Source organism: Xenopus tropicalis, chromosome 5 (assembly GCF_000004195.4).
Source record: "Xenopus tropicalis strain Nigerian chromosome 5, UCB_Xtro_10.0, whole genome shotgun sequence".
NCBI lineage: Eukaryota > Metazoa > Chordata > Amphibia > Anura > Pipidae > Xenopus > Xenopus tropicalis.
In genome coordinates, this window is record NC_030681.2 from 116,549,264 (window position 1) to 116,687,455 (window position 138,192).

The following is a 138,192-nucleotide window of genomic DNA, read 5'->3' on the forward strand; positions in this document are numbered from 1 at the left end:
ATTGGTCGCCTCATCAATCCACCATACATGCATCGAATATGGAAAGAGTGGTTAGTTGCCCATGATAGCAGATATCTATTGCGGGTGACTGAACCGATCTGTGGGTCCTTAGCCTAAAGGTCCCCATACACGGGCAGATTGTATCTGCCGATATCGGTCCCTTTTTATTTATTTTTTTAACTACACGCTCCCCGATATCGCCCACCCGTAGGTGGGGATATCGGGTGCAGATCCGCTGGCTTGGCATGTATGGGGACCTTAAGGGTAAAGACACATAGAGCTACTAGTAGCAGCTACTTGTCATGGCTATCAAAATAGACAATGCTGATCATTTACTGATAATTGTCTCTGTGTTTTAGCAATTCTCAGTATTGTCTATGGCAGGGTATTTTCTGGCGTTCCAAATTTCATATATATGATATTGAATTTTCTCAAAAAATAACATCTTTCTCATATTCTTAGATTGACAAAGGCAAACCTAAAGGCTTAGACTGGCAATGCAAATAGGGAATTCTCAAATAAGAGTAGTTATAGAAGGATTTACATTACAGAAGGATACACCCTACATCTCTGAACTTATCTCTAGGTACCATCCAACCCGCTTGTTACGCTCCTCTACTGACCTGCTCCTCAACTCCTCTCTCATTCCCTCCTCACACGCTCGTATTCAAGACTTTGCAAGGACTGCCCCCCTTCTCTGGAATTCGCTCCCACAAACTATCAGACTTTCTCCTAATCTCTCTGCCTTCAAGAGATCTCTAAAAACACATTTATTTAGAGAAGCTTACCCTAATCTAGTTTAGCAACACCCTGTGCCACACCTCTCACAACTCTGGTCATGCCCATTGCCACACCTTGTGTCTCAACCCTCTCTCCTTGTAGATTGTAAGCTCTTTTGGGCAGGGCCCTCTTCACCTCTTGTATTGGTTATTGATTGCTTTATATGTTACTCTGTATGTCCAATGTATAAAACCCACTTATTGTACAGCGCTGCGGAATATGCGCTTTCTAAATAAATGTTAATAATAATAATAATAAAAAATAATGATGTGGCCATTGGTTTTGTGGATCTCTGCTACTGATTTTTTTTATAAAAAACATTGGCAAGAAGATACAAGAAAAATTGCTAAAATAGCAAAAGTTGATCTCTTGAAAAACATAAAAGCAATCTTTTTATTTGAGAAGGAATAAAATTTGCCTTCTGATAAATCTGACTTGTTTTCTTCTGTAAAGTTTATTTTGATTTGTTGAAGATTCATCAAAATTCTTCTAGAAAATATTTGTCTGCGAGAGAGAAGCAGGATGGAACTACAGGAAATTTTTGTCAAGTTTTGTGGGTCAGATATTGTGTCCAAAAGGATCTTGCCATTCAAAGAACACAACAGAATATTTTGTGAAATTCTACAAATCTAATCCTCCATGATATGATGCAAGCTGTGATCAGATAAAGGGCTTTACACACAGGCTTTTTGCCCTGTGTTCTCCTGCAGAGGCATTTCACCTGCTTTAAGTGTTTGTATGTGATTGAATGAGGACGGTCCCATAAGGAAGAATGGGCTGTGTTTTATCCTGCGCTCCCCTGTGGGCTGAGGTGAAATGCAGGAGAGATCCACTACAGGCCCAAGAGCACTTAGATCTCCTTGGATGCAACTGCAGTGTGTTGTTTAATTTCTGGTGTCAATATCTCTTTAAGGACTTGTGCACATAGGTGTTTATCCCAGCAAGGCAGAAAAGTATGTTTTTTTTTTAAAACCAGTTCTCTGTTATCTTCTTCCCTATACGTAAGAAAAAAGACCATAAAATGTGCATCAGAATCACAAGTACAAACACATATTATAAGCCCAAAAAATGTGTCAAAACACAAAAAGCAAGTACATACTGGCAGTTATTTTACATTTTTTTCACATTAGATAGAATTCAATCATCTATTCTATTTTCTGAGGAAACATATCTCTGTTGCTTGCTTGGTGTGCTCCCAAACAGCTGCAGCTGACACCACAGAGCCCTCCAGGCCCTCACTTCACAACATGCTGCAAGAAGGGGAGACCATATACGGTAAGGTACGCTCCTATGGCGAGGTCGTAAAATAAGCAAATCTTTCACCCGATATTCCCAACGTGAATGGGCAATATCATTCTAATGCAATCGTCTGGCCCTAGGGCCAAACAACTGCATTACAATTAAGGGGATACGAACAGTAAGAGCAAGGGCCACATCAATGAGCTTATGGGGTGTACCCGATTTTTGGCCAGATATCGGTTGGGGAGGCCTTTCGGAGGGCTCTATACATGGGCAGATAAACTGCTGAATTGGTCAAAAGGACCTGAATCAGCAGCTTAAATCTGCCCATGTATGGCCACCTTAACAGGTACAGGTACAGTCTGTACCAGCATTCCAGCTAGCACTTGCTTGTCACTGGGAAGGCACTGAATGCACTGCATGATGCCAAATGAGGGGTCAAACACACCAGAATCAGGCTTGGACTGGTAATCTGGGTTCTGGCAAACGCCATAGTCAGTAACAATTATTTGAAATATTCAGGCCTTTGTGTACTTAAAATGCCAGGGTTTGTTTTAAATCCCAGTCTGGACCTGACCAGAGTACTTCACCTAGCACATAAATGTGAATACAACATGCAGCAGTACACAATGTTGCTGAGCCTACTGCACAATACTGCACTATACTTGTGCCATCTTGCAAGTTGCTTTTTTTGTGCATGCAGCACAATGTGTAAGGTTGTGCAAATGTTCCACCAGTTTGCCATCACTAAATTTACAATTGCCAGTTGCACCTATTTAAATACAGATTGCTACTGGAACAAAGGTATTAAGCCTTTTATTAAGCCACAGAATGAATTCTGCAGTGAATTAAAAAATCTGGGGTACAAATGCTTCCTACAACAGCAAAAAAGGGCAACAGAATGTGCAGGAAAGCAGGTATTTAGGCCTATAAGAACCATTCCGACATTTGACAAAAAATTGTTTCTGTTGCTGTCAATCACCATGTGCGGTGGCCTGGGGGAGAAAAACATGGGTGTGGCCTAACAGGAGTCCCTGAATGACGTCACTGAGCATTTGTAACAGCCTAAATGCTTACTGTATTCTAAGAAAATCAAATCTGCAGTTGGTTTATTTTATTTAGCTTGGTTGCTAGAGTCCAATGTGCCTTAGCAACCAGGCTAAATAATGCTGCAGCCAGGAAAATAAAGACCAAACAATGTTTTAAATAAAGAAATTGGAATTTGAATTGAGGACACGTATAGAAAGATAAGCAATACATAGTAACAACGCTAAAACTGCAGGCTCATAGAGCAACAGTTTTGGGGTGCTGGGGTCAGTGACCCTTATTTGAAAGTTTTTAAGAGCCAGAAGAGGAGGCCAAATGAAAAAAAATATAAAAAAATAAAGACCAATTGAAAAGTTGTTAAGAACAGGACATTCTATTGTTAACTCAAAGGTGAACTACCCCTTCAACTTACAGTGGATGTGTTGCATTGTACAGTGTACCACACAGTAATGCCCATACAGTGGATCTGTTGCATTGTACAGTCTACCACACAGTAATGCCCATACAGTGGATCTTTTGCATTGTACAGTCTACCAAACAGTAATGCCCATACAGTGGATCTGTTGCATTGTACAGTGTACCACACAGTAATGCCCATACAGTGGATCTGTTGCATTGTACAGTCTACCAAACAGTAATGCCCATACAGTGGATCTGTTGCATTGTACAGTGTACCACACAGTAATGCCCATACAGTGGATCTGTTGCATTGTACTGTTTACCACACAGTAATGCCCATACAGTGGATCTGTTGTATTGTACAGTGTACCACACAGTAATGCCCATACAGTGGATCTTTTGCATTGTACAGTCTACCACACAGTAATGCCCATACAGTGGATCTGTTGCATTGTACAGTCTACCACACAGTAATGCCCATACAGTGGATGTGTTGCATTGTACAGTCTACCACACAGTAATGCCCATACAGTGGATCTGTTGCATTGTACAGTTTACCACACAGTAATGCCCATACAGTGGATGTGTTGCATTGTACAGTGTACCAAACAGTAATGCCCATACAGTGGATCTGTTGCATTGTACAGTTTACCACACAGTAATGCCCATACAGTGGATCTGTTGTATTGTACAGTGTACCACACAGTAATGCCCATACAGTGGATCTTTTGCATTGTACAGTTTACCACACAGTAATGCCCATACAGTGGATCTTTTGCATTGTACAGTTTACTACACAGTAATGCCCATACAGTGGATCTTTTGCATTGTACAGTTTACTACACAGTAATGCCCATACAGTGGATCTGTTGCATTGTACAGTTTACCACACAGTAATGTAAGCGATAATTGAATTCAGGGCCGCTGCTCCCTATAAGCAGAGTACTCAGTCTGCATAGGGCACCAACTCCCAGGGGGGCACCATCCCAGCTGCTCCAAAAAAAAACATTTTTATATATATTATAACATACCCCCCAACACTGTCCTGCCGGTTTTTATAGCGCATCCTGCTGTCCCGGATAGTTCAATCAATCTATGGGGGCTATTGGGGGCACTAACTATGGGGGCATTATCTATGGGGTCAATTGGGGGCACTGTGTGTGGGGCCCCTATAGTAGGTGTTTTTTTTTTAGTATTTTATTTTTACTTCTGTAATATTTGGTGGAGGGGGCACAAAAGTAAATTTCTGCTTAGGGCACCCATTTGGCCAGCAGCAGCCCTGGTGATTCTGTACCTACAAAAGTGATCTCAAGTCAGAATGCCCTTCCCTTACATTGCCCTGATTCACCTCTCCCCTGACCCGAAGAACCTTCTCTTGTATTTGCAGATTTCCTCTATCTTTCTGTATGTGGATTACTTGCACAAACTCTAATAGTTTATGGTTCAGTAAACAAAAAGGAACTTGGATTACCTGATGATGACGAGTTGATTTTGAAATTACCCGCAAAAACATGAAGTTTGAATTGACCCCTCCCCTTACTTTGTGCGACAACAGGTGCCATTGTACCTGCCTGAAGCCGTGACGGGAGCGAGTGTATTGTGAGCTGTGTCCCGGCTCCAGTGCGATCCAGCTCCGCGCCTTTGTGGCAGCCCTGTCTCTCTGTTTGAACTGGAAGGTTGCGAATGGCGGTACTTTAGAGTGGGTACTGGGGATGTGCTGTCCCTGCTGCAGTTCGGGAATTACTCTACTACATATGCGCTCAGGTAAGTGCCTTATTTATCAATCAAACTGGGCTTTGTTATAGTGACAGTAGCTTTATAGCAACTTGTGTCCCGTCTCCATGTGCTGTATCAGTGGTACCTGCTAGTGCTCCTCGGCTGCTACATGTGTGGCTCTATGGTAGAACCATCATTATCTATCAGCCCGGAGACTTGTGTGTCCGATCAGGGCTCATTGTACTCTACAGAGTCATCAGCAAACTACACGCATGAAAGCAAAATAAGGAATGTAAGTTGTTTATACATGCAATTATATGTCTCATGTGAAAACCATGTAGCACATTTGTATATATGTATTTGGCTACAAATAAACATTTTCCATCAAATCTACAAGAAAATCTATTTTTTAACTTTTTGTTTTTGCTCTGGTGTGTATTGGCTTAGTTTGTAGACTTAACGGGGTAAAAGCTCAGTGTGAAAATAATATTGTCTTTTCCATGCTAATCCAAATCTAATGGGTTTGCGAAATGTGTCAGGCAAACACCAAGTCAACAGCTTTTATTTACACCCTAAAGAGCACTTCTAACTTCAGCACCACCGTCTTTACTCACCTTCAATTGGACTGTCCTGTTTAACACTTTATTTAGAATACTTATGTCATTTCCTTTAGCTATGTGTTACCTTTTGGTTAATTCAAGACAAGCATATTCACAGCAGCACAATATGTACAAAGAGAATCAAATTACTGAGACTCTTCTCCCTTGTGTGATGGAACAAGGCTGCACTGTACTCCTTCATAATGCATTATTAAACAATGCCTTGCTGTGGTCAGTGATTGCACAGAGAATATCAGTATCCTTTATTAACCGCTCTTGCTCTTGAGTGTAGTTAGACTACTGAATGTTTGAATTCTTTGTATTTTATGTTACTGGCACTTTTATAATAACATATGTATGCTGGCCGGCTGGGTAAGTGAACACTACACAGAGGATAGGAAAACAAAGCAAAGCATTTGGTGCTGGAGGGAGTCACAGCAAGTGTCATTTTGAGAGAGTGACAAAGGGATTGTGTAAATTGGGTTAAGAGTTCCAACAGAGCATGAAGAGTTCTGAGGTGCTGTTTGTAATAATAAATATCTTGTGTTTGACAAACCTTCGTACTCATAGTTGCTATAATGCTTTACTCAGCAAATAGGACTGTGAAAACCTGAATAATTAGATTTAACATAAAACTGCACAACTCTAAGCTTGAAACATAGTTGAAAAAAAAACCCACTGTCATTGGGACAGGCTCCGTGCCTAACTTTTATCTGATATGTTCAGAATTGTGGGAGCGAAACTAAATGAAAAGAATGAATAGTTCCAATGAAAAGAGTTAGCAATCATTAACTTACACTATGGTGAATAGGAAAAAGAAAGGACTGTGCTTCGCTGCTCACTTGTAAAGTGTCTGGCCACCTGGATCTCTCAATCAAATGTTCTGTTTTCGAAAGAAAAAAACATATTTGCTCTAAAATCTTAAATATTTTATGTTGAACTTAAAAAAAAATGGACAAAAATACATTTACACTGCTTGCTATTTACCTGCTGTGCACAGCCACTTTTTTTACAGGTGGAGAAGCCATCATAAGCGCAGTGTGCAGGATATCACTTGACACAAAATTAAGTGCGATATTTGTAAGGTACTTGCACCCATACATTAAACATTCATAGAGAGCCCCATCCTGTCTGCTTTGATGAATTACATCTAAGGGCCATGGCACATGAGGAGACTTTTCACCTGTAATAAATCCGTGCTAGTGTAGGCAAGAAATCTCCCTAAAATATTTTGCCACTGGCAGTAATGTGAATTGCAAGTGGGAAACCATTCGTGGCACTTTGTTTTTCTGAAGTTACCGGGAGATTCCTCGTGAGGCGAACTCTGGCGACTTCGGAAAACCAAAGCAACTTATATTTTTTCCTACCAATGATTTACATTATTGCCAGTGGGAAAACATTTTTGGTAGATTAGTCAGCTGTGGTACAGTGGGTTTATCAAAGGGCGACTAATCCTCCTTGTACCATCACCCTAAGTGCATGGATTAGCAAAGGGAACTCTTGGGACTACAGTCAACCTGGACCTGCTAGTAATTCTAGGGTTTTACATGGCGTGTTGCATCAAAAACCACAAATAACTTGTGCCAAGTGAATCAGACACTAATGCCCTTACTCACGCCAAATGCCGGAAGTGACACAGTCCCAACACAAAATTTGGGGGAAACACTGCGTGACACAGCTTGCATACAGTTTAACAAACACTTTTTGTGGTGTGGTATATGTATATGCTGCACTTACACTGAAATTTTGTTTAACAAATGCTGCTTTGTGGGTAAAAAACTACCTATTTCTGTCCACAATTTGCAGATTGCATTGTCAGTGTATACTGAGATTTTTATATTTTAATTTAGTATTTTATACCCACCGTTCCAAACAAAACAGTCTGACTGGCTAGATTGCTTGTGTAAACTAGGCTGTAAGGGGTTGGATATCCATTGTGCTACAAAATAATCACATGTACTTAGCAGTGTATTTTCCAGCGACTTTGTAATGTGCTTTCTGCATTCTCCCTTAGTAATTCTTTACATTGCTACCTAATTGTGCTTTTATCACTCCTCAGAGGTAATCCCTTGCTCTGCAGCTTTTTCACCTCTAAACCCCAAAGAGGCATTTTTTTCTTTTAAATCTTCTGTTTTCTTTGTGTGTAATATGAACAGGTGTATATAAAGTAACGTGACAAGGGTTTTGTGTGAGTATCAATATCTGAAATGTCAAAGCGAAGACAAAAAAGAAGGAAACTTTAGCCCAGTTTTTAAAGTCGTGCTATTGTATAATAGTGTCTGCAACTCTGGAAAGTCTGGCTTGCACTCTCCATTCTTTCAATACAACTCCTAGTAGTACAGACTGCTGATGGCTGGGGTGCAGGGATTTAAAGTCTATGAAATGCTTTAAGAGGGTTGAAAACTTTTTTATGGAGTAGACAAAGTTCTGCAAACAATGCATTTAGAGTCCACCCACGCTAGTATAAATACTTTTAAGTGTGATACATACATAACTCGATGAGAGTCATCTGTTAGCAGTGACATCATTACCCTGCCCTACAGTAATGCTTCTGTCTGCTATTTTTCCTGTCATATTGAATGGGTAGGTAGGGATTAGAATCCATTAGTGTACAAATCCTAAAATAGTGACTTTATTGACTATTTTAGGTCTGCCAGTGGAAATGAATGAAGTGAAATCTGCCGTCTGTTGCTCTGGGACTTCCTTCTTCATCAGTCAGACACTGGTTACAAAAGCTGCAAAACCAGAATGTGCACCTAATTAATATAACAGTAGAGCAAGGCTGCACATTTCAAGACGTAACATATGCTCTAAGTATATTCACTAGTCTAACTGATTTACAGGGACATTGTCGTCAAAAAATAAACTTTGCATTACTGCAATGTGTACTCTTTCATTAACACAGAGCTTCAGAAAATATTTACTTATTTGTTAACATATTAAAGTCATGTTTCTGTTTGCATAGAGATGTGTAAACAAATGGTTAAGGCCCCGTGCAAACCTGCATTTCACATGTATAAGTGCTCCTACTACAAACATAAAAAATTGGATGAAAATTCTCAAAGGGGCTTAGATCAGCCAATTCCATTTAATTAATGATGACAAGCTGAATTTCTACTAATACTTTTGTACTCATAGCACACCACAACTGTGGTGTCAGTGGGCCATAACCATTATATACAAGCAATCAGAACACATACATACAGAGGTATGCACAAGGTTTGTTGCAGTTCTGTTGTGTGTATGCCTGAGATGTTACTTGCACTCATTTCTACGCCAAAATAAGCTACTGGGCAGACACAGTGGCTCTGGGTTCAGTCACAGGAGAAGGGTGATGCCAGTAGAGGGACTGACTCTTGGCCTGATTTTATCCATAGATTGAGACTTAGCTCTGTGTGGCATTAGCCTAGGGGCAAGGGAACATTAGGTGGGCCACATTTTTCAACAGGTGTTTTTTTATAAATGCAGAGGAAAACACTCGACCTGTAGTTCCAATGACAGGTGCGCTGTCAGCCTGTGTGGAGCTACATGGATTGCATATTGGCACAAAAACATGTATGGATGCAATTTCACACTGATACACTCTGTGTATCTTTGCACAGGCTGTCACTGGGCCTGTCAATGGAGCTACAGGAGTGTGTGCATAAGAGCAGATCCACTTCTGTATTAATATTGCCCTAATACAGAGGATTTGAACCACAGCGGTGAATTAATGATTAAGAATGATTAAGATAAGAAAATGAGTACAGAAAAAATATGCTGAAAACAAACTGTGCACATTTGAAGCTGGGCATACGCTATAAAATCCAGTTGTTTAGTGAGGTTTACAAACAATGGAATCTTTACCTGATTTGACCACCAGTATTATGGGTAACTAGGATGACTATCATTTGTTTCCCATGTTGATGTGGCCTTTTTTTTTTCAGATATAATTTGGGCAGGCAGAAGGTAGGGCCCCATACATGAGGGTAGGGCCAATAAGCTGGCAATTCAGTCTGGAGGGTACACAGCAGCTTCTTCGGGCCAATTGGATTGCCATTTCCAGCAACAATAGATATTGTTTAGCTCTGTGTATTTGTTTAACAATGAGGCCTTATCTTCTAGAGATATGGATCTAAAACCTGCCAGGTTATATACCACAGTTTTTATACAAGGATGTAGGGCAGTGTTATGATTTCTACTTCACTGTGGTGATGAAGAACTGAGATGAATGGGTTGCTTTCATTTTACGGCTGATCTAGTGCATAATGGTAAATACTCAAAAAAAAAAAATCTTTGATCTTGGCAAACTCATCAAACTTACTCATGCAAAAGTTTAGTTGGCTCACCTAGTGACCCATGCCAGAGATTTAGTGTGTGATAACATGAATATATTCTCTTAGGTTACCTATTGCAACTCGCTGAAGGCAAATGAAGGTTCATTCACAGCCTGATGCTCGTTTATGTTTTCTTCCATAGTAATAATTTTTATAAGCAGACTAAGGCCTCTTTGATGAAAGTGCAGTAGTCATACCAGCTGCTTGCATAGGAAACTAAATCCTGCGCTTAGTATAGGAACACTACATTACACTTGGGGCTGATCATCTTAGACTACTGCTTTTGGAGTTTAGTCTCCATAAAAAAGTCTTGTGATCCAAACTGATGCAAGGCTTATAATACATTTGAGAGCTAAGACCTGTATTGTTAGGTCACAATGTGATCACTGTTTCATTGATTGCCACTGTCCTTTATTAATAGAAGCCCTTACTTATTACATTGGGTTTCAGGTGAGCGATTAGCCTCTTTTGGACAATGAACTTTTTCAGTTGCGCTTTGCTTGAATTACCCAAAGGTATCTAATAATAATTTGTGAAACACAGGCTTAAGGTATTGACTGAGATTAGTGGTGCGCTATCTTAGCTTATTTTCTGTAAATTCCATCCTGTTTTTTTCCTGCAGTTTCAACAACCAAGAACACCCTCCTATATGATTCTTTTAGTGCAAAGCAGTGATTTTTCTTTTTTTTTTGGCCTTATGTAGTTTTGATGATACTGGTTTATAATACATAAAAGCTATGAGTATCCTGTATAATATATATTTATAATATACAAGAGTCATGAATATCCTGTAAATGATATCCATTTAAACAGTGTTTACTGATATTAGCAGTTATAATTAGTGCTTGGTGATGTAATTTCTGTCACATGGCTCACTAAAACTTGTGTATTATAATAAAGTACCCCCTGTTGTAATGTATGAGTTTATTAGAAGCCATATCGGAGTTCCATGACCTGTTTTAGAGCGCTTGGCTTTCCATCTTGTGCTTTTCTATGGCCATGGAACTCCTCTGTGACTTCTAATTTTACAACAGGGTTTATATTATTTACTATATACACACAGAAATCATGAATATATTGTAAATTATATACTTATGATAAGGAATACATTCTGTGTGTGCAGATTTACCCACAGGCTCCCCTGACTGGGATGGATTCTGTTCTCAAGTTAGCCTTAGTTACGTCAACTATAGCCTTGAAGACAAAATTACCTATTTGGCAAAGCCCTTGTTTTCTGTGCCGTGAACAGATATTTCTATGCGCATACACTGTTATACTAGTAACGCCTATGCTCATACGTTTATTATGACTTATCCTACTGTCACAAAGTCTATATAAACCCTGTGCTGTCTTTGTTCTGTTGTGCTGAATATCTTTTGCTCAGAACCCACATACGTGTCTAATAAACCTTACCTAATTACCTCAAACGACTTTCGGTATCTGAAATTTCCATAACACTTATAAATGGTGCTTTGTGATGTCATCAGTTAAAATCTGTGCTTAGTGATGTAATTGTCACATAAATCATTACAATTGATATACTATAATAAATAATGTACCCCCTGTTGTAACATTTGAGGATATTAGAAGTCACCTCAGGGTTCCATAACCTGAATAAAAGCACTTTGCATTCGGCCTTGTGCTTTTATGTGGTAATTTAACTCCTCTTAAATGACTTATGATATGGATATTTTACAATAGGGGGTACATAATTCATTTTATAATCCAGAATATACTATTTGTTGCATAAACTGCTTAGATATGGCTTCATCTGATATCATAGACCCCTTGCCATGCATAGATGCTTCTAGTAATCTCACACATAGACCAACCAGTAAGTAACAGCAATTAGTTGAACCATTAAAACGTATTTAGAAGAAAATGTAATTGAATAATCTAAATGTTCCCTAACATTTTTATATCTCACCTTGTATGCTAAATGTAAGTCTTTCAGAGATCTCTTCCATCATTTTTAGGGCAGGATACCGAGTGGATGGGCTCAGGCCCTCAGCCTCTGAAAAACTCATGTATAAAGTATTTTGTAGATCTGACAATTAACCTATTTTGTAGTTGGATTGATTATTTAGGTTGGGAACATCTGACCCATTTGGCTCCAACTCCGAGCCTGCTTCTTTTTCCCCTGCCTATAGTTTAACTTAAGTGTGCCAATGAAATAGGAGAGCCCTTTATCAATGCAATAAGCATAGAATAGGATGGGGGATCAATGAGGATTGTCAGATTAGGCAGATTAAATACCTTTCTTTAAATTTACCGTTACAAACCCAGACAGTACCATATGCTTTGGATTCAGGCACTTGGGCTGGTTATGATCATGGATTAGCTGTACAAGAAGGCTCATTGTGCCTAAGTGGTTCTTTACACTGTGAGAGTTTTGAAGCAGCACTTCCAAATGTATTACATTTATTTGGTTCTAGAGGACATGGATAGTATCCTGTTTTGACTACAAACACAAATCTTATTAGCTAAAATGCAGGACATACTTTACTGTATGTGTGAGTTACCATCTGTGCAAAAACCTTTCATAACTTGCTGAGCTTGGTAGACATATTTCACAATAACCCTTCTTAATTAAAAAATTATGAATTACTGTTAAAATGTTAGGCCAGCCCTGTCCTTACCGGCTGTCACAGGGAAGGCCCCTGTAGTAGCCTCTCCCGATCAACATCTGTTCTTAAAGTGATACTGACAACCACTTAAATTTTTTTTTACACCTGCTGTTGTGTTTTACTTTGTATGAGCTTTAAATTCCTTATAAACTAAATCTGCAAAGGTTTTTCGCTTCATAATTATGGTAGCACGAATTACAGACCCATGGCGCAGCCATGTTTGTTCCCCTCTTCCGGGTTTTAATATAAATGCCTCCCTAGTGAATAAATATGCCCAATCACAAACCTGCAAGGCCCCTTCTGCTTTCAGCCTGTGTGTGACAAGCTCAGAGGGGGCAGGGAGAGCCCTTATAAACCTTAAGCTGGCCTGCTATATAAACTCTTCCTCTGAAGAGCAGAGAGGGGGCACAGCCCTTTGAAGCAGGCAGGCAATGGAAAGATCAAGCCTGACTGCTATCTAGTTCACAATGCGATGCAAGGAGCAAGGTAGGGAGGGAGAGGGAACTCTTTGAAGCAAACGGCAAGTTAAATCCTCCCAGTTTATGACGTAGTCCTTTTGACAGAATGAGAAGCTCTTCAGTGGGATTTATGTAGAGAAACAGTACTTTTAGGAAAAAACAGTCAACATGACCTATAGGTAGGTTTGGAAGTAGGTTCATATTTTTATAAGAAATTTTTTGGTGTCAGTTTGACTTTAATGAGAGGTAGCCAACATGGAGTGCAGAGATTTGCGGCGATTCTTTTTACAAGCAAGGCAGTGCATTGCACTTCTTTTCGGCACTTTGCACTCTGCCTTACTAATAGTACATGACTTATTATGTTTCTTAGTAAATGGAACTTTAATTTAAGAAACAAAAGGGGAAGATATTTTCATCCATTGGTTTCTAAATGGAAACCTCAGAGCTGTTGTTTAACTTTATATTTATGTTTATCAGTTACTATTGGAAGTAGTAGTTAGGTAACGACTTGGTTACACATAAATTGCTGGTGCTAGCAATAAACAGAATGCTGTAAAATAAAGGTGATGGGGGCCATGGTATGCAACAAAAAAGCATCTTGTTCCATTCAGTGCTAATGCCAGCACAGGATGTTGGACCCAACCGCCTGCTTTTTGCTAAGGGTTATAAGGAGTCATAATAGTACAAAACTGGAGTTAGCAAAGAGGAACCTGAATGACAGGACTGACTTGTTCTTCAGGGCACTGAGCTGGCTGTTCACTGGCCTGAAGCTGCATTTTGCATCATTTTATGTAGGCAAGTTATGCTATTTTAACTAATTTTTGAGGTTTGTTAAGAGGGGCCCTGCAAGATATGAAATTTTACAGCTCTTACTTTCATGCATTTGTTTAATGTTTGAGGCGCAGGTCTGATATTGTTTCCATTTAATTCTGTCTGGTTGTACCCATGAGCTTCTGTGTATTAGCACAGTTATGTTTAATGTTGTCATTTTAAATGCAGTATTTTTGCATTTATTTGCATTCATTTAATTTGGAAAACAGAAAAATGCACGGGCAACTCACAAAATACATATAAATGCAATACATTTGTTTTTAAGCATCCTATATGTGAGGACCCTTACAGTATGGGCATTATTCGCTATCACAGATGCAGTGATACCAAAACACATAATAACCAGGCAACACCAGTTGAATGGTCAGTCTGTGCTACTGTACTGATTAGTTGTGCTGATGTGCTGATTAGTTGCTCTGTAGTATGCAGTTGCACACAAAATAATGAAAATAACCTGCAGACCTTTCTTTATGGTGTAAAATATTCAATATAGATTTTAAAATTAATTTACTTTTCCGTAGTCTCAAAAATGCCCTGAAAGCTAGGTAGCCTAAAGCTGTTTGATACAATATAAAACATTGATACATTTCACAGCTACAGAGAAATCCCAGTAACTAATGTATCAGTTGTAACATACCTTAAAAAGCTTAGGGAACATACTCAACAGAAGCTAAAGCTGCAGAACAATTTATCAGGTAATGTATGTAACTGTAACAGATTAGACAGTCAGGAATTTGGTTTACTAAACTTCTACTGCCGTAATCGCCGAAGTTGCCTTGAGAGGAAACTTCTGCGATTTCAGGGCCACGTATGCCATCCCACCAGCGATTTACATTCTAGCCGGTGGGATGGCATTTCGGGCGCGGCAACTAATCTCCCCGTCTGTTACAGCCCTAAAGGTGAAGAGCACCTTATAATTCTATTTACTTTTAGGTTGCTATTAGACCTTTTTACCCTTCCCCCTGTAGATTCAGTTATTTGCCATAAACAGTGAATTTCCTTCTTTGTGTACAAATTAGTGCTTATAAGTGCTTTTATATGTGTTCAAGGTGTGGTGGGTTTAAGCATACCCTGTACTAGACTGGAAGGCCGTGTGTGCATTGTAAAATACTATATTATTATTATTATTAACATTTATTTATAAAGCACCAACATATTCCGCAGCGCTGTCTTGCACCTAATGTCAGGCACTTGTTGTAGTGTGTTTATAATGCACCTATATCAACCCCTGTGTGAAGAATAGGCTTCCTGTTTAGCTCTTGGGTATGCAGTGTATCTTTAGCAGCAGCAGGTAGAAAGAAGTTTCATTGTTTCCCACAAAGGAATATAACTACATACATCCCCCACAGAAATGTGAAGTCTATTTCTAGCCACTGACAACTACTAATCTGTTATCAGCCAATGTATATGTATGTATGCATGTATATTTTTATTTATATAGCATTACTTATGTACACAACTCTGTGCAGCAGAACAATAAATTTACAGATCTTGGCGCTTCAGGGCATAGATTGGGGCATTATGTTTTCTGATAAAAATACAGAGCAGAAATGGTTGTCATTTAAAATGATATTAAATCATTACTGTTCTCAATTCATTCCATTAATAAGAAAAAGTAGAAGTGTTAAGAATCACCCTATGTGGCTTAACTCTGAGGTAAAGAAGTTAATAGGGAAAAAAAGGAAAGCTTTTAAGAAATATAAGTCAGAGGGGACAGTAGCTGCGTTTAATGAATATAAACACTATAACAAGTGTTGTAAAACAGCAATCCGGAAGGCAAAGATAGAAAATGAGGAGCGCATCGCGTCCGAGGCCAAGACTAACCCCAAAAAGTTTTTTAAGTATATTAATAGTAAAAAGATGCAGGTTGAGGGTGTGGCCCCATTGAGTTATAATAACAATATGGTTACAGCGGATACAGAAAAGGCAGATGTGCTTAACCAGTTCTTTTCTTCTGTGTATACAGTAGAGGAGCCAGTGGGCCAAGTCTCACCCAATAGCTTCACTGTTGCCTCAGCTCCAACTACACAGTGGTTGGCACAGGATATGGTGCTTAAAGGGTTACACACGATAAATGTAAACAAGGCACCTGGGCCAGATGGAATACACCCTCGGGTACTGAGAGAGCTAGGGGCAGAATTGCAGTGGCCCTTGTTTCTGATATTCTCAGACTCTCTTTCATCAGGTATGGTACCTAGTGATTGGAAGAAGGCGAATGTCACTCCCATATTTAAAAAGGGAATAAGATCTCAGCCTGGCAATTATAGGCCTGTAAGTTTGACATCCGTGGTGGGCAAGTTATTTGAAGGCTTGTTAAGGGATCACATTCAAAATTATGTAGTGGAGAATGGCATTATGAGCAGTAATCAGCATGGCTTTATGAAGGACAGGTCATGTCAGACCAATTTAATTGCTTTTTATGATGAGGTAAGTAAGAAGCTGGACAGTGGGGATGCAGTAGATATAATCTATTTGGATTTTGCCAAAGCATTTGATACCGTTCCCCACAAACGACTGCTTTCTAAGCTAAGGTCTATTGGTCTTAGTGAAGTCGTTTGCACATGGATAGAAAACTGGCTACAGGATCGGGTACAGAGGGTGGTTGTTAATGGCACATTCTCTACTTGGAGTAAGGTTCTCAGTGGGGTCCCTCAGGGTTCTGTACTGGGTCCACTTTTGTTTAATTTGTTCATAAATGACTTAGGGGAGGGTATTATGAGTAATGTATCAGTGTTTGCAGATGACACAAAACTCTGCAGACCAGTCAATTCTATCCAGGATGTGACATCCCTGCAGCAGGATCTTGACCAACTGGCAATCTGGGCAGCTAAGTGGCAGATGAGATTTAATGTGGATAAATGTAAGGTCATGCACCTGGGATGTAAAAATATGCAAGCCCCGTATAACCTTAATGGGACTGCACTAGGCAAATCCATAATGGAGAAGGATCTTGGAGTCCTTGTAGATAATAAACTTGGCTGTAGCAAGCAATGCCAGGCAGCAGCTGCAAGGGCAAACAAGGTTCTGAGCTGTATTAAAAGGGGTATAGATTCACGGGAGGAGGGGGTTATTCTTCCCCTTTACAGAGCACTGGTAAGGCCCCATCTAGAATATGCTGTTCAGTTTTGGTCTCCAGTGCTCAAACGGGACATTATTGAGCTAGAGAGGGTCCAGAGAAGGGCAACTAAGCTGGTAAAGGGTATGGAAAGTCTCGGTTATGAAGAAAGACTGGCCAAGTTGGGTCTGTTTACACTGGAGAAGAGGCGCTTAAGAGGTGACATGATAACTATGTATAAATATATAAGGGGATCATATAATAACCTCTCTAATGTTTTATTTACCAGTAGGTCCTTCCAACGGACACGAGGGCACCCACTCCGGTTAGAAGAAGGGAGGTTCCATTTAAATATTCGGAAAGGATTTTTTACAGTGAGAGCTGTGAAGTTGTGGAATTCCCTCCCCGAATCAGTCGTACTGGCTGATACATTATATAGCTTTAAGAAGGGGCTGGATGGATTCTTAGCAAGTGAGGGAATACACGGTTATGGGAGATAGCTCTTAGTACAAGTTGATACAGGGACTGGTCCGATTGCCATCTTGGAGTCAGGAAGGAATTTTTTCCCCTCTGAGGCAAATTAGAGAGGCTTCAGATGGGGTTTTTTGCCTTCCTCTGGATCAACTTGTAGTTAGGCAGGTTAGGTATAGGCATTATGGTTGAACTTGATGGACGTATGTCTTTTTTCAACCCAACTTACTATGTTACTATGTTACTATGTTACATGATTTATTACAACAATAAATAAAAATGAATAAAAAAAATGAGTTTCATTAAAGGGATGGTTCACCTTTAAGTTAACTTTTATTATGATATAGAATGCCCTATTCCTAGCAACTCTGCAATTTGTCTTCACTATTTTTTCTTTATAGTTTTTGCGTTATTTGCCTTCCTCTTCTACCTCTTTCCAGCATTCAAATGGGGGTCACTGACCCTGGCAGTGTCTGTGAGGCTACATTTTAATTGTTATTGTTACTTTATATTACTCATCTTCCTATTTAGTCTTCAGCCTCTCACTCAAACCTCTGCTTGGTTGCTGTGACAAATAAGACCCTAGCAACCAGATGGTTGCTGAAATACCAAGTAAAAAGCGTAAGTAAAAAACAAAGTAATAAGTAAAAAAACGAAGACCAAATGCAAATTGTCTCAGAATATTACTGTCTACATCATCCTAAAAGTTAACTCAAAGGTAAACAACCCCTTTAAAGATTAAGGGGGCAGATTTATGATTGCTGTAGCCTTTCAGCTGGGTTTCAGTCAAAAATACCTTGTTAGTTGAGTTTGAGCGGGCTTTTTTAATATTAAAAAGTACAGCAGCTGGTATTTTTTTTGCCTGAAACCCTGCGTGAGTTTCCTAACTCAAGCAGGGTTTCCTTTCTGATTGCTTGAGCCGAAAGGCTGAAGCAATCATAAAGCTGCCCCTAGGTGTCAAAAAGACAAAAGAAATGAGATCCCTGCCCTGTGAAGCTTACCATCTGTGATATTAAAATAAATTTATCAGAATATTTTGTTAGCTGGGGATACCTATGAAAATGTATCTTTTATAGCAGCAAATAATTTCTCATATGTACCTGTGGTTATGACCAGATGGGTGATCTGGTGAGTCTACCTTAAAGTTCTAACTAACTGAATACATGCACTGTAGCCCTAAGCAGTGAATACGGATTTGGACAACAGGTGATACAGTGCAATATTGTCATGGGAATTCCCAGGCAGACTGCAAGCTGAGAACAGATACACCTGTGTAATAAAAATCCAAGCAAGGACTAGAATAAAGCCAGGCCTGGAGTTTCCCTTTCATCTGGATGTCACATGAAAAGCCCTAAAAACCAGCTGACAAAGCATGTTTTTTTCTTTGGGGGGTTCTGTGTTCTAGGATATGTTTTTAAGGTTAGATATGAGCACAATATACTCATGGCCTCTGGTGGTGAGAATAATTTCCCAGTGTAGTGCTTCTACTCTTTCTTTTTGTAGTCACCATACTGAATTGCTCTGTACCGTAACAACAACAATAATAGAAAGGGCAGCTGAGGCACTCTTAAATCCATTGAATCTCCACCAACAAACACAAAGTCTTGTGTTTGTTTGGCTGCGTGTGCCTGCACCTGGGAGGATTCAGTGCTTCTGGGTGCAGGCACAGTTAGAAGATTAGTGGCATCTTAGGCTGATGCCACACGCGGCGTAGGGCTGATTTTTTCGGCAAGCGGAAAAACGCTTGCCGAAAAATCAGCCCTACGCCTGCTACTTGTGCCTGCACCCGAATGAATGGAATACGCTCGGGTGCAGGCACATGTAGCCGATATACGCATGAAAACGCGAGAGAATGCAAAGTCTCGCGTTTTCATGCGTATATCGGCTACATGTGCCTGCACCCGAGCATATTCCATTCATTCGGGTGCAGGCACAAGTAGGAGGCGTAGGGCTGAATTTAAACGCTTGCCGAAAATTTCAGCCCTACGCCTCGTGTGGCATCAGCCTTACCCTAACAGCACAAGAACCTACTCTGCCTCATTGCAAATACAGGTAAGCAACCTGTTATCCAGAATGCTCTGTACCTGGGGTTTTCCAGATAGGGGATCTTACTGGGCCTTTGTGCTAAATAACTTAATTGCTGCTATTTAAAAAACCAAGTCAAATGTGACTCCTTTCATGTTTTTCTCAAAAATAACCAAGAAATAAAGTTCTAGGAGTTTGTTGGGGACTTGTAAGTGAGACAGAAAGTGTCAGACAATGTATGGTTGAATTGAGTTGATTTTTTAGACCTTCTTCTCCTTCTTATTCAAGTATTTTCCAGGTTTTATATCAGATAGGAAAGATGGGCAGGTGGTGGTTGAACTTTAGATGTCAGTCAAGAATGGTTGGACCACTCCCACTTTTCTCTGCTCAGAACACAAGCTGGCCATTTCTGATGTGCAGGCCGGCCCAATACCCGCGGGTTGGGCGGGTTCAGGCTGACCTCGGCACATGACTTGCGGGTTGCGGACAGGTTAAGCTCTTCTCTGCATAATTAGTTTTCATCTTTAATCGTGCAAATACCAGAAGAGTGTTTAGCACATAGTCATGAACAAAGTTAATTGTATTTCCTATTAAATGTCTTCCTATTAAGATAAGTATTTACTTTAATTTAGCACCAATCCACCCTTATTTACTCAGCACCTGACCGGCGATATTGTGAAAGCATTTTGTTCTGGAATCTGATAATAGGGTTAATGGCCAGTCATACAGTGCATGAAAGTGTTTAATGATTACAGAATAAACATAGCACTAGCACAAAGTGGCAGTGATATGCACAGTGTATGTACATATTGTGACTTGCGTAGGAGAGCCCCATATATAAAATAAGATGATTGGCGAGGCTTGTTATTTGTAAAAGAAAACAGGTCAAGTGACTAATTGTGCAGCAGGGGATGGCTAATGAACTGTGTGAATTTGATGTGTATACAGTTCAGAAATACCAGATGTTTCAAAACTAAGCTTTAGTGCAGCCTGTAGCTGAACCACTTCAGTTCAAATTAGGTGACCATGTATCCTGAATAGCCAGACTGTGCCCTTTGAGTTGTTAGAAGTTTAAGATCTGTTATGCAGAAAGTTCCAAATTGTGGGAATAGAGTGCCAAATGTTAGGCACCTTCAGTGATTCACTTAGCTGATACCACAAGCTGGTGCTCCTGTTAGCAGAAAACTGCACCAGCCCAGGGTACTTCTGGAGGAGCTCCATGGGAGTGATCCTCTTCTGCAGTTTCTTTCTTCTCCATGGTGCTCCTCCAGAAATACCCCAGCCTGGTTCTGTTTTCTGCTAACAGGAACAATTGCCTGGGGTTTTAGGCTAATGCCACACCATGCATATGGCGTATATTTTTGGCAAACACGATGCATTCTCTCGCGTTTTTATGTGTATATCGGCTACATGTGCCTGCACCCGAGCGTATCCCATTCATTCCGGTGCAGGCACGTGTAGGGGCGTATGGTGCGTATTTTTGGCAAGCAGTGATGTGGATAATGAGATGCTAATATGGCTGCTCTATTTTTATAATGGTAGTTCCCAGCCTGGCAAAATTACATATTGGCACTTTTGATAAATTGGTTTAAAAAAATGCAAATGTGAGCTAGTGCGAAGTTAATACATGAAAATTTGTTATACTCACATTTTAGTAAATTGTTGATAATGTGGTAAATACACCAAACATAATAAATATTATTTAGTATATATGCTAAATAGACACCAAGTCTTCTTTAGGATGCAGCAAAGTTTTGGTAACTGGCTTTTTATGTGAAAGAAGTTTTTACAAGTTAAGGATTGTAAAAGACAAAATATTAGAAGCATTACTGAAACAAGAGATAAAGAACAGCAATATTTGAAATCAGAATGTGTATCTTTTTTAAAATAGCTGTTTAATAGCATTTTACTCCATGGCTTCCTCAGTGCTTGCCTTCAGGGTCTTTTCTAGTGCAATACTTTCAGTATTTACTCTACAGCTTGTGGAACACGGATTATTTTTCACAATGAATTATTATATCACAAATAATATAGTAGGCACAAATAAGGACAGATGTAAGTAAATCTAGAAAGAATGAATTGTTAATTATGGTGATATTATTAACACATTTATTAAGAAAATGAACAATATTTTCCACAACCATTGTAATTGTAATTTGTATGGCCACCTTAAAAGTCAGACCCAGCAACTCTGCTTTTAGCTGCTGCTACATTTGAAATTTACTTCAGAACTAATTAAAAACTTTCATGTATATGTCTATGAAGATTCTCATTCATCCAGGTCATGATATACAGTATCTAGTAGAATTAAGTCTAAAACAACTGGACTTTTCTGAACTTTTCTGAAAACTCAAAAAAAACTCAAAAGTCCAGTTGTTTTAGACTTAATTCTACTAGATACTGTATTTCATGTATATTGCTAAGTTGCTTAGAAATACATTTTCTTTTACTATAGGAATAGGGAGTTGTTCTAGAGAAAAAGGGAGGAAAGTATAAGTAGCAGGGGATTTGGGGTGTGCGATAAAGAGAAGTTGAGAAGATACAGAAGGCAAGAGTAGGCTAACAGATATGTTTGGGTAGTAAAGAAGCCAAGAGAAAAAAAGACGAGGAGAGGAGAGAGATAAAGTGAGGTAAGAAAAGGTGGTAATATCTAGTATAAATAAATTTAAAGCAACTGGACTTGTTTAGTAATCATTGAAGACGTTTCACTACTCATCCGAGCAGCTTCTTCAGTTCAACTGACTGGTATGGGAAGTCCTCAGCATACTAGATATACTAGATATACCATGACCTGGATGAATGAAAATCTTCATAGACATATTGCCATTCATTTTGGAGAGAATACTCTAAAACTGGTTCGGGAATATGAAAGAACAGCAAGAAAACTCGCAGACTATCGGAACCATCTACGCTTCAATCTCAGATGCAGACATCAGGGACTCACTCCTTGTAGCCTACGCCTGGGTTCCACTGTAAAAGGTCACAGAGCCAGCAATATCTTAATGAAGGCCCAAAAACATCTACTAAATGAACGGGTTAGACAGATCAACTTCACCATTGAGGCCCTTAAACAGAAAATTGAACTACTGAAACAGAGTTTGACAAAACAGCTACCTGATGTAACTCTGGAAAGGGTGGTTCAGTTCATTGAACATGCACAGATGGCCCAACACATTAAGAGTAAGGAGAGGCAAATAAGCAAGTTCACCAGCTTACTATCACGTAGCAGCAGTTTGAAAAGGACAGAAGAACTAACTTAGAGGCAGAAAGATGAGACATCCAAGAACACCAAAGATACATGGGTTAAGAACCTATCAGACAGGGTACTTACTCAGCCAGAAGAGGACGTGCTAGCCAAGGGGCTAAACTATGCAGTGACACCACAACACATCCCAGTGGTTGAGCTAATCACAGCCACAGAATCTGCCATCAATAACAACCATATAAAGGTGGAGGAAGCAGAACAACTCAGACTAAAAGTGTCAGCTGCATTGTCAAGTGCCAGAGCACCCCCCTCTAACCTTACTACACAAGAAAGGAGAGCTCTCACATCCCTTAGTAAGGACCCGAACATCACCATCCTGCCAGCAGATAAAGGGCGATGCACAGTTGTGCTAAACACAACTGACTATCACTGCAAAATGACCTCACTACTCAGTGATAGCAATACATATGAACCTTTAAGGAGAGACCCAAGCAGCAGTTACAAGAAAAAGGTGATAGATTGCCTACAACAACTTGAAAAGGAGGAAGCCATTGATCGAGCTTTATACCACCGCCTGTACCCCAGAGAAGCTACACCATGCTTATATGGACTCCCCAAGATACATAAAGATGGAGCACCACTCAGGCCTATTGTCAGCAGCATCAATTCAGTGACTTACAGCATTTCAAAATACTTGGCCAACATCTTAGCCCCATTGGTAGGTAAAACAGTGCATCATATCCAAAATGCCAAAGAGTTTGTCACCAAGATTCAAGGAGTTAAACTAGAGGCAGAAGAAACTATGGTATCATATGATGTCACTTCACTATTCACATGTATACCTACAGCAGAGGCTACTGAGACTGTAAGAAATCGACTGCAGAAAGATAACACCCTCGGCAGCAGAACGAAACTCAGTCCCAACCAAGTATGTTTATTGTTAGATTTGTGCCTTAACACCACATACTTCAGATACAAGAACCAATTTTACAGGCAAAAACATGGCTGTGCAATGGGTTCACCAGTTTCTCCCTTTGTAGCAAACTTGTATATGGAGGAAATGGAAAGGAAGGCCCTACTCACATTCAATGGAACTACACCAAGTCACTGGTTCAGGTATGTAGATGACACGTGGGTTAAAATCAGATCCAACGAAGTGGCGGCCTTTTCAGAACACATTAACTCAGTGGACAACAATATCAAGTTCACAAGGGAGGATGTCCATGAGAACAAACTTGCTTTTTTGGACTGTTTGATATCCATTCAAGAGGGGGGTATCTTGAAAACAGAAGTATACAGGAAACCCACTCACACGGATCAATATCTGTTGTTCGATTCCCACCATCCGCTGGAACACAAACTGGGTGTCATTAGAACTCTACACCACAGGGCGGAAAGTGTGACAACTGATACAGAGTCCAAGGACAAGGAATGTAAACATCTCAGACGAGCACTGAAAGCTTGTGGCTACCCAGACTGGGCCTTTGTCAAAACAGGAGCAACTAAGCCCAACAGGAACACAAAAAGGAATAACCGTCCTGAGGCAGAGAGAAGGCGCAATATAGTCATCCCATATGTAGCAGGAGTGTCAGAGAAACTCAGGAGAATTTTCAACAAACACCACATCCCTGTGTTTTTCAAACCTAGCAACACACTGAGACAAAAACTTGTACACCCAAAGGATCCAACACCAAAGGAAAAACAAAGCAATGTTGTATACGCAGTCCAGTGTAGCGAGGAGTGCACCGACCTTTACATTGGTGAGACAAAGCAACTGCTCTCCAAGTGAATGGCTCAGCATAGGAGGGCGAACACTACAGGCCAGGACTCTGCTGTATTTCTACACCTAAAAGAAAATTTGAAAATAGCAACGTCCAAATTTTGGACAAAGAAGACCGCTGGTTTGAAAGAGGTGTAAAAGAGGCCATTCATGTCAAAGTGGAGAAACCATCCCTTAACAGAGGCGGGGGACTTCGACACCATCTGTCTGCTACATACAATGCTGTTCTAACATCTGTACCCCGGCAGTTTCAGAAGTCTTCACACATCCATTCATGCAACTCCAAAAAAGTAACACCTGTTTGAAGAGTTGCATGATACTTTGGTAATCCTCTCAAAGTAACTCCACAGCATTCACACCTCTGTGAGTTTCAGATGTCACCTCTCTGAAGAGTTACAAAGTGCCATTGTGATTGGATTAGTGGAAGAGTATATATGCTGAGGACTTCCCATACCAGTCAGTTGAACTGAAGAAGCTGCTCGGATGAGTAGTGAAACGTCTTCAATGATTACTAAACAAGTCCAGTTGCTTTAAATTTATTTATACTAGATATACCATGACCTGGATGAATGAAAATCTTCATAGACAAAAGGTGGTAATGTAAAAAAAAGTGCCACAGATCAAGAAACCCATAGCAGCCAATTATCTGGTAGGATAAGTAGGATGGTAATTGTGTATTGCGTGTGGGATTAAAATGACAGATTCATATAAAATTTGCGCACCACATGCTTAATTGCTGATTGGACATCTATATTCACACTCTGTACTGTATATTTTGACAACACAGTTCTGGTATTTTGATTACACAAAGTATTGACGAAAATAGTGACTCTGTTGCCTTCCTAAAAATGTATTTCTCAAACTAAGATGTAGAGTCTGGCCAAAACTGCTTCAAAACTGCAAAAAAAATGGTATTGGTCAATGTACATTCTCTGGCCATGTTTTAGTAATAACTCGTAATCTGCAAGTGCAAACATGTTCAAAAGTAAGGGTTTGTAATGAAAAGTGCATCTTCATAAAGTTGCCAAAGCACTGCTCACCTTAAAGTGATATTGACACCAAAATGCTACTACTACTACTACTACTAGTACATTAAAAGTTCGCTATAGGTCATGCTGATCGTTTTTTACTATTAGGCCTGCTTTTGCAAGTAATTGTTACCTGAAGTTCCTAAACCTGACTGTCCCTTCTCAACCTGTCCGTTATAGCTTCTAATGCTAACGGACTCCTGCTGCACAAATATGGCAGCCCCCTCATAGATACAAATGAGGGATCAGATACAGAATGTAAAAGGATTGGGCAAAATTATAAACAGCATGCGAAGACAATTTTATAATAAATGTAAAAAAAGTTTCATTTCTGGTTTCAGTATGTTTTTAAGGTAACGCCTTACCAATGCTCATATTTGGGTAAATACTACTACACACTACCTACACACCTATAATACCCGATGCCTGTACATAGTAGGGTCTCTCATGTCATGGTTGGTCCAAACAGTATATTATTTCTAGAAGTTGGCATGGTTAAGGGTATATAGGAATTGGCAACTACTTCATTGCACAGAGACTGCCAGCTATTATTATTCACAAAGAACATTTACATAAAGATGTGCATAAAATAACTGATGTTAGGGAAGAATTCACATACCTATAGCCCACTGTTTGCTAGCTGATATTGATGACAACTGGCATTGTAAAGTTATTTCATTCCCAGCCAGATGGGCTATAGCTGAAAAGCCAGAAAGCCATTCATTTTCAGATTTACCGTAGCCATCTTCCTTTGGATTTCTTCCTTTTGGATTTCAGTATAAAATATTTTGTAGGCCCTTATTATTTTTTCTATATATAAAACATATTTCACAGCACTTTACAGAGATTATTCCAGGGATCATTCACATTAGTCTGCCCTGACCCATTGAGCTTACAACCTAAGGTCCCTATCACATTTAAACTATAGTTAGTTATAAACTAATAATTCTATACAAAAGAACACATGGAACCTATGGGCCATATTTTGCAGTTCATGTCTGTCCCAGGGGTTTCTACCTGTCCCAGGCATCCAGCTAGAGAGTGCTGGTTCTGACGTGTTCTATTAGCTATCTCTTGCAATTAATACTATTGGCTTCCACAGCTTGAATGTTTTCATTATTTTTCTAACAGCGTATTTGTCTTTCTAACTATCGGTGTATTTGTCTTTTTTAACTATCAGCATATTTGTCTTTTTTTAGATACCTGAATGCTAACAGGAAAAACACACGGACAAAATGAGTTCCCAAAATCAGGATAAGAGAAGATTTCTGCAGTACTGCCGCCATTTCTTAGCTGACAATGGGGCATTTCATGGTAAAGTCAATTTCTTTTTCACAGCTATTTTCATTGATGGGACTTTCAATTTCAGAAATGCTAAGAAACTGATGATAGCAGTGATTAGCTAATTAAAGCTGTTGGAATGACAGTTCAGACTGGAAAGTGCACTCAGGAGAGGGCCTGTAACTTTAGGGTGTGTACAGTAGCTGCACACAAATATCACAATAGCTGCTTTTAGGAAATTATGAACTTTAGCAAAGTTTTCATTTGAAACTGATTTATTTCTGATCCACTTGGAAATGCTATTGGAATGATAGAGTGCACCTGCCAGGTGTTGCATGCGCCCAGGCTACCTTAACCCTACCAGTAAAACTCAGTTTCACTCATGATACATTCAACAGATAACTTAAAAATGTAGGGACACGTCTGGACAATGACAATGTTGCAGGACAGCACTGACTGCAATTAAATAAAACTGTAATCAGTTATGCCCTGCTAACTGAATAACACGTGTCTCTGAATTAAAGTGATCTGGTCACCCTATTGTAGGATACATGTTCTCATTATCAGATTAGTAGTTACTTCTGGCTGTTCCGTGCTTAGAATGTGGTTTGCCTAATAGCAAAAGCATTCACCCAGCACTCATAGAGCTGAACTAGTGCAACAATTAATAAATAATGCTGTATTAAAATGTTATTAATATTGAGATTTTCACTGAACTCCTAGTCTTCTGTCCTTAAGAGTATGAACGTACAAGTGGCTTTAATTTGCACAGTACTCCTAAGATTTGTGTATAGTTATAGCTTTCCTTTAACAGGAGTTGTTTTATTAGGTTTATTTTGTTTTACATATGTCACGTGCTATTTCTGTGCATGTGATGTGTGCTGGTAGACTTGACCAGTCACTGTTTTTTTATCATAGGTGTTAATAAATATTATTAAATAACCTAATTACTGCTTAGTAATTTGTGCTGTTATGCTCCAAGCTTCAGGGAACAAAGTGTCAAACTTGTAAAGGGAGGGGGGACTGCTTTGCATTCACCTGCTGAATTAGTGAGTGCTAGTGATTGTGACTTGTGCAATCCTTGATTTCTAGCTGTGTTTATGATTTGCTGGGATTTTAGTGCACTTAACAACTCCATGTTATTGTCTGTTTATGAATGGAATATCCATGTTGTGGGCAAAACAAAATTAGGAGTTGCTTAGGCAACACCCAATATGCTAGTGCTGATATTAGGACAGATAAGCATTTGCCCTTGGCCAATAGTATCACATGGGCTCCTAGTTAAAGGAACAGTAACACCAAAAAATAAAAATGTTTTTAAGTAATCATAATACAATGCACAGATGCCCTGCACTGGAAAAAGTTGCACATTTGCTTCAGAAACACTTTTATAGTTTATATAAAAAGCTGCTGTGTAGCCATGGGGGCAGCCATTCAAGCTGGAAAAAGGAGAAAAGGCACAGGCTACATTGCAGATTGTACATAACTTATCTGTTATCTGCTGTGTAACCTGTGCCTTTTCTCTTTTAAATGGCTGCCCCCATGGCTACACAGCAGCTTCATTTACTAAACTATAGTAGTGTTTCTAAAGCAAATACACCAGTTGCACCAGTACATTATACTGTAGTTCCTTTTATACACTTTGAATTTTTGGTGTTACTGTTCCTTTAAAACATGTTGAGAAAAGAACAAATGGCAGATAATTATCATGCCATACAGGTGCAATCCGCTAGTTTGGCAAGGTTGCCAAACAAGCAGATAATCTCCCGATATGTCCACCTAAGGTGGGTAATATTGGGCTAATTCAATTGTTTGGCCTATAAAGCAGGTCTGGACTTGGATTCAAAATAGGCCTTCGCAGTTCAAGTGTACAGAGACCCAAACAGCCCACACAATGGCCCAATAAATAGTGACTGCCTAGGGCATCTTACATTTGCCAGAATCCACAGATTGCCAGTCCAGTCCTAGCTTCAAGACATCTACAACATATATGTTTTTGGAAAATATGTGTATTTTCAAATTAGAACATATTCTGGAATGGGAATATTCTAAATCTGTTGCTATTTCTCAGGAAAAGGCTTGTCCAAAAGTCATTGGAGTAAAAAGCTGAAAACTAAGATATAACAAACATTGGTTGCAGTGCCACTTACAAAAGGGTTACATCCATACTGCTGCAAACAGATAAGGGCCAAAAAATTATTTGTGCCAGGACATTTTCATACTCATTTATCGCTTTCTGCTTCCTTCATTGTAGACTTATTGATTATTATTACCACAAGGTGGCAGTCCAAGAATTGACATGTTATAACATGAATCACAAGCAGTTAATGCCAGTTTGGTTGTAGTTAGCTGATGCTTACTTTTAAATGTAGACACAATGATGGAATACAGATCTTTATCATTTGTAACTTGCAAAATTACTTGGAAATCACTCTGAGCAATTTAAAATTAATTTGTTTTTAAGGTTTGTTTTTAATTTCCTTTAATGGACACTGGTAACAAAAACAAACATTTTATTACAAAAAAGTTGTAACATTAGGAATGTGTATATTCTGTTACTAACATGAATATTATACATGCTACAGTATTGCTACAGGTGAAAATCTTAGCACTGGTGCAAAGTAATAATAATTAAGCATCATACTTTTAAATATACGCTATAAACATCATCTTAGACGTAGTTCTAGTTTTAGCTCTACTCTGCTACTATTCTGTAACCTTTGATAATTTATTGTTATAAAACGATTGCAAACTTATGAATAACTTGCTGGCACTGTACTAAATGTTGATGTAAATATGGCACAATTTTCTAATCATAGAACTGGCGCAGTAGATATGGGAACTGACTGAAAGAAAAAATATGTAATGGGTAACAGAGTTGCCACACTGGTTTTGGTCGTGCTACACAATGTGGTTGAGAGGGGCTGTGAAAAAATTTAGCAAATCACATGGGTTCAATGCAGTGTTGTATATTTTGACCCTTGTGCTGCAATACACATTCTAATTAACATAGCAGCAATACTTTGTTCTACTTATTCCCATATAAATGATAATATAAATTATTTAACCTTCCAACATTCCTGACTTATAAATTAGGTTGCTTTAGCCAGCGCTGTCCAACTTCTGTGGTACCGAGGCCGGACTTATTCTGGCCAACACGGTCACCCACTTAAAACCACATCCATGTTATCACTTTTAAGACTATATGCATATTAATGGTAATAGTACAGCAAATTCCCAAATGGTTGGTACTCACTGTAGGGATATCACCCTTCATTCATATGTGAAAGAATTATTGCATGTCATATTAAGACACAACCTAAAATCCCTTTGTCTCTTCTTACCCTGTGGATAGCACACCAACCCCCAGGACATAATTACACACCTTAGGGACCATTTAATGACTATTTTCAAATGCTAACAAACTCCCAGAACAAACCCCTGCCAGGTTCACCTCCCACAGGCAGCATAGGGCAGGCAGAGTATGGCACACACAGGCAGCTAAGAACAGGCAGAGTATGGCACACACAGGCAGCATAGTGCAGGGAGAGTATGGCACACACAGACAGCATAGGGCAGGGAGAGTATGGCACACACAGGCAACATAGGGCAGGGAGAGTATGGCACACACAGGCAGCATAGGGCAGGGAGAGTATGGCACACACAGGCAACATAGGGCAGGGAGAGTATGGCACACACAGGCAGTACTCTGCCTTTTCTATGGTGCCTGCGTGTGCCATACTCTGCCTGCCCTACCCTGCCTATGTGTGCCATACTCTGTCTGCCCTATGCTGCCTGTGTGTATGGCACACACAGACAGCATACACTGACAGAATGCTGGCACTGCTCCTACTGAGGTGTGAACGGGTGAACAATGTGGGTGATTACAGTCTGAGCCTGAGGTGTGAACACTGCAGGGGGTGAACAATGCAGAAACTGAAAGGTGTGAACAACACAGGGGATTACATGTTTAAACAATACAGGGGATTACAGCCTGAATCTGAGGTGTGAACCATGCAGGGGCCAGTTAATCTCATTACTGATACCATTTAAAGCACAAAGGTAAGCCATCAAAGCAACCAGGTGGGGTGCCACACAGAGGGGGGTCGTGGGCCGCATTGGACAGCCCTGCTTTAGGCCATTCTCTGAGCTACCCAGGTCAGTACCATTTACAACATGCCACGCCCCTCTTAAAACAATCCCCACCCACTAGAAAGAACCAGAAGTTGAGATTGTCCTACCTAATTTGCATGCAAAGTTGTTCTCACATTTATAAGACAGAGTAATAACTATACTCATTGCTCTAACTAATGCATTCTCCACAGATGTTAACAGAACATTAAAATCTATTTATTGCATATAGGAAATAAAGCAGCACTGTGTGGCTATACAGTGTGGCTATAATAGAGGTCAGGGACCATTATATATGACTTGTGTTCAGGTTCATTTAGTATTCCTATAAATTGGAAAATGAATAGTATCATTGTTTTAGTTAAATACATTGCTTTGCAAGGGACACTTACGGGTATGGGTATGGTAATATTTAGTGTTGTCATGTCTACCCATCTACTGTCTTAGCTAGAAGCAATCCATAAGTTAAAGAAAAAGAACAGTAACTCCCAAATAAGTTGTAGCATTCTCTAAATGTATTGCTAAATTATATCTAATTCAGTCTTGCTCTTGTTGATATTAAACACTATATTTTTAGGGCTTTAAAAAATATGATGGGCTGCTAATTATTTTCTTTGGTAGAGTGTTACATGGGGTGTTATTTTGCCCCAGCCTATGCTCCCTTTTATGTACCTTGTGATGGGATGGAGTGAAGACTTCCACTAAGAGTGAAACAAAGCATGATCAAGCACACAGCACAAGCCTATCACATTGTGCTAAGATATTTGATGAAATTAATATGCTGCACTTGCAATACTTGAGGAGAAACTGGGTGACTTTCTTAAGAAACCAAATCCGATCCCTTATTCCTTGACCTTTCACCACTTGGTTTCATCAGAAACCATTTTATCCCTGCTGTGTTCTCCTTCCCAATACAAATTAGTTTTCTTTCTTGAGTTATGGCACTGACTCCTGCAGGTACAATGAGGCAACAGCTGCTGCTGAATCCCAAATGAACAGCACGTCTTTCTTTTACAGGAAAGGAATTCAGAGTCACACTGCTAAAGATCATGACTGTATCTCTCTTTTTGCATATGGGATTTCTGAGCTCTCTCATTTACAAGCCTAATTATGCCACTGAAATCCCCAATACACTAAGAGACGTCAGCACATGTTTTAGAAATGTATGTATTTTATAAAACAATCTTTTTTTTTTTTAATTAGAGGATTGCATAAAAGGCTTTTATTTATAAAACACATTTTCATTTTCTGTATCTACTAGTGCCTTCATTTTTTTGTCCTTGTTTTGTATGCTTGTTTGTATGCATGTCAGTAAATCCATATAGAACCATCAATGTATAGAACAGGCAGTTTAGCAGGTGTGTATACATTTGGATATATATAGTACACTCTCTTTATACAGTAAAGAGAGCATACCTTTAGAATAATTTTAACTTTAGTTTTCTAGAAAGTAAAAAAAAAAATGTTTTTCCTTCAGTTTTTAAAAAAATGTAGACTGCTATTCTGTGACAATTTGCTAGGGTCTGGTTGCTAGGGTCCAACAAAACAAAAACTATAAAAAATAAAATAATGAAGACCAATTGCAAATTGCAAGTAAAAATAAAACAAAGGCTGCTGGAAATAGCTGTGGAGCTATCTAGCACTGTGATACCCAGTGCAGATTAAATGCCTGCCTATAGAATTTATATCTGGTAAGCGGGAAAATAAAATAAAGGTATAGTGCCTTAAAAAAACACAATGCACTTTGTATGTAAACAGTAGTATTTTACATGAAAAGATGTATGTTTGAATCCCCGTATCTGCTCTGTGTTATATAGGAAAAGTCACTTGAAGGTTAACCAATGTACATGTATTTGTACCTGATCATAAGTGGCTTGCTTGTGGCTGTCATAATAGGGGTGGCACATTGCCTCTCCGTGCGCATCATTCCTAAGCCACAAGGTGCATGGAGAACTCTGTACTTAGCACTCTGAAGGCAAATATGAAGCACGTTGATTCCTTCTTTAATTGAGTGCTGCATTCTGTGTTTGCTTCAGAAAAGCCAGTTGGTGCACTGCACCTGCTATAGGTGAAAGTTCTATGTGACACTTAGCGGTTTAGCATTTGCACAACTTAGCTCTTTAGTGTCAGAAGCTTGTTACTGGTGAGGACTTGTACAGTGACCTTATACTACCCACATGTACATTAGATAGAAGGCTTTTTTAGTGTGGTATTTATGTGCTGCCCAAGTACCCAGAGTGCTGCCAAAGTTGGCTACCTTTCCTGCTGTAATCCTGTTTGAAACCAAGGCAAAATATCACCATAACTATAACACATTACTATGTAGCAAAATTGCCTGAAAAGCTTTCACAGGAAGATCTGGAATATCACAGTGGGAGTTTGTGTTTATCTGTGGCACATACAATGGATTCACCAATATATTCGTTTTTGAGCTTCTTGTATTCATTTAGTTGCAGTATTACATTGCAGAGCAGCTGGAAGGATCAGACTATGTATTTGTAATGAACGGAATCCTCCTCAGTGTGTAACATTAAGTGTCATTCAGAATGGGATGCCTTTCATAGTGATGGGGGAGAAGGATTGGTTGACAAGCTGTCATCTTGTCTCAGCATTTGTATTCAATTTGCAACAGAAACAGAAAGGGCTTTAATTTTTTTTTTAATTAAATTTAACTGTGAAAACCATGCTCACCACATGCAACATTTAAATTCAGTGCTCGTTTAATATGCTAGGGGCTGCTAACAAATAAACATGAAGATATGAGAGCTGCTGTCAGTGCGCTGAAAGCCGGTGTCAGTCACTGAACCTGGTCCTCCTCCCCCTTTCTTGCTCCTCAGCTGTCAGGCTTCAGACAATGGTAATGTCATCCTACTGATCTGGCATTCCCACACCGTGAGATGGGGCTTGGGGGGGGATAGATGGTGCAGGAACTAGAGGTGGTCCTGTGCACTCTTTTCTGTACATGTCCTGCAGATTTCTGTTTAATAGGGGGAAAAGGACAGATTGCTAATACATTTATAAATGAGTTACACAATATAGAAGTAAAATGTTATGGACCAAATCTGATAATGATAATGTTAGAGGCTCCAAAAGGCCTTTGGTTGTGTGAACTGGCTTTTATTGTTATTATTGACTGCGCTTATCTTCTGCAACCACCTACTTTTTTGTCCTGTCTGTAAAGGTTCATGTTCTCATTTATGTGCAAATCCGGTGTCCGTTTGCACATTAATATGCAGAAAGCAGCTCTCAGAAAGACTGAATTCCTTGCAGTACTGCTGTATGTCTCAATTCCTACTTAATTTAACCTTTAATTATTCTATTTTGTTTATAAAAGTCTAACAGATTTTGTTGTGCTGTACATAGGCTGGTGAACAACAGGTGATATTCAGACATACCAAGGCAATGTAGTAAGTCCCTGCTCCTATTGGATAACTGTTCTTGTTAGTTTTCGGCAGTTCTAGGTCAGTACCACATAACTAACACTTGCCTGCAAGTTTTTGCCACAGTTGCCTCACTTCGTTCCAGCTGTCTATGTAGTAATTAGTAATTAAGTACACGTATGGGTTCCGTTATCCAGAAAGCTCAAAATTACAGGAAGACTGTCTCCCATAGAATTTTAATAATAAAACAGTACCTTGTACTTGATCTAAACTAAGACATAATTAATACTTATTGGAGGCAAAACAATTCTGTTGGGTTTCATTAACCTTTAAATTATTTTTTTATCAGACTTAAGGTATGGAAATCCAAATTACAGAAAGACCCCTTATCCAGAAAACCCCAGATCCCGAGCATTTATGGATAACGGGTCATATACATTCAGGAATGAACAAGAATGGTGTTGGCAGGCAAGCCTCAGTGTAATCAGTGTGATAGACTGGCCTGGGAACCATTGTGGTGCTGCTCTTCACCCATTTAGTCTGTAAAAGCCATTTGTGTCTGTGGATCTAATGGGTGTCTTTTTGTGGCCTGGGAAAAGCAGCTGCACCTGCCCCATTCAGTTTTGCCCTTACTGACATATCAGGCAAAGGCTTATCAAACAAAAAGCACATACAAATGGTATTTCATTCTGAATATGATCTGAACAGTATTTACATTACAAAAGAGCGCATGTGTGTTATTCATGATCTAACATAGAAACACGTTGTCTGTTTTGGTTTTAGTGAATTAACATCCCCTCCCTTAACATAATAATACAGGTATGATGTCTGTTTGCTTGCAAGGATTCTGTTTGCAACAAAATCTGGAGGCTCACAGGATAGGTATCTCTGTTTTTATTCTTTGGTGGGTAATATTGCCATTTTGCCTTCAACACAGAAACAAATGCTTACATGAAAGGGTTTGTGGCATTATATCTTCTACCCATCTTTAGCCTCATATTAAATTCCATACATTGAAATGGAATTGGTAGCACTTTCAGTTATCTAGTACACAGAATGGATAGTGACTAATTGTCCATAATTTCCGGGAACGGTCCTTGGTTTTTACTCTCTGTTCTTGGAAATGCGTCTCACACAAGTATATCAATGATCTTATCCCCAGAAATCACTTTTCCCATTCTGCAGTCATAGTTATTAAGAAGGGCTGGTTTGATGGAATTAATAAAGTGAAATTATAAGGGCCAGTAAGCATATGCCACATATGGAAGTGGTGACTTATTATGCCCCCATCAGTTGTATTCTTGACTTGTTGCATACTTAAGCTGTGTTTCATCCCTGGGAAATAAGTTTAAGAACAATTTTTGGTCATATATTATTTTTAGCATTATCTAATAAACTAGTAATGTTACAAGCACTTGCTTTAGGATGTATGAGCCTCTGTGTTCTTCTCTATGGATCTCCATTTGCACCTATTTTAAGGAGAACTAAACCCTTATATTTTATATGCAGAGCTTAATGCACCAGCATTAATAGAGGGGTCCCCCGTTACTGTTCTAACGTAGACCTTGCAATCTTTGAGATTGCTTGGTAAAGGCAGATTTGGGAGTCAAATTACTTCCTCCCCAACATGTCCTGAGGTCACTTCTCACACCTTTACAAAATGGTATGGTTCCCTGCCTGCAATGCAAACAATGTTCACATGTCAATAAGACATCTTACTTCACTCATCCATATTCATGAAGGAAATACATGCTTCAAGTGCCCATGTGTCTTATTATATGTGGATGAAACCATAGAGCCCATTCAAGACAGGATCAATCAATATAACTGACTGTCTAGACAGGTAACCTGTTACATATATTCTTTTGCATCCTTCAGATTTTTGTTAAATAAAGCTGTGCCCCAACTTAGAGGTTGGGGTAACAGACATTATTATCTCCACAAAGAAAAAAGTTCTGGATATACACCATGGAGCCTAAAGTCATGAATTGTGATAATGACCTTTCTTTATTTCTATGAAGTGTGCCTAAAATATACTTAAATGTACCTAAAATGTGATTTTATTCTATAGTGTAATAATACTTTATTCTATAGTGTAATAATACTGATGTGTGTTATATCATAAGACCTTAGGGTCTTAGTATGGCCTGTTACATTGGATTCCCTTGGTTGCATATTTCAGGTTGGCTCTTTAGGGGGTTAATAGGTAAATAGGGGCAGGTTGGGAGTGGTTTTTGCTTTAAAATATAATTAGGAAGCCGTTTTGCAGCTTTGTGTGTCTTGACATATGTCAAGTATATGTATGTAGTATATAGTATATGCATTGGGGGTCATTTGGAGGAGTTTAACTAGGTAGATTTTTGTCTTATTTATAACCAAAATTAACTATGCATATTTGTAACATGTAAACTCTAGTAGTGGTGGAGCCTCTACATAATCGACCTGCCAAAAGAGACAGAGGCCAGATGCAGCCATTATTTGTTAAAAGATTAAATTGATTGACAGGGCTGTATGAGGGAGATCATGAAGGAAAGGATTGTATAGATAACTAGATAGATATGGTTTATACCTGCATTTGTGCTAAAACATTATATTTAACTGTTATGTCCAATTGCAGCGCTGTCTGTTCAGATACACACATTTAGAAGAAAGTGCCAGCTCATATGGCAAATAAATATTTCATGCATTAGCACTGTTACTGACAGATATTGGGATTTGATCAGTAATCTGAAACTGGTAGTTTTCTAACCATGTAAGTTGTTTCAATATAAAAATAAATAAATAAACAGATAAAAACTTTGATGGAGATACTGTACAAGCAGGGTAAACAACAACAAATTTGTAACTACACGGGCCCATCAGCTCTAACTAATGCATCTCCTTTCCTTGCTTGTATGATATTACATCTATTGGCCTGAGCTGAACCTGCAATACCAAGCTTGGCATCTCCCCCAGCCCTGCCTGCCTTGTGCATGGAGGAACCATGTAAAAGACTTCTAAATTCAGATACTGTCAGCGCACGTTGCTCACTTTTGGCTTTATTTAGAGTTCAGTGAATAGGTTTATGAATGTATTTTAATATGGTGTAAGAAATAGAGCTAAATTACTTATATCTAGTTAAACTAGCTCCTATAAATAGAGGGGAGTTAGCAAGTGTAAAGGAAGAAACATTGAACTGTGTTTAGGGCAGTGAGAGCATTTGCCCTGTGGTAAAAGCACAAGATTCATATAATTACAGCTCTCTCTAAATTTATAAGTATATATATATATATGTATATTGCAAGAAGACAGGCACTCACATATAAGTAGGTCCAAGGGAGCCTGGGTGCAGTCCCAAAATAATAGATGGAGTAGCTGTAGAGAGAGTCCGCACTCACAGGTCTTACAGAAAATGTAGAGGTGTTTATTCAAATCAACATCTAAGATGTTGATTTGAATAAACACCTCTACATTTTCTGTAAGACCTGTGAGTGCGGACTCTCTCTACAGCTACTATATATATATATATATATATATATATATATATAAAAAGGAAAAATTCAGAAGCTGCACTCAAACGTTTTGGCTGTTACACCAGCCTTTGTCAAAGTTTGACAAAGGCTGGTGTAACAGCCGAAACGTTAGTTCACTCCTCTGGCAATAAATAATTTTTTATTTTCACATAAGACCTGTGAGTGCGGCTTCTGAATTTTTCCTTTGTACAATTTTGCTGAACCCTGCACCCAGGCGATCTGAATTTGTTTGTTTCGTGAGTGCCGGCAGTCTGGATTGCTATCTATATCTATATATATATATAGTTCCAGTACTGGAAGCACACCACATACAGAGTGGTAATTGCCCGGGTGCTTATGCAGAAAAATACAAATATAAGAGCAATACAGGCCAGCACTCACGGGTCTCTGAGAAATAATATATCAAAATAAAAATTAAACAACAAAAAAAAAAAAAAAAAAAAAAAAATTATGGCTACATGGTTTTTTATTGATCCGACGTTTCAGTTCCTAACAGGAACTTTCATCAGGGAAAATAGCACTGTGAATGTATACACACATTTTAAAGGCACCAGATGGCGCCAAAACGCGTTGCTAGGCAACAACCGAATCCAGTAAAGCATATGAAAATACAAACAAAAATCAATATTTATCTAAGAGTGATCTAAAAATAAAACAGGAAATCTAGCACCACCGGTTTTGGAGGGAATACTAGTGTGGACCAGAAAGTTACCTGCCCCCACCTATCCCCCTGTTCGTGCCCACACTCACCCGAGTCACTGTAGGAGAATCGCCAGAGCCCCCAGATCCGCCAGAGCATGTCATGCCCTAAGTCCCCTTCCTCATGTAGTCCCCTGTGCCTAAAAGTTGTTATCAGCCGTGCCAGCCAGAAGCGCTAGGACAGCGCGCCATAAGAGACGCGTTGCCTAGCAACCAAGTTAGCGTTCGGCTCTCCTGCTGTCCCCATTTGTGCGCTGTTGTGCAGACTAGCGCTTGCAGCACCAGTGTCCACAGGAGACACCCAGGACTCGCCGAACAGCTGTCCCTAGTGCTCCAGGGGGTGTCGGTTACAGAGGCGATTTGGGGGAGGAGTTATAATTATGATAATGGGCCCAATGCATCAGGGACCCCCCCACGCGGGGGGATACAGTGTGTTGGGGACCCCCCCACGCGGGGGGATATTGGGGGCTCTCAGGCGGAGAGGGACAGTGCGTGCAAGTGCAGGGTATACTCGCTACCCTACCCATCCTATTGTGACCGGTACAGCGGGGGTGGTTAGTGGGCAGGGTTTCCTAGTCCATTATTCCCCCATCAGCCAGTGTATGTGCATACAGAATCATGGGCGGCCAGCCATGGGGAGTGAAAACAAAACACATAAACATAAATGAAAAAGGTTATAAAGTACATCAGCTAGTTCAGAGATAGTCAAAGGCTACTAGGTACATAAAGGGTCTATATACTACATCAGAGGAAGCATCCCAAGGGTAACATCTCATTCAGGCCCCTAGGGGCCACACAGTCCAATGTGTGGATCCACCTGGACTCTCTGCGGAGAAGAGCCAAATCTCTATTGCCCCCTCTTGACAGGGGAAGCTGTTGGTCTATGGCCATGCATTTGAAGGTAGGAAGTGGATGCCGTTGCTGGGCAAAATGCCTAGCAACCGGCTGTATTGAAGTACCCTCCTTCAGGGCTTTGCTGATCGCTGAGCGGTGATTACCGATTCTTTCTTTTAACATGTTCACTGTTTTACCTACATAGTATAGTCCGCATGGACATGTAATGATGTAAACCACATAGCTAGAAGTACAGGATAAACGATGTTTGATTTTGAACCTTCTACCCGTGTGGGGATGAGGGAAGTCGGGGCCCGAAAGGAGACAGCGGCATGTGACACAGTCCGGGCATCTGTAGCAGCCCAATTTTTTATGCGCTGAGAGCCAATCTGAAGGGTCTTTGTTCTGTTTCTTAAAGTCAGTACGTACTAGCATGTCTCTGAGGCTACTATTCCTCTTATAACCCATAAGGGGTTTGTTAGATAAGTGGAGTGAGAGGGACTCATCCTGATTAATCATTGGCCAATGTTTCTGTATATTCCTAGAGAGTTGTTTAGAGGCTGCTGTGAATGTAGTAGTGAAGATCAATGGGGGATCCTTCCCGGTTTCCTTCTGTTGTACCAGTAGGTCATCCTGGGTGTGTTGAAGCGCCCTCTGTAGTTGTTGTTCCAGTATGCAGTCAGGGTAGCCACGTTCCTGGAACCTGGTGAACATTTCTCTTAATTGTGCTACAGCCACATCTGGTATGCTATTATTTCTAATAGTCCGTAAAAATTGGGAATAGGGGATGCCCCTAATGGTGGCAGGAGGGTGATTACTGGAAGCATGAAGTATGGAATTGCGGTCAGTCGTCTTGCGAAAAAGACGAGTTCCCAGTTGGTTCCGGTCTCTGAAGATATCAAGATCTAGGAATTCAATATTGTTAGTATGGTAATTCAGAGTTAATTTGACAGGATTGTCCAAATCGTTCAGGTGTTGGTGAAAAGAAAGTAGACTGTCAACACCTTTTGTCCAGACCATAAACAAATCGTCGATATATCGAAAATATACGAGTATCACGTCCCCTATTAGTGGTGCAATATATTCGGTCTCGTATTGAAGCATAAATAAGTTGGCATAGGATGGGGCGAGGGCACTGCCCATAGCCGTACCTGCTATCTGGAGAAAGAAGGAGTTCTCAAACCGGAAAAAGTTCCTTGTGAGGGTGAGTTCAAGTAATTGAAGTAGAAATTCAATTGGAATTTGTAAAGAGGTATTCGACAGGAGTGCTCGTCTGGTGGCCCTAATGCCCGAGTCATGTGGGATGACTGTGTATAAACTCTTTACGTCCATGGTCACAAGGATACTGTCAGGTGGAATCTCTCCCAGTGCTTTTAGTCGTAGGATAACATGTGTGGAGTCTTGTGTATATGAGGGCATGGATTTAACCAAAGGTTGTAGATGATAATCAATAAAGGTGGATACAGGTTGATATAAGGATCCCACGGCCGAGATAATGGGTCTCCCCAGAGGGGCTGTCAGTGACTTATGTATCTTGGGGAGTGTGTAAATGATGGGCGTACGAGGGTAGTCATTGCACATATACTGGAATGTGTCTTTGTCAATCCAACTTGCATTAAGGGCCACTGTAAGTAAAGCGTCCAACTCCCTTTTAAATTTACTGGTAGGGTCACACGGTAGGGATCTGTATGTTGCGGTGTCTGCTAACTGTTCTAAGATCTCTTGTCTATAGTAAACATAGTCCAGTAATACAATGGCGCCCCCCTTGTCAGCTGGCCGAATAATCAAGTTATTGTCCTCTTTAAGTGTCCTGATAGCCCTACGTTCCGCGGGTGATAAATTGGGATATGTTTTTGACATTTCTGAAGCTGTCTTTGTTTCTAGGCTAAGAACTTTGCCAAAGGTTTTAATGGCCGCTGGTGTATTGGGGGGCTCATAAGTACTTTGAGTTTTAAAAGGAGGGCGGGGGCCCTGGGGAGTATTCCTGAAATGTTCTTTCAGTTTGAGTTTTCTTTGAAACTTATGTATATCCACCAAAGTGTCAAATGTATTAGGTTTACTGCTAGGGACAAAAGATAGGCCCTTGGAGAGTAAGGACAATTCTGCGGGCGTAAGAGTATGCTGACTCAAATTGAATACTATGTTTTCCTTCCCTTCGGTGGCTTCCCCTTTGGGTTTGTGCCCCCCCCGTCTGGTGTGATGTCTTTTTCTCTTTCTCTTTGTGAGCGTGTGGTCACCCCTAAAAAAGGCTTGTCACTGGTGGCCTTAATCCCAGTGTCTGAGTCTGTAGATTGATCGGAGCTATCCACTGTTAAGAGGGATTTAGGTAGTCTTTTCTTTCTAAGCGGGGGCCTAGGTCTGCTGTTAGATCTTAACCCCAGGAGCCAACCATATACTCTTTTATTTTTGTAGTCGTCAGTCACTTTCCGCAGTTTGGTTTGTTTGAATCTAGTTAAGTCTTGTCTGTATTTGTCTACATTAGTTTGTAGCTTATTAATCCAGTCAGTACTGTCATCAGTTGTGAGTGAGTCTAAGTATTGTTCCTCTAAACCTTTAATTTCATGTCTTACAGTGGCTAGTTCCTTGCCCACCTGTTCAGTCACTAATAGTATAAGGTCAAATGAGCAATGGTTTAGTATACCACACCATTTACTGCAGAAATCCGGATTATTGCGGCCAATGGTTGGAATATTAGAAATGCGGAACCCCCTAGGGATAAGTCTCTGTCGATGGTAGTTTGAGAGGAATACCCCATGTAGCTGCAGGTCCACTTCTCTTTTCCTTAGGTGAAGAATATCATGATAAATATCAGTCTTGGGTTTACTTACAGCACAGTCTAATGGAGTCTCTGTGAAAAGGATCCTGTCCACATCTTCTATGGAAAACGTGAAGTCCTTATTGGTATCCACTTCCAATGCTGCTTGTGAACTCCCAGCTTCCATTCCCCCTGGTGTTGAGGTAGCCTTTGGATCTCTTTGTAGATGAGTAGGTAGATGCACCGTGTGTACAAATATCAAATGGCCGCCAGCCACATGTCGTGCTGCTGTAGCATTCAAAAAACCATCTTGTAAGCGAGGATTTTGAAAAACAGAACTTGTACTAAGGTCAAAGATGCACTGTCAGAGGGTAAGTGCAAAGAAAAAACTCCTTTTAAAACTCAAAGTACTTATGAGCCCCCCAATACACCAGCGGCCATCAAAACCTTTGGCAAAGTTCTTAGCCTAGAAACAAAGACAGCTTCAGAAATGTCAAAAACATATCCCAATTTATCACCCGCGGAACGTAGGGCTATCAGGACACTTAAAGAGGACAATAACTTGATTATTCGGCCAGCTGACAAGGGGGGCGCCATTGTATTACTGGACTATGTTTACTATAGACAAGAGATCTTAGAACAGTTAGCAGACACCGCAACATACAGATCCCTACCGTGTGACCCTACCAGTAAATTTAAAAGGGAGTTGGACGCTTTACTTACAGTGGCCCTTAATGCAAGTTGGATTGACAAAGACACATTCCAGTATATGTGCAATGACTACCCTCGTACGCCCATCATTTACACACTCCCCAAGATACATAAGTCACTGACAGCCCCTCCGGGGAGACCCATTATCTCGGCCGTGGGATCCTTATATCAACCTGTATCCACCTTTATTGATTATCATCTACAACCTTTGGTTAAATCCATGCCCTCATATACACAAGACTCCACACATGTTATCCTACGACTAAAAGCACTGGGAGAGATTCCACCTGACAGTATCCTTGTGACCATGGACGTAAAGAGTTTATACACAGTCATCCCACATGACTCGGGCATTAGGGCCACCAGACGAGCACTCCTGTCGAATACCTCTTTACAAATTCCAATTGAATTTCTACTTCAATTACTTGAACTCACCCTCACAAGGAACTTTTTCCGGTTTGAGAACTCCTTCTTTCTCCAGATAGCAGGTACGGCTATGGGCAGTGCCCTCGCCCCATCCTATGCCAACTTATTTATGCTTCAATACGAGACCGAATATATTGCACCACTAATAGGGGACGCGATACTCGTATATTTTCGATATATCGACGATTTGTTTATGGTCTGGACAAAAGGTGTTGACAGTCTACTTTCTTTTCACCAACACCTGAACGATTTGGACAATCCTGTCAAATTAACTCTGAATTACCATACTAACAATATTGAATTCCTAGACCTTGATATCTTCAGAGACCGGAACCAACTGGGAACTCGTCTTTTTCGCAAGACGACTGACCGCAATTCCATACTTCATGCTTCCAGTAATCACCCTCCTGCCACCATTAGGGGCATCCCCTATTCCCAATTTTTACGGACTATTAGAAATAATAGCATACCAGATGTGGCTGTAGCACAATTAAGAGAAATGTTCACCAGGTTCCAGGAACGTGGCTACCCTGACTGCATACTGGAACAACAACTACAGAGGGCGCTTCAACACACCCAGGATGACCTACTGGTACAACAGAAGGAAACCGGGAAGGATCCCCCATTGATCTTCACTACTACATTCACAGCAGCCTCTAAACAACTCTCTAGGAATATACAGAAACATTGGCCAATGATTAATCAGGATGAGTCCCTCTCACTCCACTTATCTAACAAACCCCTTATGGGTTATAAGAGGAATAGTAGCCTCAGAGACATGCTAGTACGTACTGACTTTAAGAAACAGAACAAAGACCCTTCAGATTGGCTCTCAGCGCATAAAAAATTGGGCTGCTACAGATGCCCGGACTGTGTCACATGCCGCTGTCTCCTTTCGGGCCCCGACTTCCCTCATCCCCACACGGGTAGAAGGTTCAAAATCAAACATCGTTTATCCTGTACTTCTAGCTATGTGGTTTACATCATTACATGTCCATGCGGACTATACTATGTAGGTAAAACAGTGAACATGTTAAAAGAAAGAATCGGTAATCACCGCTCAGCGATCAGCAAAGCCCTGAAGGAGGGTACTTCAATACAGCCGGTTGCTAGGCATTTTGCCCAGCAACGGCATCCACTTCCTACCTTCAAATGCATGGCCATAGACCAACAGCTTCCCCTGTCAAGAGGGGGCAATAGAGATTTGGCTCTTCTCCGCAGAGAGTCCAGGTGGATCCACACATTGGACTGTGTGGCCCCTAGGGGCCTGAATGAGATGTTACCCTTGGGATGCTTCCTCTGATGTAGTATATAGACCCTTTATGTACCTAGTAGCCTTTGACTATCTCTGAACTAGCTGATGTACTTTATAACCTTTTTCATTTATGTTTATGTGTTTTGTTTTCACTCCCCATGGCTGGCCGCCCATGATTCTGTATGCACATACACTGGCTGATGGGGGAATAATGGACTAGGAAACCCTGCCCACTAACCACCCCCGCTGTACCGGTCACAATAGGATGGGTAGGGTAGCGAGTATACCCTGCACTTGCACGCACTGTCCCTCTCCGCCTGAGAGCCCCCAATATCCCCCCGCGTGGGGGGGTCCCCAACACACTGTATCCCCCCGCGTGGGGGGGTCCCTGATGCATTGGGCCCATTATCATAATTATAACTCCTCCCCCAAATCGCCTCTGTAACCGACACCCCCTGGAGCACTAGGGACAGCTGTTCGGCGAGTCCTGGGTGTCTCCTGTGGACACTGGTGCTGCAAGCGCTAGTCTGCACAACAGCGCACAAATGGGGACAGCAGGAGAGCCGAACGCTAACTTGGTTGCTAGGCAACGCGTCTCTTATGGCGCGCTGTCCTAGCGCTTCTGGCTGGCACGGCTGATAACAACTTTTAGGCACAGGGGACTACATGAGGAAAGGGACTTAGGGCATGACATGCTCTGGCGGATCTGGGGGCTCTGGCGATTCTCCTACAGTGACTCGGGTGAGTGTGGGCACGAACAGGGGGATAGGTGGGGGCAGGTAACTTTCTGGTCCACACTAGTATTCCCTCCAAAACCGGTGGTGCTAGATTTCCTGTTTTATTTTTAGATCACTCTTAGATAAATATTGATTTTTGTTTGTATTTTCATATGCTTTACTGGATTCGGTTGTTGCCTAGCAACGCGTTTTGGCGCCATCTGGTGCCTTTAAAATGTGTGTATACATTCACAGTGCTATTTTCCCTGATGAAAGTTCCTGTTAGGAACTGAAACGTCGGATCAATAAAAAACCATGTAGCCATAATTTTTTTTTTTTTGTTGTTTAATTTTTATTTTGATATATTATTTCTCAGAGACCCGTGAGTGCTGGCCTGTATTTTTTTATGAATAATGTAACAAATAAGAGGTTTTGGAGCAAAAAACTCTGAGATAGGCAATCGTTTCTTTCATAGGGGAACTTATGAATTTAAAAGTATACTTTATATGGCAAATAAACACAAAATTCCTTATAGTTGACAGGCATGTATTATTATGCAGTGTGATGACAAACAATAAATTAAATATTCTTTGTACTGAATGTGATGCCTGAGACCATCTGGCAGACAAAGGTTTCAGAGGGGATGGTGGATGTTGGAGGCTATATAGCAGTAAGGGCCCTGGTATGCTCGTCCTTGATTCTTTTTTATATCTTTTTCTTTTTATAACAATTTGTACATCCAGACTAGTAGTAGGCATCATACACAAAGTATGGAACATGCCACTGTTCTGGATCCATAATAAAGACTCTTTATTGCCTCTTGCTTAACAGCTAGGTCATGAAGGAACATTGAAAAAGCGAAGCAGGCAGGCACTCCAGAATTACCAAGAAGTAGTTGTAGAGCTCAGGTATGAAGTAAAATCATGATAATTTTATTAGTTTGTACACATAAATGCTATAAAGCCTATGCGTATAAGCTAATAAAATTATCATGATTTTACTTCAGACCTGTTTTCCAGGGCTCCCCTATGCTGAGGGTCTGGGGCATGAGCACCTGGACCAACCTGGTAAACTGGTAAGCTTACCCTATACTACAGAATATTTAGACCTATGCACCTTTGTAGATTATTAGTGTCATGAAGGTACATTGCCCAGTGTGTTTTATGACCCTCACATACTTACTTATGGGCTGCCACCCTGTTGATCTAGTTTATTGGCTCATTTCTTCTACTCTTTGTCCTCTCTGTTGTCACCATGATTGCTCCAAACCTCATCATCCTCCAAGTAGCAGAAGATATATTGTGGTCAATAAATAATGCAGTGTTTTATCACTTATGCTTTCTCAGTTATCCAGTCATGCATGTTGTGATGGTTTTGTGCTTTTGGCAGAAAAAAAACACATAAATACATTATGTTTGTAAAGGCATCAAAAACTTTGAACCATCCTGTATAAGAGCTAGCTTTCTGGAAAAAAAGTGCTATTGATTTGCTGTGTCGAGCTTACACAGACAGGCCACCTAGTGTGAGGAGTCAGTTCCTGGACTTCATACTGCTTTTGAAAGTTAAAACAATTTAGCAGACAATATTCTACCTAAAAATACTTTGCCAAAGTCTTGCACCTAGCACTGACTAGTGGAAACAAAAATGCAATATAAGCTATACTGCACAGAAATAAGCACTTCCTAAATATTAACAGTAATTTCTGAAATAATCAAGTTATTCTTCACTATCCCCCTCTCAGTAATATGACTCTTTACATACAGCTTTGTGTTTCTTTTGAGGCAGGCGAAATACATAACCTTAGTAAAGGGGTACTGACCAGTGAAGAACCATTTGGCCATCACAATAAATGGCTCCAACACACAATCTGCATAATTACATAAGGTTGAAAAAACACCAAAGTCCATCAAGTTCAACCCTTTCCAAAGGAACTCCAGTACACACTCATAAACCCATACTGACCTATCATGTGGAGAGATATAGTATATAGCCAAGAGAAGTTTTACTTATTTAGAACATTTCATATTTATATGCAATAAAGCTTATATTAAATTGTTCTTTACATGATAGTTCCCCTTTAAGTGTTTGAAATACTGCAATGAGATAAACAGCAGCCATGGCCGCTGTAACAAAATATTCCATTATGGGGAATTTATAAAGTCATTAATGGAAAAAAAAATATGCGCAATGCAGAAAATAAATCCTCTGTGCAAACAATATTTCCTTTGCACAAACTGAATATATCTTTTGCCAACCTGGAGACTATTTAGCGACACCATCTATCAGTGGAAAAAATGTTGGCAATTTTATAGTTTGCATCATTGTACAGTGAAGGAAAGAAAAACTCTAACTGAAAAAGTCGTCATTTTGCATCCGAAAAATAGGCCACCTTTAAGCAGATCTTAAAAATTCACTGTGTAACAACCATTTGCAATGTAATAGCTGTCTAATGAAGAATGTACTACCAAATGATATCTAAGAAAAAAATCTAAGATCTATTACATACATTCTATATGGTTGAATTGTTGCATAGTTCTGTAGTATCTTTAAATTTTTTGAAATAACAATTACAGTTGTTGGTTTTTATGGAGAAAATAGCTTGCAAATAACAAGAAAAAAAATTATTGTATTCCACCTTAACAAAATATTTCTAGGCAATTTATAAGAGAGACTGCCCAGATAATTCCAATTTTATGCTTTATTTTTACTTTTTTAGCTTTATTGAGTGACAGCTCAGGGGGTTTTGATTCTGATTTAGTATGGCAGACCTTAGTTACTATGGTAACAACTCAAACCACTGCAGTGACGAAAGAAGCTATTCAAACAACTTGGTGTCTTTGGTTTAAATTGGGCTGATAGCTGTTCTGAATTTGGCCTGACATGCATGTAAATTTTCCTCTCTGTCAGATCTGCAAGAAAATCCTCCTTCTCAGCTAAATAAAAAGGGAAATTATGCTGGGAGAATTCAAGGCTATATGCACAATATCTATTAAATATGACCCTAGATAGGAGCTGTCAGTGCTTTAAGCAATGTTGAAATATAAAATTGTGATAATGTTGAGAAGCCACAAAAGGATGTTTGAATTTATCAATTATGGATTGGGTCACCAAAATATTTTATAATCAAGCGTGATACTTTCAGGAGTGAATTTGTATAATTGCAGAAAGAATCTATTAAAATGTATGTTGGGCATATGCTTCAACAGGAAAAAAAATCTTATATGGATACTGACCCAGGGCGGCATTTGTGGCAGAGGTATGTCAGTGCCAGGTATGGATCTGCCTAATGGAACTATCTCTAGTGCAGTGGTTCTCAACCTGTGGGTCAGGACCCCTTTGGGGGTCGAACAACCTTGTCATAGGGGTCGCCTAAGACCATCGGAAAACACAAATTTCCGATGGTCTTAGGAATAATTTTATGGTTGGGGGTCACCACAACATAAGGTACTGTATTAAAGGGTTGCGGCATTAGGAAGGTTGAGAACTACTGCTCTAGTGAGAGGTAACCTACCTGCAACCTTCAGAGCATGGAGGCAGTAATATTAGGCAGGATCTTGTGATATCTGTGCAAATTCTGTCTCCCATCTGTGGCCCCAGCTCAGCCCATAGGCTTGCAAGAGGCATCAGGATCTGTGCTCCTCTCCCTTAACAAAAGCAAGTACTGCAAGGGTAAAACTTCACTTATAATATCCAGGAGACCAAAAGAAAGCTGACAAATATTTTGGGGATTTTTTGAGTGTTTAATATCAAAAATTATCCTCTTCTGTATGGCAGTAGTAAAGTATTTTAATAGGAGAATATTTAATCAATAAGCAAAGTATATATTCACCAAATATTGTCCAATATTATGCACCTGTATCGCAAGAAAGGTACATTTAGTTGTTCTTTGTTCCTCATGATACTGTATGATACTGTAAGAGATACACAAGCATGACTGGGTGAATTACGTTATTATGAGGGCTCTTTTTCTCTCAAGGTGTGTGAAGGGGTTTATCTGGAGATTCCAGATTTTGCAGACTGTGAAAGGAGTATAAAGTTTTCACTGCTAATCTGTTATGGCTGCACCCCAATGCATTTCATACAATGGCCATTTCCATACAAGCCCTGCTGAGAGAAGGTCTGCAAAGTAGCACTATCCTACAAAAATAGGGACCACTGGTAATGATGCTACATGCGTAGTTGTTGTCTACCTCAGTAAATTAGTGTCTGCTGTTTTTGGAAATTTTCCTGTGACAGGTAATGCATTTCAGATACCACTTTGTCTGCAGCACAGACAACTTGCAGCATTTTATAGTACAGATAAGCTGCAATATTTTATTTTAAATAAAAAGGGGAAAAAATATCCAGTACCTGTACCCCAAATACCAGCCCCCTGTACCACGTAATGGCATAGGTTATTCTACATAAAAAGAAAACCCCTGTGTAAGGGGATAAAACTAACCAATAACTCCATGAAGCAGTGACCTCCTCTGTTTATGAAATCGCAAAATGTGTGCTTGGCTTTCCAAGAATTAACCTTTGAACAATGCAATTCTCTGACAAGTGGGTACCTTTTCATTTAAAGAGCAAAAAAACCCTAAAAACTGTATCTTCTAGCCATTATTAGTCTGCTTACTATCCCTTTAATCAGTGGGTTCAAAGAAAAAAAAAAGAGAACAGAGTTTCCCCTTCTGCTATCTTCTCCTTTTCTTCCTTCATGAATTATAATAGATTTCAGAGTGCTCTTGCAATTTCCATGCATAATAATTCAATACACTTTATTCCAGAAAGAAATGAGTTTCCACTATTATGGTATAAACATATGGATTTAGAAATAACCTTTTGCGGCATTACTTTTCCTCGAACGTGCTTATGTCATGTATTGCAGAATGTTCTCTGGGTCTCATTACTACTGAACCTTTATAGTGCATAAAGCAGAGCTAGCCTGCAGATGGATAGATACATTGATCAGTAGATTGATTCATAGAGAAATAGAAAATGGCATGTACAATATTTAATTACAGATATATATTTGAAAAAAAGTGAAAATTGATGAGGATATCTAATTTATTTTAGAGAAATTATGTGTTGGTGCATGGTACTGAAGCAGCCCAAGGACATCCTTAAGTTTTATTCCAATCATTTCTTATACTTCAGACAACTCAAAGTTTACCCTATAGCAATAAATATCTAATTTATTTTATCAGGATATATTGAAAAATATCTGCTCATGCAAAGTTGTCGTAAAGTAGTGTTGTAGTAAAATCACTATTAATCTCAGTTCTAAATCTGGGACAGGGAAGATTTGCTTTTGTATCCGTTATTAGACCTGTGCTGCCATTTTTCTAAAAAAAAAAAAAATAGTGACAATCCTATGGCTACCTGCTTTGGTTGTATGGTAGTTATCTAATAAAAGGTGCACAGTATGCTATAGGTCTAATCCTGTAGCAAACCAATCAGAAGGTAGCATCCACATTTTAAAAGCAAACATCATATTAGTTGTTATGGGTTATGGCACCTGTGCATTTTATTACATATGGAATAAGACATTGAATCTGAGCTGTTACTGCGAACTGTTACATCCCCACCCCAGAAGTAGAGATCAAAGTTCATTGGTCAGGGCAAAACTTATTGTGTGTTTCTACATATGATGTGATTATGTAACTATGTATGGTTGGGGGGGGGGGGGAGCATTTTCATTTTATTAACCCCTAAGCCACACACCACAAAGATTGGCAGTTATGGGCGGAAGGGTAAAACCCTCATGCTGTAAATGCCTATTTCCCTGCCTGTGGGGCATGTGTGACAGTATTGCAAAGTTTGTCCAGTTACTTATTTCTCCATAGATTGTCTAGTAAAAGGCATGGGGAAGTGGGAGTCTAAAGGATTACATCCTCTGCACAGGGTTGTGGTAGAAGATACATAGGGACACCTCATTGTTGCCCTCTATCCCAAAATACACACAGTATTGGAGGGCAGCTATCCAAAATGTGGTCTCCTATTTTTTTTTACCCATATCACCAGGGTTCATGTGGAAGAAGACCAAACTGTATGACTGGTCATGTGCCCAAATGACATCAGCCCATGCACTGACTAGGTCATGCCGCAAGCAGATCTTCTGTGCCTGTACGGTTCACAGTATTTTCTTTAATATGCAAGTTTTTAAGTAGCACATATAATAAACTTATTTTCCATATATATATAAAAATGGTTCAACCTGCTGTAACCACAGAGAAGAATCATTCATAGGAAACTATTTGTAAAATAGTTTTATAACACAAGTATGTTTTAGATTATACCCATGTGAGATTTTTGTAAATATAGGAGGTTATTTACAAATACCCAAGATTGCAGTGCAAGAGCACTGAGGTTGTAGTGGCCCATAGTGCTCATTCAGGCAGCACTTCCTCTGTCTGGGAGCACTCTGCACCTAATACCAGCTAAAAAAATCTGGCTTGAGGTGCAGAGCAAAGCATTGGCGGGTGAAGGCCAGCGCTGTAAGGACAGGGACCCACTATGGCCAGCATTCATCTCTGCTCTGAATGACACACAAGTTAATCAAAATCCAGCTATGTATTTAGTGCAGCCAAATGCAGACAGCTTTGTTCTCTGCCCCAATATGCTTTATTCTGATTTATTTTATTTCTAATTTATTTACAGTAGAACCCCTCTTTTATGTTTTTCAGGGAACCAAAAAAAAATGGTGTTAAATCTTGGAAAATGTAGAACCACAAAAAAAGCGCAAAATCAGGGAAAAGTTAAAATCAGCGGATTTAAAATTGAAGTTTCACTGTAAATAATTATTATGAATTTTAAATATTTAAAATTCTTTAAATAAGTGACATTTTTTAGGGAATTAAACATGTTTTTAGGGAATTAAACACGCCTTTCCTAATTGCGTCTGTCTTCTTTATAAGCAGGTCACTGTCCCAGAGTTTCAGCACAAATGGTAGTTAATGGTAGTTACTGCACCAGAATGGCCAGCATAGCCCCAGTAGCACCATGTCAGAAGGGATCATCAGCTTTTTTGTGTAGTCACTGTAATGTTCAGAGGCCAGTGCCCTGCTTACTGTACAGATGTGGGCAACTGATTTTAGGCAGATCTGAACAGTTAGTGGGACACTTGTCTCTAACTGCTACTACCCTGGAAACAGTGCTTTCTGCTTACACAGAAAACCAGCAGTAGTAAGTCAGTGCTGCAGGGAGTGGAGTTGGGATTAGCACTAAATAGTTGACTTTTTTAATTTGATATTTAGAAGTTTTGAGTTTCAGACAGGTATGGAAACTTTTAGATATAAATTGTGCATGCTGCATTGTTTTTAGCAGAATTTATTTACAAATGGCGTGTAGTACAAAATATCCATGAAAAATTTCATGTTTTTTTTCTCACAGACACACTGATGCTAGAAGAATTAGCACAAAATATGTACAATTTACCAAAGTGAATGCTACTTTGTGCCCACGTTGGTAAATTGCAAGCAAGTTGCAGCACTTGCTACTTTGTGCGCACACCTGCTATTATACTGTCTTGTTGGGAGGGCGTAAATAAATGGGAATCATTGCATTGCACTTACATTTGTAAATGAGCCCTATTATAGTTGATTTATACTGCTCTTTTGTATCATAATATTATATACAGAGAATGAAACCTTAAGTGCCACAACTGTAATGCTGGCTACCCAGTGTGTGTAGCAGTGCGCTGTAGCAGTCACTAATGATTAAAGTCGGTTATAACAATACACTGAGAGCTTCAGTGGCTCTGTGTGTGTTTCCTTTGACTGGTACAATAAATTGAAATGTAATCAAACTCTAGTGTGGAAAGGGCTATCTGATGACGGAAGCAGTTGCATTCAGAGATTCCTTTTGTGAAGGACAGAATTTTCTTGTCATTCTCAGCATTCGGTCAGCATCAATGATTGTTATATAGAAATATGTTAATTTCTCAATGATCTCCTTCTCGTTTGAGACCTGCATTTAACTGGGATTATGCACATTTAATGCCTGAAGGTTCTTATTTGTGCCACTATGCATGCTTGTCTCATACCCAAAGTAGTCACAGCCAGTGCATTTCCACAGCAGCAGCTGAAGCTAGCAGACGTTCCTGGATTCTGATGCATACAGTGCTTGCCACTTTGGAGAAAGTTAGGCTATCTCCTGGGTTTTAAAACTGTACAACTCTGGAATGTGGATTCTTAGAGCATCTTCAAGAGAAGTTCCTGTCCCCTCTCTGGAAAATCATTTCATACAAATGTTTTGCTGAAAATATGAGACGTGAAGGAGCTTGGATTCAGGAAGTAACTGCATTGTGTGAGCCAATAATGTATAACGGTGACAAATTTAATGGCAGACCTTGAAGTATACAAAAATTTAAGCCCAGAAAAAGGTAAGGCAAGATCTTGTTACTAATTTAATTAGGATAAAGTTGTATGGGAAGCCACTCTTGAATAATTATAAGGGAATTTCCCGAATTAATATATTTTGCATGTAGAAGTGTTGTTTATGCTGTTAAACTCTGATTTAAGGTGTTTGTGTACATATATTAAATAACATACAGTGACGAGTTTAGCCTTCAACAATTGCATGCAATGGATATAAGTTTATCATATGAAGCACATTCTTTTTTAACATGATGGGCAAGTTAATTCATTGTTTACTATAAAATAAATACCTGACTTTACTGTGGTTAGGGTCCTCATTGGTTATAGGACCCCCTGGTAAGAGGTTAATGGTCAGTCTAGGTACGTACAATGAGGATACTAACCACAAAGCAAAACTAGGTGCAAATGACATTCATTTGTGAGGATTCCAGCAGAGGAACAGTGAGAATGATTATAAATAAGAGTGACGAGCCGCACATTCTGTTAAAACTAGCAGCTATTTAGCTTCAGGATTGTGAGAGGCAGTGAAGCATTCAATTCTATGCCTTTAGATGTCTTATGTGCTCTATTAGCAAATAGCAGCCAGGGTTATTATAAAATATTAATGTGCTCTAGCTAATGATGGACACCTTATCACAATGTTCTGCTAACCCTGTGGTGCCACCTAATGACAGGTGTTCTCCTCCCCCCCCCACTAGCTTAGAAAGCATTAGTACCTGCTAAACGATCTGTAACATTCTTGCAATTGGTACCTTTTAATTACATCCAGTCCAATTTGCATACAAATGCTGCTTGTGGAATTCTTCATGGATTTGTTCTTGGTATCAAACTTAGAAAAGGCAAGGCTTTAGTAAAACATGTACTTGTCTTACTTAATTGGTGACATTAATGAACCTGAAGAAGAAAAATGATGGTTACTCAGTATTTACATGTATAATAGAGACTACTAGCTGTCTTCCTATAAACACCCAGGATTATAGCTATAGTGATTGAATTTATTCTGCATTTTTTTAGAGTTTGTTCAAGAATAAGTTATCTAAAAGGAAAATAAAATGTGGATTATTAAGAAAGAAAAAATGCATTCAATATTGTTCCTTGTACAGTTACTACATTACACATTTTAATGAATTTCACCATTTGTGTATTCCCTGCGTACCTTGTATAATTTAACATAAGCTGAGCTATACATTTTAACAATGAGAATAGCAAAATAACAGTGAAATATGGTTCATTGTTCTCTATACCCCTGAGATGGAAACCTCATTCATTTAATATAAAACTCATGTCAGATGATGGTTTTCTTCTTCTGACATATTTCTGATTCTTATTGACAGTAGTGAAAACCACTTTTCACCACTGGTACAGGAGGCTCTTGGTCCAGATGCCAACAGGGCCATTATACAAAATGAAGAGTAGTGTCAGGGGGCCCAAGCCAACTCTGTCTTTACTGCCTGTCATAGGGCTTCTGTAACTTGAATGTCTGAAGGATGCATATGGTAGGGGAAGTCTACATGCCTCCCCCTTTTGCGCCCTTCACCAATACAATAGTGACTAACACAGTGCCACATTCTTGGGCCGGCGGCACTCTGAGCATAGAGACCTGCGATGATGCAAGAAGAACAATTATTGTCTTGTACTCAGCACACTGCATTCTGCAAGGTGAATGGCCCCTATAACCTTTAAATGTAAATACAATATTTGCACTTTATTGGTATTGCATCTTTAATGCTGAAACAGTTATTACATAGGGCTGATTTAATATAATGTTGCAGCGAGTGCTTTAACAGTGTATTTTAATCACCAATAAAAGTATCTGCTAGTGAGAAGCAAAGGGGAGACAGCTACCCCCATGGTTTTTATCTGCAACATGTGTCATTTACCTGTCGCCCATTTCTGTCATAAGTGAGGCTGGCTAGTTGGGATTCCATTGCATCAATCAGTTGTCCAGACAACAGTAGTTCTGTTCTATTACAGTTTCCTAAACCATTATGTTGGGTTGAAAAGCCCAACATACTGTTCTTCGACTTCAGCTTATTCCGCTTTTTCTTCTTCTTCCTGGCGCCCCCATTTTCTAATGCTAATCCTCCTACAGTTTTAGGGATACAACACCCAAACTCTCTACACATCTTCGCCCTATAGCGGAGCAGGTTGCTTGTGCTTTTCTAAGCAATCTTGCCCCCTGACTTTTTTTGTGGCGCTGCTCCGAACCCCCCAATTTTCCCATTGACTTTGACAGGGAAAATTTTCAAACTGCTGCCACTCTTACAGTTTTGAAGCTACAGCCCCCAAACTTGACTATCATAATTATGGGGTTAGCCGAATGAAGCAGTGACATTTGTTGGATGACCCAAAGTGGGAGGGGCCAACAACAGCCAATCAAATTTCACCCATTGACTTTAATAGGGAAATTGAAACTGCTGCCAATCTTACAGCTTTGAGGCTACACTCCCCAAACTTGAATCACATAGTCATGGGGTCAGCCTGAATGAAAATATGATGATTGTTGGATGCCCAAAAGTGGGCAGAGCTGTGAACAACCAATCAGATTTTACCTTTTGACTTGGCGGAAATTCAATTTGCTGCCATTCTCACAGTATTAACACCAGGGTCCCCAAACTTTGCAGAGTTAGGCACCAGGTAACTGTGGTTTAAGGTTAGAAAAAGCGGGCAGAGCCACCAACAGCCAATCAGATTTTACCTATTGACTTTCAAGGGAGGAAATTAAATCTGCTGTCATTCTCACAGTATTAACCCCAGGGTCCCTAAACTTTACACAGTTGGTCACTAGGGGACTGCAGTTTTAGTTTTGAAAAGTGGGTGGAACCACCAACAGCCAATCAGATTTCACCTATTGAATTATATTGGTTTGATGCCAGAGTTCCCAAACTTTGCACAGTCAGTCACTGGGTGACTATGTACTCAAGGTTAGAATAAGTGGGCGGGAACGCCAAAAGCCAATCACATTTCTTTCATTGTTTTCAGTGGGGAAATTTGCTGCCATTCTCACATGTTTAATGTCAGGGTCCCCAAACTTTGCACAGTTTGTCACTGGGTGACTATGTTCCAAGTTTAAAAAAGTGGGCGGGACCAACAACAGCCAATCAGATTTCACCTATAGACTTCATACATTTAAATTTAAATATTCTTTAAATATTAATGCTAAGGTCCTCAAACTTTGCAGAGCAAGTCACCAGGTAACTGCGGTTCAGAGTTAGAAAAAGTGGGTGGAGCCACCAACAACCAATCAGATTTTAGCTATTAATTTTCAATGGGGAAATTCAACCTACTACCATTCTCACAGTATTAACATCAGGGTCACTAGGGGACTGCATTTTTAGGTTTTTAAGAGTGGGTGGAGCCACCAACCACCAATTAGGTGTCACTCGTTGACTTTCAGTGGGGAAATTTAAATTGCTCTCATTCAGAGACTATTAAAAGAAGGGTCCCCAAACTTTGCACAGTGGTTTTTACTATATAACTGTGGTCCAAGGTTAGAAAAAGTGGGCGGAGTCAACAGATCAGATTTCATTCAGTGACTTCACATTTTTCAACTCAAAAAGTTTGTTCTCAAACTTCCCTTTCTAGTTTTATCTGTTACATTAATTTTGGCAACAACAGCTTTTATGTATTAAAGTAGCTAAATAGGGATTTTATTATGGGTCGCAGTTTGGACTGAGGCACCACTAGGTGTATAAATGAATTTTTTGATGCTTTGCATTTCTTAGATAGCCACTGATTTGTTAGAAGTTGTTGACTTGCATCATAATCCCTGGTGGTGGGGTGCTGCAAGGAGCACATGGTTGGGTGATCACCTAAGTCTTGGATTTTCTGGTTCTCTAACTTACAATTAACCATGCTTCCCCCCACTGTATAGACCATGATGTAATGTTACAGCAATTCTAACCAACTTTCCCATATATAGCATTTAAAAATGTTCAATGGATTTTAAGTTATTTGCAAATGTAGTTACAGTTGAAAGCAGTATCTATTTATCCCTTTTAGGTTCTGACTTTTTAAACAAGATTAACCTTTATGATTAACAGGTCACTGAAAAATGACAAACCGGCAAACAAAAAAAAGGCAAGAAGTTATTTTGAAATCAGTGCTTTATTACTAATGGCATTTTTTCTGTTTTGGATAAGAGCTATAACTGTATCCTAAGCAAATGTCATCAAAAATAATACCACTGAAATATGATTACCCAGTAATATATAAGAAATAAGCAATCAGGTGGGAATACATTCAGTGGGAGCTTGGAAATTGGGGATGTAACAGTGAAATACAGTGGGAGAAGAGATTAAACTGTTTGACAAAGTGAGTGGCAATGAGTGATGCGTTGACACTTTCCTAGAGTTAGTGGGGAGTTTGCTCTATATTTGAAAGAGAAGGAGGAAACAGTTGATTAATTGCTGAGTCTATACTGGACATAGAGTACCTAATATTGTGACAAGAGCTGACTTGTGTCCTCTGCCTTGTTCTTCATCTTTCTTCTCTTGAGTAATATTTGCTTTCCCATTCTATCTTACATTATTATGTGCTTCCCTTTTATGCATTTTCATTTATTTCCTTTTTTTAGTGCATTCCATCTTATGGTGTCTTTCTTTTCCACCCATTTCTCCTTTCCTTGCTGCTTTTCAATTTACTGTATCCTTCTACTTTCACTTAGCTCTCTTAAATCTAATTTTTCTTCTCTGGGTGGCTCCATTACTCTCTTTTATTTATCATTCATTCTTTAGCTGGTATGTTTTTACCCAGTCTAAAGCCAGTCTTTGGCTTTGCATGCATCTGTGCACTTTGCACCTTACCTGTAATAAAATAAATGTATAACCATGTGTTTAAACGTATCTAAGATTTTAAGCATTAGAAATACTTTTCTTAGTAAGAGGAACCTCTATTTCTGCTGTGCTTGTTCTTAGGAAGTTCTGTTTATTAGGAAAGCAAATACCTAAAGAAAATATAGATTGGGATACAGGAAGTGGGGTGTCAGTAATTCACACCCCATTTATAAACTAACAGTCAAGTTACACAGATGTATTATACAGATGTATTCTATTGTTTTTTTTCAAAATCTGGTTGTTGATATGGAAGAGACCACTGTGTTACAAAACTGACTAATTTTTGATCTGTTAGGACACACGCAATCACTAATCGCAATCATTTTTGCACTACTTTACATTTGTGCCTAAAACATGCTTGGAACTACAACAGTGACTACAAGAGTTTGAAAATAATTACTGGGGTTGGCAGTGCTCTACCACTCTCTGCATTGCCACCATCACTTCCATCCAGTACATTAGAAGGCAATTTGCAACATGATATATAAGCCATGTTATGGGCTGGTGGGATCAGTGTCACAGTTGCCAAAAACCCCATTCACATCTAGTATTGTGCAATATTATTGACATATTGATAATATGATCCTGGTTTGGTGGAACAAAGAAAGCAAATTCCTTACTTCAATCTTACAATGATAATGATAAAGCTTTGGCGGTGTCTGTCGAATCTGAAGTCAGGTAATATTTTATATATCTTATCGGTCTGACAAACTGCAGGACTGTCTTGAGCTTAATGTTAGAGAACTGAAGAAGCCAATTGGATGAGTGGTATAACTGTTTCAAGAATACTAGTTGCTTTAGACTTATTTATAGATACTGTATACCATGACCTGGAAGAATGAAAATCTTTATAGACTTAAAGGGCACCTATCACTCCTATATTGTTTCCACCCTCAGAGATGCGGGCTAATAGAGCCCACAATTAAGATAGGGGAAACAATAGTTGTTCTCTTTTAAAAACTGCCCCTGCCACCACTGGGCTACCTGCACCGGGAGGGAACCCTGGTGCGGGCAGCCATGTTTGGGCACACACATAATGAGCAAGTGCCGCAACTTGCTCATTATGCGCATGTGTGTGATGAAGGTGGGTGATCTACATTCACCACTATTATGTCAGGCACATCTGCATAGTAAGTGAGCGGGGGAGATCATTTATTATGCGCATGCGTGCCAACCAACATGGCTGCTCGCACCAGGAGCTACCTCATGCTATGGGTAGCCCAGCACTGGCAGGGGCAGTTTTTTATTTTTTTTAAAAAAGAACTATTGTTTCCACCAACCAGAGTGCGGCCTCTATTACAATATAGGGGTGATACGTGCCCTTTAAAAGGGACCTAAGAAATAATTCCAATTCTTTACTATTATGCTAAACTTACTTACACTATATAAGTGCCCACCTATTTTGGTCACTGTTATTAAGGCAAACATTGCCTTATCCCAAAATCTTGTATATGTGCCAGAATTAGGGACTTAATGCCCATGCACTGGATATGCAGTTGCAGGCAGTAAGTAGAGAGGGGAAATGAGAAGAATGTAGTGACATCTAGGAAGTGCAGAATGGAAAGGGAAGTAATCGATTGTGCCTGCGGCACAGAGGCAGGGCTGACAATATATAAATGACAGCTGAGATTTTGAAACAGCCTTTTAATGGAAGGTATGGTATGGATGTTTTAATAAAAATGACAATTGGGGTTTCATGTTAAATTTGAAAAGGACTTTTATTATTCAACTTTTTATGTCTGGGTGACAGGTACCCATCTAAGTGGGGAAATTGGACTTACAGTTTTTTTCTTTTATTTGTTGTTTTATGTCTGAATGCCTGATCACTTAAATTTCATTTTATTTTATATGATTCCAGCAATCTGGCTCCTTTAATACACGGTTCATGTGAATTGTAGAAATCAATTATTGCACTCTGTTTTACTGGAATGTAGGTCAAGTGGTTTAACTACTGTCTGGAATACATTTTGATAAAGGCTGGCCTGTGAAATCGCATTGCGGGACTAACTACTCTTTCATGTCTTATCAGCTAATTTTGGATTATTCTTGTTGTTGTTAACCTCAATATTTTACCACTGCTAAAAATGTCAGTCTGGATTCCATTTGCATTAAATTACCCAAAAGGATATTCCTGCCAAATTTTAATCTACAGAGGAGATAAATACTTGCACGGACTGATTACTGTAGTGAATGATTATTCTGTTCAGAAACACATGCCTTGCTATTTCAGCAGGGGGCATATTAGATCCATTAAATTCTAGTAATTGGGGAAATTAGGCAGTGAAAATATAATGTGTTATAAAATGGCACCATAAACAAATTATATAAATTATTAACAAAGCAATATGGATCTCTCAACAAACGACCTAATGTGTTTAATGAACTACACTTTATTTTAATATCTCACAAGACCTCATAAGTTAGTTTCTGTTTTGCAAACAAAATAAAAGCACTCTCTCCTGCACTGATAGAAAGGAAAACTAGCAGTGGAGAAGAAAAATAAAGATGTGGAAAAGCACTGTGAAAATAAAATATAAAGAGGATAAGGGAAACCTGAACTGTGTCAGAGTTCTTAGTGTGGTTTGCGAAGCCAAATCAAGATGAAGCCCTCACAGCACAGACACAGATCTGTTCAATCTGCTTTATTCTCTTGCTTTCCTCTCCCGTAACTATTTTCCGCACTCCATATGCTAGGTGGAGTGAAATCATGACACTTCTAAGTTATGTTAACTGAGTGTAAATCAGAGTCAGGGTCAGATACAAGCAGTAGACCAAATCAAGAGCAGTAAATTTAAGGAGAGTCCAAGAAACAGGCTGGGTGGGTCTATAACAAACAGAGAAACAAGATAAAGGCTCAGTGGTGGGATTTGATCACTTCACACCAAGTGCAAGGTCTGAACATGCACAGTACATGCATCATAATGCACCAAGAACATCGCGGAAATAGTGCTGAACATCAGGGCACATGTCCTAAATTTCAATGATCATACCTTACAAACTGGAAGCTGGACACAAAAAATGTAAAGGGCCAAAACCAGTGGTTTGTGAGCAACATGTTGCTGAATAACTCCTTGGATGTTGCTCCCTGTGGCATCAGAGCTTATTTTTTAATTTCTGGCAAGTAGGCAAGTTTGGTTGCATAAAAACCAAGTATAATGCCAAACAGAGCCTTCTGTAGGCTGCCAGTCCTCGTAGGGGCTATTAAGTAGCCAATTATAGCTCTTATTGGCACCCCAAACACTTTTTTCCATTTAAATGCGGCTCACGGGAATAAAAGGTTACGTATCCCTGTTATAAAGGGTATATGTTATTAGTAAGTGCAAGGGAAGATTTCCCTTGATGTACTTTGTTATAAAGGGAATATGTTATTAATATGACCAAATAGTTCCTTAGTCCAGCTATAGTTAATTCCTTCTAATGGGGATATCTTACACTACATTAGGATTTTTCAATATAGCAGAAGCTTTTTGGATAGTATTTACTGTAAATATGAAACACAAAACTAAAAGAAATGAGGTTTAATATTCTCAAGTTGCATAAACGATTTATGCCATATAGGATAACTAAAGCTTACCAAAGAAGTAGGATAGACATGACCTGCATTATGTTTGGGGGTTTTGTACCAGCCCAAGGCAACTACAGCCCTTTAGCAGAGAAGATCTGTGAATCTGAAGTGGCCCCAGTAGCTCCCCATCTTCTTTTCTGCTGATTCCCTGCACATGCTCTGTGCTGCTGTCACTTACTGAGCTTAGGGACTGACACACAATATACTGAATATATACAATATTATATAAAAGTCATGATACAGGGGTGATTAGTAATTTATTCATATTGTTATCACATTGCAGCTCAGAAACCAATGCCATTTGTATCAGAATGTAATAATCAGACCTGTAGCATCAGCTTCTATGACAGACAAACCTCATTTTATTCTTGATGATTTGTGACAAACCCTAAGCTTAGTTTCTCAACAGCTGCCTAGTGCACAATGAGCATGTGCAGTGTCACTGGCACTTCTAACAAAAGCAGACATGGTGATGCCTGGAAATCTTTGCTGGTATAGAGATTCTAAAACAAGTTCAGTATATAAAATATATAATTTCTATTCATACGTTTTTAGGGTTTAGTTCCCCTCTAAATACAGGTAAATGGCTATATACAGTAGTTTGTTCTTTAATCCCCTTGTGCATTTTTTTATTCTCATTGCATTTTCTGTTATCAATCTACTATAACTTGCATATGTTTTACAATCCATAATCCTGTTATCTGTATTTTTGCATCCCAGTGTGTTGCAGAAAATCATTATGAGATAACGGCTAATTAAGCTTATGTCAATACACATAACAGAATAGTGCAAACTGTTATATTTCAGGAAAATCACGTAGAATTTAATGCCACCACGGAGAGGGCTTCTGCATCGTTGCTGATTCGCTTTAATTAACATATCATTGTATTAATATTTATTTGTTAAAATAAAAAAAAGATATTTGGATAGTAGATTAGTATTACCGTTTTACTGTATGTTTGCAGCTGTAGTTGTCAGAAGACTCTTTAGTACATTTCTGCTTAATGTATTACTGTTTTTTTATTCAGTTCCCAGAGTTTTTGACCTACTTTTTCCCCAAGAAATACAGGCATTTTATCTCACCACAGGGGCTGGATTCTTGTGCTGCATCACAATTTAAAAAAAAAATCAGACTCAAATTAAAGGGTTGAACTAGGAAATCTGAGACCAAGGCTCACTTACCTTATTTACTTCTTTTCTTTTATCCACCTTTCCACTAGTGCCTTTTTGTTTTATATCTACATTGTTTCATCTCATGCTTTCTCTTTCTCATCTTTCTATGGTTCTGCATTTTTTTCTTACCTGCTTCTGCTCTCTCCTCTAATCCCTACCTGCATGACTTTTTTTTCCATTGCTCTCATTTCTTTCCACCATGTTGTTTTCCTCAATTCCTCTTCCATTCCCTAAACAGGCTTATTATGATCCATTTGTTGGCAAGGGGAACACAAAATCAGGTCATCCCTATTTGGCCTACCAGCAGAGAGACCAAATAAAGTGAAGATATATAAATATTTTTTAGCAGTTTAGATTGTGGTTAATAGCTCTGTGAACAGACAACAAGGTCCTTAAAAGTGATTCCCATCAATAGACTGATCTGAACAAAAAAATCACTTGCGCATTACTGGCGCAACCAGTTGTCCGGTACTGTGCCTCAAGATTATTAACTTGTTCAGTCCAATTGCTACATGCGCTATTGCCCAGGTATTTTTTTGGCATTAAGTTGTTTAAGTTGTCAGCATATTTTCTAGACTTAATTCAGATTCTGACAGAACAGTATGGCTGCTTGTGCACGGGTAGCAACCCAGAATCATTGAGTATATGCACCAAAGTTGATAGATCTAAAATAGAAACCAAATGTGATCCATGAGCCTATGCAGCATGTTTATCAGCTCACTGGCCAACCTGGAACATGATGTGCAGCACTACATTCTATCTCTGGCAATTGACAGGACCTATCAATGGATGGAATGGTTTGTCAGATTAGCAGCTATGTCACTAAACTGAACTGATTTCTAGCCAGTTGCTCCATGTTGGCCAGTTGGATATTGAGACACTTGACTCAAGCATCCAAATGTGAATTTTTTTGTAGCATTGTTAAATGAAAGTGGGCTGCAGTACTACATTTGGTCATCCATCCATTTGGGACACTACTAAATTTAAATTAAATGCCTCACAACTGTTTATCTCTGTTGATTGGAGAACACTTCATAGTGAAAAAAACAGTTGCAAAGGTAGAGAACTGCTCTGTGAATGTTGATGTAGCCCAATGTGAGAACCATGTAGTCCCCCTGCATCATTAGGGACAGGCGATGGAATAGATCTACCACCTTCTATGTGGAAGTGCAAGGAGCAGCTTTGGACAATGAATGGCATCAATTTGCTCAATGACTGAATCCATTCTTGTGCTATGTTGGCTTTAATGTAAAATGAGTGCTATAACAGGGATTCCCCTAATGGGGTTTTTGTGGTTTTATTGTTTTGTAGCTCATTAGTGAGCTATAAATGTTATTTGTTTGATAATTGATAGAATAATTTATATGGAAAATGGCAACAATTCAGCAGTGCTTGCAAAAAAAGTATCTTGAAAATTCCATAAGAAGTTTAGAATGCTCTTGTGTTATATTCCTGAAATCATCAGAATTACACAACACTTTTTTTCCCAATAAAAACACATAAATCCCAACTAAAAGTACAATGACTGAGGGATTTAAGAAAAAGTCATTTTAAGGAAAGTTATTTTGGCATTTTACTGCTAATAGATCTGCCACATTATTACCTAGAATGCTATATTTATTCTGCAAAAAGCATTACCATACCTAAATAAAGAGCCCTAGAAGCTTCCTCCATTTGTTTAAGATTGCAGCTGCCATTTTAGCTTGGTCTTCATAGCTTCCTGCTGCAGCTCTAGAGGCTGGTAGCTCAGATTACACGTTCCTAAGGGAGGGGGGGTTATGAATTCTTACGGGAGGGGGGAGCAGAAGAAGGGAGAGCTGCACAGACTCCCAGGAATGAAGGATTATGCTGAGAAAGGAAGCCTGATACCAAAGAACATTGTTACAAAAAAGAAGACAAGAAATCCTGTGTTTCTTTTGATAGAGCTTTTCTGTGAGTGCTTATGGCTGTATTTACATAGACCCTTCTGCTAAACTTCTTTAAACCCTTTTATATAATAGAAATACATTTATGACTGTACAATGCTGTTATGGGCCTGAGAAGTGGGGGGGTTGGAAACATACTTCCATGTTGTGCTATATCAAGTTAGTGGAACATGATATAACACACGGTAGAGCCAGGTGCTGGCACTTGTAAATCCTTTTTTAAATTGTTGTCTGTGTCACTTGGTGCTTACTATCACCCTGTTTCTATGTTTTGTCTGCCTAGATATATTCTATTTAATTTGTGTATAGGTTGCATGGTATCACAGCCTAGCTGCAGACCTTCCATGTATATTGTCTACCCCATTACCCCCCCCTTTTCCCCATAGTGTCGAAATTATTCTTTTGCATGTATTTATCAAATTCTATTTTGTTTTTTTTTAAAGAATCTTATAGTTAAGTCAATCTATATTTTTTTTAATTCAAGTATTTTTGTTATTTGGGTACAGTATATGGGATAATACTGCAATTGTGTTTTTAATCTATTTTTAGAACATTTGAGTTTTTTGTGTGCTTTTGCTTGACAAGTTGAATTTTTGTCTTTTTTTATATAGTTTTCCTGCATTGGCTTAAAGCAGCTTGTGTAAAAGTCCTATCATGACCTAAACATTTACCATTGTGGCAGAACCTAGAATCATTGGGCAATAGGAGTGATTGGTCTACTTTTTTATTTTATTGTATTCATTAGAAAGACAAAGAACTAGCTTGCTATTAAAAACTGCCAATCAATGAAATATATTGCACTGTTTTCTGCCAGAGATTAGTAATTCTATGTTGTATTATATTGAGTGAGATGCAAATCAGTATATTCATGAACAGTGCCTGAAATACATTTTAAGTTGCATTATATTGGTAATTAATTTTGAGCTTGCATGAAATCAAGTCGGAACATTTAATTTTTTCTCAAGATATTAGTGGTTGGCATGTTTTTGTATGCCCATTGAAGACAGCCTGCCCCTTGGGCTGCTGGGAATACTGCTAGAGGAGTACCACACTGGCTCTGTGCCTGCTCCGTAGGAAGGAGCCATCAGCATTTTTTGTACTTGTGTGTTTGATTCCAAGAGAACTGGGTTACAATCATTTCAGTCTCCTGGTCTTTAGTGGATTAGAATGTTTTTCCCCATGTACATGACAACACAGCTTTTGCTCAGACTTCCAGCTTAACATGTCCAGATCAGCTGTTGAGATTTATTCTGCAATGGGAAGCCGATCTTGTCAGGTGGAGTAACATCTCATCTGCCTTTAACATAGAAGCTCTCAAGCAACATCTGGACCTTTTTTAAGCTTCAATGGCTTCCCTGTTGGCCTCTGAGATGTACCATGTGGTAGGGAGCGTAGCTACTTCCCAAACATTCAGACTGGCACAAATGGGTTAGTATTTGATTTTAACTTTTATACTTTGATTTCTTATTGGAATGTTGTAAATTTTTAGCATTTAGATTTAAACTAAATTACTGAAGTGATTCGTCCATCCAGTGTTTTCCTGTTTCTGTCTGCATATTCCCTATAGATCATGCCTCTTATAGTTGTTGCATTTTAAACCAGCAGCACTTTTGGTTCCTGTCCCAAAAGTTTGCAATTGCACTCACAGATGGTGGTCTAGCAAAGATTTCTGTATATCTAGTGCCATTTATATTTGATTTCGATATGAATGTGAATGTTACAGAATCACATTGTAACACAAAGATGCCTGCTCATTATTCACTCCTGTAGTTGCTATGAGATAAATTATGAATTCATAATCTGAATAGTATCATTTTCACTGACCGTTTTATCAGATTGTGTGTAAATTAAAGAACCGTGGAGTTAAAAAGTTTGCATACAATTATGGAGAAGTTACAATGTATTATTTCATCTATTTGTCACTTCTTAAATTTACTGCTTTACAGAGATTAGTGTATGGTATTAATTTATATTGAAACCTGTATGCAGTGCTTTACAAGTTGTAAATGCAAACGAGATACAGTTACAATAAATTAGACAGAGAGAATACTTAAGTGCTACGAATCTCACTGCACATCAGGAATGCAATCTATTTTTCAAAGAGCTTACAATCTATGGCATTTATGTGTTTTAGCTTTAATTCAAACTCTACTTTTGTTTGTTCATCTCTTAGAATTAGTTGCTGTATCACCCTGTTTTTCTATTAATACAGTTTGCTATATTCCAATCTGCATGTATCTATCTACATCTATGTAACTGCCCTAATCTGTTTTTCTATCTATCTATTTTTTTTTTTCAGTTTTGGCATTTATTGAAACTATTTTAGTTAGTGCTTTTCAGGTTAATAAGTTAGACAAATGGAGAAAACCAAGCATATTCTTACACAATCCACATTGTAAAGAATGCTTGGGCTTTTCCAGATAAGGGGTCTTTCCATAATTTAAATCTCTATACCTTAAGTATGCTAAAATTCATTTAAACATTAAATAAACCCAATAGGATTGTTTTGCATTCAGTATGAATTAATTATATCTTAGTTGGAATCAAGTAAAAGGAAATTAGCTTTAAAATTATTCATGTGATTAAAAAAATAATTATATGATTAAAATGGACTCTATTAGAGATGTCAACCCAAAAAATAATTTTGCCCAATAAAAGAAAACATAATATTAAGCAACTTTCCAATATCTATTAAAACATATTAGTGCTTTAAAAGTTATTAGTAAATGTAATTACTATAGAAACTCCTGGTTATGACTTTTTAAACAATGTTGCAAAGGTCAGTCTCCTCCAGCAAAACAGGTCTGTCAGTCTGCTGCCTTGTGTTACATTGTTTAAATGCCAGAGCCACCAGGGCAGAGACTATAAAAGGACAGACAAACACTGCTTCTAATAGTAATTATATATATAAATAACTCAAAAAACATTACACATTTGTAATAAATGTATTTTTATTTATTAGGAAAACAAATATTTAGGTTTGACTTGTCCTTTAATTGGGAGCTTTCCAGGTAATGAGTTTTCAGATAATGAATCCCATACCTGTACATGGATCATTTTTTGGAGTAAAAAGAGGCATATTTGTTAAATTGGACAGACATTTTACCAAAAGCAGTGAAAAATGTTTCCCGTGATTTTAGGATTTTTTTTTCTACCAACAATAGAAAATAGCTATTAAATCTGGTGCTTGCTGCGCGGCATATAGTAACCAAAACTACACTCCTAGTAAATCTGTGAATTATGTTCCTCAACAAATGATAAACTAAACAAATTCATACAATGGTAATGGTACTTTTAGTTCTAGAAAAATCAATGCTACAATGTATTAGCAGTCTTGATGGTTTCCCATAATCAGGCCATCTATATAATTGTTAGTTCAATCTATATTACTGCTAGTAGTTTGTTCTAGTGGTATAGCTGGTGGTTGAAATGTATATAGTGTACTATGAAGCACAGATATACAACCTTCAATCTATTGTTGGAAGTGTAATGCAAGACCCAGAACTCATTAGTAGCCTTCTGCACACAGCCCATGCACATTATGTCTAAAATACCTGCTCAATCAATTTCTAAAGATGAAAATATATATTAACTGTCAGGTACTGATGATGGGATAAGCTACAATTGGCAGTAATCAATACATGTATAACATGAGTATAATCGGTATAATCTGAGTTAATCTTGGTGCACTATGGCAAATCAGTTAACTCAAAAGAGAATACCCAACTGGTCTTTATATATACATATGCATTTACAATGGTATATTTTATTGTTATTATTTAGTAACAACTATTTGTAAAGCTCCATCATGTGCAAGTACAATATATGTATAAAATGTTTAATGATTCTGCTGGGCTGTGCTTCCTCTATCCATTTAAACACACACATTTTTTTATCCCTTTAAACCAGGTTTGATTCAAACTGAGTTCTAAAGAAGAGAATATAGAGGACAGATGAAAAGGGCTAGCTTTTTGCTTCTCAGTTCACTAAAGAGCCAAGCATTACTTGAAATACAGTGACACAATTATTTGTAGTATTATTTGTTTCTAAATGCTTTATTCTTTGCTTTTCCAAACAAAACAAATGATGATTAACAGTCCTGTGGAATTTTAGTCAGAGCTCTGTGATTTAATAGAATTGACTAAAGTGGGTTGGAAGTATAAGCTGCTGCTCTTTAATAATTGTTCTGCTGAGCAGCTTTTAGGAGGGTTTTCCCTTTTCTCATGACCAGGAAACCAGTATTACGGATTATCCTTCAGCTACCCAGATAGCTGCTGTATATATAGATTTTACAAGGATTTATTTATTTGTGAACTTTTTAATTATATATTCAGGCCTAGGGTTATTTTCAGTGTTCAGGTGATATACAGTATTCCTGCACTCCTTATATTGCAGTATCAAGCCCCCAACCCTGGAAACAGAGTGCTAAATAGGGGATAAAATATGCACAACAGTGCTTACCCAGTCTCTCCTCAAACTTAATGATTTGTTTGTTAAACCACACGGTGACTCTACCTAAGTTGATCAGAAAACCCTGCATTGCACTGGTGAGCCTCAAGAAAGGCGAAACCGGTCTGTAGTTGGGAATCTGATCAGCTATTACCCTGGCTTCTGCTTTAAAACCCAGTGGGTAAGCTTTAGTCTATAGGATAAACCCATGTAAATGGGATTTTTTTTTAGGAGTATGTGGCAGTCTCCTTAACCTTAATGATTTGTGTTTTATCCAGTCTCTGCAACACATAGGTGGCCTGTTTATAGATTTTCAAAAACCTTTACTTGGAAAAAAATTGAAAACAGTATTTTCCTCTTTTTCTAAAAGCTCTTAGTTCTTATTTACTTAATAAGTGCAAAGTGCACAAAACTGGCTGAATTTAATGGTTTCCCTAGAGATAAAGCATGCAAACAGGGATTTTGTTCCAGATACAGAAGGAGCATAAACTTGCATTCAAATTGGCATCAACAACATGGGAGCACTTATGTGTGCACTTATGTACCCTTTCATTGCACAAGATTCAACCAGGACAAGATGGAGTACCTATAGATCCTATGTGCACCCATGAGTACCTATAGACTGAACACTCCTAAAGATGGCATGCATAAAATCTTGTCATGAAATAAAAAAATGTTACATTTGAATTTCTGTTTTTTTGGTAGACATTGTGACTTTTGTAACACAGTTCAGTGTGCAATGAGATCACTGGGTCAGCACCAGGGCAGTGTGAAAACACTGTATGCGCTAATGTTTGTGTTTCCACCCATCCAACCAATGTATTTGCTTTAATTTTAAAGTATTTCATTGCCTAAAGATATTGGGTATATTATGTGATTGGGTAACATTGATATTGTCTGAAGGTATTAAAGGAATTTTACATTACATATATGGGACCTGTTATCCAGAATGATTGTGACCTGGGATTTTCCAGATAAGAGATCTTTCTATAATTCAGATCTCAATACCGTATGTCTCCTGAAAAATCATTCAAACATTAATTTAACCCAATAGGATTGTCTTAGTTGGGATCAAGTACGAGGTGCTGTTTTATTATTACAGAGAAAAGGTAAATCACTTTGAAATATTAACATTATTTGCTTATGATGAAGTCTAAGAGAGATGGCTTTTGAATAACGGGTTTCAGAGAATGTGATAGATTTACTGCTGTTGCTGTGCATTTGAACCAAACTACCTTTCTTCTAATCAGAAGGATTTTCCTCTTGTTGTTCATAGATTTCTCTAAGAAATCCCCATTGGTTATCTTGTATTGATCTTACATACTTGTAAAATGATACAATGTTACATTAGAAGTTACTCTCCTTTTAAATGAACAAAGGAATTTCTCAATGTTTTTTTCATAACTAAACTTTTGCATTCCCATAATTAATTTTGTTGCTAATTATGTGACTGTTTTCTAAGTAAGACAGTTCTTAATAACAGGAAAAAGTAGGCAGTCTAGTTTAGAGTTCATCGAGGATACCTGCAGATATTGCTATATAACTTTAATGGTCTAATCTCTTTCAATGGACTTATATTTTATAGACTCTTTGTTATAATTTAAAGGAGCTGTTTCTCTTGCTTATATGAGTCAGCCTCTCAGGCATCCATGTTCCCACTAGCAGATGACTGATGGGTCAGACTGACCCATCCTTTGTACCAGCAGAGCCTTACAGTTATAACTGATTTTGGGAATAGATTTCTTTTTGTTCTGTCTTTAACTACACAGCTCATATGTCCACTTTGTATTGATCAGTTTCATGATCTTTTCTTCTCATGGACCACTGTCATCATGGAGATAAGAGCCCTGTTATTGACTGGGTTTCATTTTCATGATTTTTGTTGTCCCAGAATGCAAAATATTTCTGAAAACTGGCTTCATCTTTAAAGGAATAGTAAATCAGAGTGCTTGTAGCTTATAGGCAAGGATCTTACCCATGTCTAATAGAAAGTCTCCTTCATACAACCATAGTTCAACCATAGTTGATCATCATAGTTCAGAGCATGAGTGATACTACAGCTATTACTTTGCTTTTTTGTTTTAAATACAGACAAATGCAAAAAGTTTTCATTTTGTATGATGTCCAAATAATTATGTATTTGCATTCACTTAAAGAGATACTGAGGCCAGAAATATTTTTTTTACATCCATCATAACATTGTCTTTGCATGCTATTCAAAATGTTGCCTTAAAAGTATTTTCCCAATGCTTTTACCTATTACCTATCTGATCCCCCAGGTTTGTCTATATTGGGGGCTGCCATATTTGTTCAGTGGCAGTCCAATAGCATTAGAAGCTGTAACTTACAGGATGAAAAGGGACAAAAGCAGCCCTATCATCAAAAATTATTAACATGACCTATAGGTAAATTTGAATGTACAGTAATATTTTACAGAGTAGTTTTTAGTGTCAGTATCACTTCAGCCTCTTAGCTTCTAAGTATAACAATGCAGAAAACTTTATGATAAAACAGAGGAGATTTGCAATGCACTGCAATTAGAATCCCCATGTTTAATTCTTTATCATCACCTTAGTTGACTTAAAAAGGAATGCCCACCCTGTGGCTTCCCCCATTGCTCAACAGCTTATTCCTGTGATTTAGAAAATGGCTTGGCTCATGGGAGGAGATCCTTACAGTGTTTTCCCAAGAGCACAGATTCAAAGACAAGCGGCAACAGAATATCTCATATATAATGTGTTTGTTGGTCAAACATTATTAACTTTTTCATTTATTGGAATTAATAATTGTAAGCTTTGTTACATATTTTCTAGTGCTTGTCAGATTTGATTGCAAATCTAGACAAACTACTAGATGGCTATTGTTAAGTTAATTGGTTATTGCAAATTAACTACACAAAGGGGCTGATTTACTAACCCACGAATCCGACCCGAATTGGAAAAGTTCCGACTTGAAAACGAACATTTTGCGACTTTTTCGTATGTTTTGCGATTTTTTCGGATTCTGTACGAATTTTTCGTTACCAATACGATTTTTGCGTAAAAACGCGAGTTTTTCGTATCCATTACGAAAGTTGCGTAAAAAGTTGCGCATTTTGCGTAGCGTTAAAACTTACGCGAAAAATGCGCAACTTTTCGCGTAAGTTTTAACGCTACGCAAAATGCGCAACTTTTTACGCAACTTTCGTAAAGGATAGGAAAACTCGCGTTTTTACGCAAAAATCGTATTGGATCCGAAAAATTCGTAAAGAATCCGAAAAAATCGCAAAACATACGAAAAAATCGCAAAGTACCGATCATTACGAAAAAAACGCAATCGGACTCCATTCGACCCGTTCGTGGGTAAGTAAATCAGCCCCAAAGAGTATGATGGAAGATTTGAGTGAGGAATTGGCTACATGTTTGATAACCTAAGAGTGTTATGTCTTATTGCTTTGCAGTTGAAAGATGTATGAGTGTAATGCAGTCTGGGACACAGATGGTAAAACTAAAGAGTGGAACAAAGGCTTTGGTTCGCCTCTTTTACCTGGATGAACATCGGACATGTATCAGATGGAGACCTTCAAGAAAAAGCGAGAAAGCTAAAAGTAATTATATTCAGTCTAATGCAGGTTTATGTGAAATTGCAGCCAGTAAATGTATATTAGGAAAGAAATATTAATGTTGCTCAATTCATTTTATTTCTGTGTATTCTTGTGAGGGTGGTTTTCCAAGCAGACTGGTCAATTTTAGTTCTGTGACATCAAAATGAGAAATATGAGACATTATATTTGGGGTCCCTTTTGCAGTAGGAAACATTATAATACTTGGGTTTTTGGGTCCCATCAAGGACTTAGCTCCCTGCAGTTGCACTGTCACAATTATTTTGGAAATCCCTCTGCTTTACTGACCCCACTTTGGCCCTGGTCCCACTTCTGCACTTCAAAAGCAGGTATCCAACTCTCCTTGCCTCCTTTACTCATATATCCTCTCCAAAGTTTCTGGCCTCTTATCCTGTATTTCATTTTCTGCTACGATCAATGCATAACGCAGCATACTCTCAGAAATTTTGTCTCTAATTTATCTGATTTACAGTACTATTAAATTAAATTTCCCCAGAGTATCTAAAAATAGGACATCCTTTCTTAAATAAAGAATGATAAGTCTGACATTGATGTTCCAACTGTACTTTGTAATTACATTCAGTGGAATTTAACCAAATGAACAGCAAGTTGCCTTTCATTTAATTTTTACATCTTTGTCATTTCAGATAACTATACTAATAGTCTACGTTTAGAAATAACTAAATATTGTCAGTATAGTTTAAAAATAGGTAAAAAGGTTAAATTATGGTTATTTGGCATTCATTTGAAATTTCCATCTCGTGAAAAATATTTTGCATTATGAATAATATATATATTTTCCCCAAGTCACATGTTGGATGGGTAAATATAACCCCCACTTGGATTGCACTCTGTGCCCTCCCTTCCAAAACAACAACCAAAGAGCCCTACCAAACATTCCCACCACAAAGGTATAGAAGGGATCTTTTCTTTAAATTAGATCTCAATACTTGTCTACTTAAAAATAATTCAAGCATTAAATACATCCAGTAGGATTGGTTGACTTCCAGTAAGGATTGATTCTATCTTAGATGGGATCAAGTACAAATAATTTTAAAACGTATATTTTATTAAGGTTGATTCTATGGGAGATGGTCTTCCAATAAATGCTTTCTGGATAATGGGTTTCCAGATAATGGATCACATTCCTGTATACAAATTAGTTTTATTTCTTCCTGAGTAACTTGGAACTGCTATATGTGACCCCACAAAGAAGCCCTCTCAGGCAAAGTTTTTATGGCTCTACAGCCTGCTCAGGTGAACATTTTTACATGATTTCTAACTATGCGTTTGTTGCCCTTGCAGTTATAATTGATTCAATTTACAAAGTCACGGAAGGGCGACAGTCTGAAATATTCCACCGCCATGCAGAAGGAAACTTTGATCCCAGTTGCTGTTTTACCATATATCATGGAAACCACATGGAATCTCTGGACCTCATAACATCAAATCCGGAGGAGGCCCGAACTTGGATCACAGGGCTGAAATATCTGATGGCTGGAATTAGCGATGAGGATTCTCTGGCAAAAAGGCAAAGGACCCATGATCAATATCCTTTAAAGTATACCAATTTGTAGCTAATCCTTCATAGGATATGGCTGCATCTTTTTAGGTAAGGTGTTATTGTGGAATTAAAGAGTTTCACTGTTGCTCTGTCATATGCATATAACTTCCTGCTAGCTGCTTGCTTACTCAGATTTACAGTAGTAGTCTATATATTGCAATAAATAATAATTTCAAACAAATCATACATTTTTAGTGCTCATTTTGTGCAGAATGTCAGTAATTGAATACTGAACCTTTACACAACTGTCCACTGACCTTACTTTTGTGAAAGCCATTTACCATAATTCTTCCGCATTATGGTCAATATGCCAAGTTGCACCTGAGAAAAATTCTACAACCAAGGGCTAGTCTTATGAAGCAAATATTGAGCATGACTGGCAGCATTCATTGTCTGGGCTGGGTCTTATACATAAGCACAAAAGTAGCCCAGGCCCTCAAACCAACCTAGGTAGGGCTTTGATTAACAGTGGAGTGGATGAGGTTGTCATTTCAGGCCTCTTTGTTAGTATAGGCCCTTCAGACTTGGTAAATACAGAGTCAAGTTTGCACTCACTTGTTAATGTTAAGAAAAAGGAGTGTTATCACATTTAAGGCAATACTAAGTGGACTATGTCAGTTTTCCATGTTTTATTAAAATTGTGTTCATACATGTATGTAGAGCCATTGGGCATACTGGGACCCAAAAAAATCAATTGGAAGGGCCCTTAGGCCTCCAGTTTGACAGCACACGATGGTTAAAATGTGTCTGGCTGTATAAAGCACTTTAGTTGCTATTTGAGTGGTGCACTGCACTTTATAGACATACAGGGTGCAATGTGAAAGCGAGACTTTATTCATTGCTGAATTGCCTATTATTAAAATGATATCACATCACCTACTGTAATGTTTGCTTCAGGGCAAAATCTTTCTTTTGGGGGCAGTAAGAATACCTTTGTTTTAGACTAAACAGAACTGGGACTTCATTATCACTTGATTATAATATGTTTTTAACTCTTAATGACTATTCAGCCAAATTATACCTCGATTATACTTGACAGGGAATTCATTGGTAACTGCAATGTAAGCAAAGTATGTAGCTTTTTGCTTTGCTTTAATTATATCACAGTCTCTTTTTTGCATAGGCAGATAAAGTATATAGGGCCTTAACTTTTACATAAACAGACCGAAACTGTTCCAGTGGGGTTATCAGACAGATTGTGCAATGCACATGGACCACACCAAATCAGTAGTTAGGTGGCCCAAGTGAATGTTTATAGTGGCTTTGTGGGCTGTAATTTTTTATCCAGACATTCCCATTTATTATCTGTGGATACTGTATGTGCAAGGTAATATGAACTCAGCATAGTGAAGTTTTTGTAAATTGCTGTGAATGTGGATAAAATAGTGATTCAGTGTTTTCTGGGCTCTATAACCACACTCTGCTAGATCATTAATGAATATGTATTAACAGATATTATTTCTCTGGATTCATTTCCCCCTTTATCTCTGTGTGTCTAAAATAAGCAGCTGGAAATCTGCTGCCTGAACTGAGCCTGTTGCATCTCCAGCTGGCATAGAAGTTGACAGGAGCCACAGAGGAATAGACTGAGGGAGGCAGGGCTGCAAGACGGCTGCTGTTTTGCAGATAAAGTGAAGTCCTGGGACCACAGACACAGTCAGAGCTTGGGAGATTCACACATGCTACATCAATTTCTCTTCATACCAAAAGTATGCTAAAAGAATAGGTAAAAGAACATACTACTACTGTACAGACTCTTGTGTGTTGATACGTATTATATATGAGAGAATGCAGATGCTACAGTCCAATGAATGGCCTGCCTGAGTGTGAGGGCTGCATAGACCACATAGTGGAAATGTTGCTAAAGAGAGGTCATGAAGGTGGAGTTCTACAGGGGCTGCCTGAAAGTGAGTGATATAGGCTATAAAGGAGGACAGAAAAGGGGAGAACTGTAGGGAATGCATGCCGCATTAATGGTGTTAGGGTGAGTGCCGCAGTAATGGTGTTAGGGTGAGTGCCTCAGTAATGGTGTTAGGGTGATTGCCGCAGTAATGGTGTTAGGGTGAGTGCCGCAGTAATGGGGTTAGGGTGAGTGCCGCAGTAATGGTGTTAGGGTGAGTGCCGCAGTAATGGTGTTAGTGTGATTGCCGCAGTAATGGTGTTAGGGTGAGTGCCGCAGTAATGGTGTTAGGGTGAGTGCCGCAGTAATGGTGTTAGGGTGATTGCCTCAGTAATCGTGTTAGGGTGATTGCCGCAGTAATCGTGTTAGGGTGAGTGCCGCAGTAATGGTGTTAGGGTGAGTGCCGCAGTAATGGTGTTAGGGTGAGTGCCGCAGTAATGGTGTTAGGGTGAGTGCCGCAGTAATGGTGTTAGGGTGAGAGCCACAGTAATGGTATAAACAGAGGGAGGATGAGTGTGGTAGTAATAGCAGTGGGTAACTGCTGCAGGGATGGCATTGGGATGAGTGTTGCAGTGATTGCAGAGCGGTGAGTGTAGGAGTGATGGCATGGGGATGAATACTGGAGTGATGGTATGGGTATAAGTGTTTCAGCGTTGGCAGGAAATGGAGTGATGGCAGTGGGTAATTGCTGCAGTGATGGCATTTGGATGAAGGATGGCAGGAGTGTAAGTGCAAGAGTGATGGCAGGAGTGTTAGTGCAAGAGTGATGGCATGGGGGTGAGTGTTTCAGTGACAGCAGGAAGGTGGGTCCTGTAGTGATTGCGGGGGCTATTGCTGGATTCATGAGTATAGAAGCTATAAGAGGGTCATTTAAAGACCATTGGGAGCAAGTGAGCACTATCGTTAAAAGAAATTTTTTTTCTGAATTTTCTTTCCATTTTGGGGTTCATATGTAGGAAAACCTTTGATCGGGTTGAGCACTGCTTAGCGACAGGGATCCAGTTTCACTGGATGAATTAATGGACTGCATATGATTTCTGCCTGCATATCAGAAACAATATTAACATGTTTGTTTGGATTTGCATCCCAGGCGTTTGTAAATTTCCCAATGGATTTGCTATCATATTAATTCATTGTAGGGAGCCCTGGTAATTAAACATTTATAGCCCTCTGCTTAAAACCTTAAAGCTGTATTGTGCGGCAGCAGCAGGAATAACTGATTCCAAACAGAGTTCTGGGTTGCAATGCATTCTCCTAGTAAAATAAATGAAGGCTTTTCTGCTTTTATGCAGTAGGCATGTTTTATAAACAGAGTCCCCAGACAAGCAATAGAATGCAATCGATTACTAGTTCTCTGGAGCTTGACTTTCTGTTGTTTAAGATGAAACCTTGACAGATTTCTGAAAGACCTTAGCATTGTGTTGTTACAGCAGTATAATGTATGGGGACCTTTAATAATCTCTGAAAAACCTATGTATTCTTTTATTTCCAGCTCCCATTGTGTTTTGTTTTTGTAAATAGCATACAAAGCGCAACTGGAACTCAAGCCCAAATTCCAGTTAAAGAAGCATTTGAAATTAACCTTGGTTACAATATTCTTTCTGGTTGCTGGGGACAGGGACTTGGCAATTAGATGAATTGTAAATCTCAAGCTGGAGAAAGGAAGAACAGAAAGTAAAAAGGAGTAAAAAAATACCATTTACAAATTGTCTCAACAGCGTTTTTGTGTTTGTGCAGTAAATCAGCAGAAAAGAAGATGTGGAGCTACTGGGGGCATCTTTAGAGGCACAGATGTTTACTGCTAAAGGGCTGTATTGGGTTGGTACAGAAGTTGCTACATTAATGCCCTGAACAGAAGCGTACATCCTATTGGCAATGGGAATTGCCAGGAGGTAATGCAGGAAGAGCAGAGAGGTCACTGATGACACTGGGGAATATCACCTGACTTGAATGTCATAGCTCAGACAGGGAAATAAGTGACAGCTAATGCGCTTTCACTGGGCGCCTGAACAATTAAATGCGCATGTGTGCGCCCTAAATCTGCTTATTTCAGAAACCGGAGCTATGTCAACTTTGCACTACAGCTTTTAACTTTTCAAAAAACTAATGATCACTCTGCAGAAGCCACAGAACCCAAAGGAATCCTTATCAGTAAGCAGATGCATATCTAATTGCCAATAGATTTAGCTTTATTGAATTTTTACCTTTACTTTTCCTTTAACTGCATAATCCTGCTGTTATATGAAGGCTAAATATGTAAGAAAATTCACGTGGCTGCATGTTAGCAGTTCCTTAACAGAGTTGCACATGGGTGAAGCAGACATTTGAAGAGGCTGATAAAAATGGGGATGGCTTACTCAACATTGAGGAAATATACCAGTTAATGCATAAACTCAACGTGAATCTGCCACGAAGGAAAGTTCGCCAGATGTTCCAGGTTAGTCAACTGCACTTTAAATTATAACACAGGTATTGGTTCTGTTTTCCAGAATACCTAGGAATATGACATATTCTGTCATAATAATAAATGCCATCATTATGAGTTTAACAGTACACTGGAAAATGGCATATCTGTTTTTGGGTCAGTGTGCACATTACCTGTGATTATGACAGTTACATTTAGTTTATTCTTTATATTTGTACATATGTTTAAGTTCTTACTTTGTAGGACCTCTACAGGCACAACTAGAGTCCTATTAGTCTGTCTGCATATTCAAAGCTAGAGGCGGCATTATAGCTTATAGATCCAGGTGCAATATTTGCATTTAACCCCCTTTGCACCTACCATTTTTGCGCTGCTGGTTGCCCACAACCTCCATGCCTCTTTTCTTTGCCAGATTTTTGACCTAGATCTACTCATATCCTTTTAACTCTGTGTGAAAAACTGTGGATTTTTGCTTCTCTGTTTTGCAGTTTAATTAAACAAATCAACAAATGAGTTGCTGCTATTTAGTGCCATTGTCCTTTCCCCCACACCCCTTGTAGTATGCTCCTGCGAAAAGCATACTTCTTATAATGTGAATTCTTCTCTATAGTATGGGGCCTATTTATTATGCTTTGTAAAACGAAATTCACCAAAAGATTGTGCAAAAAGCTGTGTAAAATAAATGGCTACTTTATCAAGGTGTGGTTTATTTTACACCATCCAAATGCCAGATTTGACACTGTTATTATTCTTATAATTCTTATTAACAAAAAAAATGTAAAAACTTGTCCTTTTTTAAAAATGGCAAAGCCTGGTAATGTGTGGCGAACTTTGTTGCCATTTTTTACACTGCATAATAAATCTGCCCCTATGAGTCTATTTATTATTTCAGTGCTGTGCAACTGTTTGATTGTGGGCAAATTATATGACCTTTCAAATGTTTATGAGTCAGATTATCTTGAAAAAAATGTTGTTACCTTTGGTCCCCAGATTTTGCAGCACACAACCTTTTGCTTTCCTTGACCACACTTTTTCAGTTCATACCCTCCTTAAAGGAACTTTTTGCAGTGCTCCCCTTAAAGGGCAGGTCCCTCCCTAGCTCTTAAAATGGGCAATCATATAATAAACATTGATGTATAAAACATTCAGCTCTAGCTCTAAAAACATTTAGGAACATGCTGGGCTTTCAGATTTATCTAGTATTAACAAATAGTCTCTAAATCTTACTCTAACCTTCAGACTGATACCCTCCCCTGGCATTGCTTTAAGTTTTGGGCCACTACCCTAGATTATATGTAGGAGGATGCTGGAATTTGTTGAATGGTTTCAATTCATGAGACTGATGAAAACATCTTGAAATGGCATTAAATAATTTTCAGGGTTATAATGGTTTATAAAGCACTTTCATTTTTAGAAATCTAGATTCATACAAATTACAATAACTAGTGCAAAGTACACGGTCTTTCTTTGGAATGTTCTTATATTTTAACTGGGTCATACATTTGAAATGCATCTCATAAGAAAAACAACATAATCTCTCATGCAGTTAAGAAATAATGCATAATGTACACAGTTCCTGCTCCTGCTCAGCTGCTTCTGTCTTGCTCCAGGCTTGGTGGCTTAGGCACTTAGATAGAATGGCATCAAAACCATATGAACAGTGTTGTGGGGCAGAACTAGGTTTCAGTAAGTGATGCAGTATTAATATTATTTAGACATTAGATGTTAGATACCTCAATTTGAATTTTGCCTCACAAGGAATAGAATTGTTTGAAAATGTAAGAAACAGAAGGTGGGAAAGTGCTTTCCAAACAAGTAGGCTGTAAATGTGTCACATGTATTACATGTTTGTGTCTGAAGAACAACATTACTTAACATAAATTATTCATTGGAGACAATGCATATATGTGTGTCTGATAGACTGTAAGGCTACCTTGCAATTGGCCTTAGCTCAAGACCTTCCTAAAAAGAAAACCTCTGTCAAATATTTAGTAAATCCTGAATAAATCCTTTTATGCGGAGGGAATGATACCATGTGTATTGCTGTCTGAAAAGACAAAATCATACGCTCATAAGAAATCTTATTGAATTATTTTATATTTGCCAATTACATATTCTGTTTGTGCAATCTATTGGACGATCTGTGCTCTAACTGCTATGTTTATTTGATTCATTCAATAGACAAGAATTAATTTCATTACATTTCTCTCTAAGAGGATTAGTTTGCTTATTGTTTCATACAAACTTTTAATATTTATTTTGCACCTTTACAATTGGAGCCATGTGCTGATTAAGATAGCTAAATGTCTGACACAGGCATACCCGATATAACTCTTTCTAATTAGTAAATTCACAGCAAAGCGTTTTACTGCCACCAGTGGTATCAGGGTAAGCCTCACTAGACAGGTTGCTCCTCCAAATATTGCAGAGAAGCATATTGCTTGTCTGGTCACTATACATTGCTCGTCATGTGATATTGTCATGTATCTTAAAAACACCACAATGGGAAGAGCCTGCTGCAAAAAGCCCTGTTACTACCTAGTTGGCGGCCTGCTGCAATCTGACCTTGTACCTTATATATGAGAAAGGCTAAAGCAGTGGGACAATTGCATTGCAGGAAGTAAAAACTGATGAGTATGAACTATTACTTTAACTTGATTATATATTTCTGACTTGATATGATAGTAGTGCCCAAAAAGCGGTGTACAGCTGTACATTTAGTACATTTAACCAGTGTGTTTAAAATAAGTTCTTATAGTCTCTATGGGAAATGACATATATTCCAAAGGTATGGCAAGGTTGCATTTCAGTTGCACCAAAAGGAATATTGCAATCATTTTGAAACTGTTGTGTATATATATTTACTATGTAGTATAAAAATGAGGGGCAATATTTGTATATTAATCAGAACAATTTCTTGGCAGGAAGCAGACACGGACGAGAACCAAGGGACTCTGACCTTTGAAGAGTTTTCTGTGTTTTACAAGATGATGTCATTACGGAGGGATTTGTACCTGTTACTTTTAAACTACAGCGACAAAAAGGATCACTTAACAGTTGACGATCTGGCTCAGTTTTTCAAAGTAGAACAAAAGGTTTGGATCAAAATGTATAGAGAATTTCATAATCAATCTCACATTTTGGCTCACCTTTGCCATACTACTGCTTCTCTCGTCCCACCCTGATCCTAGAGGTTTCATTGGCTATGGCTGCAGATGCAATATTGCAATGCTAACATTTTAACCCTATATATATAATTACATTGAAATATTCTTGTTTAGAAACATTTAATGAGCTTATAAATGCAAAGAATTAAAGGGAAGATATGGATGGATTTCCCCTTGCCTTTATGACACAGAAAAAAACTTTTTTTTTTTTAAAAGGGAAAGATTGAAGTTGAAGTGATTGATATGGAGCAAATTGTTCTGAGGACTGTGCGGAACTTGCTGTACCTGGTTAAAAGAGCACTTAAGAAGAGCATACTTTCTTCCTAGTACCATCAGAATGACTAATGCCCTGTGTATTGATTAATCACCATATGAACATAACATTCATTCTAGTTATCTGTCATTATGCTACCTCACACCTAGTGAGTCCTAGTGAGGTTTACCTAATCACAACTTGTTCCATGTCATTTCCTGTACAGCAATTTATCATCATAAGGATTTTACCTTTCTCTCGGCTGTCTGTTATTATGTTGTCTCACATTCTGTAAATCCCAGACCTTTTAATAGTGTAGCATTACATAGGAGCAAAGATGGTATGCACTTACTAATATATAAATATATTTGGAAAAATGTTTATTGGCCTAGAATCCCCCCCCAAACACAAGAGTTGGCTGTACATGATATACGTATTCATCTGGCAAACAAGTGGTTATTTACCCAATTCAGTACCCCATAGGCAAAATTTTGGGATTACCAGAATGCCTATTAAAATCCAGGGAGACTGAAGCAGCTCTTGCCCAGCAGTAATTTCTGCATGTCCCTACCTATATCCTATCTATGTATGAGTCTTCTTTTGGTCCCATGGGTGACTTTGTGACTTTGATTTAGTCTCAGATCTATAGACCTTAACTTCAACACAAGAGGTTCTGTCACTATTTACTTAAATTTAGCAATTGAAGTTTTTTATGCATTGTGTTATATAGATATCTGGTCTATTATCTGGAGACCAGTTACCTCATAAGCCCTGGAATAAGTCAGTGCCATTTGCCATAGTGTAACATTTAAATAAATAATATTTGTCTGGTTTACTTCTCTCTATTTTGGTTTACTTCTCTCTATTTTCTATGACCATGCATTTGTACTTGATCTTTACTAGCCATAAATCCATGTTGGTGATTGGACAGCACCACTGCATGACTTATTTTATAAGACACAAGGAATGGCACAGGCAAAAGCACAAATCTTGCTACTTCTTGGTTGTGTTGGATATTGTGTTTGCTGTTTTATGAAAACGCAGTTTACCTACATTTCCTATGATTTCTGTTTTTTCACTCGCATATATGCTATAGATCTGTTCACTCCTGATGCTTCGTATGGCACTGATATCACTATGCTTTTCAGACAAGCATTGCAGATGAATGTCGGATCTTTTGGAGACATTCTAGAATATGATATTTATAGTTTTGTTGACAGTTTATTTATGGTTCACTGAATCTTGATCTTGATCAAAGGGAATTTTACAATAGTCATGGGTCCAGAATTTCTATTGAATAAACACTCTGCACACTATGGAAGGAAAGAACTAACAGAAGTCTTGTCATTTTTGTACTGCAGATGAATAATGTGACAACAGAATACTGTATTGACATTATACAGAAATTTGAAGTCTCAGAGGAAAACAAAGAACAACATGTTCTGGGAATAGATGGTAAGACATTTTTGATTATCACATAACCTTTTGTCCAGGCTGCTGCAATTTAAGAAATACATTTACAAATTATTTCAAAAAATGTAATTAATATATATCAGAAAGTTGCTTAGATTTTTTTTTAATTTTAACAATTTTACTTCCTGTATTTGTTCACTGAATAGGGCTTGTGGTGGGCATACTAGAGGCAGATAATTATATTACCACTGCACAGCTAATCCCCATGAATAATTGACTTCTGCTTATTTGTAAGCAAAATGGTGAAAAAAGAGGATTGTTTGTACAGAGCTCAATATCAACCAGTGCTGACATATATTGGACATGGTTTTATGGAAATGTGTTTTTTTTGTCTGTTATACTGTTAGTCTTTTACCCAGTCCATTTTACATTGCTACAATAAATAAACCATACATAATGAGAATAATTAATATAATCTTAAATAAGGCACTTATTATAAGGCACTTCAACTTATAAACCACCTTTTTAAGTTTAGGTGACCTGACACCCACACATAAAAAGTTGTATCATAAAACTTCCTTGCAAAATAAACATAAAACCTATATGTCCCAGGCATAAAAAAGATGCCTTATCTGTAAAACCCCAGATCCCAAGCTTTCCAGATAATAGATCTATACCTATATTTATTTTAGGTGGAAGATTGTAGAGAATATTTGTAAAATGTTGTATTTTCTATTGAAGAAAAGCAGCTCATATTCATTTTTAATAATTAAGCATTTTTACCATTCTTTGCAAAGAAACATATATATACTTTAATAAAATGTATGTGTGCCTCAAATTTATACTTGCAAAAACCCATGGCAACCAATGGGTTCAGTTAGTTGAACATAGCTAATCATTGGTTTCTATGGGTTACTGTACAGGTACAAAATTGCCCGGGGTTATTACATAAATGGAACCTATTTCAAGAATTCTTTGAATGTAACCTCTATGCATTTGAGATCAATACCATACAACAATATCTTGAGCTGAATTTTAGGAATTTAGTTGTGTCCTGACTGTTGAAAATGGTAGTATGGAAGACAGATATGCTAATAAATGTTAATGTGGCCATACACTTTAAGATCCACTCGCTTGGAGACCTCTCCCGATATTGCCCACCCGTAGGTAGGCCAAACGATTGAATTATAATGGGAGCAAAAAAGGAAAAAGAATTGCAGCCATATGGAGCAATAGTATTTTGGTTGCCATTTCCAGTCTGGAAAGAAACTGAAGAGGAAGGCAAAAACAGGTGTGAGACCTGTTAATCATAATGCTCGGGACCTGGTGTTTTATGGATAAGGGATCTTTCCATAATTTGGGTCTTAAATCTACTAAAAAATCATGTGAACATTAAATAAACCAAATAGAATTGTTTTACCTCCAGTATGCATTTATTATATCTTAATTGTGAATCTTGGGATCAAGTAAAAGGTACTATTTTATTATTACAAGAAAAAAGGAAATCATTTTTTAAAATTAGAATTATTTGTTCATAATGGAGTCTATGGGAGATGACCTTCCTGTAATTTGCAACTTTCTGGATAACAGGTTTCCAGATAATTGATGCTATAACTGTATTTGCTCATAATGGAGTCTATGGGAGATGGCCTTCACATAATTTACAACTTTCTGGATAATGAGTTTCCAGATAATGGATCCCATACCTGTATTTGATTATAATGAAGTCTATGGGAGAAGGCCCTCCCATAATTTGGAACTTTCTGAATAATGAATTTCCAGTTGATGGATCCCATATGGGGCATTTGTACTAAAGTTTCATAAATCAGTCATTTTATACAAAGCATTATAGAGTTTCATGGTAAATTGACCCAGTTGTATGGAAACCTAAGCATGCAAGGCTGGCTTATTTATAAAATTGTTTTGGTTGAAGTTGATCTGTATCATCCAAAGGATTAAAATTAAAGGCATTGCGTATGCACTGGAGAGGTACAAACACAGGCTGTTACTGTAGCATTGAATGTACACATATTTCATACAAATATATTATTGCTACATGCTTCTAGTTTTTACAGTTCATTGTGTGGCATTTCCTAGAACTTTTTTTTATTACCTAATGAATTAGAAATGAGTGCCTAATTCTCTTTGAATTCTACTGTACTTGCTAAAGCCCTTAGGATGTTAAAACAAGGTCACAGATGGTGCAGTCATTTTGAAACTAACTTTATTTAACAATTTTGTATCTTATCAGTGTAAATGAAAAATAGGTCATTCTGCTTTCTCTCATTGTATTAACAATAGATAATATAATTCTGTTCCCTATTGAACTGGTTGCCATTCCTGAAGTTTTATTTTATTATTCAGCTTTCATTTGTAAGGTAATGGCTCAAATCAGACTTATATTTGCAACTATATTTCCATTAAAACTGAAAAGATATATTTCTAAACTCTACATCCATGTTACCATATACAGATCAAAAACACTGCACTTCAAGCTCTACCATACCCATTTCATTGTTAAATATAGATATTTAGCTGTTAACCAAAATATTAGTTAAAAGACTAGCAATATTTCCCAAATTCGCTTCCCATTACCAAATGTATTTTATAAAATCAAGAACAAGAAACATAAGGCCAATTCTTCAAATTATTCAAAAGGCTAGCAAACAAATATTTAATATTTCCACCTCCTTAATGGTTGTTGACTGGAAAAAGTCTTCAATAATGTATGTTGGGAGCAATTAAAAACTACTCTTCAAGGAACACTTTCTCAATTTAATCAGAAATGTACCCACATCTTTCCACTCTGTACTCTACTTTTGTACTCACCTTAGTTTTCAATACAGGGAAATTTTGGAAGAAGAAAAAGAGTGTACTTTTCCCACACCCAACCTGAACCCACAATAGTTAATTTTAACCCTAACCTGCCTGACCTAAGGGTAAACCCGTACACCGCTACTGGGCAGTAACCCCTAGCAACCGATCAGTTATAAACCAAACCATTATCTCCATTCTGAAACAATGAACAATCTGTGATGGTAGTTCATCTATTCTTTATTGGCAATGGCTCCATGTGAAATAAACACACAATCTTGGATATATAAAAACAATATTGTCTATAGAGACAAAGTTATTGTATAGAAGCTGCTGATCTATCTATATACACCATATTTACCAATCCAACGCAATCCAGCCTTCCTTATGTAAACTGATTCACTTCTAATCTGGAAAAACAGAGGTATTGATCTATTAATATAAGTACTCAGGCTTTCTCTAACACACCTCTATCCCAAAATCATATTGCAAAACAACATGAAGGAATAAGGGGACAGATTCCCTTTTTCTCTGAAATAGTTAAAAAAGTACCTTGTACTTAATCCCAACTAAGATATAAATAATCCTTATTGGATGCAATACAATCCTATTTGGTTTTATTGATTTTTTAGTAGACTTAAGGTATGGAGATCCAAATTACGGAAAGACCCCTTATCCGGAATACCCTTGGTCCGGAGCATTCTGGATAACGGGTCCTATACCTGTATTATATTATCATTATGTACCCTATTGTTTCTGTTTTAAGACTGTATATTTTGTTATACCTTTCGAATAACTGTATATAATTATTTTTAATGCTATGTTAATGCAAAAACATTTTCTACATGGGCAGAAAATGTAAAATTAGCAAATATTCCATCAGTGGCTGTGGTTTTTTCACTCCCTTTATCTACTTTCATTGAAATTGTAAACATAGGCTCATTAAATTCTTCACACATGTAAGGTAAATGTTATCATGTTTATCTCTTACAGATATAGGTTCAATGTCATTTTAAATTAGATTTGCATTTTCTCATATTAAGGTTTTACTAATTTCATGAGAAGTCCTGCAGGAGATATTTTTAACCCTCAGCACTGTGAGATCTACCAAGACATGGACCAACCTCTCTGTAGCTACTACATTGCATCATCCCATAACACCTACTTAACTGGAGACCAACTTCTTTCTCAATCCAAAGTGGATATGTATGCTTGGGTATTGCAAGATGGCTGTCGATGCATAGAAGGTATGTGTAAATTACTGGATTCTTGATCTTTTGTCTAGGAAAGCTATGGATACGGTAATAAGGGGGTCATGTAAATAAATAAACATCTTATTGGTTCCTATGGGTTACTGCTCCTGGGCAAACTTAATGTCTTTTACTATGTATGGGGGTAGTGTTTGATATTTTCCCCTAAAGTTGTCTGACTGTTTGCCTAGCTGACAGGTAGTCTATTACCCCTGGGTTAATAAGCTGTTATTAAATGTCATTTTGTTTCTGACATAAACAATGGATTTGCTGCCAAAATGTGTAGAATTTAATTAAAGACAGACGATCTGAATCAGTTAAACCTTATGATGACAAATGCTAAGCTATCAGAAGATCAAATTAAATATGCAGGTGAGGAATATTTTCCAGTTTAATTTAGGACTATGAATGGAAATAATTAAAACCATATGAATCTCGGTTATTTCATACTTCAATTATACGTTTCATTGTGCCTCTGCATCAAAGTACAGCATTTGTATGCATAATCTTCCAATAAATATGAATGTTTCCTGCCACAATTCTTCTCAGTCATTCTGTTTAAACTTCTATGTCTGCTATGACCACAGATTTCACTTAATCCTATTTGGCACAAGGTTCCCTAACATCGCCTGTTTTTATGTATGAAACTTGACAGGCTCTTTCCATTTGTGGCGATACTGAATAAATAATGTGTAGCCTCTATATTCATAGGCCACTGATAAAGAGGCTGGACATTTTAAATAATCATGAAGGTGTCTTAAATATCGTTAACAAATTTTGATTTTTTTCCCCTTCTGTTTAGTTGACTGCTGGGATGGACCAGATGGGGAGCCAGTGGTACACCATGGCTATACCCTTACTTCCAAAGTCCTTTTTAAAGATGTTGTGGAAACCATCAACAAACATGCTTTTGTGAAAAATGAGTAAGCCTCTTCTATTAAAATGGGTTTCTTCTCCCACTACACTGGTTTGAATATAAGAACAAATATAAATATATGGAGAAAAAATAAAAATATACAATTTTGAACTCACAAATGGTTCATTTGCACTTATTTTGTCTGTTCTGTATAATTCTGGTAGTGATCTATTTCTTCCTGGGAAGTAGCGTCTAAGGGTACAAAAAAGTATGATTAAGAAATTTTCCGGCTCATTGTTCAAGTGATGGCTAAAAAAGCTAAAACATTGGGCAGTAAGTCACCTCACAACACCAGAGTTGGGTCAGGGCTGCTGCTATAGATTTCCCCTTACCCCTAGATCACCCACCAAGGGATTATTTTATAATAGCAAGGGCTAAATATAAAAGTGCACTAGAAAGATGGCTCTTTTCTCTGTCTCTCACACTGGAATATTTTGGCCAACCTGTTCTGCCAGATAGTACCCAGGGAGCCTTGGTGCATAATATGTTATGTTATATATATGTATATATTATAATATGTTAAAGTAATTTTATTACAGATATCCTGTTATACTTTCAATTGAAAACCACTGCAACATTCAACAACAAAGAAAGATTGCTCAGTACATGAAAGATATATTTGGGGATAAACTTGATCTGTCTTCTGTCCCACTTGGAGAATCCAAGCAACTTCCTAGTCCTCAGAATCTCAAGGGAAAGATATTAGTGAAGGTAAGTGCATTACAAAGATATTATTCATCCTATTATAAACAGAGCATTGCATAGCCCAAGAGCAAAAACCCACGCAATAAGGTTTAGACTGAATTTTTAGAAATAATGAATACCTTTCAGTGCAATGATCTCTAAAGAGGTGGGATATAATTGTTATGCGCAAAGGAGGAGATACTGTACTTACAAAATCACACCATCTGCCTACTTTCTTTCAAATGGTCCAAATCTGTTCTTGAGCGAAGACCTTCATTTGCATTGGAAAATGCTTAAATATTAATACTTTCCTGCACAACAGTAAGACCCAAATAATTTCCGTTAATGAAAAAAAAAGATGTTTTAGTAAAGGATTTATGAAATCATATCTGACTTCTGAAGAAGAAATTATCATGATAACCTAAATAATTCTGTTTTTATGCTGGCAGTAAGGGCCTTAGCAGATCAATTAATTCAAGATTAAAAATTCTAGGATGTCTTAGTTAATATGTATTTTGTATTTGTGCTATCTCATTCCCTTTTTCCAAAAGTCATAAAATATGTATTTTATGTTCATAATTCTTTTAAATCCTGGGAACATTTAATATTGAAACATGTGTTTTAAAATAAAAATATGTAAATGTATGGGATCGCTTATCCGGAAACCCATTATCCAGAAAGTTCTGAATTATGGAAAGGCCATCTCCAATATAAACAAATAACTCTAATTTTTTAAAATAATTTCCTTTTTCTCTATTATAATAAAACAGTACTTGATCCCAACTAAGATATAATTAATCCTTATTGGGGGCAGAACAATCCTTATGGGGTAATTTAATGTTTAAATGATTTTTTAGTAGACTTAAGGTATGGGGATCCAAATTACGGAAAGATCCCTTATCCGAAAACCCCAGGTCTCGAGCATTCTGGATAACAGATCCCATACCTGTAGATCTTGAGGAAAGTATCTATTGCTTTCATGCACACTCTAAAGTACCATTTGGGTGCATTTTACTCCTTGTGTGATATACCTGGGTAAAGGACTGAATCCAGAGCACATCTGTTAACCAAACACTAATCAGTGGATTGGATTTTTGAAAAAAGGAATTCTAGCAGCTGTGCTATTGCTTTAACCCCACATTTAACAGTAAATGAAAACATTTTAAAGCTTTACCATATGTTCAGAACATATTTCTGGTAACTTTGTAAACTTGTAATAGGCTTTTTTGCTTTACCTTATCTGTGTATAAAAGAGTAAGCATTTTGTAGTTCATCCAAAACCGCATTTTTATATATTTTAGGGGAAAAAGTTGCCATATGACCTGGCAGACGATGCTGAGGAGGGAGAAGTCTCAGATGAAGATAGTGCTGACGAAATAGAAGAAGAATGCAAACTCACACAATGTTTTGTAAGTAGAGAAGTTATATATTTCAGGTACTAGAGCAGTGGTTCCTTTTTATTTTGGGAAGCCAAATTATTGTTTCAAAATGTTTTGAAACCCCAGTGATCTGATCACTGAGTACCTAACAAACTAGCCTTTTCTAGTGAGCAGCAGTGTGCATTTTGTATTTAGGCCAAAAATACTCAGTGGTCAGTGGTAACTCTATTTAGCAAGACAAAAAGCCTCACTCCCAGGCCTTTAAGGTAAGATTTAAAGGTGACAAGATGTTTACAACTGCTACTCTTTTTTAACAAGAACCAACAGGACTGCTGCCAAGGCAGTGTGATGTACAGCTAACATAATACCTTCAGAACCATAAGATTAGATTACACTAAGTTTTAAAATATGTAGTTTAATATATGGAATATTATATTGATAATTCCGTGTTTAAGGAGTCCTACTGCAAAAATAAGTGATGGGCAAGGTGTTTTTGGTGTAGGTGTCACTAGGAAAGAACTGTGGTGGATCAAAACCTGAAGCCAAAAGCAATGGCGTTGCTAAAATATAACAACACATGTGCAACAATACCACCTGCAGTCAGTGGACATACATATGTGTGCCCTTTGCTAACCAGCTTGTTGTGGAGTACACTTGGAGGCATATTTATTAGAGTGTCTAAGCCAACATCACCAGGTTTTCTAACTTGTAGATGACTGAATTTATACACAAGTGGAATACATGGAACTGTGGCATGTATATAATATACTGAAATATTACTATTTATACAAGCCTTATTACTCAAGGATGGTCAGCAATTCTTCCTTTCAGGGCCGATCATGTAGCTAAAAAGGTCACATTATGTTAAACTGACTTAAACATTTCTGTTAATGATTTTATAGACTGGTTTGATAAAGAACTGGCTTTACTTGTTAACATGATTCGCATGACAGCTGTCTTTTAATCATTTTCTGTACTTGATTTTGGAGCTCTATGCACAACCTGAGAGCAAGTTTAATTACAAATTCATATTCTGGGAACGTAGCAGTAAAAAAGCATAAAATGAGAATGAAGCAAGGGATTTAAATTTTTGTGGTTTTGGCCTCATTTATCGCCCACCCCCAATCCTGTGCAATCAATCATGTATGGTAGTAGCTTGCTCTTTCCTTTGAAATGGTTGGACATGTGTAATTACAATAATTTTTTCATGTAGTGGATTACAATGCCGCTGGGGGATTTGCACGAGGCGTTGTATTTCAGAGAGCTAAATGTTGCCCACGCTTTGATAAAGCCTATTCACTGCATACCACTTGGCATTGCTAGAGATGTTCTGATGAAGTTGCCTAGTTTTAATGGATTTTGTTTTACTCCTTCATAGAGTAATGGCACAACAGAGCACCAGGTGGAATCTTTCATTCGGAAAAAACTGGAGTCTTTGCTAAAGGAATCCCAGATCAGGGATAAGGAAGATCCAGATAGCTTTACCGTGAAAGCATTACTAAAGGCAACACATGAAGGCCTGAATGTTAATCTTAAACAGGTACTGAGAGTATTTGCCCACCATCCTTACCACCCTTGTCATTGTGAAATGCTAGTAGCTTTATTTTCTGGCACTGACATATTGGGTATTGGTAATGTCAGAGCCTAATGCATGATATCAGAAAGAATTTACTTAACTAACCAACTTATTTTAGATATGTCTATGATGTTATGTTATAATATCATACAGATTCCTCTCTAAAGTATTTCCAGGAGCAGTCATCTCTACATGGCAGGGCACCCTATATTGTTATAATTGTATTTGTCTGAAAATGCTTCTTTAAAGAGAAAGAGCTGCTTAATAACAATATAGCTTACCCGAGGTGCTTGACTCTCACACAGTACATTTTCTTGCACAGAAACATATACAGGTATAGGACCCGTTATCCAGAATGCTCGGGACCAAGGGTATTCCGGATAAGGGGTCTTTCCGTAATTTGGATCTCCATACCTTAAGTCTACTAAAGAATCAATAAAACATTAATTAAACCCTATGGGATTGTTTTGCATCCAATAAGGACTATTTATATCTTAGTTGGGATCAATTACAAGGTACTATTTTATTACTACAAAGAAAAAGGAAATCAGTGTTAAAATTCTGAATTATTTGATTAAAATAGAGTCTATGGGAGATGGGCATTCCGTAATTCGGAGCTTTCTGGATAATGGGTTTCCGGATAAGGGATCCCATACCTGTATATATATTTGTTGGTTTATGCAGTAAATGGAACCAGGTCGGATACATCACTTACAATTCCACATTAAACACAGAAAAAATATGGGGAAAAAGTACAAGTACACCCTTTTAAACCATCATTGCAGACACAGGTCTTGACAATTCCCTGCTTCCTACTTTGTTGACAGTTAAGGGAAGGCTCTTTTATTTAACATGGGGGATGATAAAAAAATTAAGCTGGAGTTGGTAGAGTCAGATTGGGCAGTGGGGCACTGGTAAAAAACCTGGTGGGCCTTGGTTCTCATGGGCCCCATTTTGGCCCTCGTCAATCCATCCCCCCTTCTAAAAGGAGGAAGTGCAGTACATGGTGGTGGTGGTGGGGGGGTACATGAAAGTGTAGCAGCTCCTGACTGGGGTGGGTGGCCCCTAGGCAGCAGCCCCAGTGTGCCCTGAACACCCCAGTCTGACACTGCAAACGTGAATGCTTGAGTTAAGAGAGCCCATTCACAACATGCAGCATCTCACCATTGGCTTGCTAGACAATAAAAAAAAATGGACTAATTTGTTCCCATGTGGTGGAATGCATAAAAAAGCCACCGCTCCAGAATGTGTGTGAAATTGCTTGTGAATAAGAGCCCTGTGTAAAACCATTAAGGTGTTTGGGAATAGCTCATTTTCAGTCTGAATGTTATGGTAAGTGAATTAGATATTTGGATTCTGACTCACAGCATGGTGTGTCATAATTCTATACATGTCATTGGGGCTTAGCAGTAGGGCTACTGATGCTATAGGGTGAGAACTAACAGCTGAATGAGAGAGATTTCAGAGATTCAAGCACCTTATTGTGATTCACTTTATTTGCTTGAATGGCTGATTTGTATGAAGTTATTTGCTCAGCTTTATAACTATTTGTTCAAGGGCCCATATGCAAAGGTGGTTTTTTGGGGTTTGACGCATTTGGGACACAGGTTTGAGCTCACCTAAGCAGATGAACTAACTGATCCCATTTAATTCTGTCTAGAACCCTTAACCCTTCACACCTACATTTTAGTCCAGTTTGTATTCTTATGTGTTTTAATGCATATTTCTGCAATATATAAAATTAGAGAAATGCCTGCTAAACTTATAAATACACATGGAATGCAATATTTGGCCCTAATTTAAAACCCATCCTAAACTTTGCATGGCTTTAAACCTTGGCTGTCCTGGAGTTGGTGCATTATAAGAGCCATTGGTTGGCTGGACAAACAGCAGGAGGGCTAGTGTTTCATACGCTTGCTGTACAGCTGTATATATTGACTGCATTTCATTCACAGATCATTGAGGCGCTGCTGTTGGAATAGAAACACATTCCCTTTTCTAATTATTTCCCAGAATCTGTCTCTTGCTTTCCACCTGCTTCACTATACTGAGCTCATCTGCTTTGATAGAATGGATGGTATCACAGTGTGTGGGAGCATATTTGTTATTAAAAGAAAAAAAAAAAATCAAAGCTTTAATTGTAATCACTGTACTGTAATTAGAACACACACTTCTGTTTATGTTATATTATTCAACAGTTCATTGTTGCTTAATCAGCTTATTTAAAGTTGCCTGCTATGTTTTTGCAGAGTGTTTTCATAATTCTGCTGCAGCTTCTATGAATATTTATCACTTGAATGCTTGATTTCAATATACTATTTTGTATTTCTTTTATGCATCTATAAGCAAATGAAGACAAAAACAATCAAGAAGGATAAACATACTTTCCTGTAGGGCATACATGTAATATTGTGCCTTTTGTTCAAGGCAACTAAACAATAAAGTGTGGATTTGCAGTCAGTCTTCATTTGTCCACATACACAGTTGCATGTATGGAATCCTTTATCCAGAAATTCCTTATCCATAAACGATAATGACAGGATGGCCATCTCCCACAAAATCCGCATTACTAATTTTTAAAAATGGTAACTAAGCTACATGAATGGGTTTATTTAATGTATTCATTTTAGCAGACTTAGGTCAGGGGTACAGGGGGAGATTATTCGCGCCGCGACAAATCTCCATTGTCACGGGCGACTAATCTCCCTGCAATGCCATCCCACCGACTAGGATATAAATCGCCAGTGGGATGGCATACACATCGCTGCGATGTTTCGCAGTCGCCCGAAGTTGTCTTGAGAGGAAACTTCAGGCGACTGCGGGATATCGCAGTGACGCGTATGCCATCCCACCGGCGATTTATATTCTAGTCTGTGGGATGGCATTGCTGGGTGATTAGTCGTACGAATAATCTTCCCCTGTACCCCTGCCCTTAAGATATGGTTATCTAAATTATATCAAGATCCCTTATCTGGAAGTTTTCAAGGATTTTGGATAATAGGTACCTGTATTATATATGAGTTTTGGTGAAGTGGAGCCCGTGAATTAAGTGCAGATATAGGATGGGTCTGTTATCTGTAATGCTTGGGACCCCAGCATTTTTGTTTTTCTCTAGTGGCCCATTTATATTGGAAGCTGAGTGAGAGCCCCTGTATAGTGGTTGCCAAGGAGATATCAAGGGCCATAGATATATTGAAATGTATTTAAAAGTTGCTAATAGTGTTATAATGTTTTATGTTATGTTGAAAGTTATTCCAGTTTATGTGCCAACTTAGTAAGATTGATTAATAGGTCACATATTATGATATAAATGCTCTGTTTATTAGGTATATAAATATATATACATACTTTTTTTGCTCATGTGAGCATTGCCCTTTAACTGGGTTCCTACTGTTGTCTCTGGGTAGATGGGGACTGATTTGTTTTGCTGGAATGGTAAATAAATTCTGTCAGCTTTTGCCTAGAAGTCCTGAGGGATGCTTTGTTGTAGTAACATTCAGATGGCTTGATCAAGACAGCATCTGTCTCTATATTGTATTTTTGGCTTTAAGATACAGTGGAAAGTCATTAATAATTGAAGCCCAAAATAATGTTGCAACTGTACTTATAATTATGTGCATTTTAAAACAATACATATTTTTGTGTGATTTTGACAAATAGGACACATTAAATGTGGAAAAACAGAATTGTGGGAGGGGAAAAAAGCAACAAAACCAGTATTTTTTTTTCATGACCAAACAAAAACAAGAGATCCTCTGCACTCACCATTATCAATATATATAGGACATTAAGACATTCTGTGCATTAAGCTACCAAGATATGCCCTCCCCTCTTTTCCCCTGAACCACCATTTTGTGATGTGCTGTGTGCTCCCTCAGAGATCACCTGACGGGAAATAATGCAGTTCTACCTGTAACAGGAAATAGTGTGAGAGTAAAAGACAAAACTTCCATTACTGCACGTTAATTGGCGATGTGCCCTAATATGTCTGTTTGTGTACAGTATGAATCATGTGATCCCAGGAAGTGGCCTTAATTCTCAATATGTCAGTTTTCTATTAAAGAGTACCCAATGGCACATACTACTACAAAAGTATTTTTATGAAAATGGTTTAGATGAAAGCAGGGTTTTACATATGAGCTTTTTTATGCAATATACATTTATAGAGACCTACATTATTTGGGTGTATAGGTTTCCCTTAACACATTTTACAAAGGCACTGAGTTTTACCTGCAACTTACTTGCAAGATTAAAACCACCAAATGGTTGCCCTTTTATTGTCCCATTGGGATCACCTGAATGTATCTGAGAAGGGTGGGAGCAACAACATGGAGCTGGTCACTGCTCCTGTATAAACTATAGCAAAAAAGGGAAAGTTGTTCTAATTGGGACAATACAGGAAAAAGTGTGTGAATTAGAAGGTGGTAAATACAGTAAAAAGAAAGAGGAAATGGGTGTTGAGAGGAAAATTCTTCACTAAACGAAGACAAGTATATATCCTTTCAAGTCATAGAAAGAGAGAGAGAAAATAACTAGTTCTTAATGAACATAAGTTAGAGCAGATCTTATGTTTTAATCTATAGAGTACAGGTATGGAATCCGTTATCTGGAACCCGTTATCCATTTTTAAAAATGATTTCCCTTTTCTAGGTAATAATAATAAAACTTTACCTTGTACTTGATCCCAACTAAGATATAATTAATCCTTAATGGAGGCAAAACAATCCTATTGTATTTAATTATTAAAGATTAGATCTAGATGCTTGTTTAATGACAGCAAATAAGAGCTTCCAATATACAGTAGTTTCATATTTTTAATGTTTTAAAAGTTATCTTGCTAATTACTACTGAAAGCAGTATTTGTGTATAAAAATATTTTTTATGTACATTTATATTGTGGTGTTTGTGATAGTGAGGTATCAGGGTTAATATCCACATATCACATTTATAACACTTCTTTTGTTATTTATTGCAGAATGATGACACAAAAGATTGTGGAAAGTCTAAAAGGTCTTCAGTTGGAAGTATTGCCAAACACAAAGTAAGTCCACTTGGCTAGATCAGTAAATATCTTAACATGGGGACTCACCAGGAGCCAGAAATGGCTAAAAAGAGGCCACATCTTTTATTTACATTTTATCAAATAAATAGGACCTTACCAGCCTCACCCCAAGGCAATATTCAAAGGCAGAATTCCATAAGAGATGTATTAGGCTGCCTCTACCTACAGAGAGGATGGCCCCAAACTCTGCTACCAGCAGGAGCTGCATGTCCCACCATGAGAGACGTTCAGCAGCCCTGCTGCCGTTCATGAATCTGCAGTGTCTCTATGATAGGAAATCCAAGCAGGCTGTCACCTAGCAGGATGTATCTATCAATCCACTGTGCAGAACCTCCTTTCTCCCTCTTCTAAAATTTCCTGTGTAGTACTCTGGCAAGGTCCTACCACTTCAATGACAAATAAAACTTAAAATACATTACCTGTTTTGATCCAGAGGAAGGCAAAAAACCCAGCCTGAAGCCTGTGCCAATTATGCCTCAAGAGGGAAAAAATTCTGTCCTGGCCATTCAGACTTTCCAAAAGATTCACCTTACAAGAAGCAACCCTTATTCTGTCTTCATTGGGATTGATATTTATGTAATATTTTAACAGGGTTATATTGCTTTTTTAATCATCTTTGTTCAACATTAATATTATACATGCATTTATAGAATACATGGACAATGTTAGTAGAAACTACCTAGAAACGCTGACTACTTGTATAGAGAAACCAACTCTACAGTGCATGTTGCTCTGATGTTAAATGGCATTTTACACAAGTCACACTCCATGAGCAATTTAGCTTTTCATACTTCAGTTCCTGTGCACATTAGGATCACTGCATAAGCAACGGTCTGTCCCGCTGGCAAGCAATATCACCAATGTATTTGGTTTTTCAGAGGTTATATCTTACATACATATCAACAAATAAATGTCAAATGCTATTTTCTTAATGGATATTGTATTTATTTTATATTTCCCTTGTAATCTCTCTATGGTATAAAGGCTAAGCAAAATAAATATGAGCTATGCTCTTTTTAAAATAAAGGTCATGCATAAAACAGTTTATCAGAGAGGGGATGCAAATTAAATATGCTGGATGCCTGGACTATGGACACATGGAAGCCATCATTATATTTAACCCTCTTTTTTATCTTGTATTTTTTTTACTTGCCTAAAAAATCCCAGTGCTTGATTGGAAAGGCTGGGCAGCATAAGTTTTGGGTGTAGTTCCCCCAGTCTCAACATAGACATTTAATATGTGTTAAATAAAAGATTGTTACCATATTTTTCTGTGCAGCTCTTATGTTTCCATGGGAGTGTAATCAAAATAACTGCTCAAATATTAAACTGGATCCAGCTTCACATAAGGGCACTTGGAATTCTCATCCATTGACTTCTACACATGCAGTAACTATGGTGTGTAAAAATGCATTCATTTGTGCTTAGACATTGTCCCTGGCTTTATTAGAGGCAAATGGATAGAATTTATGAGGGTCCTTGTGAGCAGTGGGATATGACATTTTTGCTCTTGTGTATAAATAATAGATCTCCACAAGGCCTCAGTTTAAGAGAAGTGTTAAGTTAATTTTTATTACTCTGTAGTGTTTCCATTTGGAGATGTCAGGAATGTTCAGTCTGTCTGAGGAAGGTGTGTTTTGGCCCAAAATGTCACAACTTTATTAATAATAATATAAACAAAGGGTGGTTTTGTCTCTATACATGTTTATGTCTGTCTGTGACGTATTTAGGAATTTAATTTGCACATTGGGTGCACCTTGGCAAAATATTGTGTATGCATTCTTGTGCATTTTGACAAAATCCCAGTGTGTGGTAGTATGTTGTTTAACTATTATGCCATCCAAACTCTGTAATTTACACAATTATTTTATATCTTGCATAACCCAAGTCCAAGAGAATAATTTAGGAGACAATAAAATTCCACCATAAGAAGCTATGTAAAAAAAAAAAAACATTTTCAGTGGAATTCGACACTGCTTTTTGCCAAGTACAAAGCTTTATTAATACACTGGATCTTACATAATGATGCCTGGCATACAGGCACTGATGTGCAGTGTATTTGTTTGCCATTTGTTTACATTGCTAATAAATAGGCTCTTTAGCGTTCTCTGTGAGTGCTTATGGCTGTATTTACATAGTTCATAGAAACAAATAACCGGAGCGCATATATGTAAAAACAAAAGACAAATAATGATGCAATAACGTTTAAATATATGTCCTAAGTGAAACTCTCACCCAGAAAAGAAGCAAGTGCTCAGTAAAAAACTAGGAACACCTTATGCAGTGATGCAAAACTGCTTACCAGATGGCAGTAATTTCAGGCCAAATACAGGTAATGGCCGTTTCCTCAGTGAAGGCACAAAAAGAGAAAAGCGGCAAATAGTGCAATATTGTTTATTTCAATAAACTGCTAAAAGCAATATTACTTACAGAATGTAGAAGAAACATGGGTTCTTAAATAGCTCAACGCGTTTCACGTACTATCGGTACGCTTCCTCAGGAGCACAAGAGAACAAAAAATTGATTTACATAGACCTTTCTGATAAAGCTTACTTAGTTTTTACCTTTCTTTCTCCTTTAAAACATTTAGAACCATTTCTAAAAAGTATGTTTTTATTTAAAGGAGACATTTTATATAAAGTTCATATTCAGTTATAATATTCATCCTCCCTCAAAATGGGAAAGAAAGGAAAAGATGCAGAAAGAAAGATGTTTTGAAAGCATTTTAAAACTGTCATTATATGAGAGCTGCAGAGACAACCTCTCTGATCAGAAGCCAGAGCAAAATGGAACATGGGAGTGTTGCTTCAGTCTCCCACAGGAACTGGTCACAGCACTGACTGACAGGCTTTACTCAACAGTAGCAGGGAAAACCCCCTCCCAGTTTCCTCCTTCTGTGTCTCTCTGCTTGTGCTGCTGCCAGAGGATAGGTGGGGGGGGAAGAGGAGCCAGTAGAGCAGGAAAAGACAGACTGTGACATCGCTAAGCCCCGCCCACCCTATGCATACCCTATACATTAGAGGAGATTATAGACAGATACGGGATGTTCTTTTTTCGCATAAAAACGATCAACACACACAGATTAGAGGAACGGAGCTTCCATTTGAAGCAGCGCAGGTGGTTTTTCACGGTGAGGGCAGTGAGGTTGGGGAATTCCCTTCCTAGAGATGTGGTAATGGCAGATTCTGTTAATGTCTTTAAGAGGGGCCTGGATGAGTTCTTGTACAAGCATAGTTTGTTTGTGAGTGTATAGATAAATGGTAAATATAGGTTGTGTGTGCTGGGTTTACTTGGAAGGGTTGAACTTGATGGTCTTTTTTCAACCCTATGTAACTATGCATATTCACTGCACTTTAAGTAGCTCTGCTGTGTTAGTGAAGTCTGTCAGGGCTGCGGCTCCCAGCCACATACTGAAGAGTCTAAACCGTAAGCTTGCATAAGGTCTGGGTAGAGCACAGTTTTCAAGCAGTTATGGACATATTTGAAGCCAAAGGTGTTAAAATAAAAGCACTTCTATTTTACATTATTTTACATGGTTTAGTGCATTGTAAAAATGTATGGTATATATCCCCTTTAAAATTACCTGCAGTTTGATTTAGCATCTATGATATTTGTCTTTCCTACAGAAAGCTTCCAAATCCAGGTCTAAATCTTGCAGTACTAGTGATGATGAAGATTCATCGCCAAAAGAGACAACAGCACAGGCACACAGGTCAGTTCTTTGCAATTATGCAGCACTCTTTTACTCTTAAAGCAACAATTTAGATCTTATAATAAATGAATTTAGTGTTGAAAATAATCTTAGTACTCTCAAATCCATTTATTGGGACATATAACTAACCTGTAGGCTGATGATTTGTTTATACAGGTATGGTATCTGTTAGCAAGAATGCTCAGGGCCTGGGATAAGGGATCTTTCCATAATTTGGATCTCCATACCTTAATTCTACTAAAAAATCATTCAAACATTAATTAAACCTAATAGGATTGTTCTGCCTTTAATAATTATAAGATAATAGGCAATTTAAGTAATACTGAAGGGGGTAAATCATATATAGGATGAATTACTGCTTATGATGGTTGTAACCCCATTAATGTTTTAAATCTTACCAGGCCAAAGGCTTGTGAAACAACTGAATTAAATACATGCACTAAAATTGTCAGTGAGTGCTTGTACAGAATAGCACAAGCAGGTGCAAGAGCTAGGTGTATGGCATTTAAATGGGCACAGTTCTGTAAAGTGCTATGGCTACTTTCCATAAATGAGCCTTAGTATGTTATGTGGCAGTAAAACCAATAACTACACTATCATTTACAGTTAATTATCCAGGGCAAGTAGGCATAAAGGATAACCAATACACAATCAGGATCTTTAATCAAAGGACAAAATGTTTTACTTGCCTGTTTAATAGAAATCAATAGATTGTAAATGATGTTTTGGTACTGCTTGTGCTTTCGCATGTATGCTGTGTTTTAAAGTGCTTGGTAAGTAAATTCAGTGAAAATGTTTTATCTTGAACTCATCAAACAGTCATTTTATTGGAATTGCTTTCTTCAGATCATCTTGTTGCAGTGTAATTGGATTCTCAAGGCACCCAGCTTGCAAGGAGCAAATCCGACCAGTTATATGTTCACCACTGTCCTCATATGTCTCAGTTTGTCCTGTTGCTTCTTTAGCTCAGCCACTGAGTACACCAGGGATAGCCAACCTCAGCTGTCAACATGCCTCAGTATAAGAATGGCCCCTGCAAATGAATTGGCCTACAATATATCAGTTATCATAGCAGTCACTCTAGCAATAGCTGTCAAACTACATTTTGACTCTCCCTGGTCTACTCTTTTCCAACTCATATCCATCAATGAGCCAAAGTTTATTTGAGGTTGTGCTTCCAATTTATGAAAGAGGATCAGTGAAAGGATAAAACTCAACTTCTCATAATGTACAGATGCAGCCATTATCACCCCAGAAAGAATTCCGGTTATCTTGAGCCATCTGATTGCACCAAGGACTGTTTGTTAATGCCAGCATCATAAGATATCGGTTTGGAATAACCCTGGAAACATGTAGGAGGCTAGATTTATTCGGATTATAAACAATGCATGAATTATTGTTTTTAAAGGGGTGTCACTGTATATACTCTCACATCTTAAAGAAACTGATTAGTTTAGAAGAGTTATTCCTTGAGATGTGTTTGGCCTTTATTGATTAATTCGATTTTGCCATGGGATATAGCCAAATACAGGATGGCAGTTGGCATGGCTTGATTGCCGAGACAATACAGATAGGTACATGTTATTAATAATCACACTATAGTGCTTATAGCTTTGGCAACACAAGTTTATACAAGGGGCCTCCAGAAGAAACATTTCTAATCATATGAAAAAAAAATCTTTATTTATAGACATTTTCTCTAGCAGGAAATATTGAATTTTCTCACCACCAATCCAAGAATAGGTAAGGCTACATCTGACCCCTTCTTCAAGTCCAATATACCTCAGCTTTTACCTTTTCCTTTCTGTTTCCCAAATTTCTTTTCAGTTTATAATGGTATTAGCCTTTTTTCTCTTACAACCTTAGCTGAGATTCTGCAGCTGTGAGAATTGAAGAATTCAAACACTGAGTTTATTTTTTAATAAATGAAATAACCCCACTACTGTTCTGCTGGCACACTGAACATATTTAGCTGATTAAGTTCTAGAGTGACAAACCGCATAACTTAGATCTGATATTCAGAAAACATATAGAGAATAAACAAAAGCCATTAATATACTAGTACTTAGGGAAAACATAAAGGAAAGGTGCTTATATATAAACCCATACCTATCACCCGCTTTTGCCCTGTCTTTCAGCTGCAAAATATTTCATGTATTATATCTACAGGGGTGTGGAGAAAAGCAAATGATGGCAATTGAACAGTTGAGCCTAACACCAATTTCAGAGCAGTGGGTTTTTTTTAATCCTCATAGGAAGCATTTCATATTACTCACTTTCCTCTACCCATTTGTTAATCACTTGCATTCCAACAATTGGAGCAGCATGTTGATCATGGACTTATAACACAGACATTAAAAGCAATCGTTTTTACTTTGCACCAATCTGTGTTTATTTTCTGCCTTTGCTACGTCTTTTGTGTTTGTTCCTATCTTCTTCTTTTTTTCTTGCCCTGTGCTAAATTTCTGAGAAATATTGGAAATGAATGGGGTGGGGTAGGCAATTGAAGACATTACTTCATAATTCCTGTAGGTGGAGCCAAGCTACATATGGCATCTTGCTTACTTGTGCTTGGATTGGTGGAGAGGAAGATGTTGAATATGCAAATTACAGGTAAGCAAATATGGTCAAATTTTAAGTAAAACACCTGGACTGGTTCAGAAGAATTAAACACAATATATTGCATTTATAATTGTATTGTTTTAAAATAAAGTTTTTCATTCTGTCTTTACAGTGACAAAATGTACACTTTTAACATTATTCATTAATTACAAAAGTTGATTTAAAAGGTAGCCAGAAAGTAATATTATTTATGGCCAATCTGATATTATACCTTGTCTAGAATTTCAGTTATTGGAAAGACTACAAACGTTTTGGCATGTTTGGTATATCTGTTAGAAATAAGGGCAGTTTTTTTCCTTAATAAGATCCAGCATGGGGAAAAAAACGTAGCAATTGGATTCACTGTTGGCACCCTCTGTTGAATCCAACATTCTGTGTCCTTTAAGCACTATATGCTGAATTCTCAGCCATACACAATATCATATTGTTGCATGAGGAAGATAAGTAGCAGTAGTGTGCATATTCAAATGAAAAAATATAACTTAACAGGTTGGGTCGTCGAAGGAAGACAATGAAGTTATGTCGAGCTTTGTCAGACTTGGTTGTCTACACAAATTCTGTGGCTGCACAAGACATTGTAGATGATGGTAAGAAATAATCTCTTAAAGGTTTTTTTTAAACTGCTGGGTATTTTATTTTTTTGTTTGCGCATCCCTGGGCCGGAACTAGGGGTAGGCAGAAGAGGCAGCTGCCTAGGGCGCAACGATTGGGGGGCACCAGGCAGGAGCCTCTCCTGCCTACCCCTAGTGCTACTTTGTCATTGCCTCCGCCGCTTGTCATTAGCGGTGGAGGCAATGACCGATCTAATTGCACCGCCCCCCCCTGCACCGCCGCCTGTGCTTTGGCGCGCATGAGCCGTTCGGGGGGCGGGGAGGTGGACGGAGTTGGCCGACCGGGTTGCCTAGGGCGCCCGGTAGACTTGGCCCGCCCCTGGCGCATCCTCTCAGAATTAACATGGATATATTATATATTATAATGCATAATACTTAAAAGTCTCTTTCAAAGACACTGTGGGTCACCAAGCCTCGGGTCAGACGGGGATTCCAGGATCCCACCAGAATACCTTGGACCTACTCTCCAAACTATTTTTATTCTTCTAGTTTCTTTTCTTAACATACTATAATCTATCCTTCCATCTATTTAGCTTTTTTGTAGCCATACAGAAATAGAGAATGACCGTAAAATAGGCCAAATGCTTAGACGCAGGAGGCCCTATTGGAGCTTTGGCCCACAGGAGCTTTCCTGGTATCCCCATGGGCCAGTCCAACACTGACAAATCCTAACCCCACACAAATCTTGCAATGAAGCCATAGAATACTAAGACTCGATCTAAACACAAAGAATAATAATAATCAGTAACTGTCCAGCCTACTAAATAAAAATCAGATCATTTTTAAATAAAGATCAGATCATTTTTCAACATTAAAAATAAATTAATACATAATCCTCACTTATTAGTATCTGTAGACAATGATGATTAATCCTTATGGCTTTACATTTGGCTTTTGGTCCAAATGAATAAAAAAAGTCAATGTGGACTTCCACGTGTAAGGCCATTAGTTGGATACTGAGGAGTGTCAGCCAGTGTATATCCATTGGCTGACCCTCCATGGGGACAATCATTGAAATGTCATGGAAGTATGTATCCTGCAATGTATAAGGCATGTTAAATGTGTGTTAATGTATGAATGTGTATTGTTGAAATGTGTATTATTGAATGCAACATAAAGCAGGCAAGTAAGTAAAGAATACTGAGATCTGAGGTCCTGCAAAAGCTGGATCACTTTATCTTTTCTGCACTGTTGCACCTATTCCTTTAAACCCCAATGTATTTTTGCTTTGCCCAGAACAACTAGGGGCCTTTGTTAAAAGTTGCAGAAATGTAAAATGATATTGCAATACTGATTGGCAGATTTTATTGTGTATTGTAAATCTAAGCAATGATGTCACAAATATAAACAAAAAAGTTGTGCAGTTCTGAAATCATCCATAAAAAACTAATATTGTTATTGCCTGGAGCTAAAACATATGGGATTTACGCGCAAGAGAAATTTTCTGTTCTTTTGCTCACTCCTTAGAATCTTCTGCTTTATAAATATGCAACCAATTTGGCTCTGTTTTGAGGCATAAAATTAACATAGTTCTTTAGAAATCGTTCCCTCAGGGTAATGTACCTTTAACGTTATAAAAGCTAAATCAGGCAACAATAAAACATTTCCGGTGAACAAGAAAGATTCTTTATTGTCGCAGCATTTATCATTATTTCATGGTTTGCTGACATGCATCCAAACAATGCTCTTCATCCTGCTTGAAGAACAAAATAGTTTTTGTATCATTACAGCAGAGAACATGCGTATGCACAAAAGGCATTTTTTTAGGATTTTCTTTCCCATAAGTGCTGCTTTTGTTGATAATTTACATTCAGTGTGTACTTGTGGAGGAACAGTCTGAAGCTGTGCATTTTATAATAACAAAATGAATCATTCACAATAAAAAGGGCAACATTAGTTTTAAAGTCCTGGTTTATACCATCTATTATTCCAAATTATTCTGTAAGCTAGCTGCCTGAGGATCCCACTAGACCTTTAAAAAATAATGTCTAGCTTCTTTTAAATCTATAGCAGCTCTCTTGTCATTGCAAGTGAACCTCTGTATATGTGCATGTATAAAGGTGGCCATACACGTTCAGATTTTAGTCTTCTTCCGATGAACGCTTTCCTCTTCAATCGTACTTTTGAATTGTATGTTTAAACCCCGTAAAACAAACATTCAGACTGAAATTGTAGGATAAAGCCCTAAAAATAAAAAATCGGAAGATATTCTGAAATAGCTGATTGTACAAAAGTGACTTTCTGGAAATGCATTGTAGGTCCCCCAAGGATATCATGAGATACATTATACATGCCACTAAATGACCGATCGCCGTGGTACGAAAATTATCTGGATGATAATTCAGAACCCACACAGAGTCTGAAAACCATATGAAACGTAGTTTCTTACAGCAGCCCCTCTGGCATTTGCCTGAATCCACAGTTGGCCAGTCTGGGCCTGATGTTGCACCATAATGAGACTGAGTTGTTTAAACAGTTTATTCTGTATTTACTGTATGACCTGGTAGAAAACTCCAGACATGAACATGAACAGGAACATGAGCTCACTGCTTTTTTAGTAAGGCTTCTGTTCACTGAGAGCGGAAAAGTGAAGGTAGGATAAGCAGACTATATTAGGGTGACCAGAGTACTTGAAAATTCAGGGATACATCTAATAAATACATGTTGCAGGACAGCACTGATTGCATTTAAATTAAACTGCTGTCATTTCAGGCCTATCAGCAAGATTTGTTAGACATGTCCCTGAATTTTCAAGTGATCTGGTTACCCCTAGACTATATCTTAAAGTTACTTGCTGAGATTTTATTGGTGGGTGTGACATGTTAAAGAACAAACCCAATATTCTGGTAATTAAAAGCCAATAACTAAAAGTTTTACTAAAACGTCTTTTACAATGAAATGTGAGCTATAAATACTCTATCCATGCAGCATGCTAAGAAAGCAGGGAGAATCAGCAGATCCTAATAAACAAAACAAAAGGGCGATTTACAGCACTGAAGGACTGCATAGGGGTAATAGCCAAAATGTACCACACCAAAAATAGGTTTTCTTCAGTTCAGTTTTGTTTCTGTCCACTAATTAGTTTCTGTCCATTAATTAGTGTTCTTAATTCAATTTACAGGGACCTCAGGAAACGTTTTATCCTTTAGTGAAACAAGAGCACACCAGGTGGTTCAGCACAAATCTGAGCAGCTCATGTTGTACAATCAAAAACAATTAACTAGGATTTATCCATCTGCATACAGGATAGACTCTAGTAATTTTAACCCAGTGGCCTACTGGAATGCAGGAATTCAGCTTGGTGAGTACATAACCTTTTGTTATTTGTTGTATTGTTTTTTCCTCGTTGTATAATTAGCATTCTCTGTAGTTCTCTTCCACTACCTGTGTATTAGTTGCTGGAAAAATTAGGTATTCCTCCTATGTGTACATTAAATAAAAATAGGGTAAACATAAATATGAAACAGAATAAAGTTGTTTTATATGGTAACATACAGGCTAGGAAAAAAACAGAAGTCCGTCTAGTTCTACTCTCGAGTTCTTTGTAATTAGATCGAGTGGAGGCTAGAAGATAGAGTGGAGGCCAAATTAACCTCCAGCAGTCTAGCTCATGGGCAGGAGAAGGGAATCCTCTGGCATACACCTATCTTCTATCATTCAGGGCAAGTGGGCAGGACCCCAAGAAGACACAAAGAAAAGGTAGCCCTGTGCTTAGTACTTTCTAATCACAGACAATTATAGGGCTCTCTTGTGCCTATGTGATCAGTGCTCTGTGAATGGGCACTAAAAAGCATAATTTCACTCCCACACTTGCACCTGTATCCATTGTAAATGAGCCATACAGTGTGAGAGGTAGCTAAAGGGGAACTCCGGCTTCACAACCAAAATTTGTTAAAAAGCCCCAAATAACACAAAAAAAACCCTAATATCCTAAAATCCTGGCAAGGGACTAAAAAATAGATGTTACAAATAGTAACAACTTCTCCACAGCTTACAGGCAGCATGCAGGAACTACATAACCCACAATGCATTGCACTGTGATGTTACTTTCATTACTGGCATCACATGTGCAGGGAATTGTGGGATTGGGAGGGTGCAGGCTGAAGGCAGGCTGAGGAAAGTCGACTACTGTTACATTTTTTTCTCAAAGTAGTCAGCCAGATCAGCAGGTGAACAGGGGACGGGGCTTAGGTAACTGTTCCAGACAATATCATTACATTAAAAATCATGAAAAGGCTGCATATGTTTTAATTGATGTATATTGCAAAGTTGCTTGAAATTATGTTATTTATATTAAGTTGTGTTTGGGTGGAGTTCCCCTTTAAGTGGCAGGTTAGTTAGCAAAGCTGCAACACTTGGAGAGGGTGGGTTGAGCACTTGACGAGACGCAAGGATAGAAAGGCACAGGGTGCTGGGGAGAAATAGGCTTTAAGACAGCTGCATTACTTGACGAATTCTATGTATGTCCTGCCAGATTCAATGTTTTACCACCTATAAAACATAATTTTTATAACATTTTCAGATTTGTCTATAAACAAAGAATTGTACTCTCTATCTCAGGTTAAAAGGAAATGTAGGCTGTAACTATTCAGCCTTAACTGAAAGGGAGGTGTAAATATTTGCAACTGTTTTCTAAGGTCATGTTTCTACACAAGAAAATGCTTGTGGCTCTATGCCCTTACAGGGCTGTAAAACAGCATTTTTGCTTACGTTGTCTATAACAGTAAGAGAATACGAGACTTGTAGCAAGCACTGGCTTCCATCAGACTGTGGGAAACTGGGTTACATCAAGATAAGATTCTATTTTTAATGTCTTCTGGGACTGCACAGACTAGTTGTATTAAATAAAAAATTAAAATAATTAAATTCACTTATTTTATATCTCCAGTTGCGTTAAACTATCAAACAGAAGGACGCATGATGGAATTAAATCGAGCTAAATTCAAGATGAATGGTGGTTGTGGATATGTCCTTAAGCCCCAGCAGATGTGCAAAGGTATTGCTCTAATTTATTTGTATGCTGTGATGTTGCTGTAGCGCCCATATTATTCTTGCATGGAACAATACACAAAGGGCAACTGTACCATCTTTGTTAGGTTTATGAATTTTCAATCTGCATTTTGAGTTTAACTGTAGAGCCTGCCTTTACATTATAATCCATAGAAAACCCCTTGTTCAAATAATATGGACAGGGATGAAAATCCGATGCCACTGAACAGGGAGACAAATACTACAGCTTTTGTTTCTACAGATGTAAGGCATACTTTAAAAAACATCTATGAAGAGGTATAATGAAACCCACTCTAAGCCTTTGCCTCTGTGATTTACTTTGCCTTTGTTTTTATATCTGGGATAGAATATTGAGCTGTCCCTCAGAACTACAACTCTTTTTGGAATTGCAGTCTCATGCTTCTCATGCGTCCTACACACTCTTGCATATAGCATGGCATTGGCCAATGTGCATTTTTTTAAGATATGCAGGTACAAGTATAGGACTCGTTATCCAGAAAACTAGGCACCAAGGGTATTCCGGATAAGGGGTCTTTCTGTAATTTGGATCTCCATACCTTAAGTTTACTAAAAAATCAATAAAACATGAATTAAACCCAATAGGATTGTTTTGCATCCAATAAGGATTATTTATATCTTAGTTGGGATCAATTACAAGATACTGTTTTATTATTTTATTATTTATATAATCAAATAATTCATTTTTTAAATTCTTAATTATTTGATTAAAATGGAGTCTATGGGAGATGGGCTTTCCGTAATTCAGAGCTTTCTGGATAATGGGTTTCAAGATAAGGGATCCCATACCTGTAATGTGATTAGCAAGTATGTTTGGAGGGTACTTAATTACTCTGTATAGATTTGTAACAATACACTATGCTACTTTGTGTAGAGCCATATGGGCAAATCTTCATTGACTCTTTTGTTGCATTAAAAAAATAAATCCTGCTGAATTTAGGTGCAAATGTCATCTCTTTCAGCCCACAGTATATTAATATCATATCAGCATTCAATTCTCTAGGAGCAAGTGCATTGTGTTTGAAGGCAGTGCTTATTCCAGTGCCCTCTTGTATCCACAGTTGCACCCAGTTCAACAGAGCAGGCACTATGTGCAACTTGTAAGGAACTTAGACTGAAATCTCTGTGGGGCAGAGACCTACTGTGTCTCTTACCGCATAGCACGTAATGTCTGTATGTTAATACTGTTATTTATTATGTATGTCCTCCTTGTGTGTACCTTTCTTTATTGTAAAATTGTGCATAGGTGAATATCCTAGTAGTGCAATATACAATCCAGTACATACAAATATCTGAATGGGGCATTCTCCCACACAAACCAGTTTATTAGACATTAAAATATATCCTTTAGCGATATTTCAAAAGCAAAACATAACATTTACCATGAAATATAATACTGCAATCTTAGCTCTTCTACAATAATGAATGCATTTGATTTATTTTATATGTGATCTTTTTGAGCTGACTCCAATCGTATGATTTTTACATATTTAGTGTTCCTTTTGAATTTTAGGTGTATTTAACCAATTTTCAGCTGACCCTCTTCCTGCCAGCCCAAAAAAGCAGTTAATTTTGAAGATAATCAGTGGACAGCAACTTCCCAAACCACCAGATTCAATGCTTGGGGATAGAGGAGAGGTAAGGCTAAGCTTCTAACCTAGGTTAGAAGGTAAGTAGGTGTAGGTGTCAATCTTTAGATGCTACCCCTCACATAGTTCTTTACTTAGTGCTCCTTAAATGCATAACTATGACCCTCAGCCGCTTGCTAAAATAAAATCATTGTCCTTCGTCCATAAAATCAATGTCCTGCCCACTGTAGCCATCTTCTATAGTTATCATTGCTGTGTCAATCATTGCTGTGTCCAGCAGCGAACAAGTCAGTGCCGGGCCCCCCAGCAAAAAACAAAATTCCAAGGCAGCTGGCACACAGCCACTGTTACTTGGCACACCTGCCTACCTACTGCCTGCCTCCCGCTCGACTTCCCCGCTTGTCACTGTCCTCGGTAAGAGAGCAGCTGGGCCCTTCCCCCTTGATGTTTTTTTTTAAACTTCTTAGCTATAATGGAAGCAGACCCTGTGGTCCAAGCCCCGCTGCAACTGTGGGGTCTGCTTTCTCTATAGTCACACCTCTGGCTGTGTCCCCAATCACAGCTGTAACAGGGAAGCAGATGGATATTGCAATAGAGACATAGTGCCTAGTAAGTGAAAGCAGTTGATCAGTATGTTGTACTGAAAATAGGGTCTGAAAGCTGCCATTAGGTAGAGTGCCAAGTAGTGATACATTAACAATAAGTGGCTCTTAGTAGCTGCAAGTCGGGTAAAAAAGGGGAACGTAAAAAGTTATATTATACAATAAGTTATTATACAGCTATTCCAGTTTGTTAGAATAGGCTGGATTCTTAATTCAGAACTTGAACTGGAGTCAGTTTTGTCTGCAGGAAAAGTTCAGCCCCCTTGGTTTGAAATTGTCGGAAATGTGGAAATGACAAGCCATTCTACTTCAGGTGTCAGAATGATATGGCCCTGAGGCCATATATGCTTTAAAATGCTTCACCAAAAGCATCATTTCTCTTTTACCTTTGCTAAGCCCATATACTGTAGGTAAATGCAAACATGTAGAGAAAGGATGCTGTTATATGTGACTGTTTATTGGAGAGGGACCTTGTTTTATAAAGTGGTCACATTTAAACAGTACATAGTGTGGGGTGCATGTATGGGCTATATAATAACCATTTCTCTAATCTGGTTTTTGAACAGATCATTGACCCTTTTGTAGAAGTGGAAATTATCGGCTTGCCTGTGGACTGCTGTAAGGAACAGACTCGAGTAGTTGATGACAATGGTGAGATTTTTCCTTCATACTGATCCATTCGCATATTGACTGTAAACCTGTTGGAGCAAAATAAAGGCCGAAACAAAATACCTGATTTGTGCTCTAGTGCTATGATTTCTTCTTCTATTAAACTGACGCACTGGGTAAACTGACCTCAGCTCAGTATCCCATAGCAACCAGTCAGAGACTTTTTTGTTATTCTATCTACAGCAGAATGATCGAAGCTCATTACTGAGCTAAGCAATGCTTCAGTTTGTATGATATGTCCAGTCAAGACAATATAGTTTTGTATTGAGTTTTTCTCAAGGGGGTGGTTCACCTTTAACTTAACATTTAGTATGTTATAGAATTTAGTTTTTTAATTGTTTGCTTTCTTCTTCTGACTCTTTAAAATGGGGGTCACTGACCCTAACATCTAAAAAACAAATGCTCTGGAAGGCTACAATCTTATTACTTTTTATTATATATCTTTATATTAAAGCCCTCTCCTATTCATTTAGCTGCCTTTCATTTAAATTGATGGCTAGTTGCTAGGACAATTTGGACTCCAGCAACCAGATAGCTGCTAAAATTACAAACTGAAGAGTTGCTGAATATCGCTAAATAACTCAAAAACCACAAATAAGAAATAAAAAACCAACTGCAAATTATTTTAGAATAGCATCCTCTACATCAGGCTAAAAGTAAATTTAAAGGTGAACAACTTCTTTAGGCTTAATGCCAGAGCAGGAGTATGGCGTAAATTTTCAGCAAGCTGAAAAACACTTGCTGAAATTATGCGCCATGCGCTCCTACCTGTGCCTGCACCGGTGTGAATGGAATACGCTCAGGTGTAGGCACATGTTGCTGAAATACGCATAAAAATTAGAGACTTTGGATTCTCTCGCATTTTTATGCAGATATCGGCTACATGTGCCTGCATCCGAGCATATTCCATTCATTCCGGTGCAGGCACAGGTAGGGGCATATAGTGCGTATGGCGCATATTTTCAGCAAGCGTTTTTCAGCTTGCAGAAAATATACGCCATACGCCAGGTGTGGCATCAGCCTTAAGTGTTCCACAAGAAGCATAATTAAGGAAAAGCAAACAACCAGCAAAGTCAGAGAAACTACAATGCACCTAAGAAAAACTACCTGTTCTAGAAATGTGTGTGTAATATGCCATGTTAGATTAATGTGATTAATGTTCTATTACCTGCAGAGCTGTTGTGCTTGCGTTTGGAATTTTAATTGGTTTATTTCTTGTTCAAAATGTGGCAAAATGTCTTTAATGAATCCAATAATTTGTGATAATGGAAACTGACCAGAACCAGTTTTAGGGCAGGACAGAAATGTCTTTAATGAATCCAATAATTTGTGATAATGGAAACTGACCAGAACCAGTTTTAGGGCAGGACAGAGGACGTTTTTTGTGGCCCATAGAATCACAGGGCCATTAACACTGGGGTTATTGTACCAGTATTTATAAAAGGTACTGACACTTCTAACACACCATAGTGGATATTGGGACTGCTTCATCCACTGTCGATTAACTCTGCTAACTGCCTGTAGCCCTAGCTATCTACAGAGTCCCTTTCTGCAACTGGAACCTTTTTGTGGTTCTTACACCAGCCAGACTCTGAATATCCTTCATGTTAAAAAGGCTAACTTAATCCTGACTGAACCACTTGCTACTTTAACCTACTCCCACAAGATCACTAAAGTAGGGTTATTCACCTATAATCATCTGTCTTAGTGCAACCCCTCTCTAGGGAAACTCACTTAAAACGATTCCATTTTATCATGTTTTTTTAAAATTCTCAGTATCTGTCACTGTTGTAGTTAATCATTTTTTTTACACTTTGCTTATCCTCCTAATTTGCCAGATGAGCATAAATGTAAATTGCTAACTGCTGGCTTTTTGAGTTGAAAGCATTAGACACAGCAGAGTGCCTCCCTACTAATTAAAAGTAACAAGCTAATATGTGTAATTTCAAGCTGAGGTGCAATAGTTTAGGTTTATAAAGAACATTGGTAATTAACATTTTTTAGCAGTCCTACAGCAATGTATCATATTTAAAAATGAGATTGCTTTAAAACCATTGGTAATAAAAATATCATGTAAGGATAATAGTAAAAATCAGCTTCCTTGTCATCTGTTATAATCGGTGCTTAGTGATGTACTTTTTTTGTCACATGACTCACTGGAACTTGTGTATTATAATAAATAATGCACTCCCTAATGTAAAATATGAGGACATTAGAAGTCACCTTGGCTTCCATGACCTGTGTAAAAGCCTTCTGCCTTGTCCTTTTCTATGGTCATGGAACTACTCAGACATTTAAAATATCCTTATATTTAATAATAGGAGTTATATTATTCACTATATACATAACATACTTATAATATGTTCATAATCTTAATCTCATTTAGATATGTTTTACCAAAATATACAAATGCATTTTAAACTCTTAATTCTTTATGTCTGAAATATATAATAAAAATGATGTATCACCTGATCTTTTTCTTTAGGTTTCAATCCTGTATGGGAGGAAACTCTTACCTTTACAGTTCATATGCCAGAAATAGCATTGGTAAGGTTCTTAGTATGGGACCATGATCCAATTGGCCGGGATTTTGTTGGACAAAGGACTGTAGCCTTTAACAGTCTTATGCCTGGTGAGCATCTTTTCTCTTTATATATTTTGTGAGATTTGCTTCAGGTAATATAATACAAATAAATTCGCTGGCACCATTTGCTGTTTGAAGGAGAAAAAAAATAGCCTTTCATAATATTCCTAGAAAATGTCCAAATACTGTTCTTCAGTGATGTGCATATTTTTTTTTTCCCATCAGGATATCGGCATGTTTATCTGGATGGTCTAACAGAAGCCTCCATATTTGTTCATGTTACAATTAATGAAATATATGGAAAGGTAGGTAAATGTATGCTTTCACCAAAGTTCCAAGAACACTTAAGTGATAAATTCTTAAAATAAAATACAAAAATGTGAGTTCAGATATCTGAGCGTTTTTACACACTAAAATGACTATTAACAAGAATGTATTTCTGCCTAACATTTTCTCCTACCTGCTTATGGTGTAGTCCAAGTGATTATACACAAGAAGTAAGATCTATGGACTGAGACTTTACTCACACTGAAATGTAAAGCACAAGGAAAGTACTATTCGCTGTGGGGGTGGCAGATTTTTAGACTGGTCTAAGGAGTGAAGAGGACCAACGCAGAATAATAACATTGCAAATTGGTGCAAGCACAGAATAGTAACATAGTAAGCATACTGAGCATGATTGGCATTGCATCGTTACTATACTGTGCATGAGAATGGTCTTCGACAGCCACAAGGAGCCTCTTCTCTAAAAATGCACCGGCCTGGGTACTTTGTCTCTCAGAGTTATGCCACCATCTTCAATGATTTCCCAGGAATCCTTTGCAGCTGGCCAGGATCATTTTCATGCACAAAATAGTAACACTGCAGTTCAAACCATGCGCAGTAAAGCAACACTGGACATTTTACTATACTGTGCATGTGAATGGTCTTGGACATTGGCAAGTGATCCTTGGGAAACCCTTAAAGATTGTGGCATGGCGCTCATAGAAAGAGTACCACGGGCCAGCACAATTCACAATAAAGGTAACCGAAGGCTCAGATTTCAAGGTTATTTTTTATGCGGAGGTTTCTAATAAATTCCCCTGCCCCCTCCCCAGTCAATAGCACTTTCCTTGTCTTTTAAAATATATAAATAAAAATCACAGGAACATCTGCTGGAAGAAATTAATTATTGGATATTTCAAAATATACAGTTGCTTTTTTTCCAGTTGGCTATGGTGGTGTAAATGACTATAGTCCACAGCTTAATTTATGATACATATTAAGTCATGTTTGGTAATAGAGATATTAAGGTGGCATGTTAGTCGTTTGCATATAACGGGAAAATATACTAATCATCCCTCTGACAGGGCATGGAAGGGCATTTCATATGCAGAAGCAGCCTCCTGTCAGTTTTCTCTTCACTAACAATTTATCATCTTTTGTGATATTTTAATATGACTGTTTAAGATGCAGTCCAGCATTCCATACCTTCTGTATCTCTCTTTTACATATGCTTGACAGATACTTAAGGCTTGGTATCTGTATTAAGGCTTGGTATCTGTAAGTATTACTTCATACTTAAAGTGTATGCATTTGCCTATAAGACTGATTATAAACACATAATGTACAATGTATGTTTCTTTCCATTTCAGTGGAGTCCTTTAATCCTCAATCCCAGTTACACAATATTGCACTTTCTAGGAGCTACGAAGGTAGATGTGACTGCTGCCTGAATGGCAATCCCTGACCAAACAACATATCACTCTCACTTCAGTTCATCCCCATTCACACATTAAATAGCTGATCATTGCATGGGTGAATTTACCGTGTACACAGAGTTGAGTTTTCAACTAACTGTCAGACACTCTGTAATTAATTCAGTGTCACTGCTAATTAGAAAATGTAGGCAATTAGTGTCATAGTGGTTGTGGCTTTGTGAAGTCAAGCTTTTCATACACTCCATGGATCTGTCATACTAAGCTGATATTTATTGTATTTAGCTTGGACACCTCTGCCATTTAATTCTCCATGCATTATTCATAACGTCCACAACATTCTTCTTGTATCTAAGTACAACTCAGGCTTTTTTTTTTGTAATTATTTCTTTCAGAACAGGCAGTTTATTGGCCTGAAAGGGTTTTTCAATAGGAGTTCTAAGCATAGCTCTGTTGAGAGCAATAGTCATGTTCGTAAGAAATCAATTGGGGACCGTATCTTGCGACGCAGTGCGAGTGCTCCAGCCAAAGCCAGGAAGAAGACCAAGATGGTGTTTCAAGAGTCAACTGAGAGTAAAGACATTGTCTGTGAAACATCTGGTGCTAAAGAGAGAGATTTTATGAGAAAGAGAACCTCAAGGAGTCTGCAAGCACGCCCTGTTTCAATGCCTGTGGATAAGTTACTACTTGGGGCTTTTGAACCTTCAACATCAGAGATTTCTAAGGAGACTAGAAGTGACATAGCTTCAGGTAAAATAGCAAACTGTACCATCTGACCAAGCTGCAAACTAGTTGCAAATAACATGGTTATGGGGTTTTGGTCTACACATTTGGAATTTTAATATTCATATAAAATGAGAATCAGTAGGCTAGGAAAATAAACAGTTTCATTATAAATGTTTGGTTAGAGGTCATGGGCATTCAAAGAATCTACAAAAAGGCCTCATAAATGTAGTGTAAAGAAAACCTCTGTTTGTAAAAGATGACATCTCTGGTGGAACCTTACACATTTAATGCTCAAGTGGCACTATGGGCATTAGAATGGGGGTCCTGATATAAGAAGTGATATTAATTTATAATCACATTAGTAATGTCTTAGTTCTAATCTCAGTTTGTCTTTTCTAATGTCAAAACATTTTATATTTTGTTGCCACACTATTCCTGCCTCTCCTCTTCTACTTCTGCGCAACATTTAGCACCTTTTCTCATATAAAAATGTACCTTGCTGGGACTGACCAGTTGGGGAAGAGGTTCTAAGCAGAACGTTCAAACCACTTGCTCAATAACTGTAAAAAACACCAAAATGAGCCCAGGGCCTCAAATGTGTAAATCTAGTAAATAAAACTGCTGCTCCAATACACACATTGTAAAATATCACTTTGTTTACACATATACTGGCCATTTTGGTTAGTAAATTTCCCTTATTATCTATACACTATATTGTTTATAAATCTCACTGATCTCAGACCTTACTCCAGCAAGTTATAAATGTCAATGAAGAATCTGAAACTGGTTTTGATGAATGTATTTTTTGTTAAATATTACATATATGTAGTAATTGGTAGTTGCTCTGTTTTAACAGATCTTTTGTTATTTTTGTAGTATAAATCTGACTAGGAAACATCTTAAGGTAACTTAATATATTCAGTATGGTATCTCATTACCATCACATACAATGAATATTACATCACGTAGTGGATGTAATAGACATTTACATGGAACGCCAAGTCAAACAGCTACCTACTTGTGGGGTCATGTTTCCATTTCACATAAGCACTTCTTTGTACATTGAAGTATACCATGAAAATGTCCCTTCACCTTTGAACCTAAATTTACATTCTTCATTCGTCTGTGTTCAGAAGTGTTTGCAAAGCATTTACTAAAGTGTCCTTTCCTTGTACTCACTCAGGTTCAGCAGGGGAGATGCAAGCTAAGCACCAGGAGAAGCCAGAGATGACAAAACTGGATCTACCAGTTCATAAAAATAATCTTGCTATTCAACATTCTTCCCCTCTTTTTAAAGATTGTCACCAGACTGAAAATCCAGTAAATAAACCTGTACATAAAAAATGGAGGAGCTTACATTTAGAAAAACAAAACTATGATGATATTAGAGAGTTAAATGATACATTTACCAGTGAATCTGATGAGGAGATTTTAAAGCCAAAAGAAGGTAATGAAAAAGAAGCTATGCTGTTATTAGACAAAATGGAGTCCATCCCAGAAAACACCAAGCATCATGCAAAAGCTGATTTATTTTCTGTGACTGATTTATCAAGCACTATATGTACAGACATGAATCACTTACAGTCTACTGCACCTTTATTAGAAACTGATATTTCTCATATTATAAGTGAAGTTCCTTCAGTCAACGAGAGTGAACTTGGAAGCACGGTGTCTGCTTTAATAAGGCACTTTGAGATCACCGAAGACAAAACTAATTTGACATTTGTCTCAAGTTTGCAAGGTCCAAACAGCCAAAGCAATTTTTGTGACAATTCTGATGTGTTAATATCTGACCTTTTAAATAGAAAAAAGCACACAAGACAATCTTTACATTCAGCTTCCAACACTACTGTGTTCTCCAGCCCTGAAACAAGTGAATATTCTATATATACATTTATTCATGAAGAGCATGTACCTCCTGATGCCAATTACAAATTGATGGATGCAAACAATGGCATATCATCGTGTTCTAATTTAAAAAATAATTCATCAAACAGTTGGCTAGATAGTTCTGAGAGCCTACAGTTTTGTTCTCAATATAATGCAAACAGCAATACATTAGGTCTAAAATCAAAGCAAAGTAGGCCACAAGTTTCACTGAAAACATCATCAGGCTGTACAGATGAGAATGTCAAACAGATATCATCTCACAACTCCTTTCTAAAGAACCTTAATGTAGATAGTAATCCTAAGAGAATAGCGGATAAGAATTTCTTACATACTGGTGTCAATAGGTATGCCACACAAGCCTGTCCAAACTCTCAAAACACAGGCATTCAACACGGATCTGGTCAACTTTATCAAAACAGGCATTCAAGTTATAAACCAAGAGCAGATGCACCACGAGACAAACAGTATATTGCCCAGTCTGGAAACCTGCACAGCTCGCCCAATGCAAACTGGCCCAAACCTTCAAACTATCACATTCATTCATTACAAGGTATTAAACAGCCAAGTCCATGTATATCAAAAAGTCTTGGAGATCTGACATCAGACGATATATCTTGTAATTTTGAAAGTAAGTACAAACGGATCAACAGAGGGTTTCTTTCATCAGCTATTTGTCCGGAAAATACATCATTAGCTCAAAGCAGACCTCAGTCTACCGATGCTTTAACGGAACAGTTGCGCAAACTGATGTCTTTTGACCAAGACGACAGTAACAGGCCATCATATTATGAAGAAGAAGAATGGGACAGTCCTAAGCCACTTACAAGAAAGCTATCCTCAAGGAGTCAAAGTAGGGTCAGAAACATTGCTAACCGTGCCAAAGAAAGACAGGAGGCCAATAAAATAAAACAAAGCAATTTAAACTCAAGTGAAGTAGTCTTAAGAAACAAACGTTCCATGGCTTCTCAGCCCATCAACAGGCATTCCACTGGTTCTTATATAGGTAGCTTGTATAATAACTTTAACAGTGAAAGGCTAGAAGGCAGAGGTATACCAGAAGGTGCATGCACTTCCCATACACAAGTGTATAATGACCACATTGACACTGGCTTTACTTATCGACATGAGCCAAGCAATACTGATGAACCAGAAATTTATTTCCTACTAAGACTGTAATTTGTACATAGTCTGCTTTTCAGTGTTGTATACAAAATGTCTGATTTCACAGAAAAGTTTCATAGAAAGTGTTTTTCCTGGCCTTTTAAATTATATAGATAGATACATGATTTTTTTTCCATTTTAGTCTTCCGTTGGTTTAAGCTGCTTTTACTATGTAAATACTTTCTTGTAATTTTTCCTATATATATGTATTATTTTTAATTATGGATTTTATTGGGGAATTACATGCATGCATTAAGTCTGAAAATCAAAGCTTCTATGTTGTTACATGCATGTACATTTTAAGGAAACATTTCTGTAAATTTGAAAATATCTAAGGATATTATTGCAATAAAATATGTTTCCTTATTCGGTTTCAGTTTATTTGGCAATCTTTATGCAGCTGGGTTATACAAGAAAAGAATCTATTGAGTGTTTGTTGTATTGGCCATACCTAAATGAATCAGTATGTTAAGGAAATGGCATAAACATGGCATCTCACACTGTTTGGTACAGAGATACAGTATCTAGGACACACAATCTCCTGCTGCTATAGAAAATCACAGGACTGATGTTCCTTTACACTGGGGTTCAGAAGAGACTGATGGGAATCTTGGCTAAGCCTTTAGTGATTGGATAGTGATAGGGAATCAAAGAGCAGGCATAACTTTGAGTATGAAATGTGCTTTGTGCTGAGTTAGGAGTTAGTAATAGAAAGGATCTCAATGTAGACTTTATATATCTTCACTTATCCTTGTTGTGTGATAATTACTTTACTCCATGTCAAACTGGGCTTTTGGGGCTCACAGGAGAGCTTCACATCCAGGGCCCACGCTAATACCCTAACAACAATTAAATGTAGGCAGTGCTAATTGTCTGTGTTGGAAGTAAGGTCAGGCTGAAGTAGATCACCGTAGGCTAGGGCCAATGAACTTTTGTAGTGTATACTGTATATATCCACCAAAAATGACTAAGCACTCTCAGGACTCAAGTCAAAAAATCAAATACTTTGATACTTTAGACCTGAATTCCATTGTCTTCCTTAGTCTATATATCTCAGTTATGGTGGTTTGCAGCGTTTTACATTTGCATGTTATTTTTTAGGAGGAGTGACAGCAATTTGTCCACAGATCAACTTAGAAAGGAAATGTTTTTACATTTTTTACATTTCCTTGCTATGATGATCTGAGGGCAAAATTGCCATCATTCCTTCTCGCCTCCCATCCTTAAAGGAAAACTATACCCCCAAACTGTGTAGGTCTCTATAAAAATATATTGCATAAACAAGCTCATGTGTAAAACCCTGCTTTACCTAAATAAACCATTTTTATACAAATAAACTTTTTTAGTAGTATTTGCCACTGGGTAATGCTAAATAGGAAATTGCCATTTTAAGAATTAAGGGCCGCCTCCTGGGATCATAGGATTCACAGTGCACACAAACAAGCCAAGGCACACATACATGCTAGGCCCCATCAGCCAATTAATGGACAGAGTTCTGCCTTTTGCTCCCATACTACTTCTTGTTACAGTTAGAGCTGCATTATTTCCTGTCAGCTGATCTCTGAGGGAGCACACAGCCCATCACTAAATGGTGGATCAAGGGATGTAAAAGGGCAATATTTACTGATATATACTGTATATTACTCACATAACATAATAAAAAACTATTTGTTGGTTAAGTATTCATTCTGGGGGTATAGTTTTCCTTTAAGGGTATTATTGGTAATGAGTGCCTCAGGATACTAAACTGTATTTTCTGTGATTTTAATTTGTGTTTCTGTATTTCAGGTATTTTGTTTAATTGTTCTTACCACACTGCCTGACTGTGTTTGAGATACCCCTGTCTTTATGTTGTCCAAGGATTGAATTGTGGTCAAAACATCCCTGTCCATCTGTCACCGCTAATAAGTATCTAGCCATTCAAGCTCAACGCTGAAACTTGTTAGAAGGAATGATGCAGGTACCTTGGCGTTTCCAAACAAAATGCCAAATTGAAGATTTGGACAGTAGCACAATCTTCCAATAAAAGTAGATTGGGCCAGGGCCTTGCACATTTTAGGTGTTTCCTCCCATAACCATATGCACTGTTACATAGGTGTCACCAGCTGTAAAGCACATTGTGAGTGGTTTTTAAACAGAGTTCCACCTGTAACCGACTTGTGGTTCATGCACAGTTCTTTCATTGTGCCACATTAGCAGCAGTTAAATATGGCAGATAGGGATGGTTTGACTGCCACTGTTCTTCACTGGAGGACAACGGTGGTCAAAACACCCATGTGGCATTAGCTTTAAGGCTTAGATACAATAGAAACAATAATTAATGAATAGATAAAAGAGCTACGGCATCCAGTGCTTCCAAGCATTCGGAGGAGATTAGTCGCCACCGCTAGAGAAGATTAATCACAGGGCAACTAATCTCCTGGTGTGTTACTGGCCTTATAGTTCTCTGTCTCTATCTCACAAACACCCTCCCCTCACAGACACATGGGAAATGCTGTAATTCTAAGCTTCCTGCATCATGTTGCTCCTTTTATTCATCTGTTTAAATATGCTTATTTATATTTCATGGGAACATATTTTTAATGCAACTTCCACTGGAACAGTAGTTGCACAAGGGAGGCAATTTCAAGGCTTTACTTTTGAATATAGGAACTTGATGTTATGTTTAGTTATTTCATGTGACCTTGGTGTCTGTTCAGGGTTTGCCTTTGCCGTGTTCCAACACCGATAGTAAGACACTCGCCTAAGAATCTTTTCCAAAATTCTGAAATGTTTGTGTCTTGGTTTTTAATTTGTTTGACCGCAAATAAAATAAATTCAGCTCCAGTAGCTGTGACGGAATTAAACTTGCTCCACTTTCTGTCCTGCAGTCACATCAATGCACGGTCATAGCTCGAACTGCAGCTGGAAACCGGGACCCTGCCATGCTAGAGACTATTTATAAAATCACAAATCGGTTGGATGATGTGTTTACGGCTGAAAGAGTTTAAATGAATAATAATTATACTGGTGGTAGTAGTGCTTCCTAACCACGAAAATGTAACCATAAAGAAGCAGAGTTAAACAGAGCAGTTGCATTCAAGCAATAATATCACTTAATGACCCCCTTTTTAAAAAGTTTCATTTTTTTTCATTTGGTTTTTTTTTTCACATTTGAACACTGTTTTTTTTAGATTTTTTAGTTCACGTCCCCTTTGCAGTCCTGTGTTTGAGGACCCCTTAGCTTACTGCAGGTATGAGACATATTTTCCAGAATGCTTGAGACCTGGGATTTCTGGATAATAGAGCTTTCCATAATTTGGATTACTATGCCTTACATCTGCTAAAAAATCATTAAATAAACCCAATAGGAATATTTTGCCTCCAATTCAGATTATTTGGGTACTAGTTGGGTACAAGGTACTGTTTTATTATCTCAGAGGAAATTAAAATCAATTATCTTATTAAAATGAAGTCTATTGGAGATGGCCTCCCCTTAATTCTGAGCTTCCTGGATAACAGGTTTCCGGACATTGGATCCCATACCTCTACAATGTTACAGATATGTCAAAAATATTTTGTCTGTTCACCAACAGTTCAAATAATAACCAAAAGAGAGAGATCCTGTAATGGGGGCTGTATGCATTTTTTTTATGTGTTGTATTGAATAATCTCTGTTGATCAACAATCTTACACATTCCAGTATATATAGCAGTATATATAGCAGTTTTTGATGTTGCCCCAATGTCCTGGAGCTATAACTTAGGCCTATATGTCCCATGTCTATCACAGGCTGTTTTACAGTTCCTATAATATCTAGAACAGCAAATAAGTATTCACATGAAGAGGCATACTTACTAAAGTATAACATTTGGAATATTTTACCAAAAAATGAAAATTTGCCACAATTTAATAAAAGAGAACAACAAGTTTTGTGAATTGTCTGTGTATCTGTGAAAATTCAATTTCCATACATTCACATGTTTTACCAGTGTGAAACGAAATGATATATTTATCAATATATCAAAGAAACATTTCACCAGGTTCAGACTTAAAACAGCCCCTTTTGTACTTCATTGTCTACATCACCTCCTCCAATATCTCACATACATCATTGTTTTATGACATAAATTCTATAGCAAATTTTCCCCACTGTTATTGTATGGCTGCAGAATGTTCACAGAGAATTTACACCACCAAAATTTTGGCACAAACCCCACAGTGTGGGCTACATGATAGGCATTCATTTGTTTTAAATATTAGCATCATGTCAAGAAACCTCTCCTCTATCTTACAAGACATTTGTTTTGAATATGCATCTAGAATACCTTCCATATAGTAGAAAATGACTGCTGTAAAAAGGACCAGATAATTAATTTACTTACACCAACCATCGAACCATAAATAACATGAGACACCAGGCATTCTTTAATACACAGTTTATGTGATATTTATCAAGTAAATGCAACACAGAATAGTCACACAGCAGCACTTTCAGCAATTTCATCAGATCGTAACAACAGCATACACACGCTGCTGGGCTTAACATAGGTTCAGAGGAGATAAAATACTGCTTAATAAAAGTTCCTATTTAGTGTTATCACTTAGGTTCCCTCACTCATTTCTAACATCTACCTAGGAATAAATCATGTCCCTACATGGAAAGAGCAAGTTCGGCACCAATATGTAATGTCATTTCAGAGAAAAGGTATTGTCTCAAAAGGTTCACAAAGGGTTAATTCTGAATTTCCAGTGTAGTATCACTGTGGGTCTTGCACCACAGTTTTCCCTTGAAGTTTGCTTAAAGACAGTTTTAGATATTCACTCACAGCTATTTATCATAGTAAAAGTCCAAGTTATCCATATGAGGCAAAAGCCTAGTTGGGGTCAATTACTATGTCAACAGGCAGAAAAGCTAAAACACTAAAGGGGTGCAAGTGTGCACCCCTTAGAGCTCATACATACATTATATAGATTGTAAGCTCTACGGGGCAGGGACCTCCTTCCTCTTGTGTCCTCGACTCTTAACATATTGCAGCTGTATTTATCTTGTATTTATTGTTATACTTTGTATTTATCTATTATTATCTTATTAACACCCTGTTTGTATTAATGTATTCTACTGTACAGCGCTGCGTACATAAGTATCTCTTTATAAATAAAGATATACATATACATACATACATACATACAGAGAGCACTTCTGCTCAGATACTATCTGCACTTTGCACTAGAGACCTGCAGCAGGTCAGATACCCACAGACTACCTGCAAAGTGGTCAGTTTTGGGTAGGAAGTGCCAGATTAACTGGGTGGCTGGTCCTCAGGAACTCTGCTAGGTATCCTAGTGAACTGTGGCTGTTATCCCTGATAAAGCAGCAATTTTTCCCTATATTGATCTGCCTCTTGAGTGACGTCACCAGTTTTGTGGGTCCAAGGTCGGGTAGTAATTAAACCCATTGCAGGTGTGTTCAGGTAAGCGGGACTGAGTAGGGGACATAGCAGCGTGGCTGGTTGGTTTGCAGGTCAGCAGGTCTGAGTTGGGCATGGGTCGGCCCAACCGTGTACAAGGAAGGCAATGTATAAAAAAAAAGGCAGATTGCGCCCATTGTTACACTTTGCTCACTGCCTTCCAAGATGTATATCTCCCCTAGTGTCCCATAAAATCAAATAAACCCTTATAAGTAATGGCATGGGATGCACCCATCAATAATATAAATGATACTATGGCCTTTATCTTGAATATAAGCTGCTGGAGCACATTTGTATTGCCGCCAGATTGTTCTTTGTGACACAGCCATGAATTCTTCCCAGGAGGGAGCCTTCACGCAGAGCAAACAAAAAAGAAAAAAAACAGCAACATCACATTCAGTTAAAGGTCTTTCTATTTTAAGAGAAGATAGAAAGGTGCAAATTAGGTGACTGTCAAAGCCTTCCTTTCTTTCTTTAAAAGGGCAGCATATTTGATTCCTGAGCAATTTGCTGATATTTTCACATTTTAAATCAGTCAGTCATATTCTTTCTCATGTAAAAACTCAGGCTGTAAACCCTGAGAGAAATGGCAATATAGTTTTTGTTTAGTGGGCAGGCAGGACATTGTTTGACTGCCGGGCAAAATACCTTTCAAATCATATTACTTCCAAGGGGTGTTTTCTGGCAGTTAGCTGCTGACTGGCTCTGTTGCTGGGCTTATGAAAGGAAATATTTCCTCTAATGTACTGGGTAATATACTATAAAGGCATTTAAGTAATCGTATTGACTCTTCTTCCAGCCACAATGCGTGCACATTGGGGATACCAGGAAAACTCCCGGTTGGCCCAGGGGTTAGTGGGCCCACTTGCTTATATCTATTTAGCCTATTTCATGGTTATTCCATATTTCTGTATGGGAACAGAAGCTTGAATAGATGGAAGAATAGAGTATAGTACGTAAAGAAAAAAGACTAGGATAATAAAGAGTTTAAAGTAGGAGAGGAGGAATTAAAGTTATGAGAGCGGGCCCATTGTCCAAGGTTTTCTGGTGGGCCCCTGGCATCTCAGTCCGACACTAATTACTTAGACACCTTTACAGTATATTTTAGAGTTGAATAACTCTGCATTGTGGTGCTGGGTCTTGTTAACAGTGATAATGAAATGGGATAATACTAAGGATGCACAAAATCCAGGATTCAGTTCATTATTCGGCCAAGATTCAGCCTTTTTTGGCAGGATTCGGACAAATCTGCGGTCCTGGCCGAACTGAATCCAAATCCTAAAAATCACGTGAGTTGAAAATTTAACCCTTCCAAAACATAATTAGCACAAGCTAATTAGAATTCAGATTTGGTTCGGTATTCGCCTGAATCCTTTACGAAAGATTCAGGAGTTCGGCCGAATCCGAAAAAGTGGATTCAGTGCATCCCTATATAATAAACTATGAGAAGCCTGCTGTGCTTTCTTTAGGATTCTAATTTACACTGCTTTTTGGGCATCTGACTTGCTGTGATTAAATGTTGCACTGAATTCAATAAACTGTAAGGCAGTGGTTATCAGATTTATTAAGTTCAAGCCCCACTTTTGGGCCCAATTTATTGTCTCTCATAAGCTGCTCATGCATGTATCAATACTACATTTAGGAGCCCTATGGGGTTATTTTCATTAGCAACTCATGCTAACATTTTCTTACCAAACATGTATAGTCTTAGACTTTTTATTTATACTATTCGTGTCAGTGGACAATAGCATTTGCTTCAATTGATGCTGAATCACAGCAATATTTATGATTCTGCTATTTATCACATGAAGCATTAACAGTCTGAGCTAGATTGTAATCTGTATCTTGTTCTGACCAAACCCAATAAACGGTTTTTGAGGAATGCCAGAAGGGAGAGTGAGGGAGGTAATGAGAATGAATATGTAGCAGGATGTCAGAGCTGTCTGAGCAGTGAGGTGTTTGGGGCAGACAAGGAAGAAAATTATGAAACATGCAATATACATATACAATGTTATTCTGGAGGTTATAGAGAGAATATGGATAGAATATCATTTTCAAAAGAAGAAACAAGGTTGATAGGTGAACAAAAGAGGATGCTATTAGGTACAGATTCATTGTTATCAACTACCCATGAGAAAGGTTTGAGAAGAGCAGAAATGAAGATGCTACAGGTCGATGGTATTCTAAAATCTTTTTGATTTGTAGAATCCATATTTTAGAAACACTACAGTGACATCTGTGTGTGTATGTTGATTAAATATATTGAATTTTATGTTAAGCCTAAACGACATGATTTGTTGTCAAAATGAGCAATGGTAAAACCTATTTGATGCAGCCCAGTTTATCAGACATCAACATACCAAAAGGAATAATGACAAAGTATTTCCAACACCCTAATGTCCCAGTTGTTCTCTAGCTCTAGATCTGAACTCTTTTAGAAGGGGCCTCTAATCCTCCTTTTACATTATATAAATCACCTTTTTTATATTTTCATATTGATACTATGTGAATAAAATATATTACCTAGTATAGGCCAGTAGGATGAAGGCTGCTCCCACGACATTATTATAGACTTCCTTTTAGTACAATATTAACTATATTTAATCCTCACTATGGACACTTCATTAATTACTGCAGATTACTGGAAAATGCTGGACAGCACTAAGGGCCGTGGCAGATGGGGAGATTAGTCGCCCACAACAAATCTCCCTTGTTGGGGACTAATCTCCCCGATATGCCATCCCACCAACTTGAATGTAAATCGCCAGTGGGATGGCATATGCGGCGGCGCGATTCCCAAAATCGCATAAGTTTCCTCTCAAGGCCGTCTACCACGGCCCTAATGTGATAGAAACATTCAGAGAAGAAGATCATCTATTATCTTCACAGTGGTACAGAATTTCAATCATATTTAAAAAAAGATTTGTTTTTACATAAACTATTTATGCTCTGCATTTAAATTTTATGATGGCTCCCCTTTAACAGTGAAAAAAGATTGTACTGAGAGATAAACAGAATATCCAGCTACAAAGAGAAAATGTTAGAAGTTGCTATGATAAATGTCTTATACATAATTCATAAAAATTGTTGTTTAGTGGTTTGTTGTATTTTGCAAATAAGGGGATAAAATAAAGGCACTCACTAGTGATGAGCAAAATTTTTCGCCAGGCATGGAATTTCCTCATTTCGCCATTTGTGGATTGTTTGGCAAAACATTGAAAAATTCAGGAAACTGAATTAGAGAAAATTGTTGAGAGCGTGACAGACTTCATTTTATGTGTTTCCCAAATTTTTCGCTGTTTCGCGAATCTTTTCAAAGTTTTGTAAATTTTTCCTTTTGTCACACATACCTAACACTAGATCCTATTCTAAATGCTGCCTAGGGGCACATTCATCAAATTACAAGTTTGAATCCCGAAATGGGTAAAATTTGGATTAAATACGATAATTTCTGATGATCGCAAATATCACAAAAATGCTTACAAAAAAAATCATATTAGTCATGATAATATCATATTGGCGATCCGATAGTCACAAAATTTTCATATCTGAACGATCGTAAACGGTGGGAAAACCTTTCTGACTTTGAACCTTCAGTGCATGATTTTGGAAGTCTCCCATAGGGCTCAATGGCACTCTGCAGCTCCAACCTGGCCCAAGGAAAGTCTCCCATAGGGCTCAATGGCACTCTGCAGCTCCAACCCGGCCCAAGGAAAGTCTCCCATAGGGCTCAATGGCACTCTGCAGCTCCAACCCGGCCCAAGGAAAGTCTCCCATAGGGCTCAATGGCACTCTGCAGCTCCAACCCGGCCCAAGGGAAGTCTCCCATAGGGCTCAATGGCACTCTGCAGCTCCAACCTGGCCCAAGGAAAGTCTCCCATAGGGCTCAATGGCACTCTGCAGCTCCAACCCGGCCCAAGGAAAGTCTCCCATAGGGTTCAATGGCACTCTGCAGCTCCAACCCGGCCCAAGGAAAGTCTCCCATAGGGCTCAATGGCACTCTGCAGCTCCAACCTGGCCCAAGGAAAGTCTCCCATAGGACTCAATGGCACTCTGCAGCTCCAACCTGGCCCAAGGAAAGTCTCCCATAGGGCTCAATGGCACTCTGCAGCTCCAACCTGGCCCAAGGTAAGTCTCCCATAGGGCTCAATGGCACTCTGCAGCTCCAACCTGGCCCAAGGAAAGTCTCCCATAGGGCTCAATGGCACTCTGCAGCTCCAACCTGGCCCAAGGAAAGTCTCCCATAGGGCTCAATGGCACTCTGCAGCTCCAACCTTGCCCAAGGAAAGCCTCCCATAGGGCTCAATGGCACTCTGCAGCTCCAACCTGGCCCAAGGAAAGTCTCCCATAGGGCTCAATGGCACTCTGCAGCTCCAACCTGGCCCAAGGAAAGTCTCCCATAGGGCTCAATGGCACTCTGCAGATCCAACCTGGCCCAAGGAAAGTCTCCCATAGGGCTCAATGGCACTCTGCAGATCCAACCTGGCCCAAGGAAAGTCTCCAATAGGGCTCAATGGTTCTCTGCAGCTCCAACCCGGCCCAAGCAAAGTCTCCCATAGGGCTCAATGGCACTCTGCTGCTCCAACCCGGCACAAGGAAAGTCTCCCATAGGGCTCAATGGCACCCTGCAGCTCCAACCCGGCCCAAGGAAAGCCTCCCATAGGGCTCAATGCCACTCTGCAGCTCCAACCCAGCCCAAGGATAGTCTCCCATAGGGCTCAATGCCACTCTGCAGCTCCAACCTGGCCCAAGGAAAGTCTCCCATAGGGCTCAATGGCACTCTGCAGCTCCAACCTGGCCCAAGGAAAGTCTCCCATAGGGCTCAATGGCACTCTGCAGCTCCAACCCGGCCCAAGGAAAGTCTCCCATAGGGCTCAATGGCACTCTGCAGCTCCAACCCGGCCCAAGGAAAGTCTCCCATAGGGCTCAATGGCACTCTGCAGCTCCAACCTGGCCCAAGGAAAGTCACGATACCAAAGGTTGAATGAATCCGAAACTTTCGTACTCGGCGCGACAATACGATTTTGTCAAACAAATTTGTCGAATAAAAAGTGGCGCAAATATACGAAAAAGTCACGGAAAATATGCACAGTACGAACAAATACAATTTTTTTCCGTACTTTAATAAATCAGCCCCTTAGTGTAATACTGTTAAATAGTCTGTTTTCCATGTCAGGCCTGCATCTCAGTAAAGAATTATAAAGTACAACACTCTCATCGACAAAGGGCATATATGGCATGACAGAAAATGGTTCATAAAGTAGAAACCAGCACCTTTGAATACTGGTTGGACTACAGATTGGCCTACCATGAAATCCAGTTGTAGTCAGTCTCTCCCATAAGCAGGAGAACCAAAGGTCAATAACTAGTGGAATCCAACAGAATAATGGGCTTGAGCAGAAATTGATGACTAGTAGCCAGCTTGGGCAAGGCAGCCATAGGAAATGGAACATTTTAAAGCAAAGGAAATGACAAAACAGGACAGGCACAGAGGGAATGACACTACAGTATCAAAATTCTTGTGCAAGCTCACTGATGGAAAGTCACGTTCTGCCGTGCATTAATGGGAGTGCAGTGTTGTAAAATGACATTGGAGCACCTGGAGAGCCACGCATGGCCATTCCAAAACCCATTTGCAGGTAGGTGAATACGCTGGTATCCCACACTTTAAAAGTAAGATACTGTAAATAAACTTGGAATCATGTTGATGGTTTTGTCTGCTCTGACGCCAAGACACTTTCCCAATTATTGTCCTGTAGTGCAGAGCTGAACATCAAGGAATCAGGCAAGTGCTAACTAGACATTGGCATATTTTAAAAAAAGGATCTTACAGAAGTACTGACAGATATATCAGTTATTCACTTTTAGAAAAGGTGGTAACCTACGTGATAGACTGGTTCACTAGGGGGGGGGGAATGTCCTGAACTGGTCCACTTGGTAACGGTAACCTCATGGGGGGACTGATTTATCTAATCCACAGGAAATAATTACCATTCTTTTCATTGCTTGGACTTGCAGCACTATACACTTAACAGTATAATCGAGCACCAATCTTGTTTATATAATTTATAATCTGATTTGTAATGACACAAGAATCCACAGTAGTAGGAATAAATGAAAAGAATATTTTATTATATCTGTCCATCTTACTGGGACAGTGAAAATGTGAATTCTTTGCTAGGGCTCATTACAGAGAAGATAACCTGCAGATGTCATATGCTCGGGTGTGTTTGATGTTTAGAAAAATACTTCTTTATGGACCAAATGAATAGCTCCAATTCTGTCAGAGTACTCTGATTTTGTCATGGCAGTGAGTGTCTGACCACGCTCACAACAGCAAAAAAGCAGTTGAAGTTGAGATTAAATACATGCCAGCAATAAGTGTGAGCGAAATGAAAAAACAACCCAGTTTAAATGAAATCCCAATTTTCTGCAAGATCTCGGGTTTTGCGCTGTCAGAGGCGATGAGCTGCGGCTGAATAAAACTCAGGTGTGACAGCATGTGTTTAGCAATGTCAACTTTATTTTCTTAGTAAATCTCAGCTTCTTTCTTCCAAGTAATTCATTACTGTTCTCCATACACTTTCTGGAGAAAATAATTAGCACTGTCAGCAGCAATAACGGAGTCGGCAAAACTGGTTTTGCTGACTGAGAATTCAGATAATAATGACTTTGTCTAGGATTTTGTCGTCCATCTCAGAAACTAGGAGGAATGAAACCTGCATTAGAGAATTGAGATGCTCAGTAAGTGTTGCTATATCTCAGGGAACTCAGGGCTGTACATTTTTCATGCCCATTATTTCCACTTAGGCTGGCTATTACTTTTATTATCCTCTCCCATTACCCTTCTGTAGAGTTACAATGGGCAAATGCACAAGAAAAACAAGGGGCTTGACCTAGTGGTACAGGACATATTCCTGTATGTCACAGAGGAAATGATGGCACTACTACTAGAGCATTATGTGGCGCAAAAGTCCATTTCCCTCCTATATATTGTTATAAAGCCTTTGCAATAAGCCTGGGGAGGCCTAGCGATTCAGAGTGCATCATCTGATGAGTTACTGGGGTCCTGCCAAAGGGAAAACAACCAATAATGTATTTCCTTAAGCCCAAAATATATTCATATGACGTAATCAGAGAGTACATAACAAGAGCTAGTATAGGCTTACTGAGTACAGATCAGCAGCAGATTCTTCAATTTTTCAGTTTATTTCAAATGAAAATCAGGTGCTTTATAATAACTCCACTACATTGTAGCACAGCAGTAAACTTTGAATGCTACTAATTATAAGGCTCTTTATAATTTTTTCATTTGCTTCATTCCTTTTTCCCCAGAGTGTTTCTAGAGTGCATGCGAATACATACTAAAAATCAAAGGGCATGCACAAGATTTATATATATATATATATGTGGGCATGTTCATGCCTGTTAGGTGGGTTTGCTCCAGTGGCAGAAGTGACAATACCAGTTTCACAGTGTAACTTCAGGTATTCACCTGATTTATTTACAGTAGGGTTTTTCAGAAGACAGTAAGATTTTTAAAGTCACACAACATTTCACAAACAAATTCAAGTTTATTCATCTGAAACCAGAGTTGACTGACCCACCGGTAGCCTTAATAGCTCTTCCTGCTCTTTGGAAGTGCCCCAGGCACTGTAATGTAGAAAAATAATTGCACTCACTGTATTCCTTTTTTCTCAGCTCTCCCCTACACCAGCTTGTCACCTGTTCAACCCCAAACCTTTATCCCAGTGATTACATATGAATTCCAATTCCTGTACTGACTTTACAGTGCCAGTGAACCCAGCCCTGTTATTCTTCACTTTATCTATTGTGTCCCACAGACTATTTTGAGAAATGACTCCTTCTGGGAATTATTTCTGGGAGTGACAAGTAGCTGACTACAAGTAGCTCCATGTGTCATTGTCCCTACTGTAGATTTATATGGGAATCATTCACAGGTTGAGATGGGCAATTTTGACCCAATTCAACATTATCATCAGCCTTAAATTGGAATTCAAAAGAGCTCAAAAATGTTATATTCATAGGTCTATGTGTAGTTTGAAGATGATCTTAGATAGAATGGGACTGTTGTTGTTGAACAAACAGAATAAGGTTTAGCTGTAATAGGATTTAGCTGACCTTCCCTTGGCCATTAGGAAATCATTTGAAAGCCCCTATGTTCAAAGTCACTACCATTCCAAACACCAGATGCCAACTTCTAGGAAACATGAATGCCATGAGGTTTAAAAAAGGAAGGGATGGGGGAGGGGTAACATGCTTCAGTAAGCCTGCCCTAAACCCTGGAATTGTTTACTAAAGGAATGCTTATTGTCTGAATGCCACATGAGCTAAACCGTATGCCATTATAAGCAATCATACAAAATAATACTTCATTGCTTAGAAAGTATTCAAACCTTTCTAAACTGCTGAAAGGAGACTTAGATATAAATTTAAGAATGAGAATTATTCTCGAGTGTAGCTTTTTGTACAGTAAGAAACTGGAAAAAGGAAAATGGCTTGTCGGTTACCCTAAAGACTGTCCGCACAGAATTTCTGCCAACATTGCTTTGTCACTTTACCATGAGTGATAATTAAATTGACTAACCATTTAAAAAACTTAGTTTTGAAATATCACATTTTCGACATGATGCCCCCTACACACGGCCTGCCTGCCAGATCTGTGAATGAACTCTAGCGGCATGGCGTTGGCACCCCTCGGCATTGCTCGCTGTGCAGAAATGATGTGTTCACAGCAGAGCCTCTCAGGGAAGCTGCTATGGCCATTCCCTGGGATCTGAAAAACTGCAAAAAGAAGAATAATGGGAAAAAACAGCAGTCTGTGTTACATAGTCCTGTTCTTAACTGTTAACCTATTTTCTTTAGAGTTCTCACAAGTGATGTAGCATTAATAGTTGTTATTATGTATTACATTCACACCAGATAAACTCTGTGCATCCTCTGACTGTTGTACAATTTTCAGCAACATTTTAACAATGAACAAATAATTTCTAGGATAAATATAGCAATTTTCTCCTGCTTGTCCTGAATGCAAAAACAAAAACTCTGCAGTTAAGGGGAATATATGGTGTAGGGATCCTCCTCACTAGCAGGGTGCTCCCAAGCAATATGATGGTTAGGTTATGTGCTTGTTCCATTGGTAGGCTGGCTTAGAGGGTTATACAGGTATTGGACCCCTTATCCAGAAACCCATTATCCAGAATTATGGAAAGACCATCTCCCATAGACTCAATGTAATCAAATAATTCACATTTTTAAAATTGATTTCCTTTTTCTCTGTAATAATAAAACAGCACCTTGTACTTGATCTCAACTAAGATATAATTATTCCTTATTGGGGCCAAACAATCCTATTGGGTTTATTTAATATTTAAATGATTTTTTTAGTAGACTTAAGGCAGGAAAACCCCAGGTCCCAAGCATTCTGGATAACAGGTCCCATACCTGTAATATGGTAATGTGTGTGAGGGGATGGGGTGTGAAAGTTCAGAAGAAAATTTTTTTTTTTCGTAAATAAGTAACTGCGGGAAGAAGTAGTATTTTTTTTATTTCCCTTTCCCATTGGTTCTGCAAAGGTTCTAAGATGGGGAACCTTATGGGGCATTTACTAACGTTTGTATTTTTTCCACAATGTTTTCTTTGTGCTAAACCTTTTTTTTATTTAAAAAAACACAATTTTTTCATGATTTATTAAGCATGAAAACCACTTTTTTTTTGTTTGTGCTTTTTTTTTAGAAAGGTTATTTACTAAATCACTTGGCATTGGTGGGTTAAGAGAAACTGAGTTTAACTCTGGTTTTAAAAACCACAAAAATGAGAATTTTGATTTATGGGCCTCCCCATGTCCATAGTAGAGCCAGCTGTATATGCTAACCACAAAGAAATAAACTACAAAGCTATTAACAGTTTAATAGTTAATTTATTAATAATTTGCCAGATAGCCTAGTATTTTCTTTTGTACCCAAAATCTACCTCATCTTCCTCACCTCATCTCACCTCACCTCATCTTCCTCACCTGTCAAGCTTCCGATGCTGCTGCTTTTTGTAAATCCCTAATCTGGCCTCCTATATATTACTCTGACGCTAACCTGCAGGGAAATTACGCAACACTTTCTTGCATCCGAGTCCGAATTTATTATAAACAAGCGTCTTTCTAATAATTAACAAGCAAGGGGTAATAGAATAAAATTATGATCAGAGCCCTGCTCACAAGTGCTTCTATTGGCAACAAGGTGTGCAATTTTGTACCTTTGCTAACAATGGCATAACAACAATGTGCTGGGCCACACATTAAAAAATATTTGGGGGGCTCCGCACAAACAGCATCCCCTACCCGGGTGGTAGGTAAGAGAGCGGCTGAGGGAGGCAGATTTCAAACATCTATAGAGGAAGCAGACCCTGCAGTCCTGACCTTTCTGTCCCCTGGGCCCCCCAGTGACTGTGGGGTCTGCTTTCTCTATAGTTACGCTACTGTTCGCTAAATAAGCCCTATGTCTGAACCAAGCAATTGAGCAACTCAAATGAAGAAAAGGAATTATCTTGGGATGGGATAACATATAGGCTTCATTTCCAATGTACATGTGAAACTAAATTGAGAATGGATCCTTTTTAAGTACAGTTTTACCTTTCAAGAAATCTGCCTCAATAATGAAGAAGTCCCAGTGCGCAGGGTTCTATGTTCATCTCCCTTTGATCCTTTTTCAAAGTCCAGAATCTGCTCATGAGATAAGTAACTCACTGTGAGGAAACCGCTGAATGTTGAGAATATTTTATCAAAGGCGACTGAATTCCTTCATACAATAGATGGAAAATAGAGAGTTTTGTATAAAAATAGAAAAAGAAAGATATAAATGCTTTCTAATGTCTCCTAGCAATGGGATTAATATAAATTCCACATCACGTTAGCAATAAGATACTGAGTTCACGCAATGCAGGATATTAGGAATCTTCAGATAAGAGCAAATATTAATTTTCCCACATGTTACTACCTACACAATACAATACTTTCTCTGACTGCGTACAGAGAATCTCCTTGTCTTCATTATGAGCAGCGCAATGTTATCATCAAATGCTCCTGTAAAGTAAATGAGACTCAGTAATGCGCCTTGGAACCAAAGAAGCACAACATAAGCGCAGATTTATAGTTTGTAGAAAATTCAAGCAGTGATTTTAAAATTATGTTTGTGTTATAAATTGAAATGGTTTATTGGCTTAATTTTAACAATTAAAAATGATGTCTGTCCATCAGGTGTAATATATTCACAATGTTACATTTTCTAAAGCAGAATCTGAAGAAATATCTATAGATTAGGTTATACAATAGAAATTCTATAGAGGGAAGTATAGGGGCAGATTTACTAAAACTCGAATGTTTAGTTTTTTGAAACCACAAATAAATTTGTTTCTATGAATGTCAGACATTTATTAGAAAAAACTTGGTTATGATTTTGTTTAAAAGCTGAATTTACACTTCCCACCAATGTGTGGCATCTTGGCAACGTTTCTGTTTTTTATACATTTGATTTGTAAATTGTATCATGATTTTGTGCAGTGATTTGTTTAATAATGGCAGAATCACAACAAATTTGAATCTGCCCCATAGTGTTTCATTTGAAAAAGATGTTTAGAATGTAGCCGCTTGATACAGACACAGTATGAAGGTATTTGCTTGTGGTTGGTTCCTATGGGGCAATCTTGACTTTAATGCTCTCCGCCATTGTATCTATGGACGCACCAAGAAGCAGTTAGAAAAGATCACCCAGCAGTCTCGCTGGAGTGCAGTTGCTCTGTAAGGAGATGTGATCTGACCTTCAGACGCCTATTTCCCTGCCCTCAGCAGCTCTGTATGGTCATTCATGAAGATGACAAAACTGAGAGTGAGAGTGAGTGAGTTTGGCCAACTGGAGTGTTTCCTGTTTGTTTCTCCAATTTTCTTCTCACTGTAATAATCATCATTGAACTGTAAAGTCTTCTAGGATCTGCAATAATTCTAACAAATAATACATATCAACTGAGGTTTAATAAAAGTGTGCATTTATTATAATCCATAACTGCTTCCATTCAGGGTCTTTAAATGAAGATCCAACAGAATCCCCCATTATCTCAATAAATGCCCATAGTGACATATTATTTATGAGGCAATACTAAAGAGGCTAAGGTCAGGCCATAAGCAGAACTTTTTGGGCATTTAATTCTAAAAATATAAAATGGGATTTCCCTACGGCTGCAGGCAGATAAACAAGCGGC

At 38.2% G+C, this 138,192-nt stretch overlaps 1 protein-coding gene across 6 annotated transcripts; it reads left to right on the top strand.

The window, feature by feature from the left end:
* Window positions 1-5,012: 5,012 nt before the first annotated feature.
* Window positions 5,013-120,841, top strand: plch1 (phospholipase C eta 1). Of its 6 annotated transcripts, XM_031902339.1 has the most exons (26): window positions 5,013-5,229; window positions 26,776-26,890; window positions 73,020-73,166; window positions 74,487-74,730; window positions 78,953-79,082; window positions 81,995-82,165; window positions 83,852-83,945; window positions 87,761-87,964; window positions 88,770-88,890; window positions 89,423-89,594; window positions 90,869-90,976; window positions 92,325-92,486; window positions 97,498-97,563; window positions 101,211-101,296; window positions 103,829-103,909; window positions 104,408-104,505; window positions 107,651-107,830; window positions 109,418-109,525; window positions 111,071-111,195; window positions 112,315-112,399; window positions 114,903-115,049; window positions 115,227-115,306; window positions 116,636-116,695; window positions 117,094-117,448; window positions 118,301-118,328; window positions 118,608-119,139. In XM_031902339.1, the coding sequence occupies exons 2-25, from the start codon at window positions 26,812-26,814 to the stop codon at window positions 118,303-118,305; spliced, it is 3,108 nt and encodes a 1,035-aa protein (XP_031758199.1). In that variant the 5' UTR covers window positions 5,013-5,229; window positions 26,776-26,811; the 3' UTR covers window positions 118,306-118,328; window positions 118,608-119,139. The 6 variants fall into 6 exon arrangements, with proteins under 6 accessions (XP_031758199.1, XP_031758196.1, XP_031758198.1 ...); XM_031902336.1 differs by lacking the exon at window positions 118,301-118,328 and having other exon boundaries at window positions 5,017-5,229; window positions 118,608-120,841; XM_031902338.1 differs by lacking the exons at window positions 116,636-116,695; window positions 118,301-118,328 and having other exon boundaries at window positions 5,018-5,229; window positions 118,608-120,841.
* Window positions 120,842-138,192: the final 17,351 nt, after the last annotated feature.

Coding starts and splice junctions, on each gene's coding strand:
- plch1 (XM_031902336.1), top strand. CDS start 26,812: ATGAGTTCCCAAAATCAGGATAAGAGAAGATTTCTGCAGTACTGCCGC. Junction 90,977..92,324: donor GCAAACTCACACAATGTTTT/GTAAGTAGAGAA, acceptor ACTCCTTCATAG/AGTAATGGCACAACAGAGCA. Junction 112,400..114,902: donor TCGAGTAGTTGATGACAATG/GTGAGATTTTTC, acceptor CTTTTTCTTTAG/GTTTCAATCCTGTATGGGAG.